At 40.3% G+C, this 121,896-nt stretch overlaps 6 protein-coding genes across 7 annotated transcripts; 4 read left to right on the top strand and 2 right to left on the bottom strand.

The window, feature by feature from the left end:
- Positions 1-973: 973 nt before the first annotated feature.
- On the top strand, positions 974-6,059 carry mc1r (melanocortin 1 receptor). The gene has a single exon (XM_069174620.1). It carries the CDS (start codon positions 2,775-2,777, stop codon positions 3,750-3,752), a length of 978 nt encoding a protein of 325 aa, XP_069030721.1. The 5' UTR covers positions 974-2,774; the 3' UTR covers positions 3,753-6,059.
- A 7,518-nt stretch (positions 6,060-13,577) lies between these two features.
- On the top strand, positions 13,578-26,279 carry def8 (differentially expressed in FDCP 8 homolog). Its single transcript, XM_069174018.1, has 12 exons — positions 13,578-13,715; positions 15,095-15,217; positions 17,940-18,034; positions 18,153-18,302; positions 19,284-19,425; positions 19,801-19,965; positions 20,406-20,533; positions 22,058-22,171; positions 23,099-23,179; positions 23,632-23,772; positions 24,013-24,122; positions 24,672-26,279. The coding sequence occupies exons 2-12, from the start codon at positions 15,109-15,111 to the stop codon at positions 24,763-24,765; spliced, it is 1,329 nt and encodes a 442-aa protein (XP_069030119.1). The 5' UTR covers positions 13,578-13,715; positions 15,095-15,108; the 3' UTR covers positions 24,766-26,279.
- Positions 26,280-27,208: 929 nt separating this feature from the next.
- Positions 27,209-36,589, top strand: LOC138212974 (mitochondrial inner membrane m-AAA protease component AFG3L1-like). The gene is made up of 17 exons (XM_069173732.1): positions 27,209-27,335; positions 28,521-28,611; positions 28,723-28,782; positions 28,899-29,008; positions 29,348-29,497; positions 29,610-29,684; positions 30,469-30,593; positions 30,679-30,952; positions 31,152-31,289; positions 31,569-31,722; positions 31,819-31,926; positions 33,513-33,638; positions 33,781-33,891; positions 34,263-34,378; positions 34,550-34,750; positions 34,885-35,079; positions 35,494-36,589. Exons 1-17 carry the CDS (start codon positions 27,216-27,218, stop codon positions 35,710-35,712), a joined length of 2,373 nt encoding a protein of 790 aa, XP_069029833.1. The 5' UTR covers positions 27,209-27,215; the 3' UTR covers positions 35,713-36,589.
- An 865-nt stretch (positions 36,590-37,454) lies between these two features.
- Positions 37,455-52,810, bottom strand: dbndd1 (dysbindin domain containing 1). Its single transcript, XM_069173843.1, has 4 exons — positions 52,348-52,810; positions 49,258-49,401; positions 45,081-45,218; positions 37,455-38,850 (listed from the first exon to the last, which is right to left on the bottom strand). The coding sequence occupies exons 1-4, from the start codon at positions 52,376-52,378 to the stop codon at positions 38,696-38,698; spliced, it is 468 nt and encodes a 155-aa protein (XP_069029944.1). The 5' UTR covers positions 52,379-52,810; the 3' UTR covers positions 37,455-38,695.
- Positions 52,811-54,496: 1,686 nt separating this feature from the next.
- On the top strand, positions 54,497-62,189 carry mthfsd (methenyltetrahydrofolate synthetase domain containing). 2 transcript variants are annotated; one of them, XM_069173860.1, is made up of 8 exons: positions 54,497-54,655; positions 54,778-54,881; positions 55,672-55,785; positions 56,115-56,228; positions 56,368-56,458; positions 57,549-57,661; positions 57,868-57,993; positions 60,023-62,189. In XM_069173860.1, exons 1-8 carry the CDS (start codon positions 54,628-54,630, stop codon positions 60,761-60,763), a joined length of 1,431 nt encoding a protein of 476 aa, XP_069029961.1. In that variant the 5' UTR covers positions 54,497-54,627; the 3' UTR covers positions 60,764-62,189. The 2 variants fall into 2 exon arrangements, with proteins under 2 accessions (XP_069029961.1, XP_069029960.1); XM_069173859.1 differs by lacking the exon at positions 55,672-55,785 and adding an exon at positions 55,514-55,623 and having other exon boundaries at positions 54,530-54,655; positions 54,778-54,885.
- Positions 62,190-63,692: 1,503 nt separating this feature from the next.
- On the bottom strand, positions 63,693-67,822 carry foxf1 (forkhead box F1). Its single transcript, XM_069173861.1, has 2 exons — positions 66,599-67,822; positions 63,693-65,404 (listed from the first exon to the last, which is right to left on the bottom strand). Exons 1-2 carry the CDS (start codon positions 67,575-67,577, stop codon positions 65,241-65,243), a joined length of 1,143 nt encoding a protein of 380 aa, XP_069029962.1. The 5' UTR covers positions 67,578-67,822; the 3' UTR covers positions 63,693-65,240.
- Between the last annotated feature and the right edge of the window lie 54,074 nt (positions 67,823-121,896).

Raw genomic sequence — 121,896 nt, 5'->3', positions numbered from 1 at the left:
CACTGCTCAACTGTTCATGGTCTACTTTGCAATCTTTTTTATTTTATGATGCGCTGGTGTTTTCAATGGGTGACAGGTCTGGACTGTAAGCAGACCAGTTTATTACCTGCACTCTTCTACTAGAGAGCCATGCTGTTGTAAAATGTACAAAATACAGTTTGGCATTGTCTTGCTCCAAATAAGCAGGGTCGTCCCTGAAAAAGATGTCTGGATGGCAGCGTGTGTTTCTCTGAAACTTGTATACATCATTCAGCATTAATGGTGGCTTCCTCGATGTTCAAGCTACCCATGCTATGTTCACTAATGCATCCCTGTACCATCATGGATGCTGGCTTTTGAATTGTGTGATGATAACAAGCTGATTGGATTCTTGATGTCCGAAATAATTTTAAATATCAATTCATCACAAAATAAGGCAGTTTTCCACTTTGCTTCAGTCCATCTTAAATGAGCTCGGGTCCAGAGAAGGCAGCAGCACTTCTGAATCATGTTTATACATGGTTTCTTTTTTGCATGATGCCGGGATAAACTGTGTTCACAGACAATGGCTTTCAAAAGTGTTCCTGAGCCCATGCAGTGACTTCCACTGCAGAATTAGGTCTGTTTTAAATGGCAGATTTCTCCAGATTCTCTGACAGTGGTATACTCTGAAATGCTCTTTTTATACCCAATCATGTTACTGACCTGTTGCCAATTAACCTAATTATTTGAGATGTTTCACCATTTTCTTTTTTTTTTCTGCATTATGCAACTTTTGCAGTCTTTTGTTGACCCTGTCCCAACTTTTTTTTTTTTTTTAAATAGGTTGATGCCATCAAATTCAAAATGCCCAAATACCTGTCATAGAACAATAAATATTCTCAGTTTCAGAATTGATATGTTGCCTTAGATCTATTTTCAACTCGGTATGGGTTTAAATGATTTGCAAATCATCACATTGTTTTTATTTACATCAATTAACTTGTCAGTCAAAGTGCGCCATACAGTCTTAGCATCAAACCTAAACAATACATCCCATCAAGCAATGAATTTCACTTTCTAGCTGTTTGGTGAAACGGTGCTAAATGTGGTCAAGTTTACATATAAGCATTAATTTAAAGGCGGTAAAGTGACTGCATTTCATCGTGTGACAGGTAGCACCCAAATGGTGTTAAAACAATGCAAGTTATCTAAATACGTTTTCCAATCACTTAATGGGCTGCTCATGTGATGTCTGCAGACTATAGAGCCAACTGTTTGGGGATGTCTTTTGACACCATATAGGCGACTCAAATATCAGTGTGACTATGGTTATACACTGATGAAAAAAAAAAATGCAAACAAGTCTGCTCTTTAATCCACTCCAAACAAAAAATGTAGTGGTTTTTTTTGTTTGTTTTTTTTATAGGAAAACAGGCCAATGGGTCATTCCACATATTATTTTTTCCGGGCTGCAAATCGATGACACTGCATGTGTCACAAGTTACTGAAAGCTTCATGTGTGACTGTCATGCTTTGTTCAGCTTTGTTCTTTTGTCCAAGTCACAAACCCAAGTTTATAACAAATCATAAGTGACATTCTTTTGAGTGTGATCTAGAGACTAAAGTGTCAACAGCTGCAACTTTGATACAGTTTAACCCAGTTAACAGGAGTTCTGCTCTAAGATCACTAAGATTGACGTTTGTCACCAAACTGTTGATTTGGTCCCACTTCACTTACATTAAAATTCATTTCGGAAAGGATCTTTTAACAGTTACTTAACAACCACTAACATGTTCAATGCTCATTTGGACATGTTTTTCACTTGAAAAATGTGAACCCAACTTTTTTTTAGGGAATGCTTTATAGTTTGGATTAAAAGGGAGAGCAACAGGAGAGCATGAACAACTCTTACAATGCGTCAGATAAGCAGAGGTGGGCTAACTGTTTCGCTTTGCGAGTAAATGGTCTTTGAGAGGAAGAATATATCATTGCCTTTATTATTTTTTACATTATTATCACCATGAAACGGTATTAGTTATTAGAACAAACTTGTCAAAAAAAAGTGAAAAATGAAAATCACACCATCCCCGCCCTTAAGTTTCCTCTGCTTCTTGCCATGCGCGCCACAGGCTGAGACAGGACCGCTGCGCAGCTGGTGTTTGTGTGAGAGGAGGAGTCGCCAAAACTCTTTCAGATGCAGCATCACTTTGAGAATTTGTCAAGAAGCTCACTCTCTAATGGGTCACCAGAACCACTTTCTGCACCAGCACTGCGTCTGTCAGGACATTCTGAACTGATGGAATGAGTTTGGCGGAAGGGTGGACCGGGTGCCCAATAACAATCATAAACAGCAAGCACAATGTTCTGATGGAGAATTAATTTTCTATGGATCTCCGTCCAGCTTCATCAATCAAGAAGAAAGAAGAAGACTTAGGTGAGGAGTCGCACTTTACTGACGGACAACAGCACGAGCTCTTCGGACTGCTGCGGTTCGTTAATTTGACTTCACCCTCAAAAACCGAGATTCATTTAGCTAATGGCGGAAATAGCAGGTTAACAATAGTTCATTAAACTGTTAGGGACACTGTGGCCATTGAACAGTCAACGCGTTAATGGGTTTAACAAACAGCTGGATGGATGAGTCGCTTGCTTTTGCCAGCTGTCCGGGAGGTAGAGTGTAACTGCAACAGCTGATGCCGAGGCATCCTCCAAAGCACCGAGGTAACGGATGAAATTTCCCTGAGCGAGTTTGACACCGTGCTGCAGTAAAGTTCTACCTGCAAACCTATCAGTTATCCCACAGAAGTCAAGTATGGAAATGACCAACAGGTCCATGCATTACCCCTCCATTCTCCATGGGGAGCTCGGCCCACTTAATGACTTTATGGACGAAAACGAAACGAACTCCACCGTCGGAGAGCGCAACTTAGTGGGCTGCGTTCAGATCCGCATCCCTCAGGAGCTCTTCTTGGCGCTGGGGCTCATCAGCCTAGTCGAAAACATCCTGGTGATTCTGGCCATCATCAAGAACCGCAACCTGCACTCGCCCATGTACTACTTCATCTGCTGCCTGGCCGTGTCTGACATGCTCGTCAGTGTCAGCAATGTGGTGGAGACCATGTTCATGCTCTTCAATGACCACGGCCTCCTGGACGTGCACCCTGGCATGCTGCGCCACCTGGACAACGTTATCGACGTGATGATCTGCAGCTCCGTGGTGTCCTCGCTCTCCTTTCTGTGCACCATCGCCGCAGATCGCTACATAACCATCTTTTACGCGCTGCGTTATCACAGCATCATGACCACGCAGCGCGCCGTCACCATCATCGTGGTGGTGTGGCTGGCCAGCATCACTTCCAGCATCCTCTTCATCGTGTATCACACCGACAACGCTGTCATCGTGTGCCTCGTTACCTTCTTTTGCACCACTCTTGTGTTTAACGCCGTGCTGTATCTGCACATGTTTGTCCTGGCACACTTGCATTCCCGGCGCATCGTGGCTTTCCACAAAAGCAGGCGCCAATCCACGAGTATGAAGGGAGCAATTACCCTCACTATCTTGCTCGGCGTCTTCATTGTATGTTGGGGGCCTTTCTTCCTCCACCTCATCCTCATCCTCGCCTGCCCCACCAGCCCTTTCTGCAACTGCTTCTTCCGAAACTTTAACCTTTTCCTCATCCTCATTATCTGTAACTCGCTTATCGATCCACTCATCTATGCCTACCGGAGCCAGGAGCTGCGTAAAACCCTGCAGGAGCTGGTCCTGTGTTCCTGGTGCTTCAGCGTGTGACATATATTCAGGAAGAAAATCCAGGTTATCAACAATTAACTAGGTTTTTTCCCTCAATGTACATTATGTCAGAAGCTGTAGAAAGCCGGGACTATTTGAACTGCTGATGATGCCGGTGCACAAAGCAGTTTAAGACTGTCCATCCCAAGAAGATTTTTGTACATTGGCCTTAGTATTGTTCGTGGGATTATTTATTGTTGCGTTACGCCACACTTTGTACTGAACTCTGCAACATATGGACATTTAATCCGGTAAATAATTATTTTAATAAGAGGGATCCGTACCGTAGATTTAAGACCTTTATTGTTAAAAGAATCACAAAGACACTGGACAAAATTATTTTCTCTGACAAGAATTTGTCTGTAAATCATGTTGGATTTTCTGTATATAAAGCGCCTCTTTCAGTGGTCGGAATATGTGACATGTCTTAACTCACCTTTGGAAAGCTACTGAATTTTTTTGAGATATGAAAAAAAAGAAAAAAAAGAAGAAGAAAAACCCTAAACAAAAATCTACGCTATGTCAGAATTAATTAAAGTAAACTCTACCAACTTGAACGTCAGAGCTTGTTTGCCAAGCGTTGAGTAATGTGGTGCGTTAAAAGTAGGCCCATTGCCGTGATTTTCCCGCCTGTGCCCTGAGACTTTTTACCTTTCCTAGCGTTATTTTAACGCCCTTCATGTTTTAAGATTTTTTTTTTTTTTTTTTTTTTTAAAGAATGAGTGATAATGACGCGTCGCATCATCTGAAAAAGACAAGCATTAAGTGCAATGAAAAATAGGCCTATACTGAAATTACTGGGGCTAAAACACAATTTATTTAATTTAGATGGTTGCGAATGCAAATTTGTTCAATCTGCAGGGAGCAATAGATGAAGAGGAGAGCTCCCTTAGGCTATCCCACAAAATATGAGGCAACTTTTAGAAAAGTGCGTGCAGTCTGCGTGGTGAGGTTGCGTGTCTATCACTCCTACAAAAATACATGTACGACAGACTGAAGAAGAACAAAATGATGGGGGGGGGAAAAGTCACATGAACGTCCTTGCTTGGTAGGGGGCCCGAGGCTCATGGCAGAAGAGCGTTTATGAAAGAAGTCATATTAAAGTTATTTTTGTGGAAGTTTGTGTGGTTTTTTTTTTTTTTTAATGTGCAAAACAGGGCCGGTTTCGAAACGATTTGGACACTGGTTTTAGTGATACATACAAAACAAGTGTGACATTGGGTCAGACGGCCTGTGTTTTAGTGTTTTGCTAAAACAGATAAAAAAAATTAAAAAAAAACTTTTCCATCAAACAATTTTTTTGTTAATGTCTGGCGTAGAGATGCAAAAGTTCAGGAAATGCAAGGAACCTTGTAAAGACAGCCTTGAGTTATCCTCAAGAGACAACCTTTGGCTATATGCAAATTAAGCTTTCTACTTAATCATTTATTTTTCAATCATTTTATCTTGCTTGTACCCTTTGATAGCATATCCTTTTCCTGATCACAAGGATTTGCTATAAGTGGGGCGTACATTTTAGACTCTTCGTTATCCTTTAAAAAAAATTAAATGCAGTCACATAACTGTATTTTAGGCCATTACATTTTCTAATTTCCACACTCAGTGCTGGGAAATAAGAACTTTGGGTTTCTTTCACAGACTTTCTTTCCAAATGAAAGGAAAAAGAGTCACAGGTCCCATGATCAAGCTGTCTGTCAAGAGAAAAATAATACTGATTTTACTGTTTAGATGCAGCCTGAAATGTGTACACTAAAACCTGTAAATAATGTAGACTTCGTGCACTGTAGTACTTGAATCATGTTTTCCCAGAGTATTTGCTGCATGAGTATAAGCTATAAATCCCCACTGTTATCAATGAAGTTCATCTTTGATATTTTTCAGTGTACTTTTTCTATTGATTTTGAATTACAACCAACATTATTCTTTCCTTTTTTGTAGTATGGTAGGCATATATTTATTATAGTGTCATAATTCGTTGTCTATATTTTTTTCATCATGGCGTGGGGTTTGTTACAAAGAAGTGTGAATGTACAGTGGTTAACTGGTATATGTTATATACATCTTAAAAAATAACCTCTATAAAAGGTAAGGAGACGTGCCGCATAGATATATGGCCTACAATAAGCTTGAATGAATGCATATTGTTACTGCTGTGGGTATAACTAAATAAACTGCTGCATGTATCCATGTCAACTTGAAAGTCTGTAAAACTATATATTGAATGTGTGTTTCATGTAATTATTGAAATTGTTTACGTGTAATCTGTATGTCCCAAATAAAGGGGCCAAAACAAATGTTTATCGGAAATGAATGGCAGTGGCACAATATATTTTCCATGTTTTTTCCACTTATTAGCCAATGGCATATTTATAGTTTCACATTTTAGTTTGCATGGTGTTATAGTTAATAAGTGTTCATTCATGTGTACACTAATATGTGAAATTTTTCTAGGAGATGGCTTTGCAAAGTGAATATTGTTTTAGGGTTTCACATTTCAAAATTCTTGAAGGCAACATTTGCTCTCAGCAGACAGTAGGACCATTGATAATACAATACAACACAGGCGGGGATTTTTAATGCTCCATTTCTAAACTCATGATCAAGTTCAGATACTGTGCTGTAAATAACAGCATTGAAGCAAAGGGGGTTTCCAGTCGGAAAAAATAGGGCAGAAATTATAAATCTAAAAAGAGGAGGGCTGGGGGGGGGGGGGGGGGTCGTCTTATAGTTTTAGCATTTTAAGAAAGAACTGTTGTTGTTTTTTTTGCTTGTTTCTTTTGATATAATTACTTTTGATTGTAATGGTACATTTATTTTATTATCATGATTTTATTACTTGTAGCCTATTTGAAACTTTTGCCATAGATTTTGTTGTTTCAGAGGATTATATGACCGGCATGAAGAATGACACCATAACAAATGAAGAATAATGTGACACTTTGATCTTTGTCTCAAATTAATTGATTTAGATTTAGATTTTTGACTTTACTGATCCCTCAGTGGGGAAATTTGGTCGCCACAGCAGCATAGAAAGAACAAAATGGTGCACACAATATGAAAAGAGCAATGAATAAATACACACACACACAGACTATGTACACAAATAAAATAAAATAAATAAAAATAAATAAATACAGTTTGGGATGAATGGAAAAAGTGACCAGTGCAATGAAATGAAATGAAATGAATATGAATAGTGCCACATCACCCTGATGAAATAATTTCAAAATGGTAGTTGCTGCAGTGAAGTTGCCCCATGGTGTTGAAATGTTTGTTGAACTGTTTTTGTGTTCTGTCCCCATCCCAGACTCTGGCATTTCAATTCTGATCAAAGAAAATGGCCCATTTTAATTTGAGTTCAAGCAATTACACCAATTGACCTATTAATTTGGACTAAGAAATTACAAAGTTATGTGTTGCGTTGATGGACTCTCTTATTGGTGCACAGCATTGCACAATACCACATTATTATAGGTTATAGCAATATATCTATATATTTATATCTCATTTCAAAATTTAAGAATATTTTTTTTCACTTTTCCAAGTAATTCAGATTTCGTCCTCGGTGGTGTGCATTGACGAGGACTAATGATCTGACTTGCATCAATGTACAATATATGACAATATATTATTGTAAAGTTAATTAACCAATATTACACTTGAGGGTGTGCTTTAACGTGATTATTGGCACGACAGTGACGCGATCAGGACTGAGGTGGTTGCCCGAGGTCTGTAAGCGATATATATACGATTATAAAACAGGCTACTATCTAAATAAAGTATGTAATCTAAATGTGTTCATATTGTGGGGCAATTGCTCTCAAAATATAAAACTTTTTGTTAGTGTGATCTCCGTTTTCATGGCAATACATGGGGTATGATTAACAACTGGACGACAACTGAATAACTACATCGCATAGAAATTCAAAACTGATTATATCGCTCAATCTTGTTGTAAGTAAGATATCCGCTGAAAAAAAGATATCGATGGAGTCATGTATTTTCAAGATTTTAGCACCGTGTCAGGTGTTAAAACACAAGCGGTCAAGCTAGCCGTCGCTGGGATGTTAAGTGCACGACTATCCGTGCTGTTACGGTTACGGGTGCTCGGAGAGACAAATAAGGCCTGTAACAAGTAAAAACAACATTATGTTGCATATTATATGAAATTCAATTCCAATTATATATACCCATTGACAAGGCGGAGGGATATTTCTAGTGATGAGCACATTGTGCTGTTATGCTGATTTGAGCACGTTCCAAATGATTTGCAAATCCTGTACATCCACATTGAACTGAAAATAATATGTGCAGAATGTGATTTGAAATTGTCTTGCTGAAAAAAACAAGGCCCTCCCTAATTAAAAAAAAAGAACCTTCCCTCTATAGTTCAGCATCAATGGAGCCTTCCGAGATTTGCAAACTTAACTATGCCATGTGCACTAATGCACCCTCATACAGAACACAGGTGCTGGCTTTTGAACTGTGCGCTGATAGCAAGCTGGGTGGTCCCTCTCCCAGAGGACGCAGTGTCTGTGATCCCCCTCCCCCTTTTTTTTTAATACCTAATGATGTTACTGATTTGTTGCCAATGAACCTAATTATTTGTGAGATGTTCAACCAGGGGGCGGTCCAGTGGTGCAGTGGTTAGCACTGTCGCCTCACAGGAAGAGGGTTCTGGGCCAGGGGCCTTTCTGTGTGGAGTTTGCATGTTCTTCCTGTGCCGTTGGGGGTTATCTCCGGGCATTCTGGCTTCCTTCCACCATCCAAAGACATGCATGTGAGGTTAATTTGTAATTCTATAAAAAAAAAAAAATTGCCCTTAGGTGGGAATAATAGTGTGAATGGTCTTTATTTCTGTCTGTCTCTGTGTTGGCCCTGTGATAGACCTTTGCCCAAAGTGAGCTGGGATAGGCTCTAGCCCCCCCCATGACCCGGTTCAGGATAAAGCGGGTATAGATAATGGATGGATTTTCGACCAGGTTTTTCTTTTAGAGTTACACAACTTTTCCAGTCTTGTTGACTTGTTGATCCTGTCCCAACTTTTTTGAAATGTGTTGTAACCATCAAATTCAAACTTGACTCTGTCATAATAAATGAAAGTTGAATTATTAAACAAACCATTGTTGTTATCTGGATAGGATTTTTATTCAGCCATCTGTCCTAAACAAGCTTGAGATAAAATATGCTCAGTTTATTTTAGATTGACTACAGTTATAGTGAAATTCTTCACAAACACTTGACTGTCAATCATCATCACTGAAGTATGAAGCAAACATAGACCATGCTATAGCCATGCCACTAGACTAAAATAATTTCTGATTATACCAAAGGAGGACAAAAGTGTGACTGTATGATTTGCAAGGAACAGCATGTTTACAGTTAGGGATAGGATTATGACTTATTCCTTAATTTAGCCACACAACACATCTCTGTTCACAGCAAAGAAAAATCTCCACAGCTGCCATCTAAACAACAAACGCACTCAAGTGATAATAATTTAGAGTTATCATTTGACCAGACACAGAGGCGCTGACCCTGAGGGATGGACACAAATAAAATGTATTTTAAAAATGATTACAAAAATTCCGATAAATAAACCTAGCCTGCCATATAACTGGGAATATTTGAATAGAAGCTACAAGCTAAAACGTGACTGCTTCACACAAATGTTAAACCCGAAAGCATAGAAGATCTATTCAGTCACCACAGTTTGAAGATGGCCACCCAACATTAATATCATCAATTCAGTGTCTGACCAAATGGGAAATGTGGTCACAATCTACACTTTTATTACTGAGTTATGGCATCTAATTCGCAAAAATGGGACAAATGTGAGGTGACAGTGACCCTTGACCACCAAATTTGTATCATTTTATTCTTGAGTACAAGTGAATGTTTGTGCCAAATTTGAAGAAATTCCGACAAAGGTTTCCTGAGATATTGAGTTTGCAAGAATGAAACAAACACCTCTTTGAATTTGGCACAAACATTCACATGGACTCAGGGATGAATTATTGATTATATTTCGTTAGTCAAAGGTCAAGGTCACTGTGTTCTCACCTCCATCTCATCCATCCATCCCATTCTTTTGAGCGTGTTATCTCAGCAATGCTTTGAGGGAATATTTTTCAAATTTGGCACAAACATTGAACCAGAGGCAAACATGAGATTACTAGATTTTAATGGTCAAAGATCAACATCACTGTGACACACTCAAGTGTTTTAGTGACCTCAATTATTATTATTATTAACTGTATTTTTTTTTTTTTTTTTTTTTTTTTTTAAGTAAACAACATTAAAAGTTCTATAAAGTGTAACCCTGGTTAAGTCGGATGTCACATGCTTCTCTCCTTCTCTGAAACACAGCATCCAATGGCAAAACAACAATAAACAGAAGATCTCTTTATGAATAAGAAGATAATGCTCTTTACACATCTCTCTCCAGAGCAAAGCTCCACCTTACATTTCACAACCTGGAAAGAATGTACCAGAACAGGGTCTTGAACTTTGTTTATCATTGGCAAAGAAGCCTTTCTTTTGAAGGACGTATAGAAAACCATACTGTAGTTTTATAATGGTGATGATTGAATGAATGAAGCATAAGGAATCACCACCTAAAAGTAAATGTATGTAAGCCAGTGAAATATACAAATTGATCAAAGCTTTATTATTAAATTTGGGCCAACTGGCCATTCTGACAGACACATAGCACTCACACATACGGCATGCATAGAGCAGCATTCATTTTGATTTCCTAACCAGGCAAGTTTTATTATTGTTGTTGTTATTGTAATGGATACATTTTGCCATAAACAATGTTAAAAGTGATACATAGTGAAGCTTTTGTTGTCAAAAGTCACATGCGTCTCTGTGTCTTTTAAACATAGCATTGAATGACTGAAAGCACTGAACAGAAGATCTATTTATGAATGAAAAGATAGTGCTGTTTACACAATATCTCTTTCATAAAAAAAAGGCATACTTTTGTTGAGGAAATCTAACTTCTGGTCTGTTTTAGACTATATATATCCACATGTATAATACTTTTTTGTGTTTTTCTGCACGTAATGGTTTAGCAAGTTTTCATTGTGGCATGTAGGATCTAAAGTAACATATAATGACCCTTAAAACAGATACCTACTGAACAACAGATTCTGACAAGGCGGCTGCAATCTTTCAACAGAAAACAAATTGCCTTTAAATTGTTCATGTCAACAATGCCTCCTCCAGGCAAACTAGAGTTAGTTACGGAGTTCCACAAGGCTCTGTGTTAGGCCCAATACTTTCACTTTATACACACTTTCATTAGGCGATATCATCAGGAAACACTGAATAAACTTCTATTGTTATGCAGATGACACCCAGTTATATCGTTCTAGAAAACCAGACAAGACAAATCAGCTAGTTAAACTTCAATATTATCTAAAAGACTTAAAGGCCTGGATGACCTGCAATTCTTTACTTCTGAACTCGGACAAAACTGAAGTATTATATTTGGCCCGAAACACTTTAGAAATTCTTTCTCCAACCATTCAGTTACTCTGGATGACATTGTCTTGGCCTCCAGCATCACTGTGAGGAATCTTGGAGTCATCTTTGACGAAGATCTGTCCTTTGGCCCACAAATTAAGCAGATCTCTAGGAACATCAGGAACATCTTGTCTCAGTGTGATGTCAAAAAAATGTATCCATGCATTTGTCACTTCCAGACTAGATTACTGTAATTCCATATGATCAGGATGTCCAAATTGCTCATTGAAAAACCTGCAGTTGATACAAAATGCTGCAGTGAGAGTATTGCCAGGATTTAACGAGAGATCACATTTCTCCTGTTTAGCTTCTCTTTATTGGCTTCCTGATGAATCAAGAATATAATTTAAAACTCTCCTGCTGATTTACAAAGCTCTTCATGACCAGGCTCTATCTTATCTCAGAGAGTTTATTGAACCATATCATCCTGACAGAGCACTTTGCTCTCAGAACACTAGTCTGCTTGTTGTTCCCAGAGTTTCCAAAAGTAGAATGGGAGGCAGAGCCTTCATTACTTCAGTTTCCAGGCTCCTCTCCTGTGGAACCAGCTCCCAGTTTGGGTTTGAGGGGCAGACACCTGCTCTTTCTTTATCAAAAAGAGACAAAAAATATTCCTTTTTGATAAGGCTTATAGTAAGGGCTGGCTTGGGTGACCTTGAACCATACCTTAGTCATGCTGCTATAGGCTAGTACTTTTGTCAAAAAACATTGATGTTTATAATGTGTTTTTTTGCAATTTTATTTCCTTCCTGTGTGTTTTTTTGGTATTGATGATTTTACACTTAAAATAAATCTGAATTGAAAAAATGATCAGCACTTTCTAGAACTAACACACTTCTCCAACAAGCAGGGAAGAATGACAGACAGGTTTTGCAGCTTTTACAGTTAGGACATGTTCAATGACAAGAAGTAAATCTCAATAACTACATCAAAAGACTGTCCTCTCTGAACAATTGATCTGAATACAGTGGCAATAAGAATGACCACAGTGACATTTCAAACAGTCAACACTAACACGTCAACCATGGTCGTTACAATACTTGTGTCAAAGGCTGCACCTTTAGGAGAGCAGATTCCTCCTGAAATGGCAAATCGAGTTATTTTTACATTGATTAATCTGTTTTGAGCTGTCTTTTCTATGTGGGTGTACCATATCAATGATTACATTACATTACATTTCATTTAGCTGACGCTTTTATCCAAAGCGATTTACAATAAGTGCATTTCAACCATGAGTGTACAAAATCCAGAACAACAGGAATCAAGAAAATACAATTTCTTCAAGAAAGCCAAACTACAAAGTGCTAAAAGTAAGTGCCATTTTAAGCGCTACTAAAGTGCTACTTATTCAAGGTAAAGTCGGAAGAGGTGTGTTTTTAGTTTGCGGCGGAAGATGTACAGAGTTTCCGCTGTCCTGATGTCGTTGGGGAGCTCATTTCACTATTTAGGAGCCAGGACAGCAAACAGTAATGATTTATAATCTGCTAAATCTGCTTCATGTGAACCCCACATGATCATAATTTAAAGGAACTACCAAACCGTTGTAAATTATTATGGTTTACCACATTGTTGGTCAAAGCACATTTTCTGTGAAAAACCAATGACTGAATGCCACTGTTCTCAAAAGACCATCTGCTGTTGGTGTAGATATTTACGAATTTAACTTAATATGCATTAAAAAAAATACCCCTGCAGGTTCAAAAGTTTACAACTTATTTTACACCTCGTTTTACTTATTTATTCATATTCCACTGAAATGTTAAATAAATGTTTGTTGATAAATCTATTTGAATAGTTCACATTAATCAGTTAGGACATGTATATGTTATTTGTATAAAACAATCAATTCAATTAAAATTTCCAGTTGCATTATAATCAGGACCATCTCTAATTCATTTAGCGGTTATTTTTAGATGATCTGTGAACTATACTAATCCTACAGGGACATGTAGCCAACACTTTATGGACCATGTTTGTCATCTCTGAGATCACTTGGAAGATATCTACTATTCCGTTGAAAGGGAAAGAGACCGATTGTGAGGTCAGTTCAACTTTCAATATAAAAGCAGAACACATTTCCTCCATAAATAAGCAAAAACATTGCATGTTTAGACAAGCGAGTTTAGACAAGACATCAAAAAAATAAAAATAAATAAATAAATACAGACACAGCTTTAAGTGCTCATATCGAACCGATATCAAACGCAGAGTGCTACTTCACGATTATAGGACACAGCTTGTATTTTGAAAATAATTACCGGAAGTCGCTATTTACACCCAGGATGACTTGACATCTTTTCGCCTTGAGATGTTGCTGATGACAGGGACAAAACAACGCCGGGAGCCCTGTCCATATTGACCATAAGCGTCGACTACAAACTACATTTTACAACTGTTATTTCCCCGGTAATGAATACGGCCAAACACGGGGTAAGCGTCCGACTTCAAGCCAACATTAACATCAAAACAACAAACGAGCGTCTTGTTTGAAAGCTCGTTGGCTAGCTAGCGTTAGCTGGTTGTTGACATCTGTGTATTGATCAGCCTTTTTTTAATTTATTTTTTATTTTTTTTAAATACTGGTACCCCAGCAGTAATTAATGTTAATGCCACAGTCTACGCGTACTACAGTAACACGCAAAATATAATTAAGGTTACGTCTCAGTCGAGCAGCGCTGATTGGTTATAATTAGTGAGGTGAGGCTTCATCTTATTCAGCTTTTCAGTGTTTGCAGTCTTTCCTGGTGTGACCCCACGGACTGATCTCAATCCTAAAATGTCTGGTAAAAATAAAATGTCATAAGTTCTGTACTAAATCATCTGCATATGGGTCGTTATTTGCAAATCGCGTGCTTCAGGCAGTGTTGTTGTTCATTTGAGTAGAGCACATTGATTTCACTTGATGTGCTGTGCAATTTTAATTAACTCACATTTTAAAAACACTTCATCATTATATTTTTTTTCATATACCATAGACGTTTGAATTAGTCATTGTCAGCCCAGTTACTAACCGTCTTGACTTGGCAATATTTTATTTAGCTTGAGCATTTGTAGAAAAAGAAAGGGAGACAACAACAAAAAAGGGGGCTTGGGCGGGGGGGGGGGGTCTTAATAATAAATGCTCATATTATTCATGTTAAAGGAATTTAAAGTCAAAGGGAGCACTTCTCCTGTCAAATGGTATACATGTCATCTGTGGCTCAGGAACATCTTTATGAAGTTGAGCAAAATTACCTTGATTATGTTATCAGGGGCTTCTGGTGTTTCTCAGGTTTGGCCTAAAAGTTGGGCCGAAAGATTTGGATATCTAAACTGTTTTCTGCTGCATAGAATTTAGAGCATGTTTTAAAAAATCTGACCCAAATAATTGCCTCCAAATCTCAAGTGCAAAACTAAGTCGCCACAGCACTTATTTGGGACATACAGATGTCTTGCTGGTGAAAGGTAATGCGTGTATGATTCTGTTCCTCTGTTTATGACACAATCAGCACAATGACAGCAGGTTCTTTTCAACCAACGTTAAAATCAGGCACCGTTTCACATGCAGCGTGTATTTTGTAAATACATTTTCCTGAAACCTGCCTATTTGGGATATTACAGTCATGAAACAGCTCTCTGCTCACTAAATAGCAGCGTCATTTTACTGGGATCTGAACAGGAATGCACACGATAAGCAATAACCAAGCAGACATATTAGCTAACCAGCTTCCATTTAAAGGCAACCGAGGCACTGGTTCAATTTGTAAACGCGAGAGAAGAGGATTTGACCAACCTCGCAGTGTGACTGTAATGTGTTTTCTCTTCTTTAGATGTAGCCAATAAAATGGAGTATGATGAGAGACTTGCACTTTTCCGCCAGACCCGCCTCAATCCATTTGATCGTGGAGAGGAAGAAGATGATCCCCAAGGAGACAAAACGCAACCGCAACACGGTGAAGTTTCGCAAAGTTCATCACACGCAAATCATGATCTGAGCTTCTCAGGTGTAGAATAGGACCTTACTTTAAGGTTGCTTTCACACCTGTCCTTCATCTCAAGAAAAACATTATACATCGTTGCCATTGTTGTTTTAAGTGTTTCATTTACAGTCTCACTTATTACTCATAAACTGACAGATGTAAACGTGAAGTCATATAGACATCAATTACGAGACACTTCCTCTTTGGACAGTTTTGTTGACTCATCCTTCAGCTGAGAAATTAATAACTTGCATCTTATATCTTGATGATGGAAATTTGGACTTTGTCCGGAAAGTGTGCCCCGTCCGTCTCCCTTGGCAAACATCCAGTGATGATTTCAATGTTGTTGTTTTTTCTAAAAAGATGGCTGGTTTGGTAGGTTGTGAATACAGACATAATAAGTTTGACATTTTTGGTGCATAAAATGTGCAAATGTTAGCGGTCTCTGGCCTATCGGGAGGAAAGTAAAATACTTAGGTCTCTGAGTTGTTTGCTTAAACAGGATAAAGACTAAATATTTAAGTAATCTATTGATGTAAATGAGATGATGTACACATAATTAATTTATAAAACAGCTTCAGTGCTGCAGGGGAGGTGTTTTCTGAGGCCATACTTCCTGATTTTCCTAAATACCGCACTTCCTGATTTTCCTAAATGCCACTTACCTGCAGATGTAAACTTTCTCCCCTTATAGTGCCAAAACAATACATATTAGCAGTGTGGCTCACTCACCATGTGGTGAGACACTGACTCCCTCGTTGAACTTATTTGGATGAATTATTTACTTGGGTTAAACAGTAGTAACATGTTGTGTAGAACAGATCCAGACACATAAAGAACATGCATGCTGAACTGTTGTGTCGCAGTTTAAGCTTATGGAAAAGGAAGTTGGAAAGTCTGCAGCTGAACCAGAGGAAATGAAAAGCATAAGTGTAAGCAGTACTTTTGTAACACTTCCTGTATTTTAGGATATGAGAATACAAATATTTTCTGTTTAATGACAACCACTTTGACAGTCAAGAATGACACACTTAGTTCATCTGTTTGGCACTAAAAGCTGAATTCACTCACCATGTTTTGTTCTGAAGTGTACGCAGGTAAAACTTTTTTCTGCACTTTTTCAGTAAGATGGGGAAACCGCTTGTTAAATTATGTGACAAATGCAGTTGATTATGTATCATTTGAAAGATTAAACCTAAGGTTCCTCAGTTAAATTTTTCTTAATTTTCATAGTTAATTATTTCTGTATTCACTGTTGATACCAGTACGTCTGATCACTGAAGGTTTTAATTGATATTCAGCATTGTACCATATATTAAATTGCTATTTTCTTTTTTTAATTTTTTTTTTAACTTTTCTTGTCTCTTTTCCCCTTTCAAAATGTTATATAAACAACCAAAACCTAAAAGGATGTATCTGTGTAAAAATGTAACTTCAGATTGTGTAAAGAGAGGTGGTTGATCAGACTTTGTTTGGGAAAGCTTTGAAACGTTCCTCTTTGTAACTTCAGACGGTGTAATGCAAGGAGGTGGAGGACAGAAATTTCTTACAGTCTAACAGTACAAACGAGAATATGACCATTTGTCAACATACCTCTTACACAGACTTAACAAACAGTGTAGTGTTTTAATTTAATTATTCTATCTTATTTTTATTCTATTTTATTGGATATACTGTGCATTTTTTTTTATTTTTTACTGTTATTTTACTGATTTCCTGTATCTATAAATGCTGCTGTAGCGAAAAAAATGACTACCTACCTACCTACCTACCTTTAGGGTAGTGTTTATTAAAAGGTTGTTTCATTGGACTGCTGTCGGCTGCACAGGTTGATTTTGGCCTCCTAATGCCATACACATAATTCCCTGGTTAATTCCCAGTTTTGTGTTACATGTATGCACGTTTATATATCCACACCTCTCATCCCACATTCTGTTGAAGTTACACACGTCAACATTTTTCCCGCCGAGCACCTAATGCCAAGTTAACAGAAAGTTAGTGACTAGCTGCTCAGTACTGTCAAGCATTTCGTGTCTGCTAATGAAGGCTAATGTCGCTTTGTGTCTGTTGAACATGTAAATAGGTATTAGTTTGCTAACATGGCCACCAAAATCGCTTTTTATGGTGGAGCTGAATGCTCTGTTTTTAGCTTGATCTACCACACCCAAATTACCAAATCCAAAACACTCAGGATACGTGCAGTCACACAGTAGAAGAAACACAGAAGAAACGTTTGTACAGAAATAGTTAATAATAGCAGTAGCAGTTGTCCGAGATAAGAAACATGTTGTAATTTCAGTTTAATTGATTTGAATGCACACCAGATGAATAATTATGAAACAGACTGGTTTCAAACATGTAGAGAGGACAATAACTTAGTGATCAGCAATTCAAAGTTCATTCAGTCTGTTGAGCAGCATTTTAAATAACACAGCGAGCATGTGTCTTGTCAGGACTGGTTACACATTACCAGAGCTGATATGATAATTATCAGTAAATCCTTCACTTGTCCATTTGGCTCTTTTGCTCTCCTTCAAGACATCTGCAGTGGAGATTCATTGTAGGGATCTTAAGATGTGTTTAGTGACCAGAGTCATGTGTATGAAATTATCATGCATGACTGAGTCCACTCGTGAGAACACTGCATAGGCTCAAGAGAAGAACCGTGTTTTATGCCATGTTTCCCTCTTTTTAGAAGCCAGACCTGAGCTGTTTTCTGGGACCAGAACCCACAGTTCAGATCGGGTCATGGACCTCGGTCTAGCTGAGGACCACTTCTCAAGGCCTATGGTGAGTACTGCATTTTCCCTGCTGTCCAGCCTGATTCAAAATCATTTCTCGCATTACGTCAAGTTGTTTGATGGTGTGAAACTGAAAGTGCTTACATATGCGTCTTTGTCTGTTTCAGGGCTCTTTTGTAGCGTCAGACATTGAACAGCTGAAACTGGCCATAGAGGAGTGTAAGAAGATGATCTTGGAGCTGCCAGAACATTCGGAGAGACAAAAGGACACGGTGGTGAAACTGATCCACCTGCGTCTCAAACTGCAGGAACTGAAGGTTGGGACTGAGGACTGAATGGGGAAGTGGAGAACATGATATTGTTGTTTGACAGTCAGAAAATCTGCCGAACAAAACATTTGCAGATAGAAATGTATTGGTAAAGCATTTTTAGTCAAAATTAGTAAAGCAGCATTTAAATTACTATTGTTTACGGAGTAGTGTTATAGAAAAGACTACGGTAGTGATTATCTGTATGTTTTTGTGTAGTTATTTATTTCAAATAGCTCGACCCAACCTGAGAATTGTTTGGGAGTTTTTTTCTTTAAAAGGCAGCTCTCCATGTCTTAATAACAACGCAGTTTACGCGTTTTTACAAAACCTCTCACATCACTGATTAAACAGAGCGGTGGAATGCCGGCAATGTGTCATGCTGTTTATTACAAGGTTTTACAAAGATGTTACAGCTTAAGTCATGGCAATAGTGACGACCAAAAAAAACAGGTTCATGATCTGGCCTGCAACTCTCTGATGTCGCTAACCATAATTAAGTAAAGCAATTACTTCATTTGATTCCTAACATCCACATCCTCTATAATAAAGGGTTATTTCAAACCCTGTCATGTGAAGCTCCTAAATCTTATACTGTATCTAACTCTGCATACTACACTTTATATTATGGAATTTAACCAGACCACTTTGTTATTTAATAATTCAGCAGTATTGCGATCTGATGCAACTTGGACAGACAAGTTTTGTCTCGGGACAAAAGACATGATTAAAGCTTTAAGAAGGATCATCTGGCAAGAACAGAAGGAATATGAAAATACTGATTGTTTTTATTGAGTTCATTGAGGTTGTATGATTTTGTTTTTAGGCAAAATACACATGGCAACACCCGTTGACACCCAGAAACTTTAAATTAAAATGCACCTTTATTGCAGTAAGCCATGTCTTTTACAATTGTACATGAACTGTGTTTCAGCGATCATGTTGTTGGTATTTATGAATTATGTTTGTCTCTACTTGTCCCTTAAAAAGGACCCTGAGGAAGATGAGCCTAATCTGAGAATCCTACTGGAACACCGCTTTTCCAAGGAAAAGAGCAAGAGTGTGAAACAGACCTGTGACAAATGTAGCGCTATCATCTGGGGCCTTATCCAAACTTGGTATACCTGCACAGGTGAGACACACAATACACTGAAAGAAGTCTGTAGAGAGATGTTGGTACCAAAACTGAAAAGCATCCTATGGTGCAAAGAAAAGGATGATTTTTCAAAATGTGCTCTCCAAGCTTAATGCACATCCTGCCAGTCTGATGCTTTCTCAAAGATTCATGTGCTATCCCAGTATCTCATTTGTTCTTTACACGCATCTCTCTTTGTCTAGAATGTGCTTCTATCCAAGCCAATGAAAGATGGGAATAGTTATTTTTAACTGACTGTCCAATTCATCAGATTTATGATTTGAACTTTCATTGATTTTTTTAAATTTTTTATTTCAGGTGCTTTGTAATTAAATGTTCTTTCTTTTTGTGTAATTTTCTTCCATGTTTCAGGATGTTACTATCGTTGCCATAGTAAATGTATGAACCTGATCACCAAGCCCTGTGTCAGGTCGAAAGTCAGCCACCAGTCGGAGTACGAGCTCAGCATCTGCCCGGAAATAGGACTAGACCGGCAAGACTACCGTTGTGCTGAATGTCGGACACCAATTTCACTGAGTGAGTATAAATTTACTGTGTTTATGTCGAAGAGGGAACACGAGCAATCAAACTTGAATGAGAGCTTCACTGATTTTATACATCAAAGTCAGCTGACTTGTTTTGCGGAGTTCTACCGTACATGGGAACAATGTCGTGTGAAGTCTTTTTTGATCCATGAGGGAGCTGATAAAAGGGAGCTGATAAATTGTGATGTCACATGAGTCCGTGTCAGTTGGCTGAGAGGACTACGGGTTGAAAAGTAACAAATCTAGGCTGTTGGAGTTATAAGAAGTGAACCTCTGAAGCTGCTTCTTGTCCTCCGCTTGAGACTGCCGACTCAAGGCTCCATTAGCTACCGCTAGCAGAGCACACCTGAATCTCTGACTGAACCGTTAGCGGTTTAATTTTTTGGGTTTTGTTCTATAGTCTGACCTCATTCTGCCGTATTTATCTTGCAGGGGGTGTACCTACTGAGGCCAGACAATGTGACTACACAGGCCAGTATTACTGCAGCACATGCCATTGGAATGACACAGCCATCATCCCAGCTCGTGTCATCCACAACTGGGAGTTTGAACCACGCAAGGTGCCTCAACAGACACGCAATAATACACTCCGCTTGCAGAAATGTCGAGTCATCGTTTATAAATCAATCCGTAAGAGTTCTTGTCAAGGAGACGAGGCAGAAAATGAGAGTAGGATAATGGGTTTACTGAACGTGTTGATGAGACTGCATGTCACAGGATCACAAATTTGGTCGTCAGTACCAGCAGCAGTGAAATTCATCAAATCTCGATACCAATTTTGATACCTCAGCAAAAAATAATCCTGTGAAATGGTTGAATTTCAGCATGAACTCTTAAACTTCACTTGAAAAAATGTCATTCCAGTAGCAAGAGTGGTTTAGAGCCTTTATCTAATAAAAAAAAAAGCACAACCTTAATGGTGATATAGCATTCCCACTTCCCAGCTGCCTGAAATATGAAAAATGAATGCAAATAATAAATAGTCTAATAACAATAAAACTATTTCAAAACGCAGCAGCATGTAGCCTTGAAGTCTTTAAATCAAACAATAGTGTTATAAAACTCTTTCATTCCTTTGCTTTGCTCCAGGAGGATTTTTGTCTGATTTTCTTTGCTTCTGAAAAGCTGCAGATGTTTGTCTGCGCGTGTTTGACCCTCCTGCTCATCATCCTACACACTACGAGGCTCAACAGTAACGCTGACTCGGTTGTTACCAATGTTATGAGCAGCATCAGCTCACGTCATGAACTGTCACTACGGTAGACGCAACAAGCTGACTTCAGCTTGTGTGACTGTTGAGTGTTTAGCGTTGCTACGGCAGATGCAACTGATGTGAACGTGACGACATGTTGCTCATATAAAGTCAAATTCTCTCACCTTGAATCCTGTGTCCAGATCCAAACATCTGTCTTTGAGCAGTTTGAGGTATCTCCACTGATCGCTCTAAATGTTTAGATTCTTGTCCCTGATCATTTTACTCAGACACTTTTCCGTACACAAATGGGTTTTTGTGGGTTTTTGTCCACATTTAGCAGCAGACCTGTTGCTGCAGCTGCACTTGCTGCTGTCGTTCATGTCATGCTGTTATCGAGCATCTCCTGGACCTTCAGCATCGTTTGGATCTTTTGGTAGCGTAGAAAAACAAGTACCAGCACCTTCTCCGAATTTTGGCACCGACGTACGGGTTCTTGTGACATCTCGTTACAGCTTCTGCACATCGGAATTACACAGAATCATGTTACAGAAGCATCAAATAAACTTGTGGGAACTCCACCAACACAGGGGATTTACGTGTCATGAGGACTTTTACACATTCTGTGAAAACAAACCTTCTGTGGCTCTAAAGGAACTTTAGCGGGTTTGAGAGTCAGAGAAAAATCTGTTTATTAAAGCCAGGCAGCATCTAACCTATTTACAGCGTCAACAAAGGTCAGGAGGAAGGTTGTGAAACAGCATCAGATGAAATGCGTTGAGTTATTCAAGCTGCCCACCAATGCTGGTTTAACCCATGTCACTGTCTTATTATAAAAAGGGGTATCAGTGTGTTTGTGTGGGCATATTTAACCAGTGTGCCTCTTTTTCAGGTCTGTCGCTCTTCGATGCGCTACCTGGCACTAATGATTTCACGTCCTGTCATGAGGATGAAAGAAATCAACCCGCTGCTATTCAACTTTGTGGAGGAACTGGTTGAGATCAGGGTGGGTAGCTTCACTTCTCTGGAAACACCAGTAAAGACCCTTCAAGAAATTGTGCTGACGTAGGTGTTCATATTGATTTAAAATAGATGTGTTCTCACTTTTAGCCTAGAATTCCTTTTAACATTATTTGGCTTTAAAACCCGGATTATAGTTCATGGCTAGACGCCATTAGAGGCGCCAGCCTTTTAACCGCCTGAGCCTTTTAAAAGACTCAGTTAGTTACTCAGTGGTAAATTCACACCAGTGGTTGGTCAGGTGAATGCCGTGTGACTGATGAAATCACCGGTGGTTGGCTAAATGCTGCATCCATTTCAAATTAAACGCCCTCTGGTCCGTGCCAGATACTAAGTTTCGACTTTGTTACAGTTATTTTGTCACCCAATGTATTACATTATTACATTTCATTTAGCTGACGCTTTTATCCAAAGCGACTTACAATAAGCGCATTTCAACCATGAGGGTACAAAACCCAGAACAACAGGAATCAAGAAAATACAATTTCTTCAAGAAAGCCAAACTACAAAGTTCTATCAGTAAGTGCCATTTTAAGTGCTACTAAAGTTCTCCTATTCAAGGTGAAGTCTGAAGAGGTGTGTTTTTAGTTTGCGGTGGAAGATGTACAGAGTTTCTGCTGTCCTGATGTCAGTGAGGAGCTCATTCCACCATTTAGAAGCCAGGACAGCAAACAGTCGTGATTTTGTAGAGTGTTTAGCTCGTAGCGAGGGAGCAACAAGCCGATTGGTAGAAGCAGAGCGGAGGGAGCGGGCTGGGATGTATCCCAGCACGTTGTCAGTGTTTTTGCATTTCAGGAGATATGAAAAACAGACAAATATTGTATTAAGTGCTGCCTGCATGTGGAATGAGAGAACAAAACATACTGCAACATTCAGTGACAGAAATACTTGTGTTTGTGTCTTTTCTTTACAGAAACTTCGTCAAGATATTCTTTTGATGAAACCTTATTTTATTACCTGCAAGGAGGCAATGGAAGCTCGGCTACTGCTACAGGTCAGCATCTATTAACTTTATCTCTGTTACACAAAATTAAATGACTTTGTAATATGCAGTTCAAGTGTCTTCCACGCTCACAACCTCTGAGTAATATGTTACAACAGCATCACCATGTGGTTGAAGGAGGAAACTTGCATTGAACCACTCGGGCAGCTTGTCCATTGAGGAGTTTGTGTCTATAAATTAACTTGACTATCCTTGGTTAGTATCAGCTCAATTTCTTTTTCGTTTTTCTTTGGCGTTTTTCAGAACTTGGCGATGTGCGCATGACATTTAAAAAAAGAATGAAGGGTTCGAAAAAAGATTGGTATTAAATATTAGATGGTATGAAATTGCAACCTTTTTTCTCTTAGCAAAGCAGAGGTTCATGGTCTTCAGGTGGCCTACATGTGTTTTGTGATGTACTCAGCCATTTTTCTAAAATGTTTTCCTCTGTTTGTGTTCTCCAGCTACACGATCGGCAGCACTTTGTTGAGAATGATGACATGTACTCACTACAGGATTTAATTGACATCTCCAGTGGCAGACTCAGCTGCTCCCTCACAGAGATCCACACTACATTTGCCAAGCACATCAAACTCGACTGCGAGGTGAGCTCTTACAATAAAGCACAACGGGTACTACAGATGACACTGTTCAATTGTCTTTGTCAGTAAGCTAAATGCCTGTGTTTGTGTTACATATACCTCGTTATGTAATGTACTATTAAGAAACAGCTGGAATACTTAGGGCTCATTTACAAATGTACTGTTTTCTAAAGAAACAAAGACTGAAACCACATCTTTCTCTACTACTTTGTCTGTGTGTGCTCTGCATGTGTGTATTTGTAGCGTTGTCAGGCCAAAGGATTTGTGTGTGAGCTTTGTAAAGAGGGAGACATCCTCTTCCCTTTCGACAGTCACACCTCCGTCTGCCACGAATGCTCGGCTGTCTTCCACAGGTTAGTCACCACCAACCAGTCACGATGTAAAATACAGCAAATTAGCTGATTGTCGAGAGTTGAAAAATGTGAGGAAAAATATAGCATTGTGATAATGGGTTCAAAATTGAATCATACAAATTAAAGTCTCAGCCCTTAAACAAGTTTTGAGTAGAGCTATTAGTGGTCTAAAAGACGCCCAGTTGCAGTTAACATACCATCAAACTGCTTTTAAAGAAATGTCTGCAAGTTCAGTGGGAGGTTCAAGCAAATGTAGGTTTTAGTCGCAATGTCTGGAGCAGCAAAATAGGTGAAACAAAGAACAGTCGGTTGAGCCGAGTCCAAAACATCAACAGGAACTGACAGACAGTCCAAAAAGTGGAAACAGAACAGGACAAACTGGCACTGAGAGAGAATAACATGCAGACGAAATAGACCAGGGAACGAAGGACAATGAGGGACAGCTGAAACTAAGCAGGGTGGGGCAGGGCACATTTTTCTAATGGAAACCTGTAATATGATTTATTATGTAACAAATGTAATATTGATGTTTGTTGTGTGTCTCTTTAGAGATTGTTACTATGACAACTCCACAACTTGTCCACGATGTGCACGAATGACTGAGCGCAAGCAGGACGATGAGTCAGATGTGAACAAAGCGTGACTCTAGAAAGGACCACCTGATGTTACTGGATGTTGCACTTTGCCTCATGATCAAAAATGTCAAATGATGGTGTTAAAACTCGCTTCTTGTTTTTGTCTTTGGTTGTTTTGTGTTTACGCCGTAGTGTATATATTTTCTTGTGCACTACAATATGAAGCAGGGTATTTAGAAACCCATCTGGAAATTAATATATTTTTATCAAACTTTTGCATTCATACTGAAATTGGATGTACTGAACACTGTGTGTGTGTGTGTGTGTGTGTGTGTGTGTGTGTGTGTGTGTGTGTGTGTGTGTGTGTGTGTGCGCGCGCGTGTGTGCGTGTCTGCTTGTATGAATGTACAAATAAATCCCCTATAAAGAAAATCCACCTCATTAGGTGATTATGCATGCAGGGTTTGTGTTGTAGTTGTTATAAGCCTCAACTTGCATTAAAACCTATACTGCCAAGTTTGCATAGTGCTAATCTTTAAGGTTGCCATATGTCAAAAGGTTTTGAACTTTAACGATTATAATTCCAGCTTACAGTGACAAAATCTAAAAGTTATATTAACCAGAAATTTGCCTTCCAGCTTCCAGTTTGTTGTTTTTTTTGTGTTTTTTTTAAACTGAACTCTTGTGCTCGAAGGATAATCTTTCACTGAGCCGTCATTTCAAAGCATCTGTTTTTTTGGTCATTCAGATTAGTAGGACACAATTAAAATGCAGTTTTTAATTAGTTTACATTAGTTACAGTTGCTGTTTATTCATAATCATAATCTATTGGTATGTTTAACAGTTCATAAGGTCTTAAAAAAATATTTCCAGGCCTTCAATCAACATTTCTTCACAGCATCCTATTTGATGCTTGGGGTTTGTTGATTGTCAGTTAGCCACACCTGGACACTAGAAAAATTTTTTTATGGCTTGTAATTGTCTGACAAAAAAGCTGTGTATATATATATGTATATATGTATATGTATATATATATACAATTACTGAAACCATAATTAGAAACATTAAATCCACATATTAACAACAATATATAATCAAAGCATGCATTAGCAGTACAAAGCGTTTTCTTGTCAGGAGAATCGTTAAACTGAAAACGAAAAGGAAGGAGGGAGTTGTTCAATGCTTTCCTTTTATTTCAAACTAAATTCATTTCGTACAGTTTGTGTTTTACCCAGTTCTGTTAAGTGCAATGTTGCAAATAGCTGTGGATACTCTCCAACATTGTGTGCCTATGGTCGTCAGGTTACTTGCATCTTAATAACATCATTTTCAAAGTTTCAGTCTTAATGGTGCACATTTTGTCCGGAGATGACAAATTTGTTGAGTGGCAACTTTTGCAATGTGTAAATGTTGACCTTAAGTATTTGTTTTAAAATAACGACCTTTGGCTGTGTTATCTTTCAGCATGATGTACTGTATATATTTTGTTCAGGCTAATGGGCATACATGATGTTGGTAAGAGCCATGCCCCATTGTAAAACATGTGAGTTGTGCATGAATAAAGTAATGAAAGGCATTTGAACTGTGGTGTCAACTTTCACCTATTAATGTCTTGCATTACATAGTACATTACATAATCTTGACTATGTGCCCATACCGATCGGCACATACTCAGATTTTGTCATTACTTTGATTGAGCTCTTTAACACGGGATGTATCTGCAGCTCCCAAATCCCTGATCTGACCCCATGACCTCCTTAAATTTCCCCCCGAGTTGGCCGGTTTGTTAATCCATCATGTACCTATTACGTAAAATAGATTTCTTGCTTGGGAAGGTATCCCCGAAGTGCAAGATCGCCTGTGCGGTCACTCTCAAATGGACAGTTATTAAACAGCAGACAGTTTTTTGATGCTGTGGAAAGTGTACGTCTGTAATATTAGCAAACATATGAATACAATGGGTCTAATATATACAATACATTTCAACTCAACGAAAAACGTTTATTTCATTACAAGTCAAAATGGCATTATGACAGCTTTACCCCGAGAAGTAAAAGCCCTGCATTCCCAATTTTACTGTACAAGAATACCAGAAATGCTAAACATAGTACATATAAATAAATATATATACTGCTGCATAAATTATCTTATAATAGGCTACTTATTTGTTGGTTATGTATTTTATTTGTACAATTTAATTTTATTGTCACATTAACTAATTTCCCTAATTGCAACAGAAGCCAAAGGTAGCAGAAAACTGAAATAATGATGTGCAAGTGAACAACCAAGCCTAAAACTGCTGGAAACAAATCTGCTTTTATGTTAAATTGATGGCAAAAAGAAGAAAAAAAAAAGTCACATAATGAGGTGCCTACGCGTTGGAAAACATAATCTCGCGAGATGACGCTAACGGCGTTGACCATGTGCACCCTGTGCACTGATGGTGCTGCAGGCAGTCTGCACCAGGTCAGGACCGAGTGCAGACGAGCAGCGAAGCCTCATCAGAGCACCTGACCAGATGGGTTTCCTCTCTGTGAGTGTCAGACCCTTTCGGAACCGGGTCCGGACGGTTCGGACGTGGAGCCGAGACTTGGCGACAATTTCAGACACTTTTCGAAGCTACGGGGCACTCGCGTTGGTACGGTGATATTTGTTTATATTTATTGTGTAAACTTCCCATGATTTTGTAAAAAAACAAAAAAAGATTTTTCTTGCCACATGCACGAGTTAACAATGTTGTGGAGGAGTCGGTAGGAGCCTTGTGTTGCACGTCTCACGTGGGAACAACACTTTTCCCCAGTGCAGACATTAAACCTCCTAAAACGTCAACAAACAAACCGCAGCGCTGTTTATGTATCATTCCCCAATGGTTTGTACTCTCACGGTGGGCTGTGTCCGTTTGATAAAGTAGTTTATAGTTCGGTTTCCTCAGTTTCATAATCGTCTTCGTGAAGGGGGGTGTGTCTCGGTTGCTGTGGTGGACAGGAGCACGTCTATAAATATCTCCGTATTCACTCATTCATTTGCATTCATGGTTTAATATGATTGCTGTTATAGGCCGAGGCTGCTGGGGGACCTCGTTACACGCTGAGCTTCTTTTCTTTCCTCCTCCTCTTTAACTGGCTCATACCTCACCATCCTTTTCTCCCCCGTAGTTTTTTCTTATTGTCTGTTGTCTCCATCCACCAACAGTTCTTCTCTTCTATCTCTATGCTGTCCTTTTCTCTCTCTGCTCTCCTCTCACCCCAACAGGTCTAGGCAGATGGCCGCCCGCCCCCTAGCCTGGTTCTGTCGGAGGTTTCTTCCTGTTAAGAGGGAGTTTTTTCTTCCCTCTGTTGGAGGTTTTTCTCCCTTAAAGAGGAGGGGTTTTTCCCCCCCCCCTCCTAGCTTATGTGGGAATTGTTGAATTGTTGGGTTTCTCTGTATAATATTGTAAAGTCTTGCTGTAAGGACTTTAATGTGTTAAGTGCCACAAAATAACCTCTGTTGTGATTTGGCGCTATATAAATAAAATTGAATTGAATTGAAGCACGTGAACTGCACAGGTTTAAAAAAAAAAAAAAAATCCTGTCAATAATGTTGTTCGGTAACAGAGGCAGCAGATTTCTCGTATTGAAAACTTGAATGGATGACACATTCACACATACTGAAGATACCGCAGGACTGCAGATTATCATTTTCTGCAATTTTACATTTTTATGAGGTGTCACACCTCTAGCATATTGGTTTCATGCCTCTCTGCTGTATATGTCTCTTACACGGGTACCTTTATGGCCCTGCCTTCACCGCTTAACGTATTCATCACTCATTGTCTTTATCTCAGAAGACTTCATGCATCCAAAGGAGATGGGGAGGATTTTATCAACACAGTTTCCTATTCGCTCGGTTACTCAGCTCCAACAAACCACCAAAAGGTAGTGCACCCTTGAATTCTGTTCCATTGTGTAAAGCCTAATGAGTGCGCAATATGACCTTAATCCACATAATGACGTTCTTCTCTGTGTTTGTTTGTTGGATCGTTTTAGGTTTTGAAAAGGTTTTCCCAAAGAGTGAAGAAAGCACTGGCATCAACAAATCAGTCAAAGGTGAGAAAAGTGGGTCATCGTTCTAAAAAGTATTCGCCAATCCTGTTTTCTCAGCTCGGCTGCTGCAGGGGATGATTTTTTTTTTTTTTTTTTTTTTTTTGATTGTCGCTGTTTAGATGAAAGCATCAAGGAGCAAGAGTCTCTTGGAAGAAACACAAATGAAAATAGCGACGAAAGACGAAGAGGAGGGAAAAAAGAGGATTCAGACTGGTGGACACGCTTTCAGGTGTGACTCATGGCACGAATATCATCAATAACCGTCTTCTCTTCAGGTTCTCACTACAATGTACCACGTGATAATAGAATACATTTACAAAATGATGGTCTCTTATTGGCACAAGATAAAGCTGCATTCTCCATAATATGGCATTACTGAGTCCAAGTAAGACTCTGCTATGACATTATTTGTATGGAATGGTGGAGGTGACCGGGCTAGTTCTCTCTCCATCCTTTTCCATTATAAAGTGTCTCTCATATCCTGGTCATATCTCGCATATCTTTTAACGGATTCTGGTCTAAATTGTACTAGTCACTCCTCTCTTACAACATTTCTTTTATCAAACAGGATGATTTTCACTTGGATGGAAAAACAGTTTGGTACCTTGGAGTCGGTGCAGCCGGCATGGTGTCCGCTTTTTTGTACTTTCACTTCAGAGAAACAGGCGTCCAGATCTCCTGGAAGGATTTTGTGGATCACTACTTGCACAGAGGAATGGTGAGAGGCGGAGATTGTTTTAGTTTGGTATCTTCCTACTGTGTGTGGCTCTTGCCTTCATGTTTGTGTTTGCCACCACATGAACAAATGAGTTCTTGTGATCCGTACACAGGTGGGTCACATGGAGGTTGTCAACAAGCAGTACGTCAAAGCATTTCCTGCCCACGGAGTGAAGACATCAGAACTGGTCAGTTCCACAATACTTAGGTTACCGTGTTGGTCAGTCATAACATGCCTCCAACACCAGCAATGTTGCAATGTAAAGTGAAGGAATTTAGTTTCCTTCTATATGCTGCTGCAGTCTCATTTATAAATGTATATGTGTTTTTATCAACCAGGAATAATGCTGGAAAAAAACTGGTGATCAAAGTCAACAAAACCATATTCCAATAGAATTATCTAAAATGTTGTATGTTTAAACACTACATGTTTCTTTTCATGCATGTTTCCTATTTGTTTCTGTTGCTTCACTAAAAATACAAGACTTTGATGAAATCCCAAGAGCTGTAATCCCAAAAGACACAAAGTCTCAACAGTCAACTTGTCAAAAGATATACTTTTTTATATTTTGGATTTTAACCAACATCTTTCCATGTTTTTCTTTTCTTCACTGTCCTTCCTTAAACAGTTTTTTTTCTTTCTCAATAATGTTTGTTAACCTCCTTACGAGCAACTGAGCACTCTTGTTTATTTATTGTTCTGAAATATATTCGACTGACAGACATTATTTCCAGCAGACATTTGACTGGTTCCATCCAGACAAGCACATAGAGAACTACGAATAACATCTTCAACAATTCAACAAATCTCCCTTGCTATGTCTAGACCCCTTTTCGATGGTCGTGTGCCTCCATACGGGGGACTGCAATCCAGTTGGGGAGTCAGTTGAAGTACAAAATATAGTACATGATGCATTTACTGCCTGCAGTCTACTGAATATTATACGTTTTCTGTTGTCTTTATGTTTTCAGAGCTATTTCTGGTTCAACATTGGCAGTGTGGACTCATTTGAGCATAACCTGGAGATGGCGCAGCAGGAAATGGGTCTGGACTCCACACACAAAGTGCCTGTACTGTACAGCAGTGAGAGCGACAGGTGAGAGAGCAACCTGCCTTTTTATCCATATTGGATTTGCTCATGTGGTTCCTGGCCTAATTGAGGTTCTCTCTCCTCCTTACAGGACACTCTTTTTCAGTGTTCTCCCAACCTTACTTCTGGTTGGCTTTTTCCTTTTTGCCACACGGCAGGGGCCGATGGCAGGAGGACGTGGCAGCTGGTCAAAACCGAACCCTTTCAGCATCAGTGAATCCAAAGCCAAGTTAATTAAAGACAAGATCAGTGTGCGTTTCAAGGATGTCGCGGGCTGTGATGAGGCCAAGCTAGAGATCATGGAGCTTGTTAACTTCCTGAAGAACCCACGTCGGTACCACAAGCTGGGAGCCAAGATCCCTAAGGTGCGTCATGTTTTAAAAATGGATGAATCACTGGTATTAAATAACCCTGACTCCAGCACCCCACAGATATTTAATAGTGATACCGCACAACAGCAATCTCATGTCACGCACTGTGGCGAACACGTCCTAAAGATGCAAAGCAAATGTTTCAAACGGCACGGTAACACTTTCACATGAGTAACAACACCTTTGTTTTCAGGGTGCAGTGTTGTCGGGCCCTCCTGGAACTGGGAAGACCTTGTTAGCAATGGCCACTGCAGGAGAGGCCAACGTCCCCTTCATCACAGTCAACGGCTCCGAGTTCCAGGAAGTGTTTGTCGGCGTGGGCCCAGCGAGGGTCAGTAATGAGCTGAGTGACTCTCAAGGAGTCTGGAAGCTGAAAAATGGGTCACGCACAGTTTATGCTTCTGTTTGGCCACATCGTCTGTAAACACAGGAAATCTTTGGCTTTTTGATTGTCGGATGTTGGAGATATAAACATAGAAGACAGTCTACTTTGGGCTCTTCTTTAATTATATTAGAGAATTATTCTATGTGTGGCAGTGAATTCTGATTTATTTGCAATGAACTGATTTAGCTTATTGATGTAATTATTATTTACTCTGTCCCAAATTAGATCAGGGATATGTTCGCCACTGCTCGGAAAAATGCCCCTTGCATTCTTTTCATTGACGAGATTGACGCAGTCGGCAGGAAGCGAGGCACGGGGAACCTTGGCGACCAGAGCGAGCAGGAACACACGCTCAACCAGCTGCTCGTGGAAATGGACGGTGGGCAGTTTTGTCATCTCTTTGATTGTTCACGCCTTCCCCATATTCTTGGTGCCATATTTCACAACTTTTTTGTATGCCAAATGTTTGTTACAGGATTCAACAGTTGCACTAACATAGTCGTTTTAGCTGGAACCAATCGAGCCGATATTCTGGATCCAGCTCTGATGAGGCCTGGACGCTTTGATCGACATATTTATTTAGGTAAAGTAGAAGCACCTATAATTTCTTCAATGTCTAAGAAATTACTTATCCTTTTTGCACACTCATGTCAAGTCGTGTTATTAGTTATCGCATTCACGCTTGTCTAGTCTGTTTTCAGCATCAGTCTATCAACAACATAAGCAGACAGACTTTTCCTTTTTCTGTGGTGCAGTTTTTGTTCCCGTTGATTTCTCTGTTTCTTCCCCTCGGTTTTTTATACTTCCGTATTGATGCGTGACATTACAACCACCTCGGCTGTCCACCAGCCACTGCAACAAATCCAATATACTGGCTCTAATGTGCATGCAGATGCCGTTTCTAACAGTTAGTCATTCGCCTGCTTCGAATGAGTTGTTAAAGCTTGACCCCATTAACACTCCTATCTTGTACTTACTGTGCAGTCTCCATAATTAGCTTCAAGTTTATTAAATTTGCGTCCATATTTTTCCTGCCTGTTCACTTTTATTGTCATCAAAAGCATGCGTTTCATACTGTATGCTTTTATCTTCGGTTAAAATGGTTGATCTTTTTCTGCTTGCCAAGATCTAATTTGCTTGATGCCGGCACTGCAGGGTGGGAGGGGCAGTTTTCTCTCTGACAAAGAAAACGGGGTCAAAATGAAAGTGCTGTTTTTTTTTGTTTTTCCAAGGGGATGATCCGGTAACTCGAGGCCAATGCGAGGGATGGGACACTTAGTTTCTTTGTTCCTGTAGTCTGTCTGTTGTCCCATGTCAACAGTTGACAGTCAGATGAAGCATCATAAATCAGTCACATTGATAATTAATTTGGTCAGTAATTAGTTATGTAACTTCTTACATCATTTCACTGATTTTAATACAGAAATAAGTGTTGGTTTAGCCTGCATGAATAAAAGATTGTGCTTCTCAGTCGGCCAGAAGTTTAACTGTTGCTTAAAGACTCGGATGTATTGGGTCTTTAAAATGCATCTTTATGTCATTTTTAGCCGTCAGTTTGAAAATAAACTTGTAAATTTCAGATTATTCTTTTTTTTTTTTTTTTGAGGTTTTCAAAGGCGCTGACGTTATGACTGCCAGCCATTGAAAACTGTTCTCTGCTTATAAGAGCTAATGTTGCTGTTCGGGGACCCTTCCTGCAATGAGTTGCTGTTAGAGGATTTGTTGTGTCTTTCTCTTTAATGCGCAGCTCTACAAAATGAATGTCACTCTTTAAATTGTCGACACAAACAAATCTAATCTGGCTCTCAGTAGCTGACGTGCTAAAGAGAAAGACACAACAAATCCTCTAACAGCTCCACCTTTATGCGACTGTAGTTTGACCTGAAGACACAGACGACCTTGGTTTCTATAGATGTGTATTGACTGTTAATAAAAAAAATTTTTGGTGGCTTATTAAAAATGAGCTGTACTGCATGTGTGACTTTTAGTGACTGACCGTTTGAATGGTCTTCTGTAAGATCTTTAAATGTGACATCCTCACAAGGTTCAGGCTCTGAAGCAGAGAGGGCACATACTGAAATATGTTTTAAACTCCTCGAATACATGCTCGATGTCCTGGAACGTATGTGATATAAAAATCCTGACATGCCTGTTTGGTCTTTTCTACAGGCCCACCAGATATAAAAGGAAGGGCATCCATCTTTAAAGTGCATTTGAGACCTCTGAAGTTGGACTCCAGTATAGATAGAGAGGCTTTGGCCAGGAAACTCGCTGCACTGACCCCAGGTTTTACTGGTAAGAGCAGGAGATCCGTGTTCAGTCTGTGCACCCTGAAGTCGCCAAATAATCTTGAAAATGTTGTAGTTTGACTTCTGCATCTTCTTATCTTATTACATCACGGTCTAACTTGTCACTGATCTCTCCGTGTGTGTCTAAGGGGCTGAAATTGCGAACGTGTGTAATGAGGCCGCTCTCATCGCTGCACGTCACCTCAATCAGTATATCGACATTAAACACTTTGAGCAGGCAGTTGAAAGGGTTATTGGAGGTAAGTTTAACAACCTCATCCATTCACATCAGTAGCGTTATGACACTTTTATCGAATGACTATTAATCAATGGATAATTGAGGGGAATGGTAAATTTTGCTATATACTCCAATTAAATATGTTTTTGATCACGCATTTACAGTTAGTTTAACTATCGTATTTTATATTGATTGATCAAACTGTTGTTAGCATTTCAATTTGAGCTCTTTTTTCAATTTGTTAATTTGATTACTCTATATTGTCACTGAGACCATGCTGTGAGGATATGACTGTCTCTCATGCACCAACCAAACTGAGGATACTTCCCTCTTAACTTAACTGTATCTGCACACACACAGTGTAGTTTGCTAAGACATCCTACGTGCTCTCAGGTCTGGAGAAAAAGACTCGGGTACTGCAGCTTCCAGAAAAGACTACAGTGGCGTATCATGAAGCTGGGCATGCTGTCACCGGCTGGTTCCTTGAACACGCAGACCCACTGCTAAAGGTATACTTTCTGTTTTCTGCCTGCTTTATCTCAAACTTAGTTATTCTGCCACCTTTGCACAATTATCTCTGCATAATATTATTATTTTTTGCTTTCTACAATCAAATTAAGATTTCCTTTAATGGTTGAATCCATTAATGTAATTAGATTGATTATAATGCACTCCACCAGGTGTCCATTGTTCCCAGAGGGAAAGGCTTGGGTTACGTGCAATATCTACCCAAGGAGCAGTACCTGTTCACCCAGAGCCAGCTGTTTGACAGAATGTGCATGATGCTCGGTGGTCGAGTGGCAGAGCAGGTTTTCTTTCGTCAGATCACCACTGGGGCACAAGACGACCTGAGGAAAGTCACACAGTCCGCCTATGCACAGGTAATCGTCACACCCTGCACTACAAGCTTCAAGCATGCTACTCAGCCAAACAAAGATAAACTGGAAACAAAAGGACATTTAAGATTTTTACTGACTATATATGTTTGGTTCCCTCTTCTCTCTTCATAATTCAGGTTGTACAGTTTGGATTTAATGTGGCAGTGGGTCAGGTTTCCTTTGACCTCCCTCAGCAAGGTGACACAGTAACTGGGAAGCCCTATAGTGAGTCTACAGCCCAGATCATAGACCAGGAGGTCCGCTTGCTCATAGACACGGCCTTCCAGCGAACACTTCAGCTTGTCATCGACAAGAAAGAAATGGTGGAGAAGGTGTGAACTATTTTCACTTTGCAGAGAGTTGTTTAAGAGAGAAGTACAGCAAAGCAGCTCACAAAAGAGCATGATGTAAAACTGATAGCTCTTTGTGTTTTGGTTAAAGTAGAATTTTTAGAAACTGAAAAAATTATAAAATGGATAATTAAGTTACACCGCTAGTTGTAATATACTAATCCTTATTTAAAAAAAAATAAAAAAAAAATATATATATATACTACTATCATAACCATTATTAGAAGTAGCTGTTAACACTTCTTCTCCACAGACTTTTTTTGTAGTTTGAGTGTGAAAGAAAATGTGATTTTTTTTTTTTTTTTTTTAATGCATGCAATTAGAAGCGCTAAATTAATACTTAACTGATGTAGACTCGAACGCTTGTTGTTTACTGTTATTGCTCTTGTATCACAGGTGGCAAAACGTCTTCTAGAGAAAGAGATGCTAGACAGAGCCGACATGGTTGAGCTGCTAGGACCTCGTACCTTTCAAGAGAAGTCATCATATGAGGAGCTTGTTGAAGGGTTGGGGAACTTTGAAGAGGACAGCTCACTACCTGAGGGGCTAAAGAACTGGAACAATAGCAAAGGGGGTGAGAAACGGCAGCAAAACAAATCAGCCCTCTACCTGTAGGTGGACATGTGGCATCACGGAAAATAGTCCACTGCACAAATTTTTCTGAAGTGCAGCGTCATCTGGTTAGAAGTGAGTTAGTGGTTCATCTCACTGACGGCTGAGGAGGTTTCTTCTGACCAGGATTATGCAATGTGCAATTTTTTTTTAATTGTATTTTTTACATGAAAATGTAGTTTGGAGCCTACATTTTATTGGAGGTCATTTGTGGGTTATGTTTGATTGTTTTCCGAATTGTGAGCCAAGCTACATAACTTCTCATGTAGCGTTCTTATTTAATGTATTTGAGATCCACTCCTTGAAGGGTGGCCACAACCTGTTATCTAAATGTTATTTGTGTCTTAATTTCTGCACCTTGCCTCAGTAAACGGGTTCAATATAAAACATTACTTGACCTTGTGCCTTGCACTGAGGTCTTTTTTTAATTTGGTGTCCAGTAATGGTTAACCAAGCTGATCCAAGGCAATGAAAAATGAGCAGACAGGTTGTATGTCGGTGTCTGTTTGTTTTTATGATTTTGTGCCTGCCTGACAAGGTGTTGTTTTTATGTGATGGGTCATTTGTACATGTCTGTGAGGATTTTTGATTTGAAACTGACATTTTTATCAACGTTTTATCCAAGGTTAAATTGTAACATTAGACTGACATTTTTATTTAAGCATTAATGTGTACCTTCCATGTGTGACGCTATGAAAGGACACAAACCACAGTCCTGTATGAAACCTTAAAGATCCCGTGAGGTTTTGCACAATTTGTTTGCACAATTGATTTTACAAATTTAGAAGTTGTATTATCCAAATGTCTTTGTCTGAGAGCCCAGCAATTGTCACATGACAAATGCAAATATTAAGTTATGTTTTAATTCAAATAAAATGAAAACTGCAAAGATTTGAATTATTTTTGTGAGGCAAGGCTTAATTGCAACAGCACATTTTACACACTTGCGGCTCTGCGATCAATTCTTTTCCTTATTGCTCACTCTTTTAGGTTTTATATACACTGCTCAAAAAAAAATAAAGGGAACACTTAAACAACACATCCTAGATCTCAATGAATGAAATATTCCAGTTGAAAATATTTATTCATTACATAGTGGAATGTGTTGAGAACAAAATAACATAAGAATGATCAATGGAAATCAAAATCATTATCCCATGGAGGTCTGGATTCAGAATCATACTCAAAATAAAAGTTGCACTACCTGAGCAACTTCTGTGGGTTGTAGACACCGCCTCATGCTACCTCTAGTGGTGAGGGCACTGGCAAAATGCAAAAGTGACCAAAAATCATCCAGAAAGGATGAGGACAGAGAAACGGTCTGTGGTCACCACCTGTAGAACCGTTCCTTTATAGGGTTGTCTTGCTAATTGCCTCATTTCCACCTGTTGTCTGTTCCATTTGCACAACAGCAGGTGAAATTGATTCACAATCAGTGTTGCTTCCTAACTGGACAGGTTGATTTCCCAGAAGTGTGATTGACTTGGAGTTACAATGTGTTGTTTAAGTGTTCCCTTTATTTTTTTGAGCAGTGTACTATTTAGAGAACGCAGTGTCTACAGTGAACAAAAGATTAACTGTAAGCCTGCTGTTCTGTGACAAGTTATTGATGGTGCACCAGTATCATTTTATGAGATTTGTATATTTTAGCATAACTAAATACTTAAATTATGAAGTGTTTGCTGAGTAAACCGTACAGAATGGGACTCCTCCTAAGTGTAGTATAAATCACACAATACCCAAAACTTTTTCTTTTTCTTTATTCTTCACTTTTGATCCATCGTGTCACAGCATTCAGAATTATTGGCACTCCTGGTATAGACAAGCTTAACACATGACAAATAAATCAAGTAATCAGCTATTCCTTCTGCTCACAAAGATAAGAAATATTGCAACAGGAGTTAAATTCAGCCTTTGAAAGATGATTACAAAATTGTTGGCACTTTGTTGTGTTTTTGGCATCCACACAAATCCACCCGACCGTAGTGTGATTTTAACTTCATTTCTAACTGCTTCAAGTATAATCCATCTAATCATGCATGTCTCTGGAATTCAACGAGTAATTTAGGATGACTGTAATTTTCTCAGCAGCAGCTACCGTGGCGGCCATCATTTTTGCAATGATAAGAAAAATGGAAAAAGTCTAACTAAATTTAGAAAAACTAGTTGAGTATGAAAAGTGTATTGCATATAGCTGCTACTTGGTCTGTTTATCTTTTTGGTCATCTGCACCAAATGCCAATAATTCTGGAGGGCATTGTAAATACATTTCAGTGAAAGAAGTGCAATGTTTTTTATGTAGGCAATCTAAAATAACCACACACATTCTTCATTAAGGTGGAGAAGGTGTGATGGATAGAGTTGTGCCTCACTGAGACCCCCATCCACTCCTCAAGCTACCTTCCTTAGAGGCCACAGAAAACCCTGTCACCTTTACAAGCAACACAAAAAGTTTAAATTAGCATCAGATATTTTATTTTGAACAACTGATTTATGTTTCATCTAATGTCCTATTAATTCAGTGTGATTCCTATAGTCCGAACATCACACGAAAGGTCAAGCCTCAGTTTGTGAACACAATTTATAGTGTCACTCTGTGCAGGCACACCCTGGGGCTGTAAACATGAGGGTGCTGTTATTCTGCTGACATCATACCCTAACTGTCATCCAAAAAACAAAACTTCAAATCATATGGCAGCCCAGAGCGCCTCAAGAACTCTTTGCATGAAAAACACCAGGATTGCATGTGTTTGTGTGTGTGTGTGTGCAACAGATAGGACAGGGAGAGAGGAGGAGAGTATGTAGTTTGCACATCTCAACATCTTAGAGTAGAGTGTCCAGAGTTTCTCCTGAACTTGTCAGCAACATGAAACATGAGTGCCTGGTGGCAGATGGAGGCCTTTTGGTCCGCTTTGTGTCACCACTCTGGCTGTGTGTCTGGCTCTGGGGTTTCTCTCTCTGTGCTCCAGCTGTTTCACGTCAGATATCATGGTTGCTTTGGCCTTTCCAGCTTCACTAAGGGCTCTGCGGTGTCTGAGTCACTGTGGTGCTTTCTCTCTCGTGGAGGCTCGACTTTGCTGCAGCGTGTCCACGAGGGGGAGCGCATGTACCCACCTCGGGGCAGCGCAGGGTGGTGGGAACCTGAGAACAAAACACAAAAGGACTCACAGGAACCCAAAGTCTTGACGGACAGTTATTTCATGTAATATGGAAACAAACAAAAGGAACTCATGCTGTGTAGCTGACATGTAAGATGATCAGGATCACACTGATTACATTTTAAATTGAGGTAAGAAACTGTTTTCTCACAACTGAAGCATCTAAAATGATCCAAGAGAATACAAGAATATTTCTAACACAAATGTGCAGACTCTTTGCATGAAGGCGTAAATAAATAAACACTAGAAATAACCTCTCTGCTGCAACTTAAAACAGCCTCACCCTCTCATACCAGCTGTTTCTTTTGTTTTATTTTTAAGATTAGCTGTACAAAGATTTCTTTTGTGTGTGTGTGGTCATTACCGTTTCAGACCACTTGGTGGTGATGTCGAGCCTCCCAGGAGGACAACAAAGGATAGAAGGGTTGACTGATTGAGGGCTCACAACTGCCTCCGTCTGTTTACTACTGGTATGAGCCTAATGTTAGGTCTCCTAAATAAACGTCATACTCCCTAAAGCCACATCAATTTCCTTACATGCATTAGAGACGGAAAGACAAAGAGATAGAGAAAGGGGTCAGGAAGAAAAGGCATATTGATCTCAGCTGATTGATGGCATCTCCACTGGTTTTTAATGAGAGGGACATCAACCTCCTCAGCATCATGGAGACAGTCTGCTGCAGCAAGCGCCACAAACACCTGCTGATGGCTGCTTGTGCTCTCTATGCAGTTATATAAATGTCTGGCTGCAGTGTGTACAAACTATATTTGTGTAAATGTGTAACTGTCTGAGTGATGCACGTACAACTGTTTTGCATTCCTTGTTGCTTTGCTCGGATTTCTCTTCATATCCAACATCGTGGCATCTGATTAAAAGACTGATGAATTCAGGGGGAAAAAGAAACACCGAGGAGTATGTTTGCAAACCAGTCACAAACCTCCCCACAATATAAATAGATTTTCCCTTTCTCTCTTCTCATTTATGAAGCTATGGGGGTACTGCGCTCTATTCCTACTGTGCTGCTGGCTAGCTGCCATTAGATCTTTCTGCATAACGCAAGGTTTCAGAAACACCACACTCTTCTACCAACAACCAGTGAAGGCACAGGGAAAACAATTGTTGTGGAACACCAAATTTGTGTTCATATGTGCACATGTACATGCACTGTCTCTTTTTTACCCATTTAAGGTAAACAACACTTGTTTTACTTGTGCATGCTACCACTGACTGACACAAGACAGAAAGTTGCTGTTGCTGCTGCTGCTGCACCCTCTGAGGGCTGAAACTTAACAACATGCTTCTCCTCTGGTCACATATCAAGATGTGACATCACTGCTAATGTGCAGATTGGAAACACCTGTGTTGGTATCACTTATTAGGGTGTGGCCTGTTGTATTCCTATCTGTTGTGTTTCCAGTGAGATCTTTCTGTCCTCCACTACAAACACTACTGATGTAATGTAGTCGAACAGTATCACCGAAGGATCTGAGAATGATGCATTACATACTCAATACTCGACAAACTATGGATGCAAAATGAATTTGTTCATTTTTCTTATTTTCTGCATCACTTCATCCATTAAACCTACTTTTTATTCTGCCTCAAAACCATTAGCTCCTTTAACACAACTCCTATGACTTGAATATAAAAAAAATAAAAAAAATAAAAAAAAAATCAACACAACAGAAACCCAATAGCACATAGTCTGCAAAGGCATCATTTACAATTGTGTTACTGGTCCAATGACAAAGAACAGGGGACCAAAGATAAGCCTGTGGTAGTTTTTCAGGAATGTGGCTTTATGGTTCATCAAGCTCATTTGAGTGTGAAACAAATAGCAAACCAATTGGACATCATCCTTTTGTTCAGCGTCTCTGTAGCTGCTCTAGAAAGAGACGCTCGATGAAACACCAGTTACTGTTTGTTCTCAGCTCTCTGGATTCTAGCTATGAAGTACAACCGATAGAAATGAACAGAGGGAAACTAGAAAAAACAGACAGTAGAGTAAAGAAAACAAACAAGACACAGACATGTATAAGTAATGTACAAGAGGAGTTCCTGATGATTATGATAAGTGTTTAAATGGCTTTTGAAGGATCAGGCCTTGTTTCCATCAGGGGAAAGTGAATTATTTAAGAACCTACATTTAGCATGAACTCCCTCATCCATCTTCTGCTCTTCTCTTTCCCCTCCTTCCTCAGCTCCTGCAGAGCCTCCTGCTCACACAGCACAGCTCAATGCTACCTGACCCACATTTGCAATGCAAACTTCAAAAGAGAATAATTAAATTAAAGTCTAACCTTGAAGTCACCGATGGCTTTCATAGAATAGTTCTAATTCACTTTGCACCATACAGTGTTAGCAGGATTGTTCAAGACTTCTTGTGTGAAACTAGAGGGCTGAATAATGAGATTTTAGGCAATCCAGATGAAACAGAACAGCTGGTCCTCACAGCTGAGATTTGGGCAATAAGTCGCTGTATAGATAATTCCTTTCCCTTTCTCTCTCTCTCTCTCTCTCTCTCTCTCTCTCTTTCACACTCTCTCACACACACACACACACACACACACACACACACACACACACACTGCTGTCATTGTCTGCACAACACAACATCTGTATGAGACAGCAGAACATCTCTGTTCACATGAAAATTATTCAGTTTTGCAGTATGGTGTTTTCTTTTCCGTTAAATATGTATTGCACAATTAAGCTAAATTAATTCAAAACATTTAGACGGGGATACAAGTCTGGCCTACAAATGTTTACAGCAGCAAACATTGCTTGCAGCATTCACCAAGACATCAATTTACACTGCGTGTTTACAAGGCCTACTTTAAGCTGTACTGTTATTTTATTACCGAATGTCTTTTGTGATCATGTGACTTTTTGCAATTCTTAGCACTACAATCAAAACCTTCTGCCATTGGTCTACAGCCATCCTGGTGGTTACATCTATCTTAAATTGTTATCTATCTTCTGTGAGACAGACATGGAGCAGGAGACTTGGAATCAGGATAAATAAAAAAAGGCAAATAAAACAACAGGCGATGAAGGAGAGGAGGATTTTGTGTGTGAAATAAAAATAGCTCACTTGTAGAGTGTCATACTCTATGTGGACCCTTTGTAATCGCTTCATGTTTTATTTTGGAATCCTCCACCTGTCTGTTTTATTTCCTGCCATTATTTAGTTTCCTGGCAGTTTCTGGACCCACCGGTGTCTCGTTTTCCCATCAGGTAGCTCTGTCCTGTTAACCTCACAGTGTCTACCAGACCTTTGTTCTGGTTTTTTCCATTTGTGTTTTCGGACATTGTCTGTTTTTTGAACTCTCTTTACTTTAATTTACTGCCTCAGTGCCATGCACTTGAGTCCACCACCTTCCTGTGAACCCTAATAGAGAGAGGGTTTTTTTTGGAAGAGAAGCACCACTTTTGAACGCTTTTGATGTCAAAAGGTTGAAGACTTCCAAAAAGGAATAAATGTTCCCTCTATTCTCAAAGGCTGAGCTATTTTTTATTCATGATTTAGGCTGGTAAAAATACAAGAGTGAGTGACATGCTACTTCATTGTGAGAATGTCTAGAATTATTAACAATAAGAACTCATCACATGGTCAAGAATTATAGGGTGTTTTTTTTTCTCTTGGGTTTAACGGCTGTAAAAAATAATTGTTTAACATCATTATAGCAGTGTCTGGCTGTATATCTCCTGAAAGCAGGGCTTCCTCATGAAGAGCAGAAAGTGGAGCAGCAGATTGGGGGTTGCTTGGCTGTTGCTGCATCTCTACTGTCTGGCTACTGAAAAGCAGCTGCGGCCTGTGTCTAATAAGAGGCGGAGGAAACTTGGTGTGGTGGAGTTGGAGAGGAGTTAAAATGGTGTTCGGCTGAAGCAGGATGGATTCAAGTGTTTGCAGAGAGGCTATGTCATATATTAAGTTACAGACTTTTTGTTTAAGGCTTCAGTTTTACCCTGAACGTCAGTCAACTTCTTTAGATGCTCTCAGAACCTCGTGCATCATGTGTTTAATTATGATTGAGTGAATAAGAGCATCTTTTTATATATTTTTTTAAAAGCTGTCAAACTTTGTAGAGCTACTACTATTCAACAAATTGATCTTGTAATGTGAGCAAAATTTGACATGATGCATCAAAGACATTAAAATCATAAGTGAACAGATCATAGTGCCGTTATTCACCAGGAAACAACTCCAATGAATAATGCTGCTCTGGAACTGTGTAAATAAGGTGATAATATGTCAGTGTTTTGTTCACTACTTGTTTCTACTGGGGTCTCAATGTTCCAAAAATTGGAGGTTTAAGTAAATCGGCTGCTATCACCGATCTAGTGTGACTGAGTTGGTAGAGTTCCTGTAATGTTTGAAGCCTAACACTACGGTTGTCAGCATATCATTGTATATACCCTACAGTACATACATGCATAAAACACTGTGCATAAAACAGTGGAGACAAAGGAAAATAATTTCTGGACATAAGATACATCTTTAATTTAAATAAGTGTCTGTGGCGCTTCAGGCAGCAACATATAGCACAGATGGCCCTGTGGATATCTCACATTTAACAAGCTGTGCCATGATATAGAACATTAGCAAGAAACAGAAATGAGAAGGAAGGGAGGGAAAGATGCTGTTGAAAAGAGAGGAGCGCATATAAGGGAAATTATAAAAGCCCTGTTTCGTAAGGTTTTAAGATGCTTGTTAAGGTTTGACATGTTTGATCACACAATCAGCACTGTGGGTTTCAGTGGATTCAGACTGCAGATTCAAACCGTCTTAAGATATCTGCGTACATGTAGTCAACATCTTCCTGTTTTGAACCGATTATGTACTCTCACACAGAGTATGAGAATTCATTACAGCCATAATTAATGATAAAACCAAGATTGAAAGTCTGTTTTGTTATTTTGTTAGAAAATGTGTACCAACACTATCCTTGCACAGAATATGCATTATGTTGCTTAAACCGGACCTTTAGCTCGTGGGCTGGCATGAAGCTCTATGTGCATGCTGAGAGGTGGGAGTAGCAGAGGAGAGAGTTCACTGTCCACATGCAGGAAATATGGTAAATATTTAGTGCTTCCCCATGCAAATAGTGAGAAAGATGTGCTCGTCTTTTCTTTTGTACCTGCTGCAGTGACACAGTGAACTGTCTCCACTCTTTAATATGCACAAGGCTCATCTACTGCACTGCATTTGATTAATTTGGCCTGTGTGTGATTGGTGTAATGCAGTCCCAACTCAACATATCTTTTCCTTGCTGCTTTTCAGAATAAAAGAAATCACTTGTATTCTAAATGAGACTAATCTCCATAATCTAAATATAAATGTCTCGTAAGAATCGTTAGACCAGGCAAACTGCTCTTTTCACTTCAGGGACTTTTTAATGAGTCCTTGAAGGGGTCACATGACATTTCAGATCGTTATAACTCAGCAGGCCTTTTTAGGACCCTGCTGGGCCATAATGATATAAAAACACTCTCACACACCCACAGTCATACACACAGGTTTGCGTTTCCATCCCTTTAGAGGACTTAATCAGTTCCTGGACACTAAAATATAACTACTCTATTCCTAACCAATACTCTAACTTTAACCTATACTCTCACTTTAAACCAAGTCTTCAAACTAAAATTTTATTATAAGGCAAAAGGTTGCAAAGGCATCAAAAACCATTTGGTTGGGTTTAGGGAAAAGATCATGGTTTGGGTAAAATAAATAACTTTATGTAAGTAACATTATATGCATGTATGTCACTAAAGTAGAATGTTACATTACGTAACTGACATTATTTTTCTCATCCACTGAAGCACCGGTCTCCCGGGAAAGACTCTTCCCAAACTTCTACTTACATGGACTTTATCACTCTTGGTGGCTTCTTCACATGACCCTCTGCAACCTTGGTCATACATACATGCTTTTTACGCCTGGGTCAGGCAAAATGTGACACTGACACAGCACCCACTTGTGGACTGATGGGTGTATTACATGCTCTGGCATGATATCTAACTTGATTAGGGTATCAAATGTTTGCTTGTTCTCATGTCAGAAAGTCAACAATTTGCATGAGACGTAGTTTTTTACATGACTGTGCATTTTTTTTCTTACAAACCTTGAAACAAACTAATGTTGTTGTTTTTTTTTTTTTATAAATTATTATTGTTTATTGTAACATAAATGTACTTTAAATAGGCCTTACCAGCTGGGGACTCATTGTGGTTCTCCTCATCCGAGTCAGCAAACACTTCAGCCAGCTCCTGGTCAGACATGTCAGTCAGTTCAGTCAGATCCAGGAGGTCAAAGTGCACCTCTAAAGAAGACACACTACTCAGTGGTTCTGTGAGGCAGAGAGAGAAAACGACACGCTTTTAGTCTGGAGGGAAGAGCAGAGATTAAAATGATCCACTCACTTTTGCTGACAGTGCAGAAGAAAAGCAGCTCTTTAATAGAAGTGGAACGACTAACTACATATTTTGAACAACTTGAGTAAGCTTCTCTTGAATCTCCATTGTACTCATGATCAGATCAATAGTTGGCTCTTGAAGAACTATTGTAAAATCAATTTCATTTTTACTCCTTTGCTCACTTGTATCTGTACATCTCTTGCTCTCTACTGCAGAGATATTTCACAGAGTACATTTCTTGAATTTGCCCCCCTGCTGTAATCAGAGTCTCTGTTTCAGCATGACGCCTGTGTGTCGACACAGGCAGTGGCTGATGAATTGAAACGAGAGCTCAGTGAAGATGAAAATAGCCAGTTCTGTAACGCACTGTAATCTCCACTGGGTGTGTTGCACCTGTTAATTTCTCCACAGGCTCCTGATACTTCAGCAGGCAGGACTCTCCATTCCTGCACACAACGGGGTCATATTCACGGGACACCAGCCTGCCATGTTAAGTCAAGTCTGAATGAAACGCATGATTGGTCGTCCGTGGGTGCAAAGAAAGCGAGGGGTTGCACGACGGGTTGAAAGCTGTTATTATCCTGTAGTGTTTGCGTGCTGTTTTCCAGGCTGTTTCAAAACAATGTTTCAGGCTGAGGAAGCATGGCCAATCTCCCGCAGCTCTTTGTCTGCTGCTACATTTAATTCCCTGCATCATCCTCCTGATAGAGCACATATTGATTTGTAGAAGACGATTCATCTTGCTGAGGCAGTGGTTGGTCACTGGGCCATGTTTAAAATATATTAAGATCACTCAACACCAGAAATACCAGGAGACACGTGGATAGAAAAATAAAGAGGTAGTGATGATAAGAGAATACAAATGGCACTCCCTGCATTATCACACATCACAGCTATGTAGGACTCAACAGTCAGAGCGATTTCACATCCAAAGCTCTGGTCATGCGTCTATGTCTGCTGTCTGATAGTGGTTGGTTATATTCAAGGCAAAGCAAGTTTATTTGTACGGCACGTTTGAACAACAAGGCAATTCAAAGTGCTTCACATAAAAGCATCAAAACATATGGCAAAAGAAAGGGACATTTAAAAACAATTAACAATTATTCAGTGGAGAAGCACTGCAAATATGGTTGAAGAAACTCATGTAAAAAAATTTTTTTGTTTGTTTGTTTTCTATTTTTCATCACTACAAATTGCTTCGCTAGTGTGGTTGTGAATATATTTTACTTTTTCTCCAGGCTGAAAGTTTCTTGCATAAGGTTATCTGTCCTTTCAAACCTCCCTTCTGGGATGTAAGAAGAAACCAGAAGCAGTTAAACATGGAGGAAATTGTGTGGGAGGAGATGAAGATAAAAGCAGGAGGATGGGAGAAGAGGGAGCGCTAAAGCTAGGTAAGAAGTTAAATGTGAAACAATAAAAGGGAAACGGAAGAGAGAGAAAGTAGATGAAGATGACAGAAAGGCATTTTGTAAAACAAATCACACTCTCCATTTTCAGCCATTCATTTCAATTGGTTACAAGGTTATTCCTATCCTGCTGCGTTTGTTTTTTAACCACCTCTCCTCCATCTCTTTTTTTCCCCTCTTCCACACCCTGTCTCTCTGAATAATTAATCAGTATGTTTTCAATCCCAGGCAGACCCACTGAAACAACTGCCTCCCTTTCAAAAGCCAATCAGGGGAGCTCCGAGATGTCGGTGGATAGGACTGAGAATTTGTGCTGAGACCAAAAAACGGAGGGTCTTCCGTCTTAAGTAGATCCAAGAGACGACCACCTCCTTTTCACAGAAAGCAAACAGGCTGGTGGTCTGTAAAGTCACATTTTTGTGTTCCGATTAATTTTTAATCCTTCCTGACATATATGTAAATTTTATTTTTTTCAGCATGCCCCTAATATTCATGTCTTTGTAGTCAATGTGTGTGAAATGAACGTCACCTCATTTCACTGCAAAGCAATGTGAAGTTTCCTTTAATTCTGAAAACCACAGCAAAAAGATAATTGTTTTCATGGTGTTAATTTGGTGTTCTTAAAGAAGTTTTCCTTTTATTTTATTTCCCTTTTTCCTCCTTTCCCTTTTCTGCATGTAAAGATACACATGGATTCAACTGAAGGAACAAAGAATAGGAGGATGTGTATGAGGGAGGGGTTCACATTTGGGAGAAGAGATAAGAGAGTAGGAGGGATGTGCCTTGCATGTTGGATCTGAATAATCTCTCTCTCTCTCTCTCTCTCTCTCTCTCTGTGTCTGTCTGTCTCTCTCTCTCTCTCTCTGGCCACTCAGGTCATCAGTCCAGATTGTTATGTGCTCGGATGGACTGAATACAGTTGAGACGAGGATGAACTACCAAACATGCAGTGCCAAAAAAACAGTTGCTAAAGAAATTATTGTTCTGAGACCAATACAATCTTTAGCAAGTGTTTTTTTTTTCCCCCTCCCAATGACTGCAGTCCATGCACCATTTTACAGTGTTGTTCAAAGACAAAATATATAACCTTGTCCAGATGCTAATCAAGAACTGACAAGGGAATAATCTGTAATTTGTAACTCTAAATGCAAACTCAGCAAGGTACAGACCAGTGAGTGTTTCAATGGGAGTGCATCAAAATGAAAACATGCCACACAACTCTTCTCAAGTACATCATGCTTTATTCATCCCCCTGATGGTGTTTGGTAAATAAAGCACGGTTCACTGGAAGACTTTTGTGACATGTTTTCATAGAATAACATAAGCTATGCCCAAGCGTTTTCTTTGGAAATCCCAAATTCCTTTGTTCCTCACTGCGACTGTCCGTTTCTGCTTTTACAGAAACACAGAGTATGAGCAGTCAACATACATTTTTTAATCATCAATTCCCTCTCATCCGCCTGATCACAATAATAAAATGCCGTTTGTTCCCACTGCAGCTCTATATGGGTTTGTATTTATCTGTGCATCTACCTGTACTGCATGTTGCTGTTTTTCAATGTTGTATTTTCAGCAAACCAAAATCTAACTTGATCTTTTCTGGGATACTTATAAGATGCTCGTTTTTTTAAGGTATGCTGTTTGCCCTGGGACTAAAAATAAATGTTGCAGATGACTCAGGAGCAACTGTGGTCCCCCTTTTTTGAAGAGAAAAACTGCGGCACTAGTAGAGAATTGTTTCTGTGTCATTCAGGGTGAAGCTGCACAATGTGGTGCTTTACAAATCCTTGACGAATAACATGGAGTCAGAGCACCGATCATTTAGCTGACATCATCTTTTTGATCAAATATTTGAACAAATGATGATGTTTCTTACGGTTGGTCTTGGCTTGTCTTTGTCTCCGTGTACATATCTTACCACATCCTATTAGCGGACGTGCCAGGTACATGGCTAGTTAGTGGGTTACACAGAGACACAGACCTCTGGGGGAGCTGTCACTCTGAAAACGTGTTTAGTTGGTGAAGCACATAAAGGTTGTCTTGTCACCCATGTAGCCCCTGTATCCCTCTCTGCCTTTCTGTGCCCTGGGAGTCTGGCACATACAAGGAAGCCTCTGTATAGGACTGATGCACAATGAGTCCTTTCAGTGGAAGCTCTGGTGCAGTGATCTTTGAGGCTGTGGGACCAGAATACCTAAAATAGGCAATGATCCTTCAGCGGGATTCAAGACCTGAGAAGATAAACCTTGACTATATGGGACAAAAATATACTAAAGATAGCCCATAATTATAAATGTGAAATGATGTGTGCGTAACTAATGTATTAGTGCTCCACAAGATTCATTGTGCATCAATAGATTTTACAGCGCAACCCAGGATTAATTATCACCGATACGACTCTCTTTAACAGGAGAAATCTTCTGCTCTCCTTATCTCCTTCACTGAAGACACTCGCAATTGATCAGGTATTTCCCACCCATAATTAAACCGTAACACCTCTTTAAAGCCAATGAATATTCGCCACTATTTCACTCACCCTCTCTTTACCCCTTCCCATGTGACTTACGTCTCTTCTCAGTGATGTGCAGCAGGCTAGCAGAGTGTCCTGACAGGCTGCCCTCCTCCTCCCCAAATGGGTGCTGGAACAGCTCCTTGGATAGGTCACCTGAGCTGGAGGGCTTCAGCAGCTTCTGGATGTCTTTATTGGGCTCTGTTATCACAGACAGACACAGTAACAGAGGGTGAGCAAAGAGAATAAAAAGGTAAAGATTTGAAATAAAAGATGACATTATAAACTGTTTTATTTCTCCATCAGCCTTAGATCTAATGGAGCACAATTTGAGGCATCACAATAATATGGACACACATCTTGTGGTAATGAAAAAGAAGGAATTACTTGGAGATTTACTGTACTTACAGAAGACAGTGCTCGCTCCCGTGTTTATCAGTGATAATCCTGCTTGTGTAACCAGAATTATGTGTTTTCCAACTCAGACAGAAGCCACCCATTAATCCCCAGGTACACACACCTCCTAATGTTTAGGCATCTCAGTTTTTTTGGGCATTTTGCCCTATAATACATTCTTCCTAACATCCATACAGTCTAAACAGGTTTTAAATATGAGCAGTTTGTGTGCATGTGTACACACTTTGTTAAAGGTCTTATAGCTGTATGAGTCATTGAAAGTGGCTTAAAATGCTTTGAGAAGAAGTCTAATTCATTAATTGTTACATTATTGTCATTTTCAGATTTCTATAAAGAAAATTAATGCTGAAAGCCGAGTCATGCACTTCACTCAAAGCCGGTTGGAAAACAATCTCAAATATCTATTCAAAAAAAGTTCACACAGGCTGTTAAGGAAGTCTGAAAATAGAAGGCACTTAAAATAGCATGCCTGCAGATTCGGGAGCGTGCATAAACTCTGAAATGGTTAAACTTGATCAAGGTTAAGTGTTCACCTGTTTGACACAGCTGAAAACACAGTACAGTGAGGAAGAAGGCTGGGTGATGAAAGGACAGGTGTACAGAAGTGATGCACATTTAATGGTAAGAAAAGAGAAGGTAACCAGTACTTCAGGAGTTGCTGGATAAATATACTGTATCACAATGTAAACTATCCATTCATCCATACACCTGCTGTCTTTTAGAGGGTCAGAGAGCTGGAGGCTAACAGTACCACACCACTAAAAATGTACATCTAAAATGAAAACAAATAAGAGTCGTGCGTGTAGAGCAACATTTTGCATAAATTATTGCTGTATAGCCATTTCATGATAAAATGCAAAGTTGACGCAATATAGTGTGGGAGTAGAACAGCTTCCCGGTGGGCCTCACCAGATGGCTGGAACCATTTCTACTTGCAGTATGTTCCAAGAGCATTGAATTTCTTATTTCAGATGAAAAGTGTGCTACGGCCCAGGCAAAGGCTGAACATAACGGATTCTGATTGGACCCTGAGAAGTACGGTGTTTATTTCTGGTAATTGACCAATGGCCCCAGTGAGGAGCCACACAAACTGAAAAACTATAGCTTTACCTCTGCTGTTATAATGAAATGTTTGTTCAATATTTAGACCATCTACCAGCAGCTTGGGTTTCCATTTTTGTCATCGTCTTCAGCAAAGACACATTATTTCTTTCCATCTATCGAATAGTGGACTCTGGAGTTGCAGTGCATTCATACCAAACATATTTGCCATATTTTTCATCCTCTGTGTGTTGTGTAATGAAATGTAGAGTCCACATGGTTGACTATATGTGACATAAAGAAAAGGCGCTTGTTTTAGACCACAGATACATAAAAACACAAATCCACACCTATGTAGCTATATTGGCTCTGACTATACAGTATGAATCATGTATGCCCACATATTAAGATGAGTTTGGTTCTCAGTCGCGATGTTAATCAGTGACAGACAAAAAGAGCTTTTAAGAAAGCCACACTTTTATGCACATGTAAAAGGAAGACAAGTTTACACAGATGGTCTGATCTATCCACCACCTGCCGAGCTGGCTGGGAAGACGCCACAGGAAATTATGAGAATAGAAGTTTGCTGTCTCACGTGGACCCTTTTCAGAATGTGTCTGACCCTGTCTCGAGCTGTTAGCCAGGACAGTCTGCGATTCACCTAACCCTCGACAGAGAGGCAGATGGAGGGAGGTGTAAAGACGGCGAGAGGGGGAGGGAGGATGAGACAGATGTACTGTACAACTGCCAAAAGTTACTGTAAGTAAATAATGATAGTTGGAACAAAACATAGCAGGAAAAGGCATCGTCCAATTAGAAAACATATTGTATCTGCAAAAATTGCAATTTACAGTGGCAGAAAAAATATTTGACCCCAAGGCACAACAAAGTAATAGAGGTTGAATGCATCAGTGACAACTAATGTAATATAGTGACAAATAAACCACCTCTCTGCCTCACTTGGAACATTATGAGATGCATATCTTCTCATTTATCAAAGTTTATGTCCGATCTTTTCCTGCAGCACATGGGAATGCCATTTAAGACTTGGATACTATTAATAGAGGCTTGGATACTATTAATAGTATTGGATACTTGGATACTATTAATAGTATCCAAGTCAAGCGATGTAGATAAACGTAAAGCCAAAACATCAGCCCTTTGAATGATGGTACCGTATACTGCCACTGATGCATTGTTCAGTGCTACCACATAGCACAGGCTTTTCTGGACGGCTTTTACACAAAGGCCGTATACATCCACTATTGTTTTGCAATTTGTATTTCATCAATTAAGCTTTTGTGTGGTTGAGCTATAGTGGTAAACATTAAAAAAAAACAAAAAAAACTGCACTGTGAGGCCATACAGATTAAACATGAGGCTTAGATGTAGAAATGAGGAAAAGATCCCAGATAGAGCACTGTTGTACTGTTATATCTAGATTTAACCGATATTAGTGATAAACTCCTGACTGGACAAGAGTTAGTTACTCATATCACTAACGTTATTCAAGGAGATGATGGTCCAATCATTCAGCAAGTCCCCAATTACAAATATATGAAGAAAGACAGCAGGCAGATTCCTCATTGCACAAGTCACTCAAAATAGAAAAAAAGACACTATTGCATACAATACATACTGAGTGAAAGCAGAGGACACAGAATAGAAAGAATAGAAAATGGCTCTTACCTGGGCTCCCTGCCCCTCCCTGTGCCTCCATGCAGCTCAGCCGAGGGTGTCCTGCTATTCACACCAGCATCAGAGAGTGGAGGAGACAAATAGGGAAGAAAGAGGGGAGAGGCAAGGGGAGTGTGTGAATGTGTGTGTGCATATGAGAGAGTAAAGAGGGGTGGACACAGTGAGACCTAAGCCCTCAACTGACTGTGGGTTTCTGCTCCCTTTTTTGTCCGCTGCTGCTCTTCTATGTTTCCCGAACAGGTGATAGTGGTGTCTCCTGTCGCACAGTCCACCTGCCTCGCTGCTCAGCCATCAGAGCTGTCTGACTGCTGCTGCACTGCCTCACAGAGCGAGTCCGGCGCAGAGAGGGAGGTCTGGGAACAGCGACATCGCAGCAAATTACTAAGCCACTTGGTTTAGTGAACGCAGCATTGTGAGGCTTGGCTTGGTATGTACAGAATACACAGAGAGAGATCCAGAGCAAAAGAGGGAGAGAAAGAGAAAGGGAGAGAGGGAGGGAGGGCTGAGCTGGCAGCCTGCCCAGACTGAGAGAGAGAATGGGGATGGGGTGTCAGGGAGGGTTATGGACCACTGGAGGGGGGAAACTGGGTGTGGGGGAGAAAGACCATCCCAGAGTGTACGAGTTCACATATGCATAAATCTGGCATAACAATATGTGGATGAAGGCAAGTTATGATGTCAAACATCTCAGACGTGGTGCCTGGGTGACAGCAAGACATGTGATTAAAAGGAGATACGTGGCAGTTAAATTCAGTTTGTCTGTGATACTTGGCGAAAATACGAATCCCAAACCTCCAAAAAAGAAAGAAATGGTGCGTCTGTCTCCTCAGAGGAATACGCTGGTAGAGCTCGCCCTCTAGTGGCAGGATCTGATCACTTCAGGTAGTCATGTGATTGTGTTCTTCAATTTTGCCAACATCAAAAGAGTCGAAGTACACTTTGTACTTAGAAAACATTGTTAATTGACCCCAGTATGAAACGCTTTGGAGCATGAGTTGGATTCAGCAATGTTATTAATTACAAGAGAAACAAGTTTTGCTCCCAATGCACAAAGCCAAAATGAAAAAACAAAACAGATACAGCGGACAAAGAAAATTGCCATATTAAGCCCAGTCTTCCATTTTTCTTGGAGTACTGGCATTATTAAAGAGTTAGGGTAGCTCAGTAGCCTGCCAGCCACTAAATGAAGAATACATATTGTTGTAAGTACAATTGATCATATAGGCTAGAAAAAAAACAGTTAAAGGGTGTATTCAGGATCCCCAACTTTTCCCACAGTGGTTTAAAACATAATGATGGGTATTACCTTAGACTGGATAATCCACAGTGAACATTTTGAGAATGACTTCAAACCTGAAATCAATACACCTAATTCTGTGGGGTGGATCTTATAGCTACTCATTACATTGTTGACCTCTGTGATCAGCAAATTAAGTGTTTCAGAAACTCAAAGACAGACATTTACGTGAAATGAGTCATTCATCAGAAAAGATGGCAAGAAAATTTGATAAATTTATGATTATTACATGAAAATATGACAGATTTTTAAACTGGTTTTAGGCTTTTGGACCCCGGTGCATATCATTACTGGCATATAATTACACTGTAAATTTGGGGACTTTGATCTGAAGCACTAAAATATTATGCAAGATAAAAGTGTTTATCCATATGTCACATTAGGATCTTATGCAAAAGGGGCACTGATGCACTTTTTGCGCATGCGCAATATGCATTCATCCAGCAGTGCGGGAACTGCGTCTCAGATTAAAAAAAACAAAACAAAAAACAAACTCGTTTACTGTGAAATGCCGAGATTTTGTTTGTCTTATTCACAAATTTTGACCTCGTTTGGTAGAGTAACGGAAAAGAGCTGCACTGTGTTTTTTTTTGTTTTATCTAAAGCACATTGACTTGCTTTGGTGAAAAGGTGCCATATACACATTAACTTGACTTCACGTACAATCAAGTAGCAAAGCAGCGTTAAATACAAGTTAATAGATACTCACGCCAAATACAAGCTTTGCAAAGTTGTCTATTTTTACGGTATGGGGTTGAACGCAGGCTATGGGCCTACCTCCATTTATCTACGGTTGCCTGGAGGTTGAACCATTTCCGCTATCGCGTTTCGTAAAGTTCGTCCTTCTGGGCCGCCGTAGCAATGATAAACATGGGCAAGCAGCTGTTCCTCCAGTATTACGTTACAGAGCTCACGTGTACGATTTGAATGCTCGAAGTGTAGTCGACAAGTCAATTTGTACCGCTAATAACACAATGGAGCCCGTCATAAACATAAGTCCAGGTAGGTTTAAGTGTCTGACATTTGTTGGTCGGGTAAAATTGAATGTCGGCTCGCTGCTGTCGTGAATGTGATGTTGCTTCGTTTTCGCTTCATTTTACGTTTCTGTGTCGTTTACTCTGCAGGAGCCTCGAAGTGGGACATTCGTCAGAAAGTTTGGGACTACATAGAAGAACAAAATCTGGCCAACTTTCCACGGCCTGTTCACAACAGAATCCCAAATTTCAAGGCAGGTGAAAGCAAGTCGAGCAACGACGCAGCCATTCAACACCAACACGATGCTGCTATTTAAAACACACCATCGACTCTGCACGAGCTGCATTTCTATATACCTGTGAAAGCAGTTTCATTTTGGATTTATTCCTGCAAGTTGATGAAACAGCGTGTAGGCTAACTCGGCTAATTATAATTAGTGACGAACTAGAGAAACGGACTTAAAGAGGAAATAGGTTATACAATTAAAGAGAAAAGCCTTCTGTGCACAATGACTAAATTAAAAAAAAAAAAAAAAAAAAAATGTCAGATTATCCACTAGTGTATTCTGTTTTATATCAAGTCTTTTCTTCAGAAATCAGTTCAAGCAAATATACGTTTTCTTAATGTAAACTAACAATACACAGCGACGCTCTTTTTAAACGCCCTTGTTCAGGTTAGCGGTGTTCTGTATGTTGTGAAAGTAAATAATTGGACATAACAGTTCTGTTAATTAATGTACAGGTAAAATTGGCGCTACAGTAAGGACACCAGGGAATCAGGTTTCCACTGCAGCTTATGACTGATGTTCTTGACTTGGAATGATTAATGGCTGACCTGCCTGTGCATCTATGCGTTTCTTTTCCTGTGTATTCGCTGGCCAGGGAGCAATTCAAGCATGCAACAGGCTTTCAGAGCTGCAGGAGTTCATGTCCAGCCATACAGTCAAAGTAAACCCAGACAGACCCCAGGAGCAGGCACGCTTTGTCACTCTGGAAGTAAGTTGACTTTAAACCTGTCACCAAATGCCCTCCTTTCTTCTTCAGGGTGCTTTTGTGGCCTGCGCCAAGGTGTCGGAGCTGCAGGTGTTCACCCAGACCGCTGAGGTGAAGGTGGATCCTGATAAACCTCTGGAGGGGGCCCGGATGGCAGTGCTAGAGGTAGCACTGCACTGTTGGGGAAAAAGACACCAAGAACCAGAGTGCCCCAGGCTGCCACAGAAAATCCGTTCTGCTCCTTTGCTAGTTTTGTCATCATTTCAGTTTGACCTCCATGTAGGGGGTTTAAATGAGAAATTACAGATCCTCTATTGGACTTTAGAATTTGATAGAATCTGTACTACAGCTGGTTCACTTCTTATAGTGTGACATTTCAGGCATATCAGTGCTTTGAATCTACTTAATATTTGTTACTTTTACCATCAGCCTGATTTTCGTCTTGTTAATAACTCTGAATCTTTGATTGCACATGTTTTTGGTAATCTTTGCAGGCACGGAAAACTTTATTGGTCCCAACTCCTCGTCTTCGCACCGGTCTTTTCAATAAGATTACTCCTCCTCAAGAGGCCAGCAAGGAACAGCTACGCATATGCTCTTCCTCTCAGGTATGAATTTCTTTCTTCACAGAGCTTCATCCACATTTTAAGCCAGAATTTTATTCATAAAACCCCAACAACTATTGCGATTTCTTTTATTTTTTTGCTGTTGTTGTTTTGTCCTTGTTGTCCTCTGAACCTTCATCAGGGTGTGAAAGACTTCAGTGTGCCTGTCGGCCTGGATGCAAAGGTGAAGGTAGACCTGGTGGTGGTTGGCTCTGTGGCGGTGTCAGAGAAAGGTGAATGTTTATTGGAAACAATTCACCACATCACTATACACGTTCAATTTAACATTGGTAGAATAAATATTTTGCAGATTTCCTCCACTAGTGGATAAACTAGTGTAAACACATGCCTAATATTGAGCTATTTATTTATGGAACTTTATCATGTTTTATAAATAAGGTTGATCAGCAGTGCTGTAAATTCAAGACCAGTTTTACCAAACGGGCAGTAAATTATCTAAAATGTCAAAATTTTAAATTGTTTATTTCAGTTGAAGTACTAATGACCGATAAAGCTCGATGAGCAAAAAATGTCATCAGTATAATAATCCATCCAGGTCTCCGTGGAATGAACGTCACATTGTCTCGGAGAAATGACTCTGGCTGAAGCCTCAGTATGTAATTAGATGCTGACTCTGGTAAACCAGTTCCTGGAAGATTAGCAGTTATATCCTATAAGGGTTGTTTATTACACTGTGGAAAATGACAGGAGACTAAAAGGATGGAAATCACATGACAGAGGTCTACAGTCATGTTAAATGTTGTGTTGGGATCAATGCATGTGTTTTAGCTCTCTGAGGCAGCAGGACACACCCTGCCAGGGGGATCTGAAGTCAAACAGAAATAAGAATCGGGGCAAATGTGCACAATCAGATCCACTTTGATCTTTGTGGGTTCAGCTCTGTTCTGCCCTCCATGTAAATTGTCAAATTTACTGACATAACTGCAGTGCCGCATGTGAACTAGACATTTGTACACTCCGGATGGTTTTCAAAAAGTGCGTGTTACACAGGGTTCATCCATGTTACCATCAAACTTCATTTTTTTTTCTTAAATTGAAAACATTACCACAGTTGTCCTCACCATGTTGACATGTTTAGAATTTACTGCTGTTTTTAGGAGGAAATCCTGTTTTTGCATTATAAAAAAAAAAAAGATGAATGTAATCCAAATATCATTTACTTCTGTGTCATACACATTCAGTGAACTTGTGGTCCAGGGAAGCGCTGCTTAAACAATTAGTGTATAGTGTGATTCTCATAATGTTACATAATGCAAAACGTACCTTTTTAAAACACTCTCATGGTTCCGCCTTCTCCTGTAGGCGTTCGGATTGGAAAAGGAGAGGGCTTTGCTGACATGGAGTATGCCATGATGGCTTCAATGGGAGCGGTGGATGAGTCAACTGTGGTGGTTACGGTCGTCCATGACTGCCAGGTTAGTTTACTTGTTTGACGAATAAAAAGAGTAGCGTTAAAATGGTTTTAAAAAGCAGGCAGTGGTGTAAAAAGGAGCTTCATCTTAACTGATGTGGGTACACTCATATTTAAGATGTTGATAGACAAATAGTTTCCTTCTGTCTTGATTAAAAAAAATTGGATAAAGTGTTGTTTCAGCAGTAATCTTGATATTTGTGCTTTCAGGTGGTGGACATATCAGAAGAGCTAATGGGAAGTCATGACCTGACTGTAGACTACATTCTCACTCCCACCACAGTTATTAAAACCAATTGCCAGTTACCTAAGCCACAGGGAATCATCTGGACGAAGGTAAATTTATATAACTTTGCTTTTTATGGTGTTGCTGTCGGTCAACAACAGCTTTATATGGTAGTAAAGTTAATTTTTAAAGTCTGTTAAGGTGCCAGACCTGAACTGCAACGTCCCTGATTTGCATCCCGCCAATGACCTCCTTTGCATGTTATTCCCCATCCTTCTCTATTATTTCCTTTCGTAGTCCTTCATTTCCATCAAAGGAACATTGGTTAACTTAGATTTAAATAACTGCCATTTCTGTGATTGTAATATGGAAATATCTTAAATGGATCATAGACACATATTTGTTTCTAGAGCTAAAGAAAATGTGGTCAATGTTCATGATTGGCTTCGTTCTAAAGAAATAAACGTGAAACATTTTACACTTAACAATATTGGGAATGAGATGGTTAAGGAGGACTCCTGGACTTTATTTTTTAGGTGATATATTTGCATACTTTTTGTCATGTTATAAATGTAAAATCTTACATTTAATTAAGTTTTTATTTAAAATTTTTGTAAATGCCTCAAAAAGTGTTTAGCATCTTTAAGCCTGCAGATACCTTTAATGAATAACAGTATGGAGATAGTGGGGCTGTTTCTCCATAACAAATAATGCATATAATGTGTATTGTGTTTGGCTTATTAATGGGTCTAAAAAACATGCAAATCCTTTAGAGGTTCACAATACAATTTCAGACTTCTTGTCTAAAGATTTAGGTAACTGCCATGACTTACGGGGAAAACAGAGCTATCTCATGTTATTTGTAACGTCTGTACCAGTCAATAAACATGTGCTGGCAAAAGCACATATTTATTGCCAGTGTTTTACCTATTCAAGTGTTTTTACTACTATATGATGTCTGTTAAAATATATTAACTTTATGTCATGAAATCAAACTGAACCTATTTTACTAAATTATTACACATTGAGCATATCTAATAGTCTCGATCAGTTTGTCTCACCTGGTCCTACGAGCCAGCTGTCTGTGAAGTTTCAGGTTTCTTCTGATCTGACTTAAAGACCGACACAATTTTATGACCCTTTCATTGGATCAGATTATTATTACTTATAGAGTAGACTTGTAGAGAAAAGCTCTGTCTGGGGCACCTGACAAAAATGATCAGTGTTTCTTTTTAGTAACACTGCCCCCTATTGGACTTATTATGAAACTACACCTTATACTACTTGTACCAACTACTCCATTATACAGTATACATTCTGATATTGTATGCATCTTGTTAAATAACTCTCACAATAACACTCTTTAGTCTTATTTACTCTTTAAATCTGTAATAATAAAAGTTTAGATTTTATACACAGTGCATATATATATATATTTCTAAGAGTGTTTATACCTCCAAGCCAACATACAAAAATATTAAGCATGCGAGTGTAATAAAATCAGACTTTATTTAGAGTGTGCACCTTAAACTTCCTCAGATTTACTTCTACTGGCAGAGAGATGTAATGTGTTTTTCCTCTTGACAATTTGTCTTTGGCTCGACATCATGGGGGGTATTATTCTTATAATGTGGTGAGATTGTGTGTAACCTCTGGGTTCCTTAAGACACGCATGTAAGTAAACAGGACCCAGTGACCTCACAGACAGGAAGGCCGTGTCTGATCATCAAAGGCTCCTCTGCCCAGCCACCTTGGCTCTGCAGGGGCAGGGAACGTCGGGTCAAACAGGCCAGTGTAAAAACAATAGGCCCGTATATCCTTTATAGGACTGGTCAGCATCAAAGGCTGCCAAGGCACTTGAAGACCCAACAAATCAAGAAAGCTGTCTTTATTTTTAACTCCCTGGAAGATGAACTATCCTGCTGCTGTAAAGTAGCTATTAAGCCCAGGCTATAAGCAGGATGGATTCATACAAACTAATTTGGCAGCTTTTTCTTTATTAATTTAACCCATGCATGGGTGTATTGCATTGGTCCTAAGCAGGCCTATTAGTTTGCTGTGTGTGGAACACACACACACACACACACACATATCCCTCTTTGCCTTTCAGCTTGACTGAGTTCAGTTTTGTGTCTTTAGCTGGACACAGAAAAGCTGGAGAAGATCCCCATCCTGAAGCAGCTGCGTGCCCTGGAGGAAGAGGCTGGAAAAGATGTAACATTGGGGGCAGCGCCTGTGGCAGCAGAGCCTGGACTGCAGACCGGGCAACCAAAAAGGCAAACCAGACGGAGGCCAAGGCAGAACACGCAGCAGGAAGCTGAGGGAGAATCTAGACAGGAGAAAAGAGGAGAGGCAGAACAGAAACTCAGACAGCGCCCAGCAAGAGTGAGGAAAGAAAGCAGAGGAGATGGCAGGGGAGGTTATGAGGGAGAAATCGGCAGGACAGTAAAAGGAAAAAGCAAAGAGAACATGAAAGAGCAGGGCCCAGAAGAGGGTGGAAGTGAAGTAACGTCCGGGCGTAAGCTCACTCTGAGTGTGACCACAGTTTACCTGGGGGGAATCCCTGCTGGGCTGCGCGTTAGTGAGCTGAAAACGGCCCTCAGAGAGAGGGAGGCCACACCACTGAGGCTCACCTGGCAGGGAGCTCAACACAGGGCCTTTCTGGACTACAGTGACCCTGAGGCTGCACATGAGGCCCTGGAGGCTCTGCAGGGTCTCTGTTTGAATGGTAACAGTCTGCAGGCTGAGCTGGCCAAGAACCAACGTGGAGGCAAGAGGTCTGGACAGCCCAATAGGAGACCAAGACCATCAACTGCTCTGAAGTCCAAAGTCTCACCACCAGATGCAAAGAGTGACACCAAGGAAATGACTCAGCACTAAAAACAACAGGCAACACACAGGCCAGAAAGTATTCATTTTAGCACCACCCTAAATACTGTAAGAAGAGTTGGGTTTTATGGTTCTTTTGTTTGTTTTAAAAAAAAAAAAAAATCTGGATTCATTAGAAGAGGATCTCAGTTATATGAACCCAATAAGCTTAAAACAATATTATGCAACAATAATACCTAAAACATTTAATGGAAATGGAATTGCATTGCTGAATCACAGTATCCTAAAGCATTACTACCCCAGAGACGTATTTAGTACTTCTCATAGTGCTTAAATGTACACGTATGTGCCTTGCTTTGTTTAGACACACCTCCTGGTTTGTGTGTCCTGGTGGCATCTCTTCAAAGGTGACTACAATTATTTATTTCATATTTCCTTTCAAATTATAGACTGAATGAAGTCTATTAAAGTAAACTTCAAAAATAAGTGTTGATAACTTTTTCACAACCAGCTTTCAGTATTACCTTTTCGAAGAAGGTCATGTTGGAACTGTTTATTTGCTTATTAGTTATTTGAATTTTTTTTTAACAAACAATAACTGGTTAGTTTGTTTTGCAGATGGCGCCACCATGTGGCCACTTGCTGCAATTTACACAATTTAGAGCATAAAATGAAGTAGTAAAATAAAAAGAATTCTATGATTGACATTTATTTATGTAGTACACACCAATGATTGAGCTCAACGTTTATCACTAATTTTAATTGTTTTGGAAAACACATTTTCACCATTTCTCTTCCAAATTTCATCCAATCCTCACCATATGTTAAATTTACATGATTTTAAAAACATTACTTTTTCTTTCCTGTTGCCAAGACCTGAAATATTTGTGGCCCATTTGACATCAATTTCCATAAATCAAAATCTTGAGTCTATTTTGCGATGTCAACCTAACTTAGGTTTGTACATACAAGCAGTGCTTAAGAAATGTAATAGTTTAGGTGTGTTTGAAATTTGACGTGTTTAAATAGCAATAATATAGTCATTATTTTGACTAGCTAGGATAGTACATAGGATAGTAGTAGCTTTAGATATTCAATATTATTGGTTTTGTTTGTTTGAAGATCTGAATCTAGATGCAGGTTATGAGTTTATTGAAGAATACAGAATTGCATAGCATTAAGCTGAGCTCTTAACTTTCTACTTGCATTATTTTGGCAGAGTATTTCAGAGACAGATATTCTGCATTTAAACAGTGATATTTGTACCTTTTTATTGATTAAAATGACTTATTTGTTTCATTGTCTGGTTTAGCCAGTGTGAGTTTGATACCAGGCTCAACGTTAAATGACACATTATACATTAATGTTCTCTACTAAAGTGTTTGACTGTACCTGTTCAGTTGTAGTGTCTTTTTTTTTTTCAAAATGAATACTTGTACCGTATCTCTTTTGATTTTGATAAATATTTGAGTGATAATGAATCTTTACATTGTTTTTGCAGCATTTAAGAAAGTACATAGATTGGAGAGGAAACTGAGAAGCGCCAAATCACCTTAAACTGTTGTTGTACTGAAGAGGAAGTACTTTACGGTCAGGAGGTAAACATGATCTTTCACACCACAAACATTTTGACTCTTGGAGTTTAGCGGGGCAGTGCATTTCACATGGGTGAAACAAATAATTAAACAAAGTCAACATTTTATTCTCTGACTTACTCCAACAGTTAGAGTAAATGTTCAGAGACAATTTTCTTAACGTTTTACTGTTGCTTTGTTTTGAAAGTGGTTTGATCTGCATGTATATTGTAGCGTTTCAACCAGAACAATAAGTTAATTTAAGCTTGTGTAACAAATACAAATATTATCAAATGCATGCAAGCCACTTAGTCAAACTTGAGCGCCCATTAACCTCAATCTTGTAACTCTAGTGATTTTTGTTTTTGTTTTCCACCTGTCTGTGCAGAAACAGAAATTACCTGATGAATGATCACCCCCATGTCATTCTCTATTGCAGGAGAAGTGTCCTCTTTTCACTTGAATGCTTGGTTGTATTGAGACACAAGCACACAGTATGTCTGTCTGCACAGTGCAGGCCTCAGGCTTTTTATGGAGCTGTCATCCAGGCCTGGTCCGGGAACAGCTGTGAAGCTCCATCTCTCGCTCTCGGCCCTGCCAGAGCGCTGAACCTCGGCAAATGTCATCAGTTTGTTAATGTGCTGTTCCACTGCTGTTGAGCCTGCTACCCCTGTGCTTGATGGCATGCTCACTTTACTGGGGTTCAGTCAGTGGTCATGTTGTAAGGCGCGTATTGCATCCCCATGTAAAGCTGTATGTCTGCACACAAACATCGACATCAAGACATCTTAAATTACAGCTCGGTTAAACTTTGCAAGATTTGCTTCAGCTGTGTAGAAGCTCACAAAGTACAGTACGCCCACCATGTTTTTCTACATTTGGAGCCGCTGTTGTCTTCAATAGACTCCTCTGAAACTGAAAGAATTTAAAATCCTAAATGATATCGAGACCTTTTTTCTGATTTGTGTTCATTTTAATGACTAAACTGCCTGCTTTTATTTTAAACCATAAATGTGTTTTCTGTTGAAACAACTATTATGATTTCCAAATAATAAGGAATCTGATGAGGACCATTTAGAAAAAATGTCTAATGCCCTTGGCAATAATTTGTGGCTGTAGTGTTTTGATGGTGTCAAGACATTCAGGAATTCACACATTCATTATTTTGTTGTGTTTAATTGGATTGTGTGCCTTTTGCTGTACATGGTGAGGTTCTGTAATATTTATCAAGTAAAGGGTGTTTTAGAGGAGGAACAAAGCTCACCTTTTGTGAACCCCTTTTTTTTTTTTTTTTTTTTTCCTATTTATAAGAAGTTTTAATTTCCTCCAAACCATTCTTGTTACAGATTTTCATAAATTATCAATCCTGCTGGACACCCTGACATAATTCATTACACAAGGGTTCATTTAGATCAGCACCATTTATTAGATTTCCACCAGGGTATTCTTTGGACAAGAGGAAAACAACTGTACAACTACCAGAACAATGGGACTGCTGCAGGTTTTCACGCTGTAACCAAACGCGGATGAGATATCTGCCTCTGATTTGTTACGCCTTAATTGCTGCACACTCTTGTTACACAGAAGGTGTGTTACGATTAAACTTTCAAGCCTTTTATTTTAAATCCACAACAGTTAATCGTTGTTTTTTTTTGTTTTTTATACTTTAGAATAGCTATCAGGCAGTACCAGCTCCAGCAGGTGAGAACAGCAGACTGCTGCGCTGATTGGTTCAAATGTCAGACGGAACTGTAATATAACAAAACAGCATGATGTTCCTGTAGCATTTTATGTACTGTAGAAACCTACTGATGGTGGACCTTATTTGCGTATTGTCCTTTAAATTTCAGTATTGTTAAAAGATGTAGATCCACCGTTTTAGATTCATTACGAGCATATACATTACTATAAAAATGCTCTTGAATCATAATTGTGGCGTTTCAGAATTTTCAGATTGAATATCACTAATTTGGGATTGATTGTGTAATAATGATCTGCAGAGTTTTTCAGTTTGGAAAGCACATTTGCAGCGTCCACCTCCAAAATTGCCCGAGATTATGGCTGTGATAAAATCAAAATATGTGGATTTACGGACCTAAATAGCCCAACAGATATATTTATTTCTTACAAATGATTTGTTGTTATAAAAATTAGCCCTCGCTAATTTTCCTATATAAGTATATAGTGCTGAAAGTAATGGTCTACATATATCAGACATAAACGAATTAACAGTGCTTACAATATATCCTCAATTTTCATTTTAAAACAAATAATAAGCGTTCTGACAAATATTGCCAATAAAGCATGTAACTCCTTGGCCAATCCGCCTGAAATTAAAATACAGGCCTACAGAATAAATAAAGGTTGCGCTTATATGCTATTCAAAAAGTGCCGTCATCGTTTTTACACAGAATACAGTATACGGACATACAGTATATATGTAAAGTCCATAATTGTTTCTTTCAAAATTCTAACTTTGGTTTGCAAGTCCAAAAAAAGAACATCAGTCTAATTTGTCGAAGAAATGTCAGGTAAAAACTTTAGACGGAGAAAAAAGAAGTGTGCATTTTTTTTTTTTTTTTTACATTAACAAGATGATTAAACATGAACACAAGTGTGAAGTGGTAGTCATCCGCTCTGCAGGACTAAGTACCAAACAGCAGCAGAGGTTCTCCCCGCTGGTCGATGTTAATGGTATGAAAACGTTTTTATTATTATATATTATTATTATGTGGCTGCTTTCTAATTGGCCTGTCTCTGTGTCTTTGCCGCTCTGTGAAACAGTGCAGAGAAGTAGTCCGGTCTACTTGCAGCAGTGGGCACTCTCCAGGGCTGGGGCATGCCTCTTACGTCTCTCAGTGGTAATTTACTCGTGTTCTCGTTTCAGTTCATTGCGCTGCGTGGCTCCAGTCTGTGACCCCATCCTCTGGTCTGCAGATTGTCCGTGGAGGGCGTCACATCACGCACGGCTTGATGTCCTGGTAGGAGACCTGTTGGTGGTGGTAGTACGAGCTGCTGCCCGGTGAGTGCATGGCTGAGGACGTCATGGCGTTGAACGAGAACACGAACTCCTTGCGGTCACACATGCTGGGGGACTGGGAATGGTACCGAGGAATACCTGCAGAAGGGCATTTTAAAATATAAATTATAAACATTATAACTATTGTCCCAAGTAGTCCATTTACTTTGAAGACTTTGACTGTAAATTACAACACGCCCTTTCAGTTTGCTGGTTCTTGTTCTGAAAAAGTATTAAAAAAAAAAATAGGCTGGCTAATTAAAATAATGTATTAATGCTTATAAATAAGTTATACGTTTTAAATGCTAAGTTAATTGTTAACTAAGTGCCAGTTATCCATAAATTAGATTTAATGGAACTATTGATAATGAAATGTGTTCATAATAATTCTAATCATAATTTGAAGACAACATACCCTCCTGTCATTGTGAAAGGATGCCCTTTTTTAATTTTTTATGTCTCTAATGAAGATCAAGTTTATATTTAATTTGTAGATATAGAGCTTCATTCTGTTATAGCCTACTCCAGTGCGTGCGTAGATTCCTAATAGACCCAAAATCCATTTAACAAGCACGATTAAGATTGTCAAAAGGGGAGGCAGGCTTGCTGGGCTAATTGACAGTGGCCCTCTTGCACGCCAGTCCCGAAGGACTGGGAGCCTCGGGGCAAGGCAGACTTGACTTAACCGCGCTTGTTTTTCTGGGCCAGTGATTGGCATTACTTTAAACTGTCCCGGTAGACTCTCCCTGCCCTCTCGTACCTTTTTTTTTTTTTTTATTATTATTATTTTTTTATACCACTTCTACAAACTAAAACCGTGCTAGTTTGAAACCAATGATATCTGTTTTTTATTTGGAAAATTGTATTGTACCTATTTGATTGGGAATAAAACAACTTAATTTTTGGGGGAGAAAATACGTAATTACTTTTAATTGCTATTTTCCTTAATGGTTTCCATTTAAATTCTTCCGTTTTGTAGGCTGTAATAGAGATACGCCTGTGTTAATATAGGCTGCAAAATAAATGCAGCGCAAATTCAATGTAGTGCACTTCGGGGCTGCTCAATATTTCCATCAGGCCCACATTTGGCACAACACCATAAAAATCTGCACACCACCAAACTTAAAAAGATGCCGAAAATGGTGTATAAATGGTCTAAAAATTGATTAAATATTTTTTACTTCATGATTATCCCTTAGACCTTCATATTGTATTATTTTCTTTATGAAATCATCTGCCCTCTTACTGAACATTTTTGCAGTTTTGTGATTAGAGATGAAACATTGCGCTTACCTTGTAAGTCTGTGGTACTGTGTCCGTTCTGGTGCAGGTACGGTTGCTCTAGTGAATGTGTGGGCAAGCTCGGCTGCAGCGCGTTCGCCCCGGGGTTACAAGGAGACAGAGGCTGCTGCTTGATGTAGGACGCCCCGTTATTCAATGAAGCCGAGGGGGCCGGAGCCCACGCCGAGGCTGAGCTCGAGTAGACGGGGTGAGGCTCCATTACTCCCCCGCTGGTGAGCAGAGGGGAGGCGGAATTGTCGTGATGGGGATAATCACTCCCAGTGGATCCTGTACAACTTCCCATGTAGGAATGTCCACTGTTGGCCGATAAGTGTGACATGGAGTGCCCGGACAGACCCATCCCTTCCATGTTACCTGCCAAGTGTCCATTCATCATCCCAATCCCACTGTCCAGAGACAAACTGTTGGGTGGGCAGGACAGGCCCCCGCCGCTCCCCTGGAAGTTGTAAGACTCGGGGATGTGGTTGAATCCCAGGCCGTTCATCATGCTGTACATGGGCTTCAGCGCCTGGCACTTGCGCCTAAAACCCCTCGGTCTCCTTCTGAAGGAGCCTTCCTCAAACATAAACTCACTGGCCGGGTCGATAGTCCAGTAGTGGCCCTTCCCTGGTCGGCCGAGGCCTTTGGGCAGCTTGATGAAGCATTCGTTCAGGGACAAGTTGTGACGCACGGAGTTCTTCCATCCCTGATACGAGCCCCTGAAAAACGGGAAGCGGCTTTGCAGGAATTGGTATATTTCACTGAGCGTCAGGCGCTTGGTTGGAGAGCTCTGGATAGCCATAACTATTAAAGCTATGTATGAATAAGGGGGTTTCTCTGGTCGTCGGATCCCTGCGTTTGTCTTCTTGGTTTTCGTAGTGGAGGAAGCGGTTTCCATCACCACCGTCTGTCCGTGTGGCTTCTCCGGGGCAGACATCGGGCTGCTCTGGGCAGGAGTCTGCGCTGGGGGCTGCTGGACCTCTGCCGTCATTAGTTGAATTTAGTCTTCGAGGTGGCAAACAAAAACGACACCTTCCCACCTACAAATACTATAAAGTTGGACACTAACTCGCTGTCATAAAGAGAGAAAAAAAATAAGCAGTGGGAAGATAGAAGCCGGAGGCGCGACTAACTTCTTAACTCTTGCTTGTGATTCAGTCCAGTAGCAGTCTGAAGCCGGACCGCCTTGTACACAGCGTCCGAAATGGAATAAGGAGCAGAACAGGAGCCGCTTTCCACTTCAGTTGGTGTGTTGTCGTGCGTCCGAGGAGCTCACTTTTTACTTATCTGTTGCCATCGGCGCATTGGAAGCTGTATGTCTTGGTCATCCTCATTTGGGACCCGCCCAGTTCCCTCCTACTCCAGTGGTGGGCTGTAAGCATGAACATCTGCGTGCGTTCACTTTTCAGTGAAATGTTTTTTCCTTCCTTACACTGAAATAGGGAATATATCCCACATATTGCCTGTAATAACCCTTAAACGCTATTATATGCAAGTAGGTTACATTGAAAAGGCTTTTAATTAATTGCATGAGCACATATTACAGTAATTATACTGTATACAGCATTCAACTACAGATTTTATTCGCTTTGTTTTCTAGTGTGATTTTTTTTTTTATTTTCTTCTGTTTTTCTTCTTATGTCTAACACCGAGTGTTTTGATGGAAACATTGTAGATTCATAAACCTGCAGCGCTAAGGGCTATCTCGCCATTTCAGGCCACATCGTCGATGCGCCACACCACTGCAAGTAGGTCATGCCTCTATTGTCATGAAAGTCATGAAATATTTTATAAAACTTTTCAGTGTATGAAAAGCAGAGGAACATGCTCCTCGTATTCGTAGCCACTCTCCTAATTTCTGTAAAAGATAGACAGGAACATGGGCAGGATGTTTATACAGCAAAATGTAAACATTTTCCCTGGCCTTCTTTAAAGAAAAAAGAAAAAAATCAAGCAAAAGCCCCGTTAGATCAGCTAATACTCAAACAGATGCGATATGCCCGTCTGCTCGCTGCGTCTTCTGTGGACGTCGAACGTTTTTACACATGAATATTGTTTGTGTAATGCAGTCATAATATTTACGCAGGGACGCGGGAGGAGTGAGGTGGAAGCTCTGCCGAACTGTGAGCACAGAAACTCGAACGGGGACTTGAGATCGACTCCTGCAAGCAGTTTACCATCGAATCAACCTGGAATTGAAGTAAGGTGGATTTTAACACTTTCAGTATCACCAGCAGAACTGTGGCCGCTTTAACTCTGCCACGATGGGATGTTTACTTGTTTTATGTGACATGACATAGCCTAAGATAATTAGATGAACGGAGTAAAAAAATCTGCATTAATCTCTGCAGACTGCCTTTGCTTTAAGTGAGTTGCAATTCACCGAGAAGATGCGCACCACTCCATCTGTTCGTGTTTCCAACACCGGAAAGTTCGTTTTTGTTCGTTTTACTGCATTCTGTGCTGTGAGGAAGAGTCACTGGAAAGCGATCTGTCCATAGCCTAAAACTGTTGACAGTAAGTTGCTTATTGTTCCCTAGAGATCTTGATAGCTGCCGCCTGTAACCTTTTGCATATCCGTGGCTTCAGTTAGATGAGCGCTTGCCTCTGATCCTTGCCTGCGTTGTTGGGATGCTCGTGATGACTGTCAATACCATGAAAAATAATAATCCAGGGTTTAATAATGGATCAACATGCAAAGTTTGGCCTGTGCGTAAAACCGGAGAATGTTTGGTGACTCTCTTCCTTGTGCGTTAAAATCCTGTAGCTATGTTAGCATTAAATCATGTTTATATGTTCAGTTTGAAGTGACAGATTTATACAAAATTCAGCAAAATATAAAATGCTTTTGTGATATGTTAAATGATTAAATTGCCCTGTCCCAAAACATGAAAGGATGGCTCTTTTGTTTCAGACCGTTTGCCACAGGGGAAGCGAGAGAGAAATTCATTGTCACTTTTTCATTGTCAACCCAGAGGTGACAGAAATGCCACAGTTAGTTTTTGCTGTTGCAGAGGAGATTTAAAACCATGGATAAATGAATGTAAGTATTGTTTTAACCGGTCCCTGCTCGGCCACTCGCCTGGAGTGAGGGCCACACATTTATCAGCGCAGAGGACCACCCAGCGCGCACCAGGGGCAGGCGCGTTCCCGTCCCCTCTCTGCCCACTGCATTTAATTGCCGCTGATGACTTCATTCCATTATGGTTTTTTTTTTTTTTTTTTTTTCTCCTACCATCATTCGCCTCATATCATATTGTTTTTACTTTGTCTATGCAGGTCTATATACTATATATATGTATTTGTACTTTATTTTTTTACAAGTCCAACTGAAACCAGTGTCCGTAATGTTTACGCAAACCGTGTGTGCTGGATGGTGTTGTGCTACTCCCTGCTCCACGAAAAGCAGTCAAATCTAGTTGTTTGTATTACCTCGCAACACCTTTAAAGTCGAAATGTTCAACATGGGTTATAAAGTAACCAGTCGGAAATGATATGCATTCTCATAATGTCATATTGTAGCCAACTTGCATCAACAAAATGATTTTTTTTTTTGACGTGAAGAGACACAGTTTGATTTATTTATTTTTTTCTCGCGTGAATGACGTCTGCAAAATCAGGAGAAGGTTGCTGGAAGAGCCTCGGTTGCAGATTATGTTCATCTTTACCGAGGTCAGAGCTTCCCTGTTGCTCCATCGCAGAACAAGTCATGCACTTTTCCATGACGTCCCATCATGAAATATTTGACAGCGCTGCATCCTCAGGAATGCTCGGCCACTTAGGTGGAGGTACACCGCAGAGTGCACAGTCCTGACAGGCTTTCCGGGCCATCTTAACGTTATTTAGTGCACTTAAACCAACTCTGGTTGGTCACGTTGTTGTAATATTATGCCGTACGGTGCACATAAATATTTTCTTATAGGTTAAATTCCTAATTTAGTCAACTTCAAGCCTTGTACAGTACATTGACTGAATAGGCCCAATATCTGGGCCTTTTGTCGTACAATCTGAACTGTATGGACAGAATATTTCAGTCGTTGCACTGTTCAGTTTAGTCGTGTAACGCTTTTATATGGTTAGTTTTATCATTGCACATAAATCATACTGATATCAGTGTAGCTATATTAATAAGACGGACTGATTGGCACTATTCTTAAAGACAACGCCGCTACATCATCTGAGCAAATCACGACGTAAACTTAAATATTATTTCTTTGACACAAGAAATTAGGCGATTACGCTGGCAGATGTAGATCCAAGGCTATGATTTGATTTGGCTCAGTCCAACGTGACTCTGAGAATACAAAGTGTAAAACGTAGAGTAAATGTTTCTTTCACAAAGCATCATCTTTGAGTAATAGGCCAGTTTCCCTCCTCGGTGGTGAATGACGGCCGCAGAGGGTCACCGAGAGGCCGCAGAGACTGTTTGGAGGACAGTGCGACAGAGTGATCGATCAACTCGCCGTAGGTTCATGAGACTTGAACTTGAATCAAGTTTTGAAGTAAACTTTCTTATAACGTTTTATCAATGCGGAATCAAAGACAGGAGAGTAAATAGCCTACTATTACTGAATTAAATGTGAAGTTTTAATTAAAGACGTTTGTTAAAAAGGTTTGATTTAAACTGAAAAACACGTTTTTATTTCAATTAATATTATTTCAAGTAATAAATGGATAAATTCTCACAAAGATAAAAAGTAGAAAATCATCAATATAGAAATTAGAAATGGCGTAGCCTCCATATTGGTAAGCGATCTGACAGCGGAATAGTTTTTCGATATTACAAAGATTTCTCTGTTTGTTTATTCATTTAATGTTCTCGTGTTCTGCAGGATTAAAAGTGCAGCCTAAATGTAAAGATGCAGAGATGAAAGTGTGAAGCTGTTAGTTTCGTGTAGAAATGGGCAACTCAATATTAAAAAGAGTGCGTTACAGGAAATACGTGCTTGCAGGTTCATCTCCTCTTTATATAATGTGAAATTAACAAATATGATTTCCCTCTTGTATTGATTTACATTGTTCACCCAAATAAAATAGATGATACACATTTTAATCACATCAGTTCTAGATTTATTTTTAATTAGCCTCCCCATTTTACGTGTAACCCCAATTCTCCTCCATCCGAAAAATATATTGAAGATGCGTCCCAATTGGTTTTTTGGCTCTGTGCCTCTGCAGTGTCGCCTATAGTTCACTCAACATTGTCACTTTAATTGAAAACAGTGTAATGTCGAGGTGGGTACCCCCTCATCACTTTCCCTGCGCTGTAGGTGGCCGTGTATATTTTCGTTTAAGTGGTGTTTATGTGATCCAGAATGAACGGGATTGCTAGCAGACCGCTGATTGCGCGCGTTGGGTCGTTGCGTGGATTTGAAGTGTATTTGATGGGCACCGCCGTCTCCAGTAATCAGCTGCAGCAGAAGTGCGCTTTATGACTTTTTAATTTTCCTGACGAGATATCTGCCTTTTGTGAAGGCGCAAAAAAAAGTAGTTCTTCAAAACGGAATCCCTCACTGCATGTTCATTTATTAAATATTTTAATGTTACTCATTGCATCAGTTTGATAACGATGTCCATGCTTGGAATGAGGAAACGGAAATTAAATTTCTGCAAACATCCGCTCTACTGAATTGTCCCTGAGCATGACACTGACTCCCAGCCAAATGATTGACTCGGTGGTTTCAAACCAAAAAGTCAATTCATATCCTCAGGTTGTGCAATACGTTGCATGCAGCCTATTGCAGTGTGATGAGGATAATAAGGCGTTCATTAATCTGACCTCAGACACATCTCGTCCAATGCTGTTATCTCTCGTTATATATATATATATATATATATATATATATTTAGTTTTTTTAACTGAAAAATGTAATTCATGCAGAAACAAACACTATCTTTGTATTTTATAATGCAGACAGTTTAATGATGAAAGTGAGATGAAAATTGAGCTTTTGAATTTTTTTCTCCTAAAAATGTTTGGTCAAGAATTTGCTGCCATTTACCCATCTCTTCATTTGCTTTAAATAATTCCTTTTAACCTGCATATAGCCTACATTTAGTTACTTATAATGTTGTTAGTGTTCTAAATAACTAAAGACGTGGCAGACGTTCCTCTTGATATTTCCCATTGGTTGTGAGATTTCTGGTGTCACATTTCACACACAGACATATGCCCACCTGTCTGCCTCCAATGCACACCTGCACAAAACAACAGCAATTCAATTTTCTGTTAGCTACCTTTTAATAAAACAGAATTCATGTTTGCACATTGAATTTGCTTGTGAAATTAGTCAATCAAACCAGCCTTGTTGGATTTCCAATACTGTAAAGTTAGAGTGCTTTAAGCTGCAGGTCCTGGTAGTCCTTTGACAATTTGTATGTTTGATCATTGAGCATTGGACACTATTTATTTTTTTGTTAAAACAGCCAGTGCAGATACAGAGCTCCTCATCCCAAGATACATGAGTCATTATTGTGAGAACCTCGGCCCCCTCAGCAACACTTCACACGCCTCTCCAAAACAGTCCCCAGTGTGCTGTATTGTCATTAAAGATAGCCCACTCAAATGGTAAGATTCCCATTTTTTTCTTTATGGCTTCAATTTGTCACATTCTAAAGCAATTTTGTTTTCAAAATCGTCTCCTGACAGCCACATTTTGAAACACTCCTTTCAGACAATGATAAAAGAAAAAAGGCATATGTAAAATTCTTTCTGGTTTATTTTGTGATCATAGGCCGTACCACATAATTTGACATGAAGGACAGCAGTGGGGAGGATTTGGCAGGTCCAGAGTTTTTACACATTCCTAACTGTCCAAATGTGGTCAGAGGGAAAATGTTTCATAATTTTAAATACCTTGTCATCAAAAAGTGATGTTTCAGTCTGTTTGCAAGTTGTTTTTTTGTATATAAAAGACAATATCATTTACATATTCAAACATAAATTAAATAACCTAAAATATGGGCACATTTTTATTTTCATCAAGGTTAAAGTGTAAAGGAAAAATGTTATTGTGGGTTTAGTGTATGTTTTTATATGGCTGGTTTTTGTATTCCTGCCCAATTTATTTTAAGAAATCTGTAGAAGTTATGTAACATATTGCTGAATATTTACAATTTTTTTTTCATGTGGATTTTTGGATCTATTGACAACATTAATATATATTTATATAAATACAACATATTAGACTTTTTCAGGAATAAAGTAGTAACATATTCTTAATTATGTGCTCGATGTTTGGTAGACAAAGTTGATCGAAGTTTCTGACATTAAGTCATTTTGACAAAATTTTAAATGGCAACATTTGACATTTCTTGAAGCTTTAGGTTTCCCTTTGTGTGTATGGTGTTTGTGTGTGGTCTTCAAAGTGAGGGATGTGGACAAAGAAATCAGATGTTTTTATTTGAAACCACGGAAAAACTGCCTTTTAAATTTAAATGTAATTTTGATTATTCAAATCAGGTCATATGGACATTCTCAACCATTGCTGAATGCTTGAGTCCCTGATATTTCAAGTTTACTGGGGATCATTTGGAGCTCTTACTTCACCAAAGGGATTTTTTTTTATATTCTCTCTTAATGTACAATCCATAAATCTTCAAATAAATATAAATTTATTTATCAAGCTAATAGCAGCATTATTATATTATAATATATATATTTTCCCCAAGTGAAAGCTGTCATGTTTGTTTTACTCCTGTGATCATCTCTCCAGATAAGATTTAAAAAATATAAAAAAAAATAATTGCACATTTCTTTGTGCTCCTTTAAAAGGCTGAAAAACAGAATGAGTTTTTCTTGAGATGCTTCTTTGGTTCTCCGCTTCACCACTCTTCTCTGCTCTGCTTTGGCTTTTCTAGGAAGATTCAGTCCCACACAGTGAGTGGGAGCCTGTTTGCTGCCCCACCCTGCAGTCCTGCACACCTCCCAGGGCCGGTCCATCATGGTCTGTCCAATGCAGGGAGAGACATCAATAATGAGAGCTGAAGCAGAAACCACAGTGGAGAACACAAAAGAGAGAGGGAGGACAGACGCAGGCCACAACTGGCTCTGCTGCAGGTTAGCTTCTTTGATACTGCCTTGATGGCAATTTGATGGGTGCACATGGGGCGACATGGGTTTATACGTATGTGTTTACATAATATGTATGGTGTTTACGCACAGCCCACCAACTCGTTTTTTCTTTACTCTGAAGGGGGATTTTCCTGTGGCATGCTGCTTCGGAAAAAGCAATTAAGAATTCCCAAACAGTACACCACAATGGGAGATATCATTGGTGCAATGTGTGTTCCATGTCCCTCGCAGTTTTTGTCTGGAATGGGTTGACTATTTTTAATCTGCGCATAACCGAATCCACCTACAGACAAACCACAAATTGAAAGAAGGGGAGGGGGATGAGTGGGCATAGTAATTGCCTATTGTGGAGCTCAAACTCCTCTGTTCTGTCATAAACAGCTTTGGTAGTTCACAACTTGATACCCAGTGCTCTAGCCGATTTGAAATTAGGGCATATCCTTGTTGTCTGTGGGAACCCGTAGCCAAGTAGTGGTTGGAATCAGTCAGGAATGCTTTGGGATGGTAACTGGATTCAGTTGTAATGCCCGGCTCTCCACAGCGGAACACTAGGGTGGGAAAAAGGCCGACAGCATTTCCTGAGTGGAGGGGGGTCCCAGCGAAGCATCACACGCATGGGCATCATGTGACAGAGACCCTGCCAGGTTTAGGCTATGATCCCCAAGTCAAGAGAGGAGTGGAGTACAGCTGAGGGGGAGGTGTGGTGGGTGTGGTGGGCAGTGCCAGGGAAAGAAATGAGAGGACAGGGACAGACTGGAGCAAAGACGGAGGCTCAAATTGGTTATGTAATCAGAAGAAGCCCAAATTAAAGAAAACTATTAATTAAAGAATGAGCTCGCTATTCAGAAAACACTCTGCTAGCTATTTTGCATGTACTTTTTTTTCAACTTCAGCTCATCATTGTCCACCCAGCCGCAACACACTGGATCATGAGGTAAAAAATAGCACCTGTGCAGAAGTTAAGCTTCTTAAAACAGGTGAAAAGTTAATCGGGTGCCCCTCGTTAAATGTTTGTATTTCAAAATAAAACTGCACCTCTGTTATTAGTCTACAGACAATTTTTTTTTTTAAATGTTTGGTACATCTACAACAGTGGTGCTGTTTTGACTATTAGCTGTTCCTGTTCACAATAAAAGCCGATACCCATCCGGATTTTTTTTTAAAGTAGTGTCTTTTTTCTGTGCTTTCTAAATTGACGTACTGGCCTTTAACCCCAGTGGACAGCACACCACTGTAGAGTGATTTCTGCTGATGGTAAAGGTGTGTTTGTGAGAGTGACATCTGTATGTTTTGATTTGACCGAGTTATGGCTCTGAGAGGAAGAGCTGTGACATTTGTGGCAGTCTCTCTCAATTGAGTGACAGAAAAATACAAACAATTACGGTGGCATAAATTTGGATGCTGTTTGCATTAATTCAAGGGTCAGCTGTTCATCCATCCCTGAATTTAATAATGTTTCCATCTGCATAGGAAGTTGCAAACTTGACCCTAATTAATCACAATTCTGGAAATATTATTGTAACGATGACTGTTTCAGCTTAACGCCTTACATATTATTTTATTAATCACAGTACATATGTGTCCATCTGTCTGTGTCGACCTGCATCATTTTTTGGTTTTGTGCGCCCGCAATGGTTGTCTATGGCTGCATGTGTTCACGTGTAAGTGCATATGAAAGTGGTGCTGACTAAATATTCGTGTGTGTGTGTGTGTGTGTGTGTGTGTGTGTGTGTGTGTGTGTGTGTGTGTGTGTGTGTGTGTGTGTGTGTGTGTGTGTGTGTGTGTGTCTGTGTCCAGACTGGTGCTGGCAGCCAGACATTGCTCCCTTTGGCTTGTGTAAATGTTGTGACGATCCTGAGAGGAATCTTACCCCATAGTTGTCAAAGGGCTTTATATTTCCACCTGCTACCGGCCTCTTTCCGTTGGTCTGCTCTATAACAATGGTACAGAGAGGAATGCAGAGTACAAAGTGATTGATGTTGGACTGTATTTGGCCCTTCTTCACATTGGGGCCTGTAAGGAAGTGGCTTTCCCTCGCTTCCACCCTAACTACCCTGCAATAATGCAGGGCTCAAGAGGGCAAAGTGCTGATCAGGACTTTCTTAAACATCCCATTTTATTAAAGTGCCAATCGGCCCAAAAACACGATTTGGCATGCGAATACAAACAAAGTTTGCACGGCTTATAAATCAATTTGCCACTAGATGAAACAGAATGAAGTGATTTATGCCATATAATCTAAGCCAATTTGATCCTCTCCATCTTGTCTCCAACCATCACTTTTTTTCTTGCCATGTCAGGGAGGAAAAGAGATACAGGCTCATCTCCACAACATTCTTTCCATTTTGCTCAAGAGCAGTGTGGCAGAGAAGATAATCTATCTCCCAGTTTGTCTGTCCCTCTCTCGCCGCATTTCTAACTGTGTTTCTCTTTCTCTTTCCTCTAGACTCGAGTGGGCAGGCGTGCGGCTTTGGCCACAGGAAGCTGTGAATTCTTCAGAAAATGGAAGATGTCTTATGGGGAGACATACCGGCCCCCCACCCACCCACTCACCACCCCAGAATGACCCCTGACCCTTTCATGTGTTTATATCTGACCATGGAAGTGAGAAATTGTGATGAGTCACTCTGGCTCCGTGTTTATACTCCGGAGTCACGCAAGGAAGGAAATCAGCCACGGTCTGCTAAAAGTGGCGAGGTGAGAGAGAATAGCTGCAGTCCCCGAGTGCGGCAGTGATTTACCTCTTAGAGACAGAATTTATTTCGCACTCATCTCTGCTGCGAAAACTGTCGACCAACACAAAACAGTGGTGGTAGCTGCATGGTGGACCGTTGTCGAGGAAAAGGCAACAGAACGGGCTAAAACAAACTAGTTGCCACTGGAGAAAGGTGTGTGTGGGTACCTACTTTAACCATACTGATTATTTCTGGAGATAAAACTGATGTAATAAGCAGGATAATTCACCCGGCAGTATATATGTAATCTGAAGGTCAGAGAATTAGTGATAGATTTGAGTTTCATGTCTTATCAGATACAGTTTAGCACTTCCATTTGCTTTCTGATAAAGGCACATAATGCACACGTCTCCACACATTCCACGTTTCTCTAAGAAAAACTGATTTCAGTTTAATGACCATACCTTTTATTGTGTGATGCATCGAGAAACATTTTAAGAAACCATTTTTTTTCATATAGAAAGAGAGTAATATTCAATTTAATTAACTGACTAAAAGTGGAATTACAACATTTTCACCCAGAAGCTATGATATTCACCCCACATTTTGTTTCAATATGCTTAACAGAATGTAGAAAAAACATGAACATGAAGCCAGGTTTAGCACTGTGTTCAACACATATCTTCCAAGTGTCATTTTTTTAAAACTATGATTGCACTGATAAAGATATTCAAAAGAACAAATTTAAAGAATCGTTTTCTAATTATTACACAGCACTTTTTTACTCTTCTTGATAGACATTGTGTCTATCACAGGTATTGCCAAGGTTACGCTTATAAAAATTCAAATTATTCTAATATTTTATGTATATCTATAGTAGTTTATATTATGTGCCATGTGAATTTTATAAAAGCAAGCCATGAGTCAGTTCCAATGACTACAGTGATGAATGCTTGTAAAAATATTTCATAAAAATACCAAACACACAATGTAGAGCTCCTGAAATCCCTCTAAGGTCCTTATAATGTCCTGGAGAAAACAGGCAATATAGATTTTTAATTGATATTAAAGAGGTAGGTACTTACATCCACACTTGCCCCTTAAACTATTTAGACAGACAACTTTAGGCATATTCATGTTCTCCAATCACACACAGTGCATCAGCCTATGTTGACAAACATCTGTTAGAGTATCAGAAATACAAAATTATATATAATGAAAATTTGGATTTTGGATCAAGACATTTGCATATATGTATATATATATATATATATATATATATATATATATATATATATATATATATATATATGTGTATCATTGCTGCAGAAACCATACTGGACACATTATGTTGTGCTCTGGAGGAATTTATGTTTGATGTACTGTAAGGTTTGTTTACTGTGGCTTCCACCACTGTTTCAAACATAGTGTCATTGTTGTCCTCCACACTGACTGACTTTGGATTTTAGATTACACAACTGTTGTTTTCGAGTCACAGCTGTAGTTACTGCAGTTGCGTTCAGTAAATAAAAGTGACACTTTATTTCTTTCCATCATTTCATTGGTGCAAGTAACTTCATTGCTGACTGTTACCAGTATCCTTTAACAAAAAAAAAAAAAAAAAAAAAAAAAAAAAAAAAACACGTACGCACCACCACAATGAGAGATTCAGCAGCTCTTATTTTGGCCAATCACTCCTGAATTGCAAGGCCTGTCAGGGATTTTGATTGATAGTTGCATTTATCACCATATTATTAAATAATCAGGCTCACCACAGCTGTGCCTGAAGCTCCTTAATTCCAGTTAAAGCACACAGCTTCATGCTAATTAAAGGTTTGGTAAACGTGTTTGTTTTTGTGAATTTTTTAAAATATAGTGGTCTGTGCTTTTATTTGTTGAGTGTGCTGATTGTTACATTTGTTTTCATCTCTGGTACATTTTGTACCAACCGTTAGTGTTTTGTTTTCATCAGAAAGATCATGAATAATCACATGGACTTTGGGGAGAAATTCACCACTGCTTATACTTGTAGACATGTCTAGGGTGTAAAAATCTTGCCTTTCAATCGACTGTTCTACTGTACATTACCGTGAAATCTGCAAAATGACAATCAAGGTACAAACAGAAAAATTCTGTATCCAGCACAGGAGGGTCAATCAGTCTATGTTGTGTGGATCAGCAGAGGTTTCTTCTCGCTTCGTTAATAGAGCCCGCGGCAGGCTGCGTTTGTGTATTTCTGAGGTAAACACAGTCATGGCAAAGTGGACACGCTGTTGAGTGTGTCCTGACTGGAGACAGAGAGCACTATGGTACTGTACTTACTGAGACACCGGCAGCTCTCTAGAGGTAGGGTTAATGTGATGAATGGCCATTTGGTAATGGGCCATGTATTAGGGTGAACTAGCTCTTTTAAAAAAGAAATTGAGCTGTTGCTATGGGCAATTTGATTCAGGAATCAGTCAGGTGGCAGATGTTTTATGTTGGATCAGTTTGTTCTGCTCTCTCTCTCTTTCAGCCACATGAATGAAGAACTGCTTGAGTGATTGCATGAAGCAATCAGATGAAAATGTAAAGTAATGCAGTCACAGACATCAGTAATGCCACACCTTGTTAATTAACAAATCTTAGATGAAAACAATTAGGTTTTTGAACTGTATACATAAACTGATTGATGCTTAATGTGAAAATGTTTTTGTCTTTACTACTGTGAGCATCATAATCTTGTGCCTACACATGTGCCTCTCATTTAAACCAACACATTTTCAGCCAGTTACTGTACATATTAATGAGTCCTCTTTACCTGCAGTGCTAGTTTCTACACATTGTAGAAACTATTGTCCACGAGCTAGACTCAGTAATGTGAATACCTGAATCGGTGTGGTCTGTACCTTTAGATTTAGAAATGTTTATCCACGAATTGAAATAAATAATGTGGAAAGTGTACAGCTTTTTGCATCAATCAAAACATTTTTTTTTTCTAAAGAGGTGTAGTAGGGTTGATTTAATTATGAGGGCGTTTTGTGAAATAATTGTTCCCATATTTCCTCATAAGGTTTCTCTTTAATTGCTATTTGTTGCATATCATTCAAAAAACTGTATACATTTATTTATGTATCTTAGTTCTGAGGCTATATTGGAAAAATGGTAAACTTGAATGTAAGTTTTTTTTTCACTTTGCCATTAATAAATTTCTATTTGATACAAGCTGAAACTGTTGGTGTTGCCTTTATCCATATTTCGTCTGCTCTATCTCTGGTGGTTACTTTACAAGTCCAAAATTCCAGAGATGATGTTAAACAAACTGAACACACATGCTTAATGGGAACTGTGTGAGGCGAATAACTTTTTATTTAATCAATCTTCATACAAATTCTTCACTTAAAGACCTTATGATGACTTCTGTGTTTTTCTGGGGTGGTGTGCAGACCACATACGATGTGATAAACACTACCAGAAACAAATTCAGTGCGACTGAAGTTGCTTTTGGTCTGGCTGTGTACTTTAGTGTTATTACTGGCAGTGTTATTAGTGTTTTTTGCAACTGGTTATGGATCTGTGTTCATCCTGTCCAGTTATCTAAATAGGAAGACCCTGCTATACAGAATGAGGCTTATTCAATAACATCCACTATGTATGATACATGCTGACATTGTCTCTGTATGACCTCAGACCTCCGCTTGGCTAAAAGTAGATTGGTTTATCAGTTTTTCTGAAAAGGTCGTTTGAACCAAAGGGGCTCAAACATCCTTAAAAAATATCTTCAGCTCAATTTCCCCATCATCAAAAAATTAAAGAAATAATCACTGTGTTTAAACTGCTGTTTCAGACATTTAATTGGACTTGTATCACCAATGAAAATTGGGATGGTGGGCATAATTAATGCACGGATAACTTAAGGCAGTAATGTTCCATTTTTCTGCATCCAAACAGCCTAATCACAGGTGTTGGAAAGCACAGACAGGAGGACAGATATACAGCCTTATGGTTCTACTTTGACATCTGCTAATTCCAGGGGATCATTCCTAAATGACACCTGTGGGATACACAGAGTGAATTTCCCTCTGATGCAGATTGGTGGTGGTTTGCAGATGAAAGACAGTAAAATAAATAAAACTGTGGTGAGCAGGCAGAGCTCTTGTGTCCGCACAGTACAACCATAATGGGATACATACTGACATGAGGAGAGAAGTCCAGGCCTGCTCCTGTTTTCACCACTGTTGCCATGGAAATACAGATAGACTATTGCAGCTAGTCTTGAATATCTATTTTGACATTTGTTGTGAAAAATATTCCATAGGCTATTTCAATTTTATAGGATAGGAGGAAGTTATCTAGCCTATCTAATAAAAGCGATTAGCAGAAAGCAGCTCTGTTCCTTATCACCCACTCTGCTTGAAGGCGCACTGCTGCTGATTCTCTTTTAATCCTAAAACACTTCATTAAATCAAACTCAGCAGTATCAAATGGCTTTTTAACCTCCTCCAATCAATCTTTTCATCAGCTGCTGTGTCTGTAGTTGGCCTGGAGTAAGAATGGTAATGGTAAGACAATCCTTGCTTGACTCATCCTGGCTTGGATCATGCATGATACTCCTTCAGGTTACACTGACTTATTATTCCCCACTGTGCCAATGCAAATTCAACTTGTATTGTGCAGTGGCGGCGACAGGCTGTAGCTTGTAGTTGCTATAGCAACACTAATTAGTGCAACCTAGTTTAGTCACGAAAACTAATAATATATATATATATATATATATATATATATATATATATATATATATATATATATATATATATATATAAATATATATATATATATATAAATATATATATATTTATACATATATAAAAATATAAGCTTCTTAGAAAAAACACATACATATATGTGTAATTTTAATGAACGTTTTGGAAAAATATTTATTTGTTATTGAATTGTAGCGAGCACAAATTATATGTAAATTTTAAGTCTGGGGAGAGCGTGTCACGAGGGTTCAGGGTTCGCGTCATAACACTGTGAACTTCTCTGCTATGCCCAGCTACGTAGTGGACCACGTAGAGGAGTGACGCAACAGCGGGAATTACGGGCATTGGGACGACGAGAAACAGGTGCCTGCCAAGTCACCTGCAGTGGCGATACCATTGGAGCAGGACCAGCGAGCCTCCATTTTATATGTGACGTTTTCTAGTTTTGCTAGTGATGGACCAACAGGCCTCATGCTGAGAAAATACCCGGCCAAGAATTACGGACTGTAAACGAACAATATAGTTGGCTTTAGTGCACAATGACCACGGAGGGTGCATTTTGTATTGCCTGCAGAAATGTTTGCTCACAAGGACTGCTGCGTCCATAAAGAAACCACATTTACCAGTGACTGTTCATCACCTGGATGTAAATGCACGTGGACGCATGATCTGAGTTAAAGAGAGAGTGAGCCGGACACCATTGATGCTCGGTCCCATGAACGACAACCACAGATATTGTCCTCCACTGCCATCCCTTGGTGAGTTAATTCAGACCTCCTTCACTCTGTGTGTGTGTGTGTGTGTGTGTGTGTGTGTGCGCGCGCGCGCGTGCGTGCGTGCGTGTGTGTGTGTGTGTGTGGTGTTGAGGTTAAATACCACAGCATACCCAGTTAAAAAAGTCAATAATCACCTCTGTGTATGTGTCGGCTTTGGCTGGATTAATGCTGTGCTAGTAATGCTTGATAATGACAACATGAGCGTCTACTGTTGTTTGACCAATTCTGTTGTAGTTTGTTTATTTTAAGATTTAACAAGCAATTTAGTGCGGTCATATAGCAACTGCTAAATTACTGCAGTGAAAATATTCTGGTGCCGCCAATGGTATTGCGTTTGTACATTTGCTGGAAAACTTGGGATGTTTGGTCATCATTTTGATTCTTGTGCAGTGTGACACTAAACGGCAGTTTCATCTGCAGAAGGGGAATATCTCTGTGTCATCACAAGCATTATCCCGTCCTTCTCTCTGTCCCTTAAGTCTAACGGGTCCGGGCAGATTGCTGCCCACCTCTGTTCTTTTAGAGGTTTCCTCCTGTTAAAGGGGAGTTTTTCCTTCCTGCTATTGCTTGCTCATATGTCAATTGATTGACTTTTCTCTGTAATACTGTAAGGTCTGTAAGGGCTGTGTTATGCAGCCTGAGGAATTTGTCATTTGTCGTTGAATAATAGTCAATTAGTTACATGCAAATATTAAATATTTTGCTTAAAATGCCCATCAGTAATTGAAATGGTTCATGGTCCAAAATACAACTTGCACTTAGAGTGTGATGTGGAAACCTGAAGCTTCCTGTGCTCATACAGTGAGACAGGACTTTTCAGTGTAGCAGGAGACATCTTTTTCCCAGTGATTTGGAAAACAAGAATATTTGCAGATTAAATGAGGAAGAAGCCGAGCCAAACCAATTCTAAGGATTTTTACATCTTAATCTGTATCGAGAGGGGATCTTTAGAATTTAATTGGACTTTTCCTTGTTAATAAGGTTAAAAGCGTTAAATAATTGGCCCACTTACTTACAATAATTAGACACACAAATTCCCCTGTAGATAATGCAGGGGCATTATCATGGTTTTGTCACTGGTGCCACTGAAGTGATTTATTCAGATTCTGGTCAACTCCCGTCTGATGCACTTCAACAAATCACAGCCTGAGGTCTGGCAAACCCCCCCCACCACACTCGTCTCTGTCTCCCTCTTTGACCTCCACACAGCTTGCAGTGACAGGGCGTAGCACCTAACATAGACATCGCCCGGGGGCCGTTTCAATCAGCTGGCCTTGGGCATCCTATCGTCAAGACTAGGAAATACAGTTTACATGAGGCTTAAATTTGAACAAATGATGTAAAAATAAAAATGTGGTTTAATAAAATCTCAAATATGCTGTATAGCAAGCAGTGCTAAAATTGTTGCGTTGAACTTATTTTTTTCAAGAAGTTAAAAATGTTCTTTTCCACCTAAGTCATTAATTCAAAACTATTTGCTGAGCTGAACTGCAAGTTTTTATAATCATTTGAAGGGTCTGTGACCACCAGCAGCACTGTGTGACCCAGGGGCTCAGGGTGATAAGACCTCCATAACTCTACTTTATCCCCCTGCTCATTATCAACCTCAATCCCAGATCTGCCTGGGGCCCTCAGGCTGCAGGAGGACAGGCTGTGCTCCACCTTCTACCGCCTGAAGATTATTTGGGAGACGCAGAGGCTGAGTTAACTAACCCCAAACATTTGACAGATTCTTTCTACGGGAGGTGGCTTAAATGTAATCAAGTCAACAGCAAGACGAATAGTTCAGGTTCTTAGGCCTGTTTGACATGGGATAATTTATTAAGATAATTAAAAAGGACACATTTCTTTCATGTTTTATTTTCAGGCCTGTCTGTATCAATCCAAATGCTGAAAATGATCTGTTAGGATTTTATCCATAATCTACAGGGAGACATGAACAATTCCTCAAGTCAATTGAGCCATCATTTATTTATTCATTTCAGAGCCACTGGTCTGGACTGAGTCCTGACTGGCAGAAATACTGTGGCTGTCAGCGTGGGCCAGAATATTGCTCTATTGCAATTTGACTTTTTGCAGCGGAACCACAGCAGTGATAAGAAAGCTTTTTTTCCCCACCTCCGTCTGATATTCCTGGCCTCTGTACAGCATCTGCCAAATGGCACATCGCACATATTTTTCATCACATTCTTTGAGCACGAAAACACAGTCTTTTGTTTGACTTTCAAGTCCATGTAAGAGGGATTTTATGAAGTGAACCGCTGTCTCACCGTTGACACATGATTGATTACTTTCACATTAACCACAGACTAATTATGTGGCTCTCCTTCAAATGTAATTATGTATTAAAATTATTTTTAAATTGCGATGCATCAGTGTTTTCTTGAGGCTCTTTTCCACTGCCACTGCTGACTCTGCTCTACTTGACTACTTCCTTTTGGTACCAGATACTTTTTCTTTATTTAATTTTTTGAGTATCCCCTCAATGCGGCGGTCTTACTATAGTGACGGTGCATGAAACTGCTGTGACCGCAACACCAACGTGACACATACATGAACAGATGCTGTTCTTGATTCTCTGTATATGGCTGATTCAATTTAGCCTCAGAAGAGGCTGAAGGCAGCAAGAGAAAACACTGCTGAAAAAAACAGGAGTCCAGTGAATAAGAGAAATTGCGTTCACTCTAGTTGCTTGGCTGTTAACAATGGCGGGTTTGTGCAGGATGTCCTGTGTTACTGACGCAGTAAACCATGATTATGACAATTCTCTCGGACCAATCAGTGGTCTGCAGTGTTTTCACAAAGCCATTTAATATCTGTTCAGCTCGCGTAGAGCCTCGACGGAGGTGATACTAAATACAGTAGCAGGCACAATCCACAACTATAACCCAATGGAAAACCATAAAAAGCACGTTGAGCCGAGCCAAGCCGGTACCCGCAATGGAAAAGAGGTTTTGATATACAATCTTTGAATTGTATACTAAAATACGTGGTAATCTGTGCTTGAGTGTAACTTAAGTTTCCGTTGTAATTCTCGGCTCATGTAATTGTGCTCTCTCCAAGTACTGTGTGAGGATTTCCTTCAGCTTTTCAACTGCTTGTTTATGCATTCATGTTTATGTATCTAAAGGACAGTTGATGTCAGTATGCCTGTGTGTGCGTGCTCATGTCTCTGTGTATGTTTTATATTTGGTGTGCGGGGTATGATGATGGACACGACTCAAGTTAATGAGGTTGAGTTCTCACACGAGTCACTTGCATACTCTCGGCCTAATAACATGACAAACATGTAGGAATCTGATGACAAGGATACTGCAGCTAATCTGATTATATTGGAGCTCCCTAAACAGTAATAAGAACTATGAAAATTCTATATTTGTTATGATATGTGTCTTGTTACATGTATTGTGGTTTTATTGGTCAAGAGTGATTCAAGTTTTTTTTTTTTTTTTTTTTTTTAGACAAATTTAAGCTATTTCATTAGTAGTTTAGTCAGAGTTTTGAATTCCAGTCACTGAGCTTTGTAGTAGAGAGAGTACTGCCACATGATTGACATGTAATTATATGTTTAGTTGTGTAATGTTTAAAATGGAAATTGTAAAAAGCAAAGTTAAAGTGAAAACAGTTGACTTGTCAGTCACTGGATGTTGCAAACATTTGTAGCATTAAACATTAATTCCCATTGACGTCCTGTATATTGCATTGGGGGTTTTAAAGCATTTAGACGGCCTTCCTGTTAAATAATTAGACTCAGTTCGGGTTGTATTTGCGTTGAGTGCTACAGAGTCGCCAGAACACTCAGAAACATGCCACAACAATTTGAAAAACTGTGTTTTCAGCTTTGATTTGTTTTTATTGTGAGAATGGGACGAATAGAGTCACTGTTGATAATAGCCGAGTTGCTCAGAGGACGCGGTTATATTACAGTTTGCAGTTATATTTATGAAGCGATGGTGTCGGTCTATCGCTCAGAGGGAGTTGTGTAATTGGAGGAAGCTTACTAGAAAGAGCTTGGCAAGCATTGCAGAGCAAAGTAAAACCCTGGACAATATTCCTGCTTCATGCCTGAAAATCAATAACCCAGACCACGGTGGTGAACGCACGCGAGACAGACCCCACACAGCGGTGAGCTTCTCCCCATCCACTCCCCCTCACACCACTCTGTCTTCCCTTCCTCCACACAGCAGATATCCCACACTCAGTCTCGTCTGTCCATTTGCTGCTCATGTCTTACTCATTAATTGCTCTCTTCAGCTAGCTGGACTCCAGAACACAAGTGAAGGATACTCGGAAATAGCTGTGAAATGATTCATCATCTGGCTGACCTTTACCAAATGCATGTGTTTTTCTGCTTCCAAGTGTACATCCAAGAGCGGGGAAGGGGGCGGCGGCGTGAACATTTCTTGTTTTAATTTCTCAATTGGCTCTTAGCCATGGGTCAAAGGTTGGCTTAGCACAACAGCTCTGACAAGATAAGCACCTGTTTCTCTGCTGCTAGAGGCCAGAGTTATCCTATTACCCTCAATATGTAAACCTCTCCAAAGACCTGTACACACATGCGTAAATACTGGCGTAAATATGGGAAAACACCAGTGCTGCTCTCTTTGGGAAAACACTAACACTGTCAACACCTTCCACCCCTGCAACTTCAGAGACATCCAGTACTACCTGAATGCAAACTCCTCATCAAGAGCTTTGTTTTGAGCTGTGTTTGATGCTTTGTTTACCTCGTTAGTAGAAAATCTATAATTGAACGTTTCAGGATGCTCATTACACTTCACAAGTTAAGGGAAGATGCTTTTTATAAAAGGTGCTGGCACGGATACCTCTGTGGGCACGCAGTCCTTTGGGTTGACATTGCTGTATTTTTAGACAGTAAATAGGCACAGAGAAAACCACCTTTTTCTGCCACATTTTAGCACCCATAATTTGGCCCACCCCTTGTTTATCCTCCCCTGTTTTTCTGCTAGTGAATGATGAGGGGTCACCACAGCTGGACAGACACAGAGGCTTAAAAATAGAGATAGCCTCCTACATCTTAACAGTCTATTTTTCTCATTCCTTCCATGTTAATCCATCACAGTGAGGCAGGAATGGCTTCATTACAGTTAACGATGGAGCTAATCAGACTGTACCAGCTGCTGCATGTGGAACATACATTGGCTCTGAGTAGTACAACTATACATTGTTGGAGGGAATGATCTTATAGTTTCTGACTGTGACTTTCAGACCAGCTCTAATAATGCCAGATCTGCATATTTTCTGGGGTGCTCTTAAGTCTCAAAGGCTGACTTTTGATGGCACGTTATATTTTCACGCTTTTCTGGTGATGTTGGCCAAAACCCCCGAGGCCCAGAGACCGAGCGAAGTGCGATGTGTTGAGGCGAAGCTTGTCAACACGCTGCAGTCAAGACAGGTGCTCATCAAAGTGTCAGAGGTCTCCCTTTCTCTTTCTCACTTTGTTGATTTTCCTCTTTGCTGAGGTAGATTGCTGTTTTGAGAGAAACTGATCACTAGGTGCAGAAAGTTTCCTGAAACTAAATCAGAACTTGGACCTTCAGGAGATCTCGTGTGTTTTGTAAATATCTTCTTCTACTTCTGCATTAGATACTGTGAATATTGGAGCTTTTATGTTTGTTTTCTTTTTCATTTCCAATCATATCTCACTTTTTCTTAGGCTTACAATCTTATCCTCTGTTTTGGAGAGTGTGTGCCAGTTGCTACTGAGCCAGTGGTCACTGTGTGTGGTACCCAGCCAAAGAGCAACTGTGTGTATCTGACAGGCAGCTCGATGTGTTTCTTGTGCCAAGGGGTTATATGATGGACTTATCATTGTCCGTTAGTGTGTGTGTCTCCCTTCACCGTTCGCTGTTAATTAGTTTGGTGACGTGGGTATGTTGCAGGCTTGCATGATCAAACGCAATGGGGTGAATATGAATCCATACAGGGACCAGAGGAAGCAGTCACGAAAGCCGTCTTGGCAGTCATGCGTGTGGCGGGAATGCTCTTTGGATGCTGTGGCCTTTCACTGAGCCTCGGCTTTCTGTTGTATTAATCACCCTCCGCAAAGTCTGATTTCTTGGCCTTGTGCTGTGAAACCAAGGCCTCGACACTCGACTCTGCTCATTGCGCTGTCCAGCAGGATCGAGTCAGCATGGTTTCCCACAGCATGTGGTTTCAGATGTGTGTGAATGCATGAGAAGGAAACCAGTAAGATTTGACATGTATATGGTTGAGGCAGAGCGCAGCAGAGGGGTAGGAGGTGTGGAGTGGAGGAGAGGAGGGGTGGGCTACAGCATCTGTGTGTGTTACAGCCAAAAACTGGCAGACCTGATAAGAAGGGTCGGTACAAATGAATGGGGGTCAACGCTGGAGTGATGTAGTAGGGACCCAGTCTGGGTAGGAGAGGCACTCTGGGGCCCAGAGGTCCCGCAGGTCACAGAGTCACACAGACTGGGTGTGTAGCCTTACATTGTTCTGCAGCGGCCCGGCTGTAAGAATGACGGTGTGTCTCGATGAAAACACTTTCTCACAATTGTCTGTAAGAATGTGTGTTCTCATGAATTATATGCTCATGTATGCTACCGTGTTACTACCCCTCTCTCCGAACACATAATCTCGGACTGACAAAACAGATCAGCTAAAGGTAGATATTTGATTTAGAAAGAAAGTACAGACCTGTCAGATAATGTTAAACCATCCTAGAGTGAAACACAAGGTAGGACTACAATCCTTCATAAACGTATATATTTGTGTTTTAGCTCTCTAACAGTGTTGTCTTGTTTCTTTATTTTGTAGTTTTGCTCTTGTTATTTCTGTCCGATGTTATCCCTCCTCTGTTCCTCTTTCATAGGTTTCTTGCTTTCTCCGTACAGTGAAAATCTTTCTGAACAGACTCTTTCCTAATCTGAACAGAGTGTCAAAGGAATCATCTGTACAGCATAGAAGGTGCACATGCTGCACAGATTCACAGTAGAGTCCTGCAAATTTGTGATTTTGAGCAATACCCACAAAACTGACTGGACCAACTGTGAGATTACAAGTCAGAGTGAAGAACTTGGGAGCAAACTGGTTTTACAGCCTTCGCTGTAAAGCTCATGGAGGCTGCGGGTACTCGGGATGGTAGTAAAATGTGAGTGAACTGCCACAATACTGCTGTGTCTTCTTCGCTGCGTGCATAAACAACCACATGCTTTACGTCACTTATAATGTACGACTAGCTGTTTTCTAATTTCCTCTCACATTGTGCATCTCAAGTTCTTTAATCTCACACCATCATTCATTCACAAACTAGACAAGATAACTTGCAGTTAAAGCTCCATATTTTTTTCATGTTATTATTAACCCTCCTGTTGTCCTCGGGTCAAAATGACCCGCAGCTGTGCTCAACCAAGTTCTATTTTATTTCTATATTTTTTGGGATCATTGGTCATCATTCTTTAAAGAAACCCTCACAGCCTCCTTGTCACCAATGATCCCAAAAAATATGAAAATAAAATAGAACTTGGTTGAACACAGCTGCGGGTCATTTTGACCCAAGGACAACACGAGGGTTAAGAGTTGCAGCTGATATTTCACTTTATATTTGAACCTTGACTGTATTAGTTTGCCCTTCAGCCTGAGTCTGCTAATTCTAGGACCAGTGGAAAAAAACACTAAAGTGTGGTGGAGAGTTGTTTTCTTTTGAATGCATTGGGCGCGATAGGCTGTGTGGAAATATTGTGAAACCAGATGTACTTCTGTAATTCTCCATCTCTCTGCTCATCTACAGTGATGTTCTTTGTGTGTGTGCTTGTGTGTGATGTTAACTATGGGTTGGCAGTGCCACTTTAATGACCCGCAGCTCCCCAGTCTTAAACCCGGACTATTTTGCCATTAAACCCCTGTTTCTCTCGCAGAGCTTTTGCTCGAGCGCTCTTTTTACCGGGGGGAATCTGTCAGTGTGACGCAGCACTGGTTTGTCTTGGCGGCCAGTCCACTGCTATGGGATACAGATGTTAACGGTCTGTGTGTGTTTCCCAATTAAAGCATTAATCCAAATCAACCCAAATGATCGCACACGGCGTAACGACAGCCAGGGAGGCCCCTCTTACTTTCATTTTACTTCTCTTTCCTGCTCCACCTCTCTGTCTCCCTCTCTTTCTTCTTAAATGTCTATCTTTTCTCACCCTGTAGCCTCTTTAATTGTCTCCATCACCTCCTCAGTTCATCAGTGTAATCCACCTCTCTCCTTCCTCCTCCTGCTCCCCTCTGTGATTACTCACCCTACATTCCTTCTGCATGCATCAAAGCAGCCAACACTAAATGTGGAAAAACTGAATGTGGAGAAGACGAAGACAATAGAGAAATGAGGCTCCGCTCTGTCGACCATTTCATTTTTCCACTATTTTCTAAGATTCAAATGTGTTTACGTTCTTCTCTCTGCAGCAGCTACAGTACACCATGTATTACACAACCATAGGAGACGTGTAATTTGACACAATGACAGATTTCAAGCTTCACAAAGAAAGCCTTTAATTCAGAGGGATAACACGACTTTTTAAGAGCATTGCAAACTCTTATGGTTAACATCTGGGTGCAAACGCATACACACCAACCGTACACCCACCCACCCACACACACCCACCCACCCACCCACCCACACCCACCCACACACACGCACACGCACACACACACACACACACACACTGATGTGCTCTCTCACACATGTTCAGGTCCCAAACATCCTGCTGCAGCTCACACTAACTCATCATGTGTACAAACAAATGTCTTGAGGAGGCAGGATGCACTTTGGAGAATGACACCCACCTGCGCAGGTCAAACAGTTCACAAGTTAGTGGCCTCAGTGACATCTTTTCACTTGCTCGATGTTTATTAAAAACCTTTTTGTCACACACACACACACACACACACACACACACACACACACACACACTCTCAAAGTGTAGCGCTTCTCCACTGGCACATGCAGCACATACTCCATCTTCAAACATGTTTCTGAATGTATTCACGGACCCAAGCAGGCTTAACAATGGCCAGATATACAGAAATTCAGAGTAAACAGTCAAAATATGGCTGCAGGCAGGGAGGGGATGAGCTCCATCTGGAGAAGCTGATGCCAGATACTCGAGTGTGCATGTCTGTGAGTGTGTAAGTGGGAGCATGCTCATGTGCAATGGCAGTACGAAAGATGAAGATGTCAATGTCCTTGTGTATGTGTGTGCATTGCAGAATGTCTGTATGTGTGTGTTCCCCTGTCCTCCCAAACCAAACACAGTTAACAGTAGCATGCTGTCATAACACCCTGCCATTCTACAATGGAGGCTGCTGTTCATTCTAAACAGGCAGAGAGGAGGAGAGAGAGAACCATGGAGAGGTTTAGGGAGCTGCAGCAGCGTGGAAGTGAGCAAAGGGGAATAGGTAGAGACAAGGTAGGCGTGAGACTGTGGTCCTGTGGGTGGGTAAAAATAAAAGAAAGAAAGATGATTCTGCTGTGAGCAGGAGGCAGGTTTCTGAATGGTGCAAAAAAAAGAAAGTTCAACACATGGTAGAGGTCGAGAGAATTGAAAATGCGCCTGCTGAGATCATAAAGCATCTGTGTGTGTGTGCAGCATCCGTGTGTGCATCTGTATGCAGGTGCGCGCGTGTGTTTGCTTACCAGCGAGTGTGTGTATTTTATAGGGCGGGCAATAAGGAGCTAAAATAATATCACAATCTCTGAGGGTATTTCTGCAATAACAATATAATTAACAATATTACAAACCATTGAAAAATATATTATTTTTTATTTCAAGAACATTAAATAGCAACAGAATAAGTTTTATAGTTTTATGTCGGCATGAACTTAACAGTTAGCCTTTAAATATTTAGTAAAAACTAACATTACCATGGTTTATTGTACATCATCCACACTGCTGCTCTCGTTTTAAGAACTAATTCCTCCACAATGGAGTCACTTTCAGCCATGCTTGTTGTTGCTGGTTGTTACGTCATATCGTTACGCTATGATTTCATTGTCAGCAACTTGGAATATCCTTTTTTATGAAGATATTAATTTTTTTTAAATCATATAATTTTTTTTTACCAATCTTATTTGAGTGGTAGAATATGACACATCCCGAGCGTATATTAATGCCTGACACATCATTCAATGATTATTAGTATACACTGATTATTGTTCTCTTAAAAAAATATCTAAATAATGCATTCACAAATGACACTGAATTAAAAGTTGAAATAGGCCTTAATTGTCTGATATTTCATGTTAATTTTCATGCTTAGCTAAAATGCATCTTTGTGGACTATTGTCTTTGTCTTTCTTATATTAATTTTAAAAGCTGAAGCGATTAGAAAATGTAAAACTGTTTTATAATACACAAGCATACACATTTGCACGTGAATTTGTATGTGAACACAAGGCACAATAAATACTCCAAAGTGAAGTAACTCTAAATCGGTCTCTTATGGTGGCAAATTTCATAGTTTTCCTTTGAGGCCAACTCACAATAACACGCAGCCTAAACAGTGAAAACGACGGAACACACACAGACTCGCACACACACGCCTTCAGCTGGGGGGTCCAGTGTAAACAATAATGAGATGATTTTATTTTCCTCATTTCCAGTGCTCAGTGAACTGCTTTCACGCTTGCACTTTCTTTCCGTTTCTCCTCAAGAGAAAGAGAAGCACGTATAAAGGCTTGTTATACCTATTTTACTGTGACTTAAATTCTTTGCTCATGTTCTAGTAAGAGAAAAAAAAGCTTGATCACCTCTTCTCCCACAACTTCTCCTGACTTGATTGAACAAATTTATATGAAACATATGTGCTTAATTAATGTTCACAGATATGGGAAAAAAAAAAAAAAAAATCACAATATCATGTCCAGTATAGTCAGGATTATATACATGTGTTGCATCTTGACATCTTTAGTTTTTACACTGAAGGTTTTGTCACGTTTAAATAGCTGCAATCACAAAAATGAGGGAATATTTCATTTCTATAAATTACAGATGAACATGAATGTTAAATTGTTAAAATAAATGATCTTATTTTACTTTTTGGTTCAGCTTTAAGGTTTTTGAAGTAGTCCTTACTGATTTTAAATGAAAGAAAATGACTTCTGCAATAATCATTGATGATTACTGACTGTCTCTTTACAAGCCTTTAATTGTCTGGAGCCCCGTAAACCTAAAATTAAATGTTAAAATGACAGAACAACTGTTGAAAAACATTTTGCTGGATTACAACATCAGCTAAATCCACTGAAATTACAGAACAGTGAAACACTTTTATCTACGTCTGGTTACTTGAAGAATGGTGCAAACGTTATTGCTAATATATTTTTGAAAATGTTAACGACCTTTTTAATTTTACCGAATGTGCTTTGTTTCCATTATGCCCTACTCTAGTTGCATACTTGCAGATATGAATATATATTCATATTTGCTCCTTTGTGTGAGGTAGTTTTTTTTTTTTTTTCTTGTCCTTTGTCCCTCATCCACTCACTGTTGTGCTCTGCTGGATTACAGGGTTGAGAGTGCCACCTAATAACAGGGTGCACCATGAGTTCCGCTCGAGACCATTTTGTGGATGGATACGTGATACCTCAGCTCATCCTGTCATTGTCATCTAAGATGCATGGCTCTAATTACCTGTAAATATAGGTGATTCTATTTTTTTCTCTCCTCCAAATTATGTACTCAGCTCTCTCTCATAAAGTGAGTTACGAAGTGAAAACCTGTTGTGAAAGACACAATATAAAGTGAAATTATTAGAGTATGATATTGATTGAGGTACAACCTGCTCACTAAACAGAATTATGGATCCAAGAAGTTTGATTTTTTTTCTTTTTCTGGTCAGGCTGAACTTGGCAGCAGTATTGGCGGACATTTTTCTCTGTCAGGCCGCAGGAGTCAGTACAGCGGAGCCAGCTGCCGAGGCTCACAGCCTGGCCTCTAATTAAAACAGTGGAAAATGAGATAACTCCACAGATCCATCATGGCCGCTGTTGGCTGTCAGAGTGCTCGGGGGCTGCCACCCACCGTATGTTTACACCAGGGCCACTCGGCCTCTCTGCTCTCAGGGTGTTTTTAGAGTCCCGGCCTGATTTCTCTAATGGCCCGAGAGTTTTTTTTAGCCTCCTTCCACCCTTTCTTTTCTACAAACGTCTCTCCACTCCCACCCCTCCTTCAAGTGGTCCTGAAGGGGCTGACAGAGGCTTGGGTTGGCAGTCCCCCCTCCTCCCATATTTCCCACCCACTCTGCCTCGTTAGCCCTTCATTTATTAGGCCCTAATGGAAGCTGGGAGTGCTGTGATGTCATGTACTGGTGCACTGAGAGGATAGCTTTCTTTTCTTTCTTCCCTCATCCTTTAGCCGAGGTCTCAGATTCTTCATTTATACCCAACACTTTTCTATTTTGTCCTTGTCTGCTGAAAGCATCTTTTTTGCTCATGTTTTCTGTTCTACATTGAACTCCTGCATTCTGCCTGCTTGAGTCAGGTGTTCACCATGAGCATACAGAGAAAAGAGCAAGGCCAGTCTGGCAGATCTGTTGCAAGGTCGTGCACAGGGTGTGAGGGAAGGCACTCACACCCTGTGCACCACACCACAGTCAGCTATTCATTTATGGGCAGGCACTTGGTACATGCCTGCGCTGCTTGACTATTTTGTGTTAAAAGACCTATTTTGACAGCTGCCATTTAAAAGAGAATAAAACTGCCGGGGTGATTAGAGTCAGGCAAAAGCTTGTCTTCATTCTTGCTGAATAATGGCAGAGTGTTAGCAGATATCCTTCAACCTCTCATGCCAGCCTCACTAATGATCCTCAGGCCTCTTCCATAGTTTTTTGCCAAAACACTGCAGAGGAATCCAGCTACCAGCTCTGTTTCCCTTTCACAAGCAGAGAACAGCAGCTTTTTACACTGGAAGGAATGTGGAGGTAGAGTTGAAGGACTTGTCACAGTTGGAGACATGTTAGCACCCTGTTAGCAGCTTTGAAATGTCAATTGCTGAAAAATAATCCAGGAATTAGCTTTTCTAATGCACTCATAAAAGGAGAAATGTTTTCTCTGTTACTAAGATTTTAATGATTTAACAGTGAGTTTCATAAAAAAAAAAAGCCCTATAAATCTGATGACAGGTATCTTCACAATACATAAATTACATGACTAATGTATCACTTGTTATAGCACACAGCTGCTGATACTTAAACTAATATCCATTACTGAAGCTGAACAAAGAATTCTATTCAAATACTCCGATTTTAGATCATGGTTAAAAAGCAAAATTACTTGATTAAAAGCTGTTTTTATGATGACACAGTGAACACAGATGAAGGGAGGAGGATGAGCCAGATATATTCATGCTGTGGGTGTTGTGTCCAGCAGGCCACCCAGCGACAAAGCTCATTAGTTTCAGCAACGCATTACTTCATGTTTCAGGCTAAATATCGTTACACAAACCCCATTGATCATGCCGCTGTGAATGCAGCTGAGCTGATGACAAAGACCACAAATGTGATACTTGGTCCTGTAACTGGATCTGGATGTTTTTGTTCCCATTTCAGAGGCGTGTGCACCCAGCTTGATCAACGGCATGTGCCTCATTTAGAAATCAAGCAGGGATCATTACAACAACACCCCCCTTTCTCTCTCTCTCTCTCTCTCTCTCTCTCTCTCTCTCTTTCTCTGTCTCTCTCAGTAGTAGCTAACACATTTTCAGACGTCAACAGATGTCAAATTACTCCACAATTAGCCCAATGGGCCTCGTTGCACGACTGCATTGTGTGCTTTTGCTAGAAGAGGTCTTGGCAGATTGGGCTTTTGATTTCTGTAAGATGACAAGTCATCCATCAAGCTGAACAATCTCTCCCCGTTCCCCTGCTCATTTCTCTCTCTTCCCACAGGCTCTCTCTCTCTTCTTCCCCTGACCTCACTCTGTACTCACTTGCTCTTTTTCTGCCCCCTCTGACTTTTTGTCCCCTCCTTCCTGTCACTCTCAGTCAGGATGAAAAAAGGTCAGTGTGAGAGTCAGCTAAGAGAAAGAACAGGAGAGTAAACAGGGGAGAGAGATCAAGAGCGTTTTACACCCGGTATAAATATTTGCAGAAATGTGGCTGCAACACGTGGAACACACATGAAGAAAAAGAGAGAGGGGAGAACATTGCTGCAGTCAGATTTCTGCACACATGCACATGTGACCCACATGCCGGCATGCACATATACACAAACCTACAAAGTCTTTCTTAAATCTTTCTCTATTGAGGGCATCTGTGCTGGCAGAGTGATGTAGTGGACGGAAAGACCAGCCTTCAACTAAAGAACTTACCGTGTAAACCTGTATGTAACATGTAGTGTCAAGTCACTCCAGCTGAGCATGTGTGCTTCATATAAAGAACTTCCCATGTCGCCTCGGCTCCAATGAGGTGCAGCGGATAATCTCAGTCGAGCTCATCTGAAATTACACTGGATAGTGTGACCTGCAGAGGTGTTGAAGAGCTTTAACTCACTCACTGTCGTGAATCCCCTGTCAGAGCCGTGTCATCTGACTGACTGCCGAGCTGGAGTCGCACACAGCTGGTTCCAATCTCAACACCTCCCTTCTAATTACTGACAAACATGCAAACACCCTGTGATGCCACTGAGCGTCTTGGCTGTGATGGATGGACAGGTGAGGAGACCCTGACACAGAGACTGTGATAGCTCACATGAAGCAGCCGGGTGCTGACAGAGAGAGAACTTTATACCAGTGGATGATAGATAACACGACAGAGTGGCAAAATCAACACTGATCGCCTGTGTTAGAGGTGCTGACAAACAGCAGGATGACAGACGATAGTGTACAAGCATTGAAATGTTGAGTAAATAGCCTTAAGGGATCACGGAAAAAGGTTGAAGCAAACAGAACATTTAAACATGCTTAATTCAAATACTCGTTTGTTTTAAATATTGAGAAATTAACTGGTCTAAATTAGGTGCCTGTGTGAATCTTCAAATTTTTTTTAAAGATTGTGTTTGTGAGCCACAGATTCTCAAATGCCTGTATAATCCAACCACATTGCTCTCTGTAGCTGCACTGCGTAAGAAAGCAGAACATCACTGCTGCCTTAAAAGGAGGTAAACATCTTACAGACGCAGAAACAGACGTGACGAGAGATGGTAGCTCTCTGTGCTGTCCTCCCCTCTCTATTCACCACAGTCATGTTCTCTAAATGCTCAGTCCCACTTCTGTTTCCATCTCTGTATCTCTCTCTGACTCCCTCCATTTCTGTTTAGAAGGCAAACTCGTGCCGACCACTTCATTAGGCCTCAGAACAGGTCTGAGGTGTGATATTGGTGAATATCCTGTTTGAAAGAAAACATGTCCTGAGAACTACAAATATCTTCCAAATCACATGTGAATGAAGTGCAACGTGATATAAAAGTGACCTGTGCTATGAATATTTTAACGTACTTTAATTATGTTATTTCATTAAATAACATAATTCATCATTATAGGTCAGTGACCAAGTACCGCCTCATGGTTGTATGTAAATGGTCTGCATTTATAAAGTGCTTTTTTACCATAGAGATTTACCAGGCACTTTCAAACTCACTCGCCAATGATGACGGAGCTGTTTGTAGCACATTTGAAAAAAATTCCCATGAAGCATTTCTGTTGGTTGTGAGGTCATGGTTACCTTGACCCTTGACCCCCAAAATTTTATCAGCTCATCCTTGGAACCAAGTGAATTCTTGTGCAAAATTTTAAGAAATTCCTGACAGTGTTCCTGAGAGATTGTGTTTATAAGAACAGTACGTAAGTGCAGATGGACAACCAGAAAACATAATGTCTCTGGCAGTGCTATCGCTTGTATGGAGGCATACAAATCTATGATTTCATTAAATTTGTAAATTTTTTGCATTATCAAGTCAGGTGCAATCTGAAAACAGGAACCTCTTTTCTAAACTATGAACAATTATTGCTATTATGTAATTGTGTTAATGTTTGTGTTTTGCCACATATTCAACAGCCGAGACAATTAAATTTTACTAAATGATCTACTGTCTTAACCACAACTTTGTGTTCTATCAAAATCAGCTTTATTGGCCAAATACCTTCAAAGTCTTCACTGCATATATTATAAGTGACCCTGGAGACACATGGATGTAAACTGAAACTTGACCGAGGCATACGACAACAAGGTGATAATTCTAGTTATTTAAGATATTTTCCGTCGGATCCAAAATCACAAAGTTGAGAATTATCCCTTGATTGTTAAATGCTTACTACCACGCAGGATCAAAGTGTAAGTAAGACAGTTGAAACTGGCTTCTTTTACTATTTTCATCTCCTCTTTGGGATGCACAGGGACTTGTCAAACACGTTTTGTCATTCAGGGTTCACTTGAATGCAGCATGACATCATTGGCCGTGTCATTAATATGTGTAGACATCCTTCAAAGCTTCAACCAAGTCTCAAACCCAATCAAACATCTTGATCAACATGGATCATGTTTCTCAGCAGTATGAAGTGGAAAAATTAACCAGCAGGTGAATCAATCAGCAACGTAACTATTATAGATATTATACCACATTGAACAAACATTTTCACTTAGTTAACAGTGGATTGCACTCACTGAAACGTTGAGCCTCTACATCCCACCCGTTCATTCATTATCTCTGTGCATGGAGGGTTAAAAGGCCATCAGCAGCCTCTGCCTTCTCCCAGTTCAGCCCAGTGTAACCTCCAGGCTGCTCATCTGAAGCTCCAAACGCCCTCTGCAGCACAGGGTAATTGAGTGGTGAACAGATAAGGAAACTAGCTGGGCTGATCTGCTGGTATGAGAGGGGAGGGTGTGTGTGTGTGTGTGTGTGTGTGTGTGTGTGTGTGTGTGTGTGTGTGTGCGTGCGCGCGCGCGTGTGCGTGTGTCCCCAGAGCATCAGGGTCATTTGGCTGCTCTCCCTGAATTGGCAAAGGAATGTCAAAACCACCCAGACACATTTATGGACCTACTTACTTAATTTCTTTGCCGGTCTGTTAATTCTTTCTGACTTTCTGACCTAAAGCCAGTTTGTTCCCACCGAGAATGTCAATTTTCAAAAACAAGTCACTGATACACTTACTTCTGCACTACCTGGTCTTTCAGGTTTAAATCATTTCATAACTTCATCATTGAAGTTTCTTGCTTTGACAATAAGAAAAATATAAATATTACTTTTTATCTTTTTGTTTCAGTTCTATTTAGGAAAAAAAAATGCACCAATGCATCAACTAACTGGATCATATTTGTATGAACACATACAGAATACTGTGTCCAAATGGTGTCATAAATATAGCTTGCTCACTTGTTTTCTTTCGAAAGGTTAGATGTACCGATTGATGTCACTCTGTACATTAAATACACCACTTTAGCTGCGCATGAAGTTTGGGCACATGGGGAATCAGCTTGTAAAGAAGATTTAGAGGTGCCTGTAGGTGAATTGTGTTACCTTTGGTCAAAGCCAAGCTAACCATCTCCCTCTGTTTCCAGTATTTGTGCTAATGTAGGCTAACTGCATACTAATTGTCTGAACAGACATGAGGGTGGTATTAATCTTATCATGTAACTTTTGGCAAGCATGTGAATAAGTATAATAATGTCAAACTAGTCCTTTAAAAAAAAAAAGGGAAAAAAAAAAAGAATCTGAATTTCTGTAAGTAGTAATATTCAAAAGACCAACAAGGCAGAAAAATGGAGACTTATATAAAAGTCCAAGTTTACATTGCACAAATGCAGATTATTTTTTCTTGTCTGACCCCCCCCCTCCCCATCTCTTTTCTTCCCTGCCCGTCTCTCCCTGTGCTTCCTCTGTTGCTGGTTTATATGCTGCTGTATATGTGCTACATGGTGCTGAGCTGTGGTGCTTCTGTCACTTTCAGCTGCTCTCTATATCAGCTGTCATCACTTCTACAAGACCATCACTGCCAATTAATTCTCCACATCCCCACACTGGTATTCAAGAGCAGCAGCTCCATGTTTTTGTGTACTATTCTTGGGAGCTACATCAGTGGTGTTCAAGGCTGTGACATCATCTCAGAGGCAGCTGTTTTTATTCTTATGTCCTCCTTGCACCCACTCTCAGGGCCTGGCAGGGTGCTGAGTAATAGCATAATGCAGTGTGATGAATCTCACGTCAGAAGCTTTTTATCTCTCCTATATATTAGCGCAAAAGGACCCTCCTTTCTCAAGTTATTTTTTAACTTGAATAGGTCCAGGCATCTGAATCCCATAGCTCTGATTTTTGTGATTCTAAAAATTGACTGAAATGAAACAAAATGACTATCAGGCCATTTTCCCTCAAGTATCACAAGGACATTTTCCACATGCCAAAACTTGCATGTAAGTGATAAGCCAGGATTTGATAATATAATGAGCCTGAGGTGTGTTCAGGGCTAAATTGTGCTGCAGTCACGGGGTAAGATTAGGAGGAGGGGGGTAATGAACCCTGGGGTCCTGTGCTGGCTCAGTAATGGCCCAGTTTTATCATCCTACGACTTCCTGTAGCCTCCTCTCCTGGGAAGGCCTGCTGGAGCTCGGCTGGAAGCTCTCTGATAAAAACCCTGGCCAATGTTCACATGCTGCTGGGAAAGAGAGAGAGAGAGAGAGAGAGAGAGAGAGAGAGAGAGAGAGAGAGAGAGAGAGAGAGAGAGAGAGAGAGACCAAGAGAGAGAGAGACTGAGAGAGAGAGAGAGAGAGAGAGAGACAGATCAAGTTTTAACTGTCATAAAAACAGGAAGAAATAAGCTAACCTGGCACTGCCTATCCCATTGATCCTAATAAGCTCAAAGTGATGTAATAAAATACGTTGAGGTCGTGGCGACACAAATTTCTCAGAGACGTGTGTCACATGTCAGTTGTCCTAATACAGTGGAAAACAGACTAAAGTGTAAGAGTGAACAGATGAGGGGAGGGAAGATTGTTATTTTGGTGTTTTTGGCCCCAGATGAGAGTAAGTCCAGTCAGAGGATAGGCATGCTGGACGCCAGGCATGAAAAGTCCATGGGAGCAGGGACCAGGAAGACGAGCAATGGTGATCACACAGCCTCTGATGATCCCAGGGTACCATGCTGGCTTCCTGTGTTGGGAAACAAAGAGACTGAAATAGAGATTTAGAAATAAGTGCAAAGTAATTGAGAAGGTACAGTAATGGGTAAGGTGAGGAATGCTTCAGTGGCAAGCAAGCTGACAACTGCAAACTCACTGGAGATTACAATAAAGAGAAAAGGAAGGGGAAAGAGATAGAAGACGAACTGATAAGCACTCTGCAGGACATGCCGAACTTTGCATGTATGTGTGTTATAAGTGACCTTACACGGACACTGTGTCACGGCAGATTAGTAAATCTTATGGCAGATTCGCAGTTTTGTGAATATCTATGTGACATTTTCTCACATGTCTGAGGAGTATCTGCTTTTCTTTAAGATGAACTGCAAGCATAATCCATCATCTTCATTTATAGCTATACTGTAATTCAGAGATATAACATTCACATGACTCCGTATCTAGCCTTTAATAAATCAGGCCTCAGTGGCCTGTTTCTGCCCACTCACTTTAAGCTGCAGAGAAATTCTGGGTGCTGCTGTTACATAGCGTCATTAAAACCACAGGCTCGTCCAATGCGTTTTTTCATGCGCAAGCAAACTGTCATTTAATTTGGCCTGTTTTTGTGCCTCTCATGTTTTTATACTTATTCACTACTGGCACTGGCTTGAATCGACTTGGCTGTACTTGCTCTCTTGGTTTTTCGTTGGGTAAAACTTGTGGATAGTACCTGGTACTTTTTTTTTTTTTTTTATCACGTCCGTTGAGGTTCCAAGCAATCTGAACTGATACTAACACTGACGTGAAAACTTTGCAGACCACTGATTGGTCAGACAGAATCTTGAGAGAGAAGCTTCCATAATTGCTCTTAAATTTGTAGCTTTTTTTTTTTTAGACACCGATAACTGTGGGTATGAACAAAAAGGGTGATGGGAAGATACAGAACACAATGCTACTGGGACAAGTGGAAGAGATTCTAGAATGAAAAAGAGGATGTTATCTGGCTCTTTTCCAGATAATCCTTTATTTCTCAAGATAAAACGGCTTTCTTGATGTCCAGCACAGAAATGTGCTCTCTCCACAACGCTGTCTGGGTGGGGCTGATGCACAACGTTGAATGAATTCCATTAGGGTCTAAATTACCTTTAATAATAAAACAACAGGCAATTACTGGGGCGCCATTAGCATGGTATTGAGGTGTTTGCTCGTGTGTGTGGCGTGGGCCAAACATATGGTTTGGCTCATGGCAAGCCCACCGTTATAAAGCTAACATTGTCATGACTGATGTATGGTGGCGTAGTAGTGGGCTCTGAAAGATCCATTTGTCTTCTCAATTAAAGCTGAGAGGGGGAAGAGAGGAACGGGATATGGGGCCAGGGGGGTTAGGGGGCTACCCCCTGTGCGGTCCACACTTAAGAACATGTGGTCGGGGCGAAGCTGTGTGTATTTGTGTGTTTGTAAGAGAGAAAGAGGGAGAGAGTGAACAAGTGTGTGTCCGACAGTTGGATGCAGGCCAGATGAAGCCTGGGAGTTGTTTTGGCAGCTCCTTTTCACCTAAATGCCCCTACCCTCCCACTTTACTCCCTTCTCCCATATCTTCTTCTTGCCGTATTCCCCACCCCTCTCCAGTGTGCCATGTAGTCAGGAATCTCTTCCCTCAGGCAGAGGCCACTTTAATGTGGGAAGCCTGGCAAATGCAATCAGAGACCCAGACTCTTCTACGCCTTACACACACACACACACACACACACACACACACACACACACACACACACACACACACACACACACACACACACACACACACAAACGTACACAAACTTCCACTTAAACATAGTCATACACTGAGTAGTCTCTTATCTGACTTGACGACATTGCATGTTCTCTATTTCCCTCCATGATCTAACACTGTCTCACCATCAAGCACCTAGATAACACCAAATGAGGGAGACAGGGGGAGAGGGGAGCGATTATTACAAGGCTTAAAACTCCACAAATCTGTTTTTTTATCCATGAGGGTATATTTTTCAACAGCTACTTAAATAATTATACTATCTACAAAGACATTCTTTGATGCTTGTCAGCTCATCCGGTTCATACATGATGTTTTTCATCTTATTTTATCTGACAAATTAACTTAAGTGCAGCTCTACTCAGCCTGTATTAATTGGGTAGCTGATGAATCAGTTGCTGTGCCTTTCTGCCTTGGCTGGAAAACTTGACTTCAGATGAAACTCACTAGGAGAGTCTGCCATAGTGTGAAATGCAATGTAAAATGATCACAAATAGAAATTGCCACATTGTGAAAGTCTCTAATATATTAATGCCTTGCTGTGGCTGCAATGTGTTGACCAAATGCTATTTGGTTTTTTTTCTATGAGACGCAAATGAGATTAATAATGAATTTTTAGACAAACTTTATATGACAAGGCACAAGAAAACACTCATCCAAACCAAATATCTCTGTTTGCGCCATTCAGGGCCTGAAGTGGTCTGCACTAAACAACCGCTGAGACTAAACAACTCTTTGTGATGTCTCATTCGTTATGTGAAGAAGCCTTTCATTTGCATCACAGCTCAAAAAAGCATAAAAGGTCTCGCACTCCTGTTTTGGTCATATCATACCCACAATGTATGTTGCATGTAGAACAAAAGGCACAAACTGTTTTCTGCCAACGTCAGACTTATAAGACACCAAAGGTCCACATACAACAGTCATACATTTATCAAATATTAATATGAAATGAGTAGTAATGCAGCATAGTAAAAATACTGAATTAAAAACATCTTCCTTTTAAGTATTACTGACGTACAAGTACCGAAGTATTAACAGAAAAAAAATTGTAAAATATACAACTACATTCTTATTTTATTAGCAGCATTTAATGTTGTATTGATGAGATCCAGTTTTATCTACTTTTCAATGCATAGTAATGGTTAGTCTTATAAGACAATGGACCGTATCTTATAAGCTGATTGTATGTTTTCTGCAAAGTGACTACTAATTCACGGTCAAATGTATGTAGTGAAGTAAAAAGTCCAGTATTTTCTTTTGTAATGTAGTGGAGTCTAAGCAACACTAATTGGAAGTACATGCACATCAAAACTGTACTGACAATATTGACCAAATGTAGTGAGGGACCTTTCACCACTGGAGGCAACACACCCCTTATCGTGAGCATCTGGAACACATACAACATCATTAACAATACTACATTAAAAAATATTAAAAAAATTTACTGCTTCTGATCTGAAATCAGATTTTGTCCTTTTTATGGTCGATAACAGGCACTTAAATCAAAAGGATTTCATTGGTGACTGTATTCTAAAGGCACCCTCAGCTGTGAACACTGGTTGAGCTGATGCTACAGAGAAATCATAATAAAGGCAGTATTGTTCTGAAACTTCTTATCCCATCCAGCAGCTCCTAATTGGCCCTTCTCATTATCCTGCCTCAGTGGTACACTGTTGGTGGTATGCAGTGAAATGGAATAGCACTTCTAAGGGGCACAGGGGAAGTGCACTACATGCTCAGTGTGTGATGCTTTTTAATTCAAGGTCTCATCCAATTCCCTATTGCTGCTTGTGCTGGAACATCTGGAGCAGGCGTTAGCCCTCCGTCTGTGTGTCTAATAATTGCTGGCAGCACTGGGAGTGCACAGCAAAACAGACCTCGTTGGTTGTCTATGTGGCCATACTCCAACAGCAGGCTCGGTGATCTTTTGTGGAGTTGAATACACGCCTGTTATAGCATCCTTATTCACCTTATTTTAACTCTTCAGCTCACTGTCACTGTCGTGGATAAAATCCATGAAAAAAAAATTGGGGCTCATGGACAGTACAGAAGAAGATACAAGCCATTTCTATGACAGAGTTTGACACTGTACAAATAGGACCGGCATGCGGGTTGACGTCTCTTTCCAGCTAACCTCCTCTAATGAGACACTGGCCGCATTTCCCTTTGTATTTTTTGTGAAAATGTATAATAACTTACGCGAGCGGTTTATGACGGAAATGTTTTGATCGTGGCCTTCTCGTGTGAAACTGAATCCTCCACTGCATTATGGAAATGTGAGGCTCGGAGCGAGTGCTAAGCAAACTGAGGCGGCTCTAATAGTGTGGTGCACTCTAATGAAATCAGCAACCCCAGGCCTCAGGAATGAGATCCATACACCGCTTTTCATTCCCCTACATCCTCACCCAAGCCGTCTTTTCAATTGGGCGTTCCAGCACTGGTTTTTAAGGAGAAGAGGCCTCATGTCTCATCTGGCTAAAAGGATGGCGGACTATCTCGGGATCTGCAGCACTTTAGTATTTCGGAGGCACAGCGTTTCCTGCCAGGGTCAGATTGAGAACAGAGAGGGAAGAGATGTATAATGCACGGTGAATCATAGGCTACTGTAGTTGTGTACTAAACACACAGACTGTGCTTGAGACAATGCCAAGAGTCGTAATTTTAACTTATATGGATAGTCTGATGAGAAACAGGACAAATACCGAAAACAACAAAAAAAAAAGGTCTGTGTTCTGGTCATATTGGTTGTCTCTGTCTTTCTTTTGTCTCACCACTGACAACGCTCTCTAAATACAGACTATCATCTTATCGGCAGCTGTACAACATGTTGCTTTCACTGCTATTTAATTTAATATTTATATTAACACTGCATTAGTTTAAGCCAGCTGCTGATACACTGTGGAAGCCAACATCACTTTTCAAGCTAATTTCAAAAGGTGTGATGACATAACATAAAATCTACAACAGAGGAATACAACATTTCTTCCTCTCAGTCACTCTTCTTCAACTCTTTTACCAAATCCAGGTCTTTTAAATGTAAGTGACTGATTGATGCATTGAGGTTTGAGTGGCTTAAATGAGGAGTCCAACCCTTTTAAGGAGGTGAATTGGTAGTGTAAGAGACACCCACGCGGCCCCACAGATGGAGGAACCCCGAGGAAGTTCTGGGTTAATTAGATTTGTCCTACAATGCAGCTCAGCCCTTTCCACTTCAAATATTTATGGATCACACATCAGGAAAACAGACATTTGAGACCTCTGTGAGAGCTGACTAACATGAATTCTGCTCATACTGCGCCGCTCCCCCCACCCGCCTGCACACACACACACACACACACACACACACACACGCGCGCGTGCGCTCACTCAAAGGAGGCAGCAACACAAACACACACAAACAAGACTGAAATTAAAGTGCTGGAACGCTAATCTACATAAGCACTAATCCACTCTCTGCCCATAATGAGTGCAAAAGAATTTGGGTGACTTTCAAATTAATGGCTGTGATTCATAATTTATCTTTCTTTCAAGAGCTCTTGCATGTGAAGAACAACTCAGGTTTGGAAAGTCTGAAATTTTATCTGTTTACCTTTGTCATTGAAGTGGTGTCCAGCACACATTTAGCCTTGGATTTACTTTCAACGTTTTTGTTTTTTAAATGGCATGTCAACTCCCCCATATTCTCTGATCCCAACATAAATCTCTGTATTTGTTATGCATGCGTATAACATGTATGCATGTTTGCATTTACAAATGCTTGAGTGTGCGGTCGCAAGCCTTTCCAAAGGGAATTCTGATGAATAACAAAGAGTTGGATAGTTACGTTTTCATTCTAGCACGACATATGGGGTGTCAGCAGCTGTTTACACAGAAACTCAGGAGCGAGGTCTATCAATGCTTTGCATGCATGTTAAGGTTTGGCAGTGTGTATGTGTGTGTGTCTGTGTGGAGACGCTGATTTGTGAATGACAGTGCGGTGTGATAAGAACTCCCTGTCGACTCCTCTGCTCCGTGATGGGTCACAGAAGACCCCTTGATTCTCTGTGACCCCGTTCAACACGTCAGGGACACTCTGGTTACTGTTTCCCCAGACTTCTGCTGTAACCCCTGCCAATACACACACACACACACACACACACACACACACACACACACACACACACACATACCCTTAAATAGCTGTGTCAGACCAATGGTAGAAGTAAAGAAGAAAAAGACATTGAGACACAGAGAAGCAACACTGAAAGAGGAAGGGAAACGAACAAATATATTAAAATGAGAGGAAAAGAGCAAAACAAAGAGGAAGTTAGAAAATTAATGAGAATAAGACTTGGGGAAATAAAGGGAGTGAGACAGAGCTGTCTTGAAGGCAGCCAGACGCCTTTTTGCATCCTGAGAACAGGCCTGACCAACTATCTCTCTTTGTCCTTTAAAGCTCTACAAGGCCTGGGAGACGTTTTATAGTAGCAATCACTCAGATCCACTTGGCTTTTATTCCATCTCTGGATTCCACAGGGTTGTATTCCATTACAGTTTCTATAAATAGACAAAGGAGAAAAAAAAAAAATCAACAAAATCAACAAAATCAAGCAGTGAAGTCTATAAATAATATCCATTTATTACTTTTCTTCTCAAAATTGAAAACCTGAATTTGAAATCACCGAAAATTTCAGAAAATCTTCAGAGTAAAATTCCTTCGCTGTGTGAAGGTGCTTCTACATTCTTGTGACACTGACCTTGTAAGTTCTCTAGATGCTTGCCTCTGTTTGATATTGAGTGACACGGCAGTTCTTTTGTGCTGCAACAGGATCTGATGTCGACTGCAGTGTTGTTCTGCTATTTGATCCACAGAATGAATGTTGTTTCTGTCCCAGAGGGGGCTGCTTTTCATTGAGCCTACTGCGTCTGCTCAGGACCACACAGCCATGCAGCCTGGGACCCTGGGACCCCAAATCATTAGATATAAGAGGTCTGTGAGACGCTTCATGCTCCCACCCCACCCCACCCCTTCACGGGACTGTTTTAGCCCAATCATGTGCTGCCAGCTGACAGACTGATGCAACAATTATGAGCATTTAGCACAGCAGATACGTGAAAATATGTGCTAGGGCAACAGGCACACCAAAGTGTCTCTGAATGATGAGTTGGTCGACGTGTGCGTGTGCGTATGCGTGTGTGTGTGTGTGTGTGTGTGTGTGAGTGTGAGTATGTGAGAAAGACATAAAGAATCTATCATTTGTAGACATTTTTACATGTTAATTTTGAGATATTATGAATACGTTTTTGTATCATTTGTTGTTTTTTTCATCTTGTGCTCTCAAAACTCCTTTTGTCAACAAGCAGCTTATCAGTTACACAAAGGAAATTAAAAAAAAGATAAGTTGGTACTTTATAAGAAATTTAAATGCAAAATAGATAACGGGTTTTATGATTCTGATTTTCAGTTGTGCCTGTTTTCATATAATAACCCACAGACCCTCAAAGCATGTTAACGCCATCTAGAGGGTTCAAACCTTACACTCACTCACACTGCTTGTCCAACATTATTTATTGCTGAGTTTACAGTCAAAATAGACCAAAGAACTTTCTCAAGTTTATAGGCAATAAAAGTACGAGTTCCTAATATGAAAAGGTAACAGCTCTAATAGCTGTAAAAGTTAAAATGTGATCAGATTACAAAATCAGAGAAGAAATATGCTGTTGTTTATGTTTAAAGAAAAATGTAAACATCTACATTCCCCCAAATGCAAACATGGGCCTGGCTTTTATTTTTCTGTGTGCAAAAGTAAGTGTGAGTCATAAGTCTAGGCCTGGACTATACCTGCTAAACCAATGTAAAATCTGTAACCTCTAAATCTCAGCTGCGAAACAGTTGCATTTGATATGAAGAACTCTCCAATATGAATACAGAAAATCGAATAGTGCGGTTTGAATACCACAGAAATACAACACCTGATTTAAAACTTTAAAAAATTCTTGTAATAAAATAAAATATGAACCAAAGTTATTTTCTCCTTTGCCTCTGCTTAAAGCCTCTGATAACTGGCACAGTATTCTTCTGTGGTCACTGACAAGGTGACAACAAATACGTTTTCATTCTAACAGCACCAGTCCTGAATTCACCTACATATCAATATTAATTTGCTTACTTACCTTGGTTACAAAATGTTTGTCTGTTTTGTTTTTCCTAGTTATCATTTTTATCACTCAATGAATACAGAATAAATATAGCCTCAGACATGCATGAATGGTTTGGTAGTGTATTCATTTCTCAGGGCAGAGCGCTACAGAACAGTACAGAACTGTTTTTCAGCCTCAGCGCAGGTACTATTTTAAGAACAGACTTTAATGTTTCATGCGTAATGTGTTGGTCATCACCCGTGCGAAGTGTCCTCGGTGTACTGGACATGTTAGACCGCAATAATAACAAGAAAAAAAAGGAGCTGTCATCTGGAAAGCAGTGATAGTTTGATAGTGTTCCACTTCTGAAAGCCAAGACACAGAGTGCACTTTGAGTCCATCGCTCCAACTTTGTCTGACAAATCATAACTCTGAATATGAATTTGAGCACTGAGAAGAATATCTCATTTTAAAAGGATATGCTTAAATCTCGCAGACAACTTTTTTATAAATAGGCTACGCAATAAACTACCATTCTCATACAATCAATAATAATAGTCTTTACTGTAATATAAATATGATATCTAAGATGTCCAGGTCCAATGGAGGTAATGATAATAAGGATGACAATAATAATAATAATAATAAATGATAATAACAATAATAATATAAATACAGTTTTTCATGCTTTATAGGATTATACCAATTTTCATGAACTAGTCCAAATATTGAATGTATAAAGAAACCTGAACAAAGACATTTTCTTCACTGCAATGTTTTTAAATAATTGCTAAAATAATGTTTTTTAATAATGGTCAAATGATGTCATCATTTCAGATTGTGGGATTTTCCATCTGAACACTCAAGGTTTGTTGCTGATGCACATGCTCTGTGCAATTGACGCAGCATTTGGCAACAGCCAAGACGGGAAATGTGTTGAGGAATTTTAGGACCATGTGCCCACGTTTGAAAAAGTAAATGAGTCACCTCTCTCTCGTGAGCCTTCCTGCTATACTCCCTGTGCAAAGGCTTCCTTGCCAGTCGGTCCTCCTTTTCCGAAGAGGAACCAAGGGACAAGCTTGGAGATGTGGGGGGGGTCAAAGGGAAGTGGCCTACGTGAGGGTCTCATTAAGCACCAATTTAGAGAGCTGAGGACTTCTCCTGTCTGGTAAAACAATAGAAGAGTCAGAGCCAAAGTCTTTCAGCTTTTAATCAGGCTCAGTCCCACCAGAGTCTTAAATGTCTGAAAACAGCTCTTATAAATATTATGTCCCCTGATACCTTTAGGGCAAGACATCTGCAAATATCAGTTACTATAATAAATATATCAAATAAACTTTGGTCTATTTCTTGATTGCCAGTGGAAGAATTGTAAAAGATTATTCACTTAAGTACTAATAGTTTATAATAAGAATCAAATAAAGAAACACTAAATAACATTTAAGTCATAATAAAGTATTATTCAAATTATATTTTTCACTTGTATAACCTGATTTGGTAATTGAAAGGGTAGAGCTATTCAATAAGAAACTTATTGACAGCTCTGTCTGTTTTACCATCATTATTTAAATATACAATTTAGTGATGATCTTGATGACTTCATAACTACAAAGGTTTTCTCTTTACCTTATTTTACTGTTGTACAAAAATACTTTGCCCGGTCATTTGTATAGTCTGAGGATGTTGTCAATGAATGCCCCCCTCACATGCATGTACTTATGTGTGTGAGACAAAGTTCTCACACTTAAGTTCATACATGTAGAGGGCATGACCTCATCGTGTCCTCTGGTTGGAACTCACATGCTCTTGTGACAAGGCAGGAAGGACAGAGTCTGTGTTATTCTTCCCTTCTACCTGACAACCATATTTCAATGCTCTGTGACCTTCACCAGCTCCCTGTCTAGCAGACAAGTGTCCAGTTCCCCCCTGAAACTCTCTGCAGCCTCTCCTCAGGATCCCCCACAACCTTGACTTAACCTCACCATCACAACGTTAAATCATCTGTCTGCCCCGTGACACCATTTTCCACCTTTAAAGACTGCTTCCAATTCTTTTCCTCAAACATGCAACCATGACCTCCAATCCCAGCCACTTCTTAGCCCCTGACCTTTCCTGCCCAGACACTGAACCATACACATGTCCTTGTCCAGCTTGACCCCCAGACTCAAACTGTCAGCTTCTGCTGAGCTCATACCCAACCGGCTTCAGAGTTCAACCAGACCTTCCTTTTACCCTTTAAGACCTTGAATGTCCTCAGTCAGCTCAACATCCCAAAACAATTCAGCAATGCTGCTGGTTGTGCCTCATTCACATATCTTACTGGCAGACACGTGTTTCACATACACCTTGTTAACAGTAAATCTCATAATTATTTCTAATCTATCCTCATTTACAGCCAGAAAAAACTTTCGGTCAGTGTTTTGCCCACCCTGTGATCGGGGTCTATTAAGCCGTGCAGGGCCCAGCGCTCGAAACGAAGAATGCAGCTCGTTCCATTAAGAGATAAAGGCCAGATGGGGTGGGGTCGGTGAGGGGTGGGGTCAGGGGGATTTTAGCCCAAGCTACCTGTCATTCGTTATCATAAATGTGGTATTAAATGTGGAGATAAGCGTTGAAAGAAGAAGGAGGCAGGGTGCTGAGGATTAGTGATGTGCTGGAGGGTGTGTGTTGTAAGCAGGCACATGGTGCAGTCCAGCCCTGCTCTGCCTGATCCCTCTGACAGCTGCACTAGATCCTCGGCCCGAGGTGAGCTTGGACTCGTTGCCGAACTCAGAGTACATCGTGTCTTTGCAGTGGAAATGCTGACCTTGTGTTTTGGTGTGTGTGTGTGTGTGTGTGTGTGTGTGTGTGTGTGTGTGTGTGTGTGTGTGTGTGTGTGTGTGCATACTCACATGGTAAGGTGATGGGAGGCAGGCGGCATGACTGGTGGCAGTGGGGAGTAATTGTGATTGAGAGCATTACTCCTCACTCCACCCTATGTCAGGATGATACACACATACACATACACACTCACAGGCTCTCCCATGGGTCATTCTGACACTGTCCAGATAAAGAAAGAGACTGATGGTTATGTGGACTTGTGGAAAGAGAGAAAAAGTGGGTGTGTATGTGAGTGAATGTGTATGTGTGGTATATATTTATTTTTGTTTAGCCTTTGTGTGTAAATGTGTTTGCCAAATGTGTAACTTGTGTGTGTGTGGGGGGAGGGAGATTTGTGAATTCTGATAAGCTTTTTTCTCTTTTTTAAAAAAAAATTATTTTAATAGAAGTTTGAAACAAAGTAAAAGAAAACAGCACTGTGTTTTATGTAGCCTAATAGTCATGGATTTAATTTTCTTTCATGTCTGTGCATGTTTGTGTGTTGTTTTAAAGCCATGGCATATTTTTATACCCCCACATAATGTTTTATTTGGCCTGAAATGCTCTGAAATATCTCTAAATAAAATATCTGTGTGCATCACTGAGTTATTGAGCTTCAGAAAATGTGTAGCCAAACTAATAATTCATTATTATGAGCCTAATCACATGATAGTTTGATGCAATAATAACATAAAGACTACTCATTTATAAAATTAAAAACTATGTCCATCAATGTAGCTGTTGACATTTTGAAAACCAAATAGAATTAAATCTTGTTGACAACTGCTTATTGGCCACAGCATTTGGTTTATCAACATGATGTGATTTCCCAGCAAATATATATGTGTTTTTTCCCTTCGAAGAGACTGCGTGCCTCCAACATGGAGGCGGACTCTCTCTCCAAACTGCACTTTACAATTTGGCAGTAGGACAGCAGCATACTTATGAATCTTCTTCCTGTTTGTGTTTACTCACTGTTACAGCTCTGGAAGGATTCCATCTCCAGTCACTCTTCTTTCATACTAAGGCAGTGTAAAGGTTCATCCAGGCTCACCGAGGGTCTCAGGCCAGCTCTGTGCCAGTCTGTTGTTCTTCTGTGCTCCGTGCTGCTCCACCCTGACCTGCAGTATGCTTTTGCCCACAGGGGAGCCTCGCCAATGGGGCGTGTGCTTGCGTGCGTAGGGCCCGGAGCCCCGGCCCATGTGTGGTCTGGCTGTATGTGTATGTGTGTGGTCTTCCCGGCCCCCTGCTCATCTGTCCGAGGCCTGCTAACGGCCTGCCCAGTGACCACGGCTGTTTACTTTACTTCTGTCTGCACCAACTGAACTCTGATCGCCCGCTTCCTCCAGCTGGGCCAAATCAGGCCCCAGCTCTGGCTCTCAGCAGCCCAAGGAGAGGCCCCAGAGCATGGGCCAAGACAAGACATTGGGTCCTGGTGGATTAAGACACCTTTGGACCCACCCCCATGTCCCTACTCTGCTTTCCTCTCAGCTCTTTTCCCCAACTGCTGGGTGACTGGTAGCCATATCCAGGCATATGGTTGCTGCAAGGCGAAGCTGCCTGTAATTATGCTGTCAGAGGCCTGTCCTCATTGGCTAGGATAATTGGTCTCTCTGTAACAGTCAGTATCAGAAACAGTTCAGTCTCTCTCATCAGTGGAAACAGACAGACTGGCAACTCGCTCAGAGGCAGACAGTCAGACGTTGGAGGTTACCTTTGCTTTTTCAAATTACGAGTGTGCAGAAGTTAGCATCATTGAGGGTAGCTGTTCTGACAACAAAAGGGGAGAAATATTTTCAAGTATTTTAGTGTGTTTTGATAATTTTATTGTCTGAAATATCAAAGTGGTTAATGGTGTACCTGTCGTTTAGATCTGCAGCTAATAAATTCTGCACTATTTTTGCTATATTAACCTTTCTTCCTGCTGTTTTATTCTCTGATCCACCTCAAACCTCAGGCAGCAGATAGCTTTGTATTTATTAATTAACTTATTTACAGTGCAGGTCAAGGAGTTAAGCACCCAAGTGTGCCACTTCACATAGGGCATATGATCCTAAATAAATCCCCTGAGTAATGAGGCGGAGATGGCAGAATACCTGCTTCCCCCCCTCACTTTTTTCTTCTGCCCCTGCCTGGACTAAATCCTCTTATTAAGGATGGATTGGTGTTGAGTGTGTGTTAGACTACAGGTCCTGGTTTTAGGACTGGGTGTCAAGGGGAGAGAGGAGAATCAGGGGGAGGCTGGTAGTGTTTAAGGCCTGTGTTTGGCCAGGGAAGCCAGGAGAGGCCCTCTGGGGTCACCCTCTACTGCTTTACAAATTGAGGGCCATGCCGGCAGGCGCCAGGGCAGAGCCGAATGAGCGAGCCTGTTGACCTGTGACCCTGGCCTAGCCCTTGTGCAGGAGCCCCTGTAACCCGGGAGAGGGGACCACTGACCTCTGAGGGTCACATTCCTCTTCTTCCTCCTCCAAGGCTGCAGGGGATTCCTGGATCTCCCAGCACCCATCCTGCACAAATTAGATTTAACACAGACCATTCCAAAAATAAACAGCTGGTTTAAGCATGTATTTGTTCTGATGACTCTAATGTTGAATAAAATAATGGGGTTGAGGAAGTGGTTTTATAGACAGAAGAGAGGCAGAGGAACAATGGTTTGGTTTAGAATTTTGCTTCAGATAAGTTTAAGACCCTCTACAAAACTTTTGGATTTTTTTCATGAATATATTGAATTCATACTGAGCTGTAAAAGGTTGAGTTGGAATCACATGTCTCTGCATCAAAGGGTGTTGTCCTTGTTCAGAAACAAGCATTGTTACCTACTCTGCTCTTTCTCAGATTCTATATTAAAAAAAAAACAACACCTTACTAAATGAAAAAAGGGGAAAATTAAAATGTTATTAGCAACTTCTGAAATGCTTTGATTATAAAGCGCCCTGGTTCTAGTTTCAATAAAGCCTACAACGCCTCAACACGCCTCTCTTCATCTTCCTTCATTCTTTATCTTTCTGTATACAATGTGTGTAACCAGACCTCTGATTTTCCATGTGAAGCAAAGATACATCTGTCTGTCATGCAATGTTTCCTAACATTTCATGCTATGTGGGTAAATCCTGACAGCTTGGATCCTGTAGAAACAGATCAGTGCCCCCTGAGCTCTATGCCCCCACCTCCTCACTGCCCCCAACCTCTTATGCCAGCCTACTGAAAGCACCATGGGCAGCTTCTGGTGTGGGTGTCACCAGGCTCTTCGCTGGGCTTCGTGTAAACAGCTTCCCACCTCTGTAGCACACTCCAAGCTACTCTCTCTGGCGACTGCTGCTTAATAGTAATTGCTTCAGGAAGTGTGATCACCACGGTTCAAGGACTCCTTAATTCTATCAGAGAGCAAAAAAAGAGGGTTTCAGGAGCAGGGAAGTGAGTGGGGATAGGTTACAGAGAAAGAGAGTGAGAGAAGTAAACAATCTGTGAGAGGCAGAGAGACTGAATGATAGGCTACATTTTGTGATTGAAAACGTGTGGCCGTGTTGTGAGACTCTGAAGGATTGTCACAGTCGATTAGGCCCAGAAGCCATTCATATTCTTGTCAGAGGAAATCAACATGCTGTGGATGGGAACAATTAAAATTCCAGATTGTTTTTAAATATAAATGACTGGTGCTTTTATCACGCGCTTGAATTTAGAGAGCAACAGGGAGACGTCATAACTTTCACAGCAGCAGTGGATGGTTCACTCCGTCTAGTGTTATTATGCCACTTTATGGTCACCAAGGGGCCTTTTACTGCTCCTCTGGATTGTCTAAAAAAAGTGTATGGAGGACAAAAATGTGATGAAATAAATGGCAAATGGCATGGAAATTTTGAGGTAAAGATCCCCTGTTAACAGGTGAAACGGAAGATTATAAACCTTTTGTACTGTTTTACAGCGCAGGAGCTCGTGTTTGGCTAAATGAGTGCGTGTGTGGCCAGCTGGGGCGCTGCTCCCGATACCCAAGAGGCCAAGGGGTGCTGAGAATTTCCTCCACAGGTCTCTGAGCATGTCCACATGCATGGTTAAACCTCACCACTGGAAACACATCCTGCCCCATCACGTCACCCTCTGGCCAAAGCTCTCCTGGGCCGCAGTGTTTCCCATGGCTGACAGTGACACAGACGGTGAGAGGTATCAGGCCACAAGCCTTGACTAGCCATTCCTCCAGTCCTAGACACTGAAACTGATCTCTCACATTCATCCCTTTTTGAATGTGTATGTGTGGCTTTTGCATGTGCATCTATGTGCACACCAAGTGTGCGCGAGTGTGCAAAAACAAATCTCTCGCCAGCAAGGCTCCCATAAGGGCCGCCTCCAAAAGGCCTGGTGACATATATAGAATAGCAGGAAGAGGGGATATCCGAGTGAGGCAGCTGGAAATTTGCAATTACATGCGACTTTGGACGCTCCTGCACTCCCACGTATGTCACAGAAACACAGAGATGATGGAAAGGTAATGGAAAACAATCTGTTCCTTATGATCAACTGATTCTTACACTTCCTATAAATGAGGTAGGGACATGCCAGATCTGTGTGTACTGTAGGTTTGAAAACAAAGGTGGCTGTTTAAGGAGCTTTATTGAGTCTTAAGATCGTGTAATCGATGACATGAAGAGTGTGTGCACGTTGTAGTTACCAAACCTGCATCTTACCAAAGATACTGTGTCCTGCTCTGGAGTTTAAAACACTAACAGAGGAGATGAAGACAAGAGTGTGTGGGAGACTGACAGAAAGTCATAAAGAGAATGAGCACTCCAGTGTGCTATGTTTAGTGAACTGTGAGTGGCCTGTTGGTTGATAGACCGTAAGAGTCCTCTCTGCTCCATATCTGTTTACTACCTCCTAACACCTTGGTGATTCTCCTCACATCATAGTTGCAACCATTTACACACACAAAAACCTCACATGTGTAAACACTGTGAGAGATGAAGCGACACAGAGGTAGGAAACTGGTTGCTAAGGTTACATGTGATGCTCTACAGCACACTCTTTAGAGAGACACAGCATTAGCTCGTGCTGTCCTGTAATACTCAGGGCTGCACGTGCCTCAGTTGGGCGTTGATGGTGGTCAAGTCCAGATGTGGGGCCTGTAGTCCACTGGTCATGTAGACTAAACCTGTGGGGAGAGGAGCTCCAGTCTTCCACTGGGTCATCCCTCCACAGCAGGGCTGCAGCCCACATGTGCACCTTCCAGCCTGGGCAGCAACACCGTGTTACACCCTCCATTTGCAACGAAAACTCATCAATACGGCTGGTGTGTTGCATCACGGAGAGGTGTGAGGATCCACAGGCTGATAGATTAGAAACGGTTAATGATGCTTCTGTTTGATATCGTGAAAATAATACAAAACGTGACACGGACACCGAAATTAAGACTCATTATACATTATACATACATGTTCAAGACAGATCAGATTGTGCAAATAATTTATCAAATTGATTTGGGATTACTGGAACTGAGACACTGTAGTCAGAGCAATGAGAATTAAACAATAAAAGCTTCATTCATCTGTAAAATGAATTGTTTTTTTGTCTAAACATGGATCTGTGTTATGGCCAAAGAGTGTCAGATAAGCCCCAAACCCACAACTTTCTAGTATTTATTGTATTATTAAGAGCCCCAACCAATACTGGATTTTTGTATCGAGATTAGGGAGTAAATAAATTCCAATATGGATATATTGGCCTTTATTTTTTATTCATATTCTCTACATACAGTATGTATAAACACACATATTTTGCAATGATCCTTTAAATGTGGTTATCTGATACTTTTGACACTTGTGACAAACAATGTGTTGGAAACCAGATATTTTACAGCTTTTATGTCCACACTGACATCAGTGCACTGAAACAATACACTTCACTGGAAATTTTGTAATTACAAAATACTATAAAATCACACATACACGCAAAAAGAACAGTTTCTAATGTACCCCAAGCATCTTTTTCTGTATTTTACTCTGTAAAAGAAAAAGGTTTTAGGGGTATATTGGCCAACATATTAGCCGATACTAATATATCTGTGATAGGGCAACATCGGCCAGTAAAATCAGCTGGCTGATATATCGGTCAGGCTCTAGTATTATTCCATAATCTCAAATGGCATCATTCCATCTATTTTCCAAACCACTTCCTGTTGTGGGTCATGGGGAAATTCCATCCTGACAACTAAATATGCCTGCAAATGCCCTTGTAACTGGCACCTTTCTGAACAGAATGACAGAAATATATAGCAGTAAATGCTAAAGTAAATTTTTTTTTGAGTGGATGGAAAGGCCACTCGAATACTTACTACTTAAATTGACCTGAGACGTGTTATGGCAGAATCATCAGCTATCATCCCTCTGGACTAAAACATTTCCTTCCTCTTAACAATTTGTTCCTATCACTAACTTCCTGCATGGCCTCTCTCTCATGCCAGCCAACCCTAAGAGAGATACATGATATCATATCTCAATTATGACTCAGTAATTTAGATTAGTATGCTACCCAAGAACGTCTTGTCTCTGGGGGGAGGGGGGGGGCAACTATGTCAAATATTCAATCTGATGTGAGAAACTAAATTGATGAGTATTAACACAGTCAAAAGAGACATCTGGTCAAGATGAAATGGAAAATGGCTGAGTTGCAGTTTCCAGTCAGCATATTGCCATTGAGTCAGAGGTGGGAGATGGGGCAGACAAATCGCCCCCAGTGTAAATAGACATTCCTGTACCACCATCTTACGACGTCTGTGACCTCATCACCCACGCAGTGTGGTGAAAGTCCTTCCTGTTGCCACCCCATCCTTTCAACACCCCTGCCTGCCATTGTACTGTAACCCTACTGTCTCTCCTTCTTTCCTGTCCTTGGCTTTTGGGTTTTTTTGGACTGCGAAAATGATACAGGGGGCAGTTATGTCTTTGGCTGGTGTTCAGAGTCGGGGGCTCCGTCTGCACTGGGAGAAAGCCTCTGTTGTATTGCTGGCCTTCGCCCTCTGGGGTTATTGGCTTGTATTTATGCAGTGAGGCTGCCTTTACAGGTGAAAGGCAGCCAGTGGATTTCAGGGAGGTCTGTCAGTAAAACAGGTAGAGTGCAGACTTCTCCTCTGATCTGCCTCCCACTGGGGAGAATTGTGTTGCGTTAGTAGCCCCTGGACATTTGACGAAGGAGAAATATTTTCATAACTGATTGTGTGTGTGTGTGTGTGTGTGTGTGTGTGTGTGTGTGTGTGTGTGTGTGTGTGTTTGTTTGAGAGAGAGAAGGTGGGAGAGAAGGAGCACCAGGGTGACATGTTCTCCGAATTGACATGGAAAAAATGTAGCTGCTCGATAACCCCCACCCTGCATCTCTCCTGTGCTTCTCTCCCTCATTGGAGAGTATTTGTATTTCATACCAGAGATATGGGGAGCAGGACTGGAATGCACCGAGCTCTGGCTTCTGAGTGAAAGGCGTTGTAATACTTTTGACACTAATCACAGGGTTCACATATTGGTTTGATTTCAGCAGATCAGGCTCTAATGGCCGAACAGTCTCAGGGTTAATCAATGTGTGAGTGGGTAGGTCTGGGGCCTCACAACAGAACAGCCACGTGTGAGTCTGTGTGTGTGTGTTGTTGCTGATGTAGAAATGAGTGTGCACACTGAAACAAAGTGGTTGACCCTAGTTTACTACCTGGGATGAGAGGGATGAGAAGTGAAGCAAGCGGAGCTGGTAATGTGTTGGGGATCAGGCCTGTTGTCTGACGGAGACACAGCTGGATGTACAGAGAGCTAATGGGCTGGGAGTGAAGAGACTGCAGCTGGCTCCACAGGAGAAGTTTGAGCACTACAGTACCTCCTGTAAAGTAAAGGTCACAGGTTCACTTCCAAGTTTCTCTGGAAAAGTACATAAAACAAAATGTGAGAAAAAACCAGCACACATAAATGAAAAAGAATAAATGTACAATCCTCAGTGCTGAAACTGCTCAGGATAAGAGCTAGTCTATTTTGTTATTATTGGTCAACTTAAACTGAGTCTATTACATGTTTTACTCCATCATGATGCCAGATTTAAGACAAATTTCTATGTCTCTACTTTCAAAACAGCTATAAAATGATACCTTTCTCTCTCCTTGTAATGCGTAGAGGCATTAAAAAAAAAAAGAAGCAATCCTGTAATGAAATGCCTTCAAAACTGGTCTGACTTCACCCTCCTTTCCTTCTCCAGTAAAACCAGACCCTGTCCTTAAAACCAAGACCTGGCCTGTTGTGGTTGAGGCTTGGACACTGCGGCCGCCAGATTGTGGGCTTATAGCACCAGAGGGAAAGCAAACACTTCAAAGACTGTCATATGGTAAGTCTGATGAAAAATATACAGCATGACAGTCCACATCAGCATGACTGGCAGCAAAGAAAAGCACATATGAAGAGTTTTGTACCAAAATGTTCACAATATCCTATTGACATTCATCAATATCCACATCAGTGTGTCTGAAATACAGTACATTTATCTGTCACACTGCAGTATTACATCCCTCTGAAAACTTGATACAGGAATGGAAACATATAGTTATGCATTTGAAAAAATGCTAAGTATTACAGTTATGAGAGGAAGGCCAGATTGTGTAATCTGAAATGAAATAGGCAGCAGCAGGCCTGCTGTGTGGCCTGGCTTCACTGAGAGAGTTTAAACAGATAATATGTCTTTCTCTTTTGACTGATAAGCACACACACATGTACACACACACACACACACACACACACACACACACACACACACACACACACACACACACACACACACACACACACACACACACACACACACACACACACACACAAACTCACACACAACCTACTTGTGGCATGCTGACTGTGTTTATCTCAGCCCAGACACTGGGCAATAAAGTACGGTCGTTGTCAGCGCCGAGCGCAGCCGTGTGCTCTGCTTTGCCCAACAAACACAGACACAGCTGGGGTAGAGATGCCGGCCCAAGGGCCCCCTCCGCTGGAAGAGCCTGGAGAGGCTTGGCTGTTAGGTTGATGCGTGACAGCACGTGTTTACTTATTATGGTGCTGACTGTATCTTAAGTGACGATGTGGATGATCCATGATGGTCTAGTCCAGGTCCCACAGAGATAAATAGTTTGATGGCCAAGTGCCACGAGGCCAATTTAAAATACTTTGGTGCAAAAAAGGTTTGTTGTGAAAAGAG

The sequence above is a fragment of the Embiotoca jacksoni genome, unplaced genomic scaffold, assembly GCF_022577435.1.
Source record: "Embiotoca jacksoni isolate LCO1_2020_lvr unplaced genomic scaffold, fEmbJac1.0.p SCAF_6, whole genome shotgun sequence".
In the NCBI taxonomy this organism is placed as follows: domain Eukaryota; kingdom Metazoa; phylum Chordata; class Actinopteri; family Embiotocidae; genus Embiotoca; species Embiotoca jacksoni.
The sequence above is the reverse complement of the archived record's forward strand: the minus strand, read 5'-3'. Positions and strand labels throughout refer to the sequence as shown.

Bases quoted from the DNA above. Each gene is read 5' to 3' on its own strand.
- mc1r (XM_069174620.1), top strand. From the start codon at position 2,775: ATGGAAATGACCAACAGGTCCATGCATTACCCCTCCATTCTCCATGGG.
- def8 (XM_069174018.1), top strand. From the start codon at position 15,109: ATGGAGTATGATGAGAGACTTGCACTTTTCCGCCAGACCCGCCTCAAT. The intron at 18,035-18,152 runs GTGAGTACTGCA...TGTCTGTTTCAG, and splicing joins ACCACTTCTCAAGGCCTATG to GGCTCTTTTGTAGCGTCAGA. The intron at 19,426-19,800 runs GTGAGACACACA...TCCATGTTTCAG, and splicing joins AACTTGGTATACCTGCACAG to GATGTTACTATCGTTGCCAT.
- LOC138212974 (XM_069173732.1), top strand. From the start codon at position 27,216: ATGGGTTTCCTCTCTGTGAGTGTCAGACCCTTTCGGAACCGGGTCCGG. The intron at 28,783-28,898 runs GTGAGAAAAGTG...GTCGCTGTTTAG, and splicing joins CATCAACAAATCAGTCAAAG to ATGAAAGCATCAAGGAGCAA. The intron at 33,639-33,780 runs GTAAGAGCAGGA...TGTGTGTCTAAG, and splicing joins ACTGACCCCAGGTTTTACTG to GGGCTGAAATTGCGAACGTG.
- dbndd1 (XM_069173843.1), bottom strand. From the start codon at position 52,378: ATGGAGGCACAGGGAGGGGCAGGGAGCCCAG. The intron at 49,402-52,347 runs GTAAGAGCCATT...CTGTGATAACAG, and splicing joins GGGAGGGGCAGGGAGCCCAG to AGCCCAATAAAGACATCCAG. The intron at 38,851-45,080 runs GTAAGGCCTATT...TTTTGTTCTCAG, and splicing joins CCACAATGAGTCCCCAGCTG to GTTCCCACCACCCTGCGCTG.
- mthfsd (XM_069173860.1), top strand. From the start codon at position 54,628: ATGGAGCCCGTCATAAACATAAGTCCAG. The intron at 54,882-55,671 runs GCAGGTGAAAGC...TTTCTTCTTCAG, and splicing joins ACAGAATCCCAAATTTCAAG to GGTGCTTTTGTGGCCTGCGC. The intron at 56,459-57,548 runs GTGAATGTTTAT...CTTCTCCTGTAG, and splicing joins TGTGGCGGTGTCAGAGAAAG to GCGTTCGGATTGGAAAAGGA.
- foxf1 (XM_069173861.1), bottom strand. From the start codon at position 67,577: ATGACGGCAGAGGTCCAGCAGCCCCCAGCGCAGACTCCTGCCCAGAGC. The intron at 65,405-66,598 runs GTAAGCGCAATG...GCCCTTCTGCAG, and splicing joins CAGTACCACAGACTTACAAG to GTATTCCTCGGTACCATTCC.